Consider the following 142735-nt stretch of genomic DNA (forward strand, 5'->3'; position numbering starts at 1 on the left):
CAGGGCACTCTTGTGTGCACATGAATGTGTTCATGTGCAATTCGGGCCAAGGCTTGCTTCCATTAATGCATGCTTGTGCTAATTCACACTTCAGCAACTGGATTCTCTATTTCAGGCATCCCTAAACACAGTTCCACCAAAGACTGAATGATGGAAAGACACCTGGCCGTCCATGTGACACTGAAGCCATGGGTCTAACAAAATGCGCACTTCTCTCCTGGAAGAGTGTTGGACAGTTGCCCGTTTGAGGCATTCTCTCTCTGGAGGCTGTCCAGTTCAAGTCGGGCTTAAAGAATGGAGAGCAGGGCCCACAGGTGTCTCCTTCCAGTGGCACGGCTGGGCAAACAGACTGGGCAGAAAGTGCAATGTGCGTGCAGCATTGACTTCAGGGTCCTTTGCGCCTTTTCCTCTATCATGAACATCAGTGCAAGGGGTGTGCCCACAAAAGAGCCAGCCGACGGTCGCGGAGCAGTGAGACTCTGCCCCAAGAGGGGCTCATCCCGACCCCAGAAGGGATCTCAAGGAGGCAGCTCTTGTGCAGGTCTTTCCCCCCCTTCAGCACACACATGCGCACTGACGGGGTGTGGGAATGAGAGGGCCGAGCTGGAAGGAAGCAGCCAGGCATTCGCAGTCGCTCTGTGCGCAGCTCCCCTGTGTGGCAAGCGGTCGAACTGTAGGCGAAGCTTCTCAATGAACATCTGCAGGGCTGGGAAGCAGCTTTACACTCATCGTGCCACCCAGCCTGCATTGTCAGCACGGGCTGGCAGCAGTATCTGGGGTTTCAGGCAGAAAACAGCAGGGGGCAGGGGCGGGGAACACCTGCAGGCAATGCCTGAGCCCTTCTGTGGATGCTCCTGGACAGGAAGGTGTAGGAGAGGACTGCCTGCTGCAGGTGAGCCTTGCGTGAGCACCTGGAGCTCTTGCATAGCTGGTTAGTCTAAGCAACCGACTCCTGTCTTGGCCTCTATTCCTGCCACCCAGTTTTTCCTCCACTCCCGACTTATGCTTCAGCTCTTGCTCCTTGTTTCTGTCCCCTGGTTTCCCCTCTGCGCCTGATTTTATCTTTTCCGCTGCCTCCTGGTTCCACTTCCAATTTTCTCTTCCTTCCCCTGGCTTGCTTCTCAGCCCCGTCTTTCATTCTTCCTTTGGTCCAGACTCCTTCCCAGTGCCAAGGTTCCTCCTCACCCCAGCCCAACCCAGACTCCAAACAAGCGCCAGTCCTGGGATTTAATTCTTTTTATCTTTTCCTGGGCGTGTTGGAATTCAGGAGGATGCAAAGCAAGGCAGGGCGAAAGGAGCGGAAGAACAAAAGACCGTAAGTGATCTTTGGGCGCAAGATTCCTTTGCATCCCAATGGCAGCTTTGCGAGCGCCGGCGCCTCCCCCGTTTCCTTTCTCTGCCTTTATTTCCAAATGGATGGTGGCGAAGGAGCCCTCCAGCTGCCGGCGCCTCACTGCCCTTGTGCAGTCGCCTGGCAGTTGTTCGTTGCCGTTTGCCATGAATGCCACCATCTGCCGTGCCACGTGGACATCATAATCTTTTCTTAATTACATTAGCCGTGCAATCAGTTACTGCGTTACAAGGCCGGCGATGAGCTTTTAAATCTTAGTGGAAATCATAAATAAATTGCAATAAGGGCCAGGCACCAGATGTGCATGCCAACTCCACACGCGCTTAGATAAATAGGAACCTCACGACACAGACTTCCACTCCGTCCAGCCGGACTGATGCGCTGCCTCTCTTCGGTTTTATTTTTCGCACTCCTGCCTGCGCAACTGTGCCTTTCCGGAGCTGCAGGGGAAAGACAGCAGGGGCTGGGGAGGGAAAGCAGGACAAAGCCAGCCAAAACGACCCTTAAAAATAAACTAAAGATGGTCCTAGTCTGTTAGCAGCTGAGCTAGAAAGGAACAGTCTGTTCGGAGTTCTTTGTTGTGCGGGAGCCAGCCGGGCTTCCATATACTCAGGGACAGTGCGGTGCATTGGTCATATGGGGAGCAAGCAAAGGCGGCAGGACCTGAAGTCATTTTTCACGGAGGGAAAAAAATGGCAATTATATTCTAATTGATAGCTCAGCAGCCGTTCACAAATGGGCCTCCCTCATTAATCCCAGATGCATGGAGAGATTTGGAAACCAAACCAGCATTTGGTTTCGTGTTCTTATTGTTATTAGATAAAAACGAGTCCATTGTAGTGTAATAAATGGCATTTTACATATCATTATATAGGAAAGTTTCCTTTAGGAATTTCTTTCTGTCTTAATGTCTATTACAGTTCAAAGACTCTTGCTTCTCTATTGATTTTCAGCAATCTCCAGTTTAACAAGGCAATCATGTTTCCTTGCACACCTGAGTGAGCCATTCTAGATCGAGAAATTCTGGATCACCTAATCTGACACTTCTCACACATGCGGTTGTCAGAGGCAAGGCCCTGGTTCACACATAAATGAGCTTCACTTTCTTCCCCCCCCCCACCCCACCCCGCCCACCCCATCCCATGTTCAGTAATTTAACTTAATTTAATTATATGCTGCCTTTCTTCTTGCAGAGAACGCAAAGTGGCTTCCATCCTGCTGCTGTTTTATCTGCACAACAACAACAACCCTGTGAGGTAGGTTGGGCTGAGTGTCTGTGCCTGGCCCAGAGTCACCCAGCGGACCCCATGGCCGAGTGAGGATTAGAACCCAGATCTCCCGAGTCCCTGTCTTTACTGGCTTTTGGTCATTTCCAATTTCATGAAGCTCTTCAGGGGCAGCCCAGATGTAAGAGGAGCACATTATGGGGTGGATCCAGTCATACCCTGGAGCAGACCCATTGAAACCATATTACTTTCCATGGCCCTAGTGTTGGTATGAGTAAATCTGGATTTCCCCTATACATTCAGGGTCAAGAGGGTCTTCTTTGTGATGCCCCCCCCCCCTTTTGGAATGCTCCCTCCCTTGGCTTTCACTTTAATTCCAGATCAAAATGCCCTTGTTTGCCCAGGCATTTAAGGCTTCATTTTTAATTGAAAGCTTCGTTTGCTTACTGGCCAAATACTGCTTTGTGGTTCTGACACAACAATCAGTGTCATTCAATCACTTGTCACAATCTTCTATTTTGTTTTTTTATATTGAGACAAGTCCTGCCCTGGGATGAGGAGTGGCTGATAAACCTGTCATTTTGGTCCGGCTCCATTTCTCTCTCTCTCTCTCTCTCTCTCTCTCTCAAAATCTTCTGTTCATCCTGAACTTTGAGAAGTTTCCCAGTCTCAGGTTTGAGATGATTCAGTTTGCACTAATCTCTGTACATATTTTTGTGTCCATTTCTCCTGATGCCTGTGTTTTGCTGGGCAGATTTGCATTTGGTTTGCAATTCTTTTCCTGAATATATAAATTATTTTTGCAAATGCATTCATTTCTGTATGCATTTTGACTTGCTAGCATGCATTCTGCAACGTGCTAGCAGTGACAGATGTGTTTCCACTTGACTATTGCTTCCAACAAGTGAATTTTGGTGTGTTTCATTGACATGTGAACTAGATGAGTTTATCCTGCATCCCTGTTGCTTGGCGAGTTGAAGCTTTCTTAAACTACTCCATGACATTCCCTGAAGTTAATGCTAGAAATGAAAGAAGCCACCTTAGGCCAGGTTGTGCTTTCTCTAAGTGGCTATGATGTGTCCAGTCTAATTGTTAGAGGCTGTGGAGAATCTCAGGCCAAGAAAAGTTTTCTGCAAGAAGACCGCAGAACAGATAATACACAAATAATACCGATGCACTGATGAATTCTGCATGATGCCAACTGAGAGAGAATTTCTATCACATGCCGTGTCTGAGGCCAGTTTGGTGAATGCCAACAGGGTCATGGTTAGAGTGTGGGACTCTGGAGACCTGGGTTCTAGTCCCGCTCTTGGTCATAAAGCTCACTGGGTGACTTGGGCCATGCAGTGATTCTTAGCTTAACCTACCTCACAGGGTTGTTGTGGGGATAAACTGGGGAAAGGAAGATAATGTAAGCTGCCTAGGATTTCTTGCAAAAGCTTTGTGGCCCATGTGGGGAGCAGAACTTGGATCTCCTGGGTCCCAGTCCAATGCTCTAGCCCGGTCTTCTCCAACCCTGTGCCTTCCAGACACATTTGGACTGTAACACCCAGAATTCCCAGTCAATGGCCTGCTGGATGGGAATTATGGGAATTGTGGTGCAAAGACAGCCAGAGCGGTGTAGTGGTGAAGAGCGTGGGACTGGGACTCAGACGACCTGGTTTCTAGTCCCCGCTCAGCCATGGAGCCAACTGGGTGACTTTGGGCCAGCCACAGACTCTCAGTCCAACCTACCTCACAGGGTGGTTGTTGTGGGGATAAGATGGAGGAGGAGATGTAAGCTGCCTTGAACCCTTTGTAGGAAAAAGGTAGGATATAAATTGGAAAATAAATAAAATGCCTCTGGAGAGTACTAGGCTGGGGAAGATCCTCTAACCTGTAATTCTCACTAGCTCCCTTCTCTGATACATTTGAGCCATGGCTCAAGAACTGACTGCTAATGTTTGTTTTGTTTTGGCCAATCATTGCTTTGTTTTCTTTTTGGCTTAACCAACCATTGCTTCTCTGAAAAATTGAAAGATCTGATATATGAATAAATTTGCTGGTTGATTTCTAGGCACCAAGCGCCTGCAGAACACACAAGAGCGCCTGTACCTCCAGTCACTTGGCAACCTCATGCTAAAGCCAAGCTTGATTCCCAGAGAGTATTGCCAACAATTGTTGTTGCCAGGGCTCCTGTGTCTTTAGTGACTGCCAGGTGACCAAAATGCAAGCAATAAAGCTTTTTTGAGTGCAGAACTGTAGTGAAAGCAAAAGTCGTTTAATCCAGTGGTCATTCGCCTGCACATTTCTAAGTCCAAATAACAGTTTCCCACCCAGCGCTCCCCACCCCATTCGCCAAATCACTGAGTTGCTAGGAAGGAATTTCTGAAGAGTTTTTAAACCTGTTCTTACTAACAGCTGTCAGCATCTGATGAACCATGGGCATTCTCTCGGGGAAGCCCAGTTCCCAGGTTTAAAGCACAGGCACTTAAACATTATGATCTCTGATATATAAATAGCAGGACAGGTGCTGCAGCTCCTCTCCTTCCATATTAAGTTTCTCGCAGTGTGATGAGGCCATGCAACCAGATTTGCAGAGACGGAATGATATTTTCCAGCAGTGCCCAAGTTAGTATCATGACTGCAGTGTTGGATTTAATGGGCTAGGCAAGCTGGTGCATGGTGGGTGTTTTGGTTTAAGTGAGGGTCACACCCTGGTTGGGAATGATGGGACTTGTAGTCTGCAAGGGGACAGGTGCTGCCTGCCCCTGGATGAAAACTGAACGATCTGGGTTCAAATCCACACGTATCCGCAACCTTTGTGCTGGGGAGGGTTAGGGGTAAGGTTGGGAGCTAAGCAACACTAAAAACTTTGACTGTCTCATACTAGAGACTTTCAAAAAGAAGCTGGATGACCATCTGAGTGGGATGGTGTGACGTGGTGTCCTGAAACAGCAGGGGTTGGACTAGATGGCCTTCATGGCCCCTTCCAACTCTTCTATTCTATGATTCAAGCAGGGTGAAATATTGAGACACCCAAAACTTGACATTCCAATGTTTTGGAGGCTGAGGGGGGCACAGGAGTTAGCCAGTGCTGAAGAAAGAGGGACTAACACTTCATGGGATTTGGAAGTGAGACTTCTATTCACGCAGCCTAAACTAGCCTCTGCCCTTTTTGCAGCTGCATCGCATCGTTGGCTCATCTTCAGCTTGAGATCTTCAACAGTTCCAAGGTCCTTCTGAGCCAAGAACCCACCATCTATTGATTTTCTTCATGTTGGTTTCTGCCCAGCACCCCAACCCTGAATCTTCTTTCTGTCTTCGAGGGTTTCAGCTCTCCCACCCAGTTTGGTGGCATCTGCAATGCCGAATTTCCTCTTGGTTGTGGTACGGTTTGCCTCCAGCATCTGGCTCCTGCCCTGCCTTGCTCGCCCAGCCTTCCACACCTGCTGCTGCGCCTGAGTCCTGCCTGGCTACTCAGGCACCATTTCCTTGGTCTGCTTCTCTTCTGGGCTCTTGAACCTGGGCTGCACACCACCCTTGCTCTGATGCGCACCCCCCATTCCTGATTCTGCCGTTCCTTGAGCCCAGCTCTGGTTCTATCCCAACCACCAGGCTCTGGATGGTGGTTAGACTCTGCCTTGCTTGGCATCCCAGAGTCTATCATAACTCCTGCCACCCACATCCTGGTGAGATGAGCAACCAGAACCAGAAGGTCCAAGCACACAGTGTTCTGTCCTGCTTGCATCGCTTTACCTACATGTTTCTGAGCCTGGACCAAAGTCTTAGTTTTAACCTATCAAGGTCTCCCATGGATTGGGACTGCACCTTTCCAGACAGGCCGCCAGACTGCCTGAGCCTTATCAAAGGGGCCTTCTCCCAAGTGGAAGTGGCAACAGAGGAGGGGCCTTCTCCGTGGTGGCCCAGTTGCCCCGAACACTGTTCACCCTGGCAGCAGGTTCAGTCTGCCCTCTGCTCCCAGGCATTCAAGGGGGCATTTCTGTTGTCTGCCTTTATCAGGTCAGTATTTCTGCAAAATGGTTCGGTTGCTTCAGTTGTCTAAAATTTGCATGTTAAATTATTACTGTTTCTTTATCTGGTTGTGCTTTTGGGCAGTCGTCCACAGAGCTTTGGCTAATGAGCTATATAGAAATGAATAGAGCATGGATCCTCAAATTACTGCCCAAAGGCCGGATCCAGCCCGCCATGCCCCTTTATCCAGCCTGCCTCAGAGGTTTTGGACTTGCTCAGAGAAAAGCGAGTCCAAAAGCTCTGAACTGGCACAGGGATTCTTTGAAACTGAGCAGAGAAAGAGCCGGCACACGCCCAAATTGCAACAGCTTAACTGCGCATGCGCCGGATCTCCCCCCACCCCCCATTGCATGCATATACAGAGTGGGAATATGATGCAGGAAACAGAAGAGAGGCAGGTGGAAGAGAGAGACGAAGACAACCACAGGACTGAATGTAACAAACCTAACTTTTTAAATCTATTTTTAATTATGCAAGCCCGGAGGTGGCCAGGCCGGGAATGGCCAGGCCTGCGCCTGCTACCTCACCAGCCCGCACCCACTGCCGCCACCTTTCAACTGGCCCCCTGTTGAAAAAGTTTGAGGACCCCTGGAATAGAGCCTTAAGGGGCCAGGAAAGAGCTGGGCCACGGGAGCTGTCCAGTGCTGAAAGCAGAACCCCAGGCAAAGGTCTGCAGAGAGGAGTCCGGCAGGAAGGGCAATGACTCCCGTGTTGGTGGGACCCTCAACCACGGCAGCTTTTATTTTGAGCTTTGTAGGAGCTCTCCAGGGTACTGAATGTGTTGGGGGGTTCAGCACCATAGATAGCTCCTGTAGATTCAGCAGAAGACCTGTGGTGGATGGGAAGGCACAGAGCAAGCTAAACAAGAAGCAGAAGTGTAGGATGGGGTGGGGGCATGCAGAGGGTCACCCCTTCAACCTCCTCCAACCTCTGCTGGAAATAGAGAATTTCACAACGTTTGTGAATATCTGATTGTGCTTCTAAGATCTGATCCTTTGAAAGGGAAGAGAAGAGAGAGCTGCTGCCAGCCAGAGCTTGTAGTGCTGGAGCAGATGGCCAAATCCATTGCCCTGGTTTAAGGCTATGCATGTGGTGTTTTGCAAAAGGCTAGTGGAGAGTCCCCTGCCCCAAAGAACTTACAGGCAAAAATTCGACAAGACCAGTCACTCTCCCTCAGACTGGCCTACCTTAAGGGGCTGATTTGCATGTCAAATAGGTGGATGAGGGAACGGAGGAAAATCACACTCTCCTGAGAATCCTAGAGGAAGGATGGGTGAAAAATCTCATTAATGTGGAAATAATAAACAAGGAGAGCTTTTTTTCCTAGGGTTTTTAAAAATTCCATCTGTTAATTCACCCATTAACCTTACCCTGCAGGCAATGCACAGCAATTTAGTCCACAAAAATTAGAATACTGTTCGAATAATGCGGTTCAAAATAAGATCAAATACAACATCGGTATGAACATATTAAAAGGGGGGACAGTGGTCTACCAGAAGCAAAAGTTTTATAAGACAAAGGAGCTGCCATTGCCCCAGTTTTGGATAAAGGAATGCTAGTCTGGGAATTTGGAAATGAACGGCTCGCCTTAAACAGAAGGTGTCTGTGTATTTGAACATGCAGAGGAAAGACTAGGACACCTGCAATCCGATGCAGGTTCAGACAGAAAAAACACTCCACTACTTCAAGCATTTCCTGGCCATTCTTGTCTGAATGGCCCCTGCGAGCAATTGGGTCCCACCCTTTGAGCCTTCTGCCTTCCCAGGACAAATTGCACCCGTGTCCTTGCGGACACTAGGCAGAGCAGTCATCCCTTCCCCTGCCGAGTCTCCAGGACAGAAAAAAGAAAGGCAAAAATGAGTTTGCAATCCTATGTATTTCCAGACCAAAACTGTATGACTCCCAGTATGCCGTGAAATGCATCCATACACAATAATCACAGCACATTAATAACAGAAAGGGAATACAGAGGAGGAGAAAAGGACTCTGCAGTTTTGTTTCAGCTACACACAGGACGGGCACAACTTGACACACATTTACACAAAAGCAGTGCTTCCACCCGCAACATGCACCTGCCAACCCGGCTTGTGTCCTGAGGCTTTCAATTTAACATTTTGCTGGACGCTCCAAACTCCAACATCCAGTTCCTTCACCCGGCATGCAAAATCAACCTTTTTGCTCTGTCTTGTTCTGAGACCAAATTAAGTGGTTGCACTTCACCACCCGGGAATGTCATCCAAAACCTTTCCAACCGCTCTCCCAGCGAGACAGTCAATTAGGGGAAAGCAGCCCTGTGAGCGCAGGCCAGGGCTGAGCCTCCCGCTTCCCACAGAGGCCGACTGGATGCCGGGATGGAACTGCAAGCAAGGCGTGAGTCCGGTGGCCGTGTGGAGGCCACCAGGGCACCCGGCCGGCAGCAGCTTTTCCCACCCGTTTGCCCCACGCCCTTTGCAAGCCATCCGAGCCGGCAGTCGCCCCCCTCTCTTGTGCCAGTCAGGGCTACCCACTGGCTTTGCAGTGCATGAAGGACGTCTGCTCCCCTGGCCTGAAACGCCCACCGGTCCGTTCCATTGGAAGAGCTGACGTTCTTCGGTTGCAGAAGGAGAAACACCCCCATCCGCTTTCTCCATACCATGCATAGCCTGGGTCATACCTGCCCTCACTTGCCTTTCCTTCTAATCCGGGATGGGCGACCAGGTATTTCCCCCCTGGGCTCCCACAGGCTGCAGCCAGCAGTGTCCCAAAGCCCTTCCAGCGCGTGTGCTTTGTGCGAGGGCTGCAGAGGGTTGCTTGGCTAACCGCTGGCTGCAAGCTTCAGGTGCTCTGTAGCAGGCACAGGTGCCCTTTCCCTCACCTGTAGCCCTCAGGGTGCCCCTTCCTCACCCCCATGCTAAACAGAAAGCCCCAAGCCTTGTAACTTTTCTTCAGAGAGAGGTTGCAAAGCTCAGGGAGCCAAGGTTCAGTTTGGGTGCCAGGAAGCACTTCCTGACAGTCAGGACCCCGAGGGTGTGGAATGGGCTTCCACGGGAGGTGGTTGAGGCCCCATCAGTGTGGGTGTTCAAGGATAGGCTGGACGTCCACATGGAGGGCATGTCGTGAGCGGGGCCAGCTGGAGCCGGGGGTCAGACTAGATGGCCCGGGAGACCCCTTCTGACTCGCGCTGTTTCTCTGTTGCCTGGCCCCATAAACATTTCAGGTGTGCTTTTCTGCCTGCTTTCCAGCTCTGCCATTTCCTTGGCCACATGGCAGCCAGAACCACAAGAAGTGTTCTGAGAATGCTTGCACCCTTGATTTTGGGATGGATCCCTTCTGATATAGAGAGTTTTCTTTTTAGTTCCTGGGCTAATGAATCCATAATATGGAACTTGCTTTTTTTGCAGCTAGTGGCCACTAGGTTGGTGCTGTGTTTCAGCCCTTGCAACCCTCTTGGTCAGTTGGCATCAAAGCTCACTGCTGCGAGCTGAGCTGGGTTCCTTTGTTTTGGGCTGAATGTTTTATGTGCGCTCATGGCCTGCTGAATTTTGCAACTAAGAATCTAATATCTCGATTTGCAGTTTTTCTCCTCCCTTGTAATCCCCTTTCCTTTTGTGTTATGCTTGGCTTAAGCACACAATAGAAAAGAAAAAATTGCCTTCCTGTCTCACATGTATACTCAGAGCCATATAAGATAAAAAATTAAATAAAGACATGCTAAAATATAATACTCATATTTCAAAACACCCAAAAGAGCATCTGAAAAGGCCTGCTCACAATTTCACTGACATTAGCCTTTGCTGGAAAAAGAATGGGGAAAGATTTCAGGTAGCAGAATTTTCTGTTGCCATGACCATGAAACAGAAATGTAGATGCGTCTTTAAAAAAAAACCCCAGAGTACCTGCTGTGATTATACGATGTAGCCCAAGCAAAGGTATGATGGCTAGGACTCAAATACTGTCATGGGGGAAGGAAAAAAAGAGAAACCTAATGGCACATTTTTCAGTGCCAGCTCATGAAAAGCAGCTAGTCCCTATGAGGCAGTGGGTGGGGGCTCATCGTGGAGGACATTTCTATCCTGGAAAAAAAAAGTTTGCACACATATGTTTGCAATATGCATGCTTATGTTTTCTGGCTACTAAGTACCCATTAGATGTTTCCTTAGGAAACCATGGATAGATCCCTCTGCTGCTGGAACTTATTGAAACGGGAGGTTTATAAAAAATATTATTACACTAAAGACTGTCTTAGTAACAGCCAATCCATGGGAGAGCATTAACACTTCAGAACGCATGCCAGGGTATGTGTTTTTTTCCAGCTTGAGAGATCTTTTTGCATTTCTTAACGTGCCATCGGGGGCATTTATGATGTATGGGGTGTATATTTCTTACCTCCATCAAGCAACATTGGTGCATCCAAATTACTCTCTGTACTAAAAGGAGAGAGTGGGGAGGAGAGAAAGAGAAAGTTCATTGTACTTTTAATAGCCTCAAGGCATTGCAGGGAGAGAAACTGCCATATCGCATTCCAAGATCTAGCTTGGATCCAAAGAATATGAGGCATTCATAGCCACTGTGGAGACCGCAAGTTTGCCGATCATATGAGAGCTATCTTGCTAGATCGGAGGGAGGAATTAGCTGAAATCCACCATTGCTGATCTCAGAATACAAGTCCCATTCATCAGCAAAGTTCTTCTGAAGTCTGACATGAGAACTGAGTCCGTCAGTCCTTCCTCTGCAGTGATCAATTGCATTTCCAAGCGTCTGAACTGTGCATTCCATGGTGGAATGGCTTTTCCTATATTGCATGAATTCCACTGGCCTGAGGACCACTTCTCATGTTCAGCTTTCTGTAATCCTATGCAAATTTAGTTGTAAAACAAAAGAGAAATAAATAAATAAATAAATAAATAAACACTGGCCAAAAGTGCCCATTTCCCCTTTAGGTAAAAGTGTGAAAATACACATTTGCACATCTACGCAACTTAGTAGAACTGTGGATTTATGCAAATGCGTACAAGTGGGTTTGCACAAAACCGACTTCCTTTGATGGGCAGAGGACAGAATGAAAGATGCCCGACCATCTGTGAATGGATGGCAGGGGATGGATTTAATAGTGTCTGGGCATCCCAGTTTGGCCTACAGTTCCCATCATCCATCTCTATTAGGTCTGCTGATGAGGGCTGATGGGAGTTGTAGGCCAAAACACACGGAGGGCCACAAGCTGCCTACCCCTGTGCAGATTTAATTACCTAATGCCAAGTCAAACTCCAGGCTTAGAGGGCAAATTTTCCCCTCTGGGGTACCAATCTGGGTCTCTGGGGTTTCCCAGTGCTGCATTTTCCCATCTTTAACCCTTTCCTCTCAGTCTCTTGGTGGTTTCTTGGGGGCTGCATCCCACCATTGGGTGTTGAGCCGCTCCAGGGCGCCATCTGGTGGCCAGAACCAGAACAACCATCACAGTACTGGCGGGATTGGTCCTAAGCCCTGTTGGAGTGCTCAGGCTGGGAGCCAGCTGGGAGACCTGGGGAAGGGCTACAGAAGAGCAAGCCGCCCCCTTCGTTGACTGCAGTGGCTGTGCAGCTTTTCCTTTTAGTGGTCATTTAGTTCTTGCTTCCTGCCTGACCTTACCTGCATTGACATGCTCGGTTGTCTCTCCTGTTTTCTGTTGCGTGTCCTGCTTCCTGCATCCCACCTGAACTTCACTCGATCCAGTTCCTGTCTTGGCTCATGCTTCCCGGCTGCTCCTGAATCCCTGCTCCAAGGTACGTGCTCCTTGCTCTGTCCTCTAAGCAGCTTTGGGCTTGCTTGTGACCACTGTTACCTTCTCCTTGCCTTGTTCTTCTACATACACCTTGTTCCTGACCTCCAAATGATAACTAGCGATAGTCCTAACTTGATGCCCTCCATATGGGTTGGGATGATAACCCCAGCTCCACCCCCATGCTGCCTGAGGATGGGAATTGTAATCCCACAGATCTGGAAGGCACCTGCCTGAGGAAGGCTGGGACAGGGTCTTCCACAGCAGCGTGGAATATTTTTTAAATATAAAAGGCAGAGGAAGTGATATAAAATGTAGAAGCCATCACAAATGTCCACCTCTTTCCCCATTGGACTGGCTGCAGTAGATGATTCCATGGGGCCCTTGTGGCCAAGCTGCTGAATGCAACGTCAAACTATTGGGCAGAGTTGCCCGGTATTGTCCCCTCATATAGCTGAAGTGCCTGCTCTTGCCTGCTCTTGCAAGCTAAGCAGCATCAGGCCTGGTTGAAGTCTGGATGGGTGACTTCAAATATTGTGAACCACCCAGACAACTTTGGCTACAGGAGGCATAGAGATATAATGTGATAATTCCACAAACTGAGAAGCAGGGGAGTGTCAGGAGAATGGCCCAACTAGAGCTGGGGCCCAGAATCTTTCAGAGCCCCAAATATCTGGGAAACCATCTGCTTCTCTGGCCTGCTTTCCATGGGCACCCATTGAAATGAAGATACAGGATTAGCTGGGTGGGGGGAGGTCCCCCCATGTGTCTTTTGCCTCCTGATGCCTCCCCAATTGAATGATCTCCCCCCCCCCCAATCAAAAGTCTTCCTCTCCTGGTTTTTCAAATACTGATGGTGGGCATGTCGTGAGTGGAGCTGGCTGGAGCCGGGGGTCAGACTAGATGCCCCGAGAGACCCCTTCCGACTGGCTCTGCTTCTGTGTGAGGAGGCAGGGTCCTTGCAAGAAAGGTGCATGCAGACTTTGGAGCAAAGTATGTCAGCGATGCTAAATTGTGCTCCGCGTGTGGGTGCCAGGATCTTGGCAGGACCCAACACCACCCCTGCTTGAAAGCAGGCCTCCAGCAGTGCTTCCCCTGAGCACAATCTGCACGGCCGAGCTGGTATCCCTTGAGAAACCGAAGAACGGATGGCCTTGGCTCCCCAACGTCCATCTGAGATCTTTCACAAGGGCAGCTGGGCAGCCACCAGGAAAGTCCAATCCGGGACTCAGCACTGCAAGGCTGTGTGGCTACAGCGGTCCAGTTATCGCCAGGTTACAAGTCCTGGCGTCTGTGGCTACAGGCCAAGGCGGCAGGGCAGATGGGAACTGGAAGCCAGGATCAAGTGGAGGACGAAACGGGTTGCTAGCCCTGGACCACAACGTGATCCTCAGATGCAAATTCCAGCTCTGATGTGTTGGACTCCAATTCCGGTCAGCCCAAGTCAGCATGATTTGTGGTCAGGGATGATGGGGTGTGGAGTCCAAGGCACATGCCTGGCAGCATTCTCAGGAGGGGACCAAGAGTGGCGAGGGCTACTTCTGGGCCTCCAGAATTTTGGCCTGCAAGTCACAGCATCCCTCAGCATTGCTAGCCAGAGCCAGTGGGGGTGTTCTAGGCGGAATGCCTCCGGGGGTTGCTTGTTGCCCACCCGCTGCTGGAGCAGACACCCGCCCTCCAGGGCTCCTTGCCACCCCACTTCCCCAGGCACGTTGGCGGTGGTCGCCGCCTGTGTCAGGGGCAGCCTGGGCAGTTGCTCCACGCGTGGGAGCTCCGTGCGAGATGGCAGTCTCCGGCGCCACTGGGCAGGGGGCTGCGCCTGGAGGGGCTCCCGGAGCGCGGGCTCTCGATCCGAGAAGGGAGGCGGCGCAGGAGGTGAGGGGAAGAGCTGCTGCTTCCCTCAGGGCCTTCGCCCACCCCAAGCGAAAGGCCTGGTGAAGAAGCCAAGCATCTCGGCCCGATCTCGCGTCCCGCGCGCTGGTGCCAAGGGGAGGGTCCAAGGGTCCCCGGCCCGCGCGGCGCGCCCGGGGCGCAACGCGCGCGTCTCCACAGCTCCGCGGAGCGCGCGCGCGCCCCGAAGGTCTCCACGGGCGCTGGACCCCCGTGCGCGCCCTGGGCGCACCGCGGGGGCCTGCACGCGTCCCCGGTGCGCGGCGTGCGCCCCGCGAGCCACAGGGTGCCTCGGGCCGGGCGGCGGCGGCAGGGAGCAGCGGCGGCGGCGGCAGTGCGGGCTCCGGGAGGCAGGGGGCAATGTGCTCGCTGGCGCCGCGGCGCCGCCTCCTCGGCGGAGCGCCTCGGAGGCGGCGCCAGGCTCGCCTCCTCGGCCGCCCTCCTCCGCCCGCGCCCATGGCCCCAGCCGGCGGCCTCGGCTCCTGACGGGCTCCTTCGCTCGGTGCGCCGCGCTGGGGCGGAGGGCGCTGCTCGGTCGAACGCGCCCGGTAAGGATCGCCGCCGCCGCCGCCTCGGGCGGGCCCCGAAAAGGCCGCCTGTGCCCCCCACTCGCTGCGCTGCTCCTCCTCTCCTCTCCTCTCCTCTCCTCCTGCGCCTGCCGCCTCCTCTTCGCTCCCCGCCCTGCCGGGCAATGAGAAACTGCTTCTGCCTGAAACGGGGGAGCCGCGATCAGCCGCCGCCCGCGCCCCGGGCAACAGTTAAGTGTCCCCCCCGGAGCCTCTGGGGCAGGCCTGGCCCGCCTCCCCCTTCCCCGGCTGGGCCCTGCGCCCTCCCCTCCCCTCCTTCTCTCTCGCCCCCTTCGCCTGGGTGGCCTTCGCGTTGCTTCCTCTCCGCAGCCTCGGCTGCTTCTGATCGCTCTTTCTCTTCCCCCTTCGCCCCCCCCCACACCTTGGTGACCTTTTGGGGAGGGGGCGCTTCCTCGCCGCCGCAGAGCTGTCGCCCCTCTCTGCGGCCTGGCTGAACCGGGGGGATGCGGCGGGGGCGATCCCCGCATGCGGCGTCCCTGGATCGGCATCTGCCGAGCCTGCGAGCGCACGGGGCCGTCGCAGTGGCTCCAGTGCGCGCTCGCGGATGCCCGGTTCCCTGGGTCGAGCTTGGCTGGGGACGGGCCGCGGCTCCCCCCCCCCCCAAATAATGGCATCATAACAATAGACTTCCTTTGTCTTCGCCTGAACCTCTTCCCCTGTCTCCCCCGCTCAGGAATATCCATCTGTGTGTATCTATGTCCTCCGGCCAACTGACAGTCCCAGTTTTTAGCAAGGTGCGCCTTGGTCATTTAGTCGATCACCGAAAATGTCTCTCAGGGCTCCCGTGCGTGGGGTGCCCACTGGGCCCCACGGGGAAGGCCTGGGCGGCATGAGCCCAGTGCAAGGTGTACATCTCCCGGGCCCATGGCATGCCATTGGGTGCCAAGGATACAGCTCCAAAGGCCAGCTGCCCCGGCATGCAGTCTCTGCTTCTCGGGACCAGCATGCCCTGTTTCTCCAAGCACCTGGCTGTGCATGCTGGCTCTGACTGGCAGCGGCTCCCCCTGGAGCTATGACCTGAGCCTGCCTGCAGTGCAGGTCAGTGATCAAACCTGGTGTGGATTGCTTGTGCAGCAGAGGCTCCGGGCCCCTGGCTTGGCCGTTTCCCTCTCTCCTTCAACCCCACCTCCATTTTTTCCCACGCCCTTGCTTGGCCACCACTTGGGATGGGATGCTCCCCACGCCACTCCTGGTGGTCCAAATCTGTCCGGATTGCTCACCTTGGGATAAGATGGGCTCTCAGTCTTCCTGGTGGGAATGTCCTGAAGGGGGTGAGGTGGACAGGTGGGAGGAATGGGGAGCTTTGAAAGGAGCAGTCCTTTGTTTTAGAAACAGTGTTGCAAATCTGTTGAATTCCTTGTCAGAAGAGCTGAAAGCTTGCAATTCTCCCCCGCCTTCAAATGAATCTAGTTTTGAGCAATTATTTTGCTTTCTCCTAGTAGCACTTTAAAAAAAGGGAAAGAATCTTATGCCAGGCACAGCTGGAGGCCTTTCCCCAACACGGTGCTCTCCAGCTGTTTGGATCACGCACACAAATCCCCATCAGTGAGCCATGCTGCCTGGGGCTGATGGGGGTTCTAGTCCAAAATCTCTCGAGGGCGGCATGTTGGAAATGGTGCTGATGCTGCAGAGCAGTGATTCCGTCAGGAAACCCGTTGGAGTCACTTGAAAAGGACGGTGCAAATCCTGGAAAGTGCCAGCAAAACGCTGGTCGGGTGACGAGGAGGTGCAGCACGTTCATTGCACAGAACAGCTGGAGCGCCTGAGTCATTCTTAGCTTAGTCTGGGGAGGAACCGTCATGAATGGGGCACATGCACTGGAGGTTTGCAGCAGTGGGAACCACACACAGGCAGTTTCTCCCCTTCTTCTCGACCTCCCAAAACCTGTGCAATCACCAGGTGCTGGGGAACATGGTTGGGAGAGTGCTGTTGCGCTCTTGTGCCGTCTGTGGGCTTCCCTTTGGGCAGCTAGACGGACCCTTTGCCTGACCCATCGGGGCGCTTTTGCTCTTGAGTGCCCTCCCCATCTGCCCTGTGCTGCTGAGTGGGTGAGTTACCACACCTTTGCACACCCGTTGCGCTTGCGGTGACTGGAGGGTGCTCGCAGGTGGATTTCCTGGGGGCTGCTGATTGGCCACAGTGTGGAGAGAAGGCCAGTCTGGAAGGACCCTTGTTCTGTTCAAGAATCAGGCCTTTTTTAAATCTTTCAGTTAAGGCAAATGTACCTGGAGAGAATGGTGTGGGTGAAGAGGCGTTTTACTCCTTTTCTCATAAATACTGAAGCTGTTCAGCAGAGCTACTGAAGACTGAAGCCATTCAGAATTGCTGAAGCTTTCTGGATGGCTGTGGGATTTTTTTCTCTCTACTTAAATGTGCATAAGATTGCCCCACCTTTGCTTGCAGGTTTTCTCCAGCTGGTTGCAATTGCACCGAAATGTTACAGAACAGCACAGACCTAACTCAGAAACGATACCGAAGGGGTACATGTTCCACAAATGGGGTGGGACAGTTCCTGTCGTAGGATCAGTACAGTTTCTGAAGGCAGTGTGACCTCATGCAATTTTCCATGCTCCTTGGCAGATAAACACAGCCTTGTTTTTGAGAGCTAAGGCTGAATAGGTGTTCTAAGGTAAGTCAGGCATCCCAGGGGGTAACGTGACAGTCCCTTGCAGCAGCAACAGCGTAGTCTTGTGATAATGGGCAAAACTGCCTTGGACACCGGTTGGACTCTGGACTGTTTGGACTCTGACTGGCAGCAGTGGCTTTCCAGGATTCCTTCTGTGCCCTGCCTGGAGATGCCAGGGATCACCATGAGCAGCTGCCCTTCCTGCTTTATCTTGTAGGAAGCTCTGATCTCAGAGGCCACTGAGTCACCTGAGCCTTGCCAGCAAGGCCGGGTGGGGGGGGGGAGAGGTGTGCAATGTCCCTCTTCACCTTCCCTTTCCATGACTCTCCTCTGGACAGGCTGCTGGCAGGGGCCAGGCAGGGGCCAAAGAGGCCAGGACATTTCTGTCTCCTCTGGCCCCCCACTGGAATGCCCGCTTATTCCTCCTTCCAGTCATGACTCAAGGAAGCAGCCGGTGTGCTGTTCCTGTAGTGACTGTGGGCAGGATTGGAACTCGGAGCCCCATCCAGAGGGTGTTGTGGCATCTACAGGGGCTGCAGGGTTGCTCTCCCCCTAGACTCAGATGCCAAGCGCTGCTTTTGGTCTCCTGGCGGTCCCACAGCAACAGTTTTTCAGAAGTTGGCTCAGCCTTGGCTCACTTTCTTTGACTGTTTCTTTCTTTGGCTATACCTGAGAAGGACGTGCCATTGAAACTGCGCTAGAGCTTGGGAAGGCTGGTCAGCGGCCGTCCCACTGGTGCAGAGCTTGGGAGTTGCGGTGCCATTGACCTAGAAAAAGTGAAAATGGCAAGACACATTTTAATGGCCCTTTAATGGAAGCGTTGCAGCTCAGCTTCCCTTGGCACCTGTAGGTAAGGCAGGGGAATCCTTTTGGAGAGCTGCTCTCAGAAGCACAGAGCAGACAATTCTGAGCATGGTGAGTGAACGGCCTGCATCTGGCTGAGGCCTTGTGTGGTGCGGTGAGTTGTGTTTTGGGATGCATGCAGAACTGTGCTCCAAGACGCTTGAGGAGTTGCGTGTGGGATACTCAGAAGCCCACACGTCACTCTGAAACTGTGTCTCCTTCTTCCGGCGTGGATTGTGGGGCTTTCTGCTGGGGAGGCTGAGCTTGCCGCAAAGTGGCCATATTTGGTACTTGCTTCTCATAGTGCCTTGTAGCAAGTGGGGCCACGAGGTTGGTGGCCGGTTTGCAGGGGAAGCCGTATGAGAGGCTGAGGGCGCTGGGTCTCTTCAGCCTGGAGAGGGGGAGACTCAGAGGGGACCTGTTAGTGACGTACAGGCACATGAGGGGGTGCCACGCAGAGGTGGATCATGACCTTTTTTCCCCTGCAGTAGAGGCAGGACACGTTCCAAGGAGCCAGGCTCAGGGGACCAAGATTCAGGGTGGCTGCCAGGAAGTACTTCCTGATGGTTAGGATTCCAAGAGTATGAATGGGTTTCCATGGGAGGCAGTTGAAGGCCCAACGGTGGGGATATTTAAGGATAGGCTGGACATGCCCATGAGCAGAGCCAGCTGGAGCTGGGGGTCAGACTTGATGGCCCACGAGACCCCTTCTGATTCTCACTGTTTCTTTATTTCTATGCTAAGCGGCAGAGAATCTGTCTCTTGGTTCCTTCGCCATCACCCGCCTTGGTAATTCAGCTTTGTAGCTCGAGATGCTAACCCAGAGCGGCTGCCTTGCAGGATGCTGGGTTCCTTTGCAGGATGTTTCTAACCTTGTCTGTAGGATTTGGCATGTTAAATAGGAAGGCACAGTCATCTCAGTGCGGTTTTGGAGAATGGGGGGAAGCCCACTGCGTTCGCGGTTTGCATCATGGAAGGGTCTGCAAAATAGTTTTGTGACAGCTGGTTGTGCCTGTCCGTTGTGGCACTGTGAGGCTGACATTGTATGCATGTTTAGACAGAAAGCAAAATCCTGCAACTGCTAACCGCTCCCCACCCGGCAGGCAGGAACTATAAGATTCCCTTTTGGTCTCAGCACGCTAAATCGCTTTACATTATAGCGCGTTGTTTTGTGCTATGTGGTTACGTTGTTTTGCATTATAGTTTTTTAGCAGAGAAGGCAACATTTGACCCTAAAGTTAGTGAATTATTAAGAGACGAGCATTGATTACATTCAAGTTTTATGAAAAAGGTCATCAGGTGGAATGTGATCTTTTGCCGCCTTGTGCCTGCGTGTGCAGCTGTGCGTGCATGCGTGCGTGCGCACACGCGCTGCCTCTCGTGCACACGCGTGTGGGTATATTGGAAAACCAGTGAAGGTTCTTTTAATTTAGAAATATTTCTGTACTGCATCACAGATCCAGCTGCAGGTGCAACAGTAAAACTGTGATATAAATATGGAACCTGGGTAAATAAAGCAGAAGTGTATAATATGATTGGAAGGCCAGCATGGAAGGCAGCGTGAATCCGTAGGCCGAGTGCAGTGTAGAGGCTCAAATGTTGGACTAGGAAGTGGGAGGCCAGGGATCTAGTCCTCATTGGGGGGAAGCTCAGTGGGTGAATCTGGGCCAGTTGCAGGTGTCCAGGTCTGCCTACTCTGCAGGGTTATTTTGAAATGAATAGAAGCCTCCTTGGGTTCCTTGGAGGGACAAAGGCAGGTTGTAGATGTTTAGTGAAGAAATAAATTCCAAGGCGATGGGACACATTTCCGTTGTCTCCTGCACTGAAAAGGGTTGGCCTCGGGGTGGGGGGGGGGCTTCCAGAAGGTGTGGGCCCCGGTGGCAGAGTCCATCTTCCTGCTTTCCACCTCCTGGATCCCTGCAGAAGGCCCGAGGATCTGGAGTGGTTTGGCTGAAGTGTTCTTCCCCCACTTGGCACCCACGGGCTGCTTTGTACCACAACCCCCATCTTCCCTGACCTTTGGCCAGGATGGCCAAAGGGGAGGGCAGCTGAGAAACCAAAGCTTTGAAGGATCCCGGCTGGGAAAGGCTGAATGGTGACGTGGCCGTGAAAACTGGCCATGGCAGCGAGGACGTGTTGGAGGGTCCCGACATGGCGTTTCCCCTCCCCTCCCCAAGCTTCACACTCCCATTTCAGGGCTTCTGTGACTGAATAGCAACCTTCCTGTTTGATAACAAAGCCGACAGGAGGAAGGGATGAGCTTGCTTTCCCCAGAGTGACCTGCCTTCCAGCTCCCGGCAGGGTGAAACGGTGCATCATCGGTGCATCACCGGCCCAGGCGGACACCTGCTTTGTAGGGCTTCCGAGCCTCTGTCCTCACCCCCGGCCTCACCTGTTGCCAATTCACAATGACTGACAGATGCAAAGCGGGTGAAAGATGCTCTCCTCTGCGAGAGAGCTGTCAGGTGTTTGGCCACACTTCATCCAGAAAAGTATGAGGCAGCCGATGGCTCTGCAACTTGGCATCCCTTCCATGGTCTCCCAGCCTGCACACGCACACACACACACCCCCGCCCAGATATTAGGCTACGATTTCCATCGTCCTTGACCATTGGCCACAATGGCTGGAATGGAGGAGAGCTGAGCAAAGGATCTGGAGGAATCCAGGTTCATTTTGGAAGGCTCTAATTATTTTATTTGATTTATATTCTGGCTTCCCCACCCCTTGCAAGGAACTTGAGGTGGCCGATGTGGAAGGCTAAAATGGATGAGAAAAGGACCACAATAGCCCTGTGAAGAAGACGGTGTAAGGAACCACAGTTTGTTGGGTTAGGTTTCGGAATCGGTGGTCCATTCACGTGGATGAACAGGAAGCCAATTCTTTCATGCTGCAGGGAAAATATTGAATCATTTGGGACGACTTGCTGCTCCTTCAGTTAGAATGTCATTGCACCCCCTTCTCTCCTTTTTCCAGGCTGGCTTTTCAGAGTTAAGATACTTAGCATAGACTTGGTGCGGGGGGGGGGGGGGCGGTTACAGCCTCAGGCCTGGGGGTCATGTTTGGCCTTCCAGGGCTCCTCAGAAATCTACTTCCTCTTCCCCAACTACAAACCATTGGATGATGTTCTGGCTTTTGCACCATTTCCCCCATTCCGAAAAGGATTCCTTGGGATTCCTTTCCAGAGATTCCTTTGTTACTGACATCAAAATCTGTATGCCAATGCAGGCTGCAGGTCTGAGGGATTTTGGCCTTACCTCTGGAGTGCAGTCTCCAAATGGAGACCCTCTGGCTGCAAGAGATTCCCTCCTCTTGGAAAAGACCCACTTGGGACAAGGGCCACTGAAGTCCCCCATTTCTCCCGAACGAGAAGGATCCAGCCTTCTCTCGAACCTCTGTGCTTTCTGTATGCTGGTTCTGCGTCAGTGGAGGCGGGACTGTTTGGCTGTGGTGGTGTTGCTTCCTGGGTTTATGGCTTGAACAGGATCCTTCTCGTTACCAGAAATCTTGCACAAATATATGAATAATCAGCTTACAATGTTGTGCTTTTTTTTAACTCAGCAAGGAAACTTAGTTCGAGCTTGTGTTACAGAAGCAAAATCCAACAGAGGGTGCAAAAGATGGAAACAGAACAGTACGCTTGACCGGGAAGGCGAGATCACTTGAACCTAGTCGTCTGTATCTCCCACTAGCTCACTCTGTAGCCTCTGCAAAGTTCAGAACAATATTTACCTAAATATCCCCAAGTCATATCCTGTCCCTCTCTAGATCTGATTTGGACACATCCTGCAGGGTGAAAAATAACTCGCTTAAGCAAGCCAACTGCAGCTCTGCAAAGCAACTTTCTTGGATTGACAGAAATGCACTTTTTGATAAGGAACAGATCTCTGTGTGTTTAACGGGCTTTTTCCAGATCCAGAGGGGTGCTGGGAGACTGGAATTTCATTCTCCGCTGTGCTCCCCCTCCCCTACAAGACCTGCCTGAAAACCTGCCCACAGAGCTGGCTCTTGCACGCACGTGTGGGCGCCTCCTGATATTTGGTGTCTTGCGAATAAGCCAGTACAAAGACAGTGATGCTTTCAGAGCCCAAACACAAACCTGCTTGCTTATTGCGGCTCCTATTTTCAGAAGGAAGAAGCATTTCATCCCATTCTGATGAGCTGCAGAAACGCTGCAAGAGCACCAAGCTCTCGTCAGTGGTGAGAGCCAAGGGGTGGAGCCAAGGGAAGGGGTGTGGTCATCCACAGACCCCTGGAGGGCCTCATTTGGCCCTTGACCCCTGGGTTCTGCACCCCTGCTGTAGGAGGTAGACCTCTGGGTTGTCCTGACCAACTGTCGATCCTGAAAGCCTGAAAGGTGATGGGAATAGTTAGAGTTGTGCAATTAAATCTTTGGAGAATCTCGCCACTGCTGGTCCCGGAAATAGGAAAGTTGAAGCAGGCAGAAGTGGTTTGAAAAGATGCCATGTAGATAGATCACAACTGAGCATTCTGGGGTGTCTTTCAGAATCGTTTATTTATTTATTTAGGAGGCCTCTATGCCGCCCCATTCGCCAAAGCCTCGGGGCGGCTCACAATAATCGATGTGACCATTGCGTGTCTCCACCACAAGTGGAGGTACCTGATGCTAAAGAAAGGTTGTCCATGGATGCGTCTGACAGATGGTCCCTGTGCTGAGAAGAGAGGGTGGGTTGGGGCATATTCATCTGCCCCAGCGCAAACGGGAGAGCAGCCCTGTTGTGACAGGGGCTGCCTTTCCACATCCTGCTCTTTTCCTTGTCCCTTCATGGGCTCTCGCTATAAAGCTGGTCTTTGTGGACGCAGCAACAAAGTCTGAATTGATCTGAGTTTCCTGCCCACCCCCTGCTGCTCCTACTGAGTCACCCACCCACAAGAAACCTTTTGTGCTTCGGAGCTGCCAAACGGTGCCGTGCGCGCTCTTTCTTCCATCCAGGATCCCCAGAGAGATTATTCTTGGCAACTTCTGGCGGTGAGGGGCGATGGAGAAGTGCCTCTTTGTGCCAAAGTACACCCGGGAACTCCTGACCCTTTCTCAGCCACTCGGGGAATCAGGCCCTTGTTCTGAGAGATGGCAGCTGGCCTGACGCTGGTGGGGGAAACAGATGGAACCGTGTCTGATTTGTAAAACGAAAGGGCCTGAGGCCCTCGGCTTCTGCCATCTGCCCCTTTCCCTCGAAATGCTGTTTGCCCTGTGACGTGTGATGGCGAATCAGTGACACAGGAAAGGAAAATGCTCCGTAGGTGCTCAGAGGCACTCTTGCTGCTAGTTCACCTGGTTAGAAGTGGCAGCCTCTAGGCATTGTCTTTGGATGCAGAAGCTGCGTTGACGTTAAGCTTTGGCTTTAGCTGCTAGGGACTCGAGCAGTGTCGGGTTCCTTGCAGGTAGGAACATGGTGGCTGTCGACAGCACGGTCTGTTGGGCTCATGAAAATCAGGCTGCAGGGTTGAGGAGGCCCCGAACGAGCGGCCGGGCTGAGCAGAAAGCAGCTCTCTAGATGTCGCTGCCTCCCAGAAGCCCATTGGCATAGCCAATGGCCAGGAATTCTGGGGATGGAAGTCTCAGCAGCAGGGGATCGATCTGCCCAATTCTCCACTAGTGGGCACCTGTCTGCCTCTTTTGTTTGTGACCTGCCAGGTGACTGTGCCAGCTTGGGCACCTTTATCAGCTCCGACTGATTCCCCTCAGCCAAGGAGATGCACACGCTAGCACCTGCCATGCTGGACTGCTGTGATTCTCTCTTGGTCAGGACCTGCCTCTTTTTCAGCCTGCAGCTCTTTTGCTGGACAAACTTCACGGGCTGCCCGTTTGCTGTGTCTTGGGTTCAAGATTCTGGTAGAAGTGTCCACAGCCGTAAGGAACTTGGGTCAAGATACCTATGGCCCAATGGAAGTCCACCAGGAGAAGAACCTTCAACCATCCATGGCTTTAATGCCATTCCAGTTTTTAAACTCATCCTTTGTATCTATAATCGCCGGTTTGGAGGCGAGCTAATGAGAGAGATGCAGAGATGTGCAGATAAGAAATGAAACAGATAAATAAATAGGATCCTGGTGAGCTACAGTGGAGCTTTGGATTGGGCCTGGCAACTGCAAACCACCTTTGACATATCTTTCAAATCCATAGGGTCGTGTGTGGGAGGTGGCACCAAGTTCTAGCTGCTTCTGAAAAGAGGGTCCTAGGTTCTCCCCAGCTTTCCTCTCTGCTCTGCGATTTTTACCTGTCTTGCTCAGGTTGCAAGGTCTTTGCTGGGCCAGGAAGCCTGGCTCCATTGGTCAAGTGGTGCGAAGGGCCCTTTTTGAAGCTGCTCTTGCTGTGGCTATGGGGGCGGGGGGATTTTGTTGCCTACACCCCCCCCCCCGGCTTCTTGGAGAAAGCGAGCCAAGCTCAGGGAGCCAAGGTTCCATATGGATGCCAGGAAGCACTTCCTGACAGTCGGGACCCCGAGGGTGTGAAATGGGCTTCCCCGGGAGGTGGTTGAGGCCCCATCGGTGCGGGTGTTCAAGGATAGGCTGGACGTCCACATGGTGGGCATGTCGTGAGCGGAGCCAGCTGGTGCCGGAGGTCAGGCTAGATGGCCCGGGAGGCCCCTTCTGACTCGCTCTGTTTTCTATGTTTCTGTGCTTTCGGCAAAGCAGATCTCAGCCTCTGGCTTCAGGGTTCTTCCTCCAAGGAATGGCTCTTGGTCAGTATTGGAGATCAAGGAAGTTGGAAGAGGCAGTGGCAGCCGGGGGCCACACACAGAGATGCACGGAGGGGTGGGGGACACCGAGGTCCAGCTGTCTTCAGCTGCACAAAGAATCACAGCCTGTGATTTTCTTCCAGGTACCCAGTTCCTGTTTAAGATGAGAGACCCAGGAAGTAGGAAGACTTGGCACCACTTAGGCTACACAATCAGAGAAGGAGACAAATGTGTTGTCCATTGAATTTGTTGGGTGCCACAATTTGGGGGTGCCAACAGGAGCCTGAATTGTGCAATCTTGCATAAATTATCCCCCCCCCCCGGCATTAGAACCTGCCGATTTTATTTGCACATGTGACCTGTGCAAGAGGGGATTGCATTACCCACCGTTAAAATGCAATCATTTATCCACATTTCTCTCATTAGCACCCATGAGGACTAGCAGCTTCAAAAAACATTCCCAAGCAAAATCCTGCCCCCTCCTCAACAGCATGAATAGAAAGAGGCCAGGCTGCAGCTTTATAAAAACAAAACAACGCAAGCAGGTTACCTCTGTGTGTCGCTTGGATAAAATATTTTTGGATAAAAAATTTTTGCTTGGTAAAATATTTCTGAGGTGGTTGCCCTTATCTTGAAGAGCATTGCAGCGCTATCAAAAAAGCAAGTCAGTCCTTTATGGCCGGGAATGGTGCTTTGGGTAGGGAGTGCCCAGCCGGAGTGTTTGTTCTGGAATACTTGGCTTTCTACAGCGATACGCCCGTTGGCTTCTTGCCTGGTGACCTTGCTGTTGCTTAATTCCTCTTCACCGTTGCAGGATCAGTCCACAATGCCGGAGGTTAAAGACCTCGCTGATGCCTTGCCGGATGCCCCGATGGACCCAATCACTGGAGTAGGCGTTGTGGCCTCCCGGAATCGGGCACCTACGAATTATGATGTCGTAAGTAGCTCTTTCTCCCTTTCCGAGCAGTTCTGGAAGTTTGCGTCCTGTGATTTTGGTTGCTGCTTGCAGAGCTTGGTTTCTATTTGCTTTCCATTTCCTGGTGCAGAATTCGGACCGTGTGGGCATGGACTTTTTTGAATGTGGTGCAGAGAACGTGCTGTGGTGTTTGTCGGTGGCGGCGGCAGCTGTAATCTGCAGCACTATTCACGTGTCTGATGCATATTTCCTTGTCTCAACATGCAGATTAGTTCTCTCTCTTCTGAGATTGTATCAGCTGCCGCTCTGGTGTTCTGTATTTGCCTGAAGGACGAGAGACTGCAAAGCAGGGGTGGGAAATATGCAGGCTGAATGCAGCTCTTGGAAGCTGGCTCTGGGCCTGCCGCTGCCAGTCGGCTTTTCGCGGGGGCTGCCGGGGGACCGGATCACTCTCGGAAAGAGCAGTATGTGGGGGTGACCCTCCTATCCCGGTATACCTCTGCGGGCCACCTCTGGGTTACGCAACCCTGTTCTAAAGTGTTTCATCCTTCGGTTTGCTTGAAAAGCATTTACAGTTTAAAAGCAAGCACATCGTTTAGAGGGTTTCTGAGCACAGACTTGGCTGCAGTTTCCTGTTCTGTGTTTCCCTTATTTAGGAAAGAGATTTGCCCTTCTTGGATGGGGACCCGCTCAGGTTAAATGGTTTTCATTCTCTGATTCTGGCAGCCTGCCACTGCATTGATCAACGATGCTAAGATCTGCCTGTTGGCTTTTTGCTGATGGGTTTGTGCAGTGGTGTGGTGGAACCAAGGTCTGTAGGGGTGTGGGGATGGCTGCTTTTGCACTAGCAGGGTTTCTGGCATCGCCTGCCAACCCCCTTGGAATTCCTCGCTCCTTCAGAGCGGAGCTGCAATCGTCCCAAGAGCGGTAGGATAAATTTTCCCGGCAACACTATATTGTTGTGAGTTGCCCTTGTTGTAATGCACAATATTCTGGAGGTGGCTCGGGGTGATTAGGAGAGCTTCGTGCCTCCAGGAGCCCTGGCATTTTGCACCCCTGGATCTTAGTTAGCTCTCTTGGAAATGCTTCTGGGCTGTTGCTGGGAAGCACATACCGAGATAGTTTCAGGGCTGAAGTGGTGAGGTTGCCTGCCAGCACTTCAGTCTGCCCTTGCTGTACCTGCTGAACGTGGTGATGATGAGGCTTTCAGGGTTGAGCACTGTGACATTGTCTGGGTTCACACAACACTCTAAGCCCTGGGTGCTTGCAGGTTGTGTGAAACCAGCCTCAGGGTTCATTGACCACTCCAGCCAGATTCAGAACACAGGAAGCTACCCCTGGCTGATCTTATCTTGTGAACCCACCTATGTCATCGAAATGTGGCTTGTTGCTGAAGCATGGGTTCTTGTGTTGTCTGAACTCAGCTGTGCTAACAAGCCATGGCTTGTTAACTCCAGACAACCCATGAAGAAAAGCCATTGTTTGTTACTGTGTTGTGGGCAGTTCACCATAGTTTGTTGCTGGCTGGGTTCAGACCACACGAGAATCCACATTTCAACAACAACCTGTGATTCAGTGTCAGCCCACGATCCGCCCTTGAGCAGCGTTTTCATGCTGTCTGAACCGTGTTGCTGGCACAGAGCGGGGTAGCTATAGCTTTTCCAGCCTAAGGGCTGAGGTCAGTCTTGGTAGTCCTGCTCCCATGATGGATGGGAGCGAGGCACAATGGGGAGAAGCCAAAATACCCAAAATACAGAGAGCTCTGCCGATTGGGCCATATAGAAATGGAACGCAGGAGTGACCATTTGGGGAGTGTGATTTTGGCTTTAGAGGGGGGAAAACAGCTTTTTTGCTGTGGTCTCAGCACTGAATGGTGGCAGCGAAGTGGGGCTGGGGTGCGTGGCCCCCAGTGGATACCGGGGCCAGGAGGAATTGGCCCCTGGACATTGCCTGCCTCTGTTAGAAAAGGTTTTTGGTAGCAGAGCAGGGAAGGACCTTGGAGGCCCACGACTAGTTAAAAGGACACTTCCCTGGGCTGGGCTGAGTGCAGACCTGAGGGGTCCCCTGGAACGTAGTGGCGCAGACCCCGCCATGCATGCCTGGAGCCCCAGGTTTGCTCCAAGCATCTCCAGGGAATCCGGGGGAAGCTGCCTGCCTGAATTCCAGATAGGTGGCAGCCCACAGTGCTGAGCTGGCCTCATGAGGCGGCTTCCTAGGGCCCCGAGCTCCTCCGCTCCAGACCCGGATTTGGGGAGGGAGCCTCGTGCTAGGCAGGGAGAATCGGAAACCAGCCAGCCGGTATGCGGTGAGGAACACATGGGGGAACCTGATCCTTCGCTGGCTGAAGAAATGCGGGTGTTGATGAACTGAGGCTGAACCAGTGTGTGAAGTCCCTCCGGAGCTCAGCTGGCTTTTAGTGCTGATTTGGGAGAGCATTGCCTCCTTGCTGGAAAGCGGGGATCCAGCCTTCCAGGCTGCACAGAGTCAGCCATAACAAAGATAAGGGGGAAATTAAAATGCAGTTCTTTTCCCTCTCCCACAACATCTGCAAGAGGTCACATGGGTAGCCCCGATGCGGAGGGTGAGGCATCCAGGCAAGTTCCTTTACATTAATATGCACCCTATTCAGAGTTATGTTTGCATTTATTTGATAATATTAATGCAAGATAATTATTCATAGTTCTTTTTGGTATGCTCTGAGCATTCCACAGTCTGGTGCTTGTCTTGGGAAGTTTAGATTTTTTTTTCCCCAAAGCAGCGGCAGCCCAAGTTGCTAGTCCTTATGGCTGCAACAAAACCCTTCCAGTGGACTTTGTTTCCAATGGGACAGTGTTTGACGAAATCTCAGGAGCTGGCTTCAGTGTGGGCAAGGTGGCTTTCTCCTGAGCTGGCATTCATGGCAAGTGGTGTGATCCTAAACAGCCCAGCATCAGAAGGATGCTAGAGAAGGACTGGTATGCCTCTGGATGCAAGAAGAAGGACAGCGGACCTGTTTGCCAGGTGGAGTGTTTACATTCTTACAGGAAGAGAACAGGGAATAGAGGCAAAGAGCGCTGCCAGAATAGGGGTGGAACCAGCATTGGCCTGAGGCTCTGAGGATACGCCTCTCCGCCCTTCTCAACCTGCTGCCATTGATATTATCAGCAAGTGAGTGAAGTCATATGCCACGGCTTGACTGGAATTCCCCTGCGGATTGAGGGAATGGCAGCATGCCGTGCCGGCAAGTTGCTGGACGGGTCGGTGGAGAAAGCAGCGGGAAGGACGAATCCCTCTTGATGGATGGGTGCTCTTCTCACCCACCCTTCCTTCTGGCTCCAGCAGGTATTTGGCCCAGCTGCGCAAAGGACCCGATCCTTTGCCCACCCAGTCCTGTTTTTGTGGTGCCTCGACTTTGGAGACAATTCTCTTAGGTGGTTTTTGCAGGACCAGAAAGTTGGAGGGGGCCGGGGCGGGGGGTATTCCATCAGGTGAGTTGGGCTTGCTCCGACAGGGTGGCCCAGGCAAGCCTGGCCAGCGTTCCCAAACCCGCAGCCAGCCTTCCATCCTGAAACAGTTATCCTTCCTGCTTTGCACCAGAGTTTCCCAAACCATCAGAGTTACCTTTCGGGAATTCTCAGGTTTGCACACCTTACCTCTCCCAGGTACGCTGAAGATTCCACCCTTCACAGGCTCTCCGGAATCCCGGAGCCACAACAGCGGACTTGTACCTGCTCTGCTCTTGCCTCTTTCTTGCTGGGCGCTCGCTTCCTTTGTTCCGCTCAGCATCATTCCCACCCTAGGAGAGTCTGTTTTACTAAGGCTGAGCTTATTTGGTTCAAAGGTGATGCTGAAGGGCATCAGATAGAAGTCTTTGAAGTCCAGCAGGAGCCAATAGGAAAGAAGAGGCGGAGCTTTCCATGACTCCGCCCAGAGTCTGCCACGGATGCTGCTCCACCGTATTCTGCTTTCATTCGCCATCTATTGGGCTTCTCACGGCCTGTAATTCTCCTTGACGCAGAGGCTGTTTGCTCAGAAACGGAGGGTGTCCTGTTTAGTTCTTGAATTATTTAAGTGGCATGCCATAAAGCATTTAACAGCCCCCCTGCCAAGAAAAAAATGCACGTGGGGCTAGATAGGTCCCTGGTTTGATCCAGCACAGCTCTTCTTGTGCTCTTACATTAAAAGGCTGCGGCTTCTGTTAATTATCTGGGTTGTTGGCAAGAAGGGCAGCTTCTCCGGAGACTCTCAGTCATCCGTGAAACTCAGAAGATCCGACAGGCTCTGTCTGCGCATGATGCCTGATGCGGTGCTTGGACCGTCCCTTGCTTCTGTGGGCAGTGCTGGCCCTCAAGAGGTGTGCTGAGAAAGGCCTTTTCTCATGCCAAGGCTTTGGAATCCTGTCTCCCATGCGCTCCAGCTGGGGGCAGCACGGGTGCGATGCAGCCGATTCCGGTTGGGGCTTGGCATGCCTCCTTCACCTAAAAACACATTTGGGGAGGCCAGGCTTGTCTCTGTCCCCCTTTCCTGATCAGCGCTGGCATTTTTCTTATCTGCAAGGTATTTTTCTTCTGGTTAGCACCTGGTTGAATGACTCTCTCTATGTCTCAGCATTTTTCCTGCAAGGACCACAAAACAATTACATAATTTTCCTCCTCCTTTCCATCCTATTCTCACAGCAACCTGTGAGGTAGATCGGGCTGAGTGTCAGTGATTGGCTGAGCAGGGACTAGAACCTTGGATCTCCCAAGCCCCAATCCAATGCTGTAGCCATAACGGTAGCTGTATTTACTACAGCTGTCCTCAGTCTGATGTCCCTTTGGCTGACTTGCACTACAGCTCCCATCACCCCCACTCGCTATGCAGACTGGGTGATGGGAGTAGTGATTTAAAGACACCTTGTGTGTGTAGAGAGCAGGTCTGCTGGAGAAGATTGGTTCATACAGTCCGTCATTCATTTTGCCACAGCGGTTGGGGTGTCGGACTAAGGCCGGAGTAACCCAAGTTCAAATCCACCCATTGTCCACTTGGCTCGCTGGACAGACTTGGGCCAGTTGGCTTGCCCTGCTTCTCAGGGGCATCGTGAGAACAAAATGAACGGGCGCTGGAAAACTACGGGCACTGCCCCTCACAAGGACTCGGTGGGATACGAAACGTTGTAATAAATCTACACCTGGTGCATTTCATTCATATTATTTTATTTTAGGGCCCTAGCAAGCTTATGTTTTGCTCCCTGTTGTAATAATCCCTAGTCCGGGCGTCGCACTTTTCAACACTCCAAAACCTTGAGCTTTATCATGTTAGAACGGTGGGATACAAGCAAAGGGATACAGAGAGCATATAGTGTTTGTGGCTTGCTGTTTCTGTAACCTTTGCATCTGGCTCTATAAATCTCAAGATGAGATCTTTTCTCATCTTGGTGCACCTCGCTGCCCCTAGCAGGGCTGAGAAGAGCCACCGAGTCCCTGCTCCTGCATCTTCTTGGCTCTGGATGTGTTGTTTCATGTTTTGCGCATCCCCCCTTTTTGTCCAAGAAGGCGCAAACTTTATCTGTCTAGATAACCCTCCCTTGACATTCCTCCCACCTGTGTATTTTTGCACAAATACTTTCCTTTCTAATAAGCTTTAGAATAATTTTAGGGATTCCAGAAAAACAAGTTCTTTGTGAGCTTCTGTCTTTCAGGCCAGTCTTCTTTAAAATGCAAGGCTGAGTTCACCATTTTCCCTCCAGCCTATCTGGGAGAAACTCTTTCTCCAAAACCTGGAGTTCAGAGGAACCCCAAAGCTCCTTTTCACCAATGATCCCCAACCCACTGCTTTGGGTTCCAACATTTAACATTCCTAACCATTGGCCATGTTAGCTGGTCCTTGAAAATCCAAAAACTTCTGGCTTGGGAAGTCCGACCTCTTCATTTTTCTAATCCACGGAGGAGTGGAATGTCTCAGCTCAGCCCTTGCTCTTAGCCTTAGGCCCCAAAATACCAGGCAGTCCCTTGCAATGAAGATCTTTATCTGCACTTTGAAGCTACCAAACAGTGTAACTCTAAGGAAGCGCACTAGTGCGCTGAAAGATAAGTCTCTGCTCATGTAAAGACCGTTGAACCCAAACTAGGAACTTCTCCCCAGATCCTTCCCCACTCATGGTGGCTCTCAGTGGTGAAGGGCCAGTTGGCGAAAACCATACAGGCCTTCTAACTGGGCAACTTGTCTTTCCCAGTTCATTGGGTCAGCAACTGGGCAAGGCAACGGTACTCCCTTCTTAGATCTCTCCCATCTCCTCTGAAATGTTCCCGGTCAGCCTGGGAACCTGTGGGCAAAAACCTTGCAGGTGCTTCCAAAGCTTCTGCCTCTTGCCGAGTTCCCAAAACTCCCATCGCTGAGTCTTCAAGGTCATCTTCTTCATGACCTTGAGATACTGGCCAAGAATGTTGGCCTGGTTCACTCCCTCCACTGAAACTCTCTGACCTCTTGGCCCCTGCAGCCACGTCCAGGGGCATTGGAGGGCTGTGGCTGATGGTGCTGGAGGAGCAGAGGTTCAGGAATGGACGTGTTGGGGACCGCAGCCTGGGGAGAGGAGGCAAGGAAAAGCCAGGGAGACGCCGGGGACTGAACTTCAGAAATTGTGCCTGCAGCACCAGGATTCAATTGCAGCTGTTTTCTCTGTGTTGCAGAGGAATACAAAGTGAAACGAGTAAGAGAAATTGGGGAGCATGCAGGCCATCCAGGCCAGGGGAATTCAGTTCAACTTTACTTTGTGTATGCATGCGTGTGTGTGTGTGTGTGTGTGTGAGAGAGAGAGAGAGAGAGAGAGAGAGAGAGAGAGATTTCTAAAGCTCTCTGTGAATGGCAGTCTCCTGAAACCATCTGCAGGTAATTAGGTTCGGCTTTGAGCCCAAAACCTCGCATTGATAATTCTGATAGCATGGTTACTTTTATAAGAGGATTTAAATATATATATACATTTGTTAAGAAGAAATGCAAATCCAGAAACTAAATACACCAAGATAGTCTATACATGCAGTTGCTTTGATGGAGATTGTATGTGTGGTTTGGCTGGGGTGATGGGAATTGCAGTCCAACTTACCTGCGGAATGCCACACAGGGGAATATTAGTGGAGACAGTGGGTAGATGTTTTTCTGTGCTTTTTTGGTATGCTCATATTTACTTGCTAACTTTATGGACTTTACCCAAATGGATCAGAAATATTTGCTCTAATATACCACCTAGTTGGAACTGCTGCAGAAAGCATTTGGGAACTTTGAAACAAAGAAACTAACTTTGGCTTTATTTATCTTTTTAAATCCTCCTTTCAAGTTGCTTTTTCTTTTGTATCCTCTCCTTCTGATTACTCACTCGAGGGCAGAGATTGTGTTGTTATTAATCTAGGTAAACCACACTGAGAGACTTTGTAAAAGTCTGAGAGACTTTTAGCTTGCACAGATAACTACACGTAAACTTCCTCTACATGCAGCTCATTTTCTAGTTTTATTTATTTATTTTATTTTCATTTAAAGTTTTTATAACCTGTTCTACAGCCCATGCTCTCAGAACAGTTCGCAACAGTTGAAAGCAACATGACCCATAATAACAACGATGCATCCATAATCATCACAAAAATGCAAAGAAAATAGACAACAATGAAGCGAGTGAGTAAAATGATAATATGTAACACAGTAAACAAGTAAAGCACAAGTCTTTCAGGCCAGAAACCTCCAAGAGAGGAAAAGAAAAACATTTTTTGTGTTTTGCTCCATCCGCTGCGACCCTCCTTAAGTTGGGCAAAAGGTAGTTTTCTCCACTGATTCGTTTTGCAAGGAGTTCTCATTAACTCCTTGCAACAGTATTTTTAGAAGCAACCTCTTTTGTATTTAATCCCATTCTCCACTGGAAGAAGAACTTAATGAGGTGTCAAGAGAGCCTCAGACCTGCATTAATTAGTGTGGGAACCTGATGCGGTGCCTATACATTAAATAGGTCCACTTGTCCTTTTCTCCTGAACACCTTTCTTATTCGATTCCAGGTGGCACAGACAGCAGATGGCTTGGACGCTGACCTCTGGAAAGATGGACTGTTCAAATCCAAGGTCACACGGTATCTGTGCTTCACACGGACCTTCTCCAAAGAGAACGTAAGTGACTTGCATTTCTGGCCAGCATGTTAGTTTTCTTAGAATCAAACCTGGGCACTTCTTTTCTGAGCTCGTCTTCTGCTACTCATGGAGAGAAAGGAAACATGAAGAGCAACAAAGCAAACTTTTGCAATACCTCCTTTTCTGGTCATCTACATGTGATATTTGACTCACCCCAGGTGAGCAGGTCGCTTTGCAGTTTGCAAGCCTGAGACAACGTTTTGATATGATACCGCTAGAGAAGCCTTCATATAATACATGAAAAATTCTGGGGTGCTTGCTGAAAATGAATGTTGGAACCACCCCACTAAGAAAACAGGTTCCAGTTTGAGGGCTTCCTGGCTTAGGAAAAAAGTGAAAACAGGATAACAGGATAGAAAGGTATAAAAATATACATTATGCAGAGGAAGTGAATAGGGAGAGATTTTTATTCCTTTAATACTAGAGTCCAGTGGGGTCTCATCATAGCAAGTGTAAATTGTTAAAAAAATACCTAAAGTGTTTGCCTCGAAGTCAGATTTTCTCAATCAAATGTAAAGCAATTTCATCTTGCATACTGGAATGAAAAATCATCTCAGTTCAGAATATGGGGATTCTTGTAAACCTGTAAGACCCTTTATGTTCAACTTCTCACCCCAAAGTTTCGACAAGAGACACGCCAACTTCCATTGGAGTTCCCATCTCTGAGTTTCCCACTGGCCAATTGGGTAGATGATCCAAATATTGTCCCATATGGAAAACCAGGGGAATGCGAAAGGAGGCTTTACATTGGTGTATGAATGTGCATTCCAGTGGGGCGTGTGTGTGTGTGTTGGGGTTTGTCTCTCCATTGCCTGACTAATAAGCAAAGACATTCTTTTGGATTCCAAGTATGGTTTCTTTTTCCAGCTGGCAGACAGACTCGAGTCTTTCCTTTTTGGGGGGACTGGGAAAAGACTTCTTCCTGATTTTGGACCTAGCAACAAATACATGCAGGTCTAATTAGCTAAATTCATTGCATATGTCTTTTCTGTCCAGATAAATTTCTTTACTGTGTGTATAGTTTCAGAGCAAAATCCACTTTTCACTGTTGCTTCTTTATGCAGTTGGGACTTTTGAAACGCTGCTGATTTTTACCAGTTTCATGTGGTCCCCATTTGCTGTGGCAGCCCACGTATCTCCTCGAACGTCACCCTCACGGCGAGGCGAAGTGCCCCCCAAAACATCCGTGTGTTTAGGATTGCAGCCTTGAAACACTCAGAGCATCCTCTCGAAACATGCTTTTGGCTCCGAAGCTTTTTTTACTTGAGTGCATGCTGAGCCTTCTGATCAGCATGCAGTGATGGCATTCATGGGGGACCCGGCAAAGGTTTCTTTAAATGGGGGAGACATCCGTGCAGATGGTTGGAACTCGCCTTCCTTCGAGAACAACTCTGTGGCCGTGCATTTGTAGCGGGGAGGGGAAGAGTGGTTGGTTTGGAAGCTAAATTGGGTCCAGATGAGGACGTTGGAGGCCAGGATGGAGCAGGACTGCCCTGCTGCTGGCCTGTAGCCCTCACAGGCTTGGCTCGAGCTGGTTCACACGTGCTGTCAGATAGGCACCCCGGTGCACACAGCCACACGTGCACAAGCCCCAGGTGTTCATCTGAACACAGACTTGTGTGCACCATTCACTCGCGTGCATCCCTTGTACCTCCCATTTCCTTTTGCACATTTTAGCTCACATACACCTTGTCTCCCCTCCTCTGTTTCCTGTTTCACTTGTCTCTGTCTCTCATGTGTGCATGCACACACACATGCACACACACACACAAACTTCACTAACATACGGATCCCATACCATGCATTCTCTCTCATACATACCACATTTTTACTCATACACTTTGTCACTTCTTCTCCCCCTTCTTATGGGCAGAGCAGGATGGAGCCGGGGTCAGACTAGATGGCCCAGGAGACCCCTTCTGACTCGCTCTGTTTCTATGATTCTCTGTCACACGCACACTTTTCACTCACCTGTGTGCCCATACATCAACGCCCTTGTGTTTTCTCTCACCCACACCGCAGATTTTCTCTCTCACCTATCCATTTTCTTTCACACACACTTTGATTCTTGTTCTCCCCCGCACATGTGCGTGCAAACACTCCATTCACACCCATCTCTCCCCTTGCACTACCCACATTTTCTCCCACACACCCTCTGTCTCCTCACCCTTTCTCACAAGCGCACACAGTTTTGCTTCTGTGCAATGGCGGGAAGACTGCACACTTGGCCACACACTGCAAAGAACACCAGAGCTGCCATCTTCCCCTTTCTGCCCACGGAAGGCTTCCTGTGCAAGGTGCTGCCAGAAGGAGCCGGTTCTTTAGTGCCCGGCTTGGAAAGGGAGTGACCCCCTTTTCCTCCTGCTCTGGGGTGATGCCCTGGACTGGGGAAAAGCTTTCTCCTGCCCCGTGCTGTTTGCGGAGGCCTGGCAGCCTGGAATGTCAGCACCGCTGATTTATAAAAGTCCAGGCCTCCAACGTCTTGCCCCAAAGACCCTCCCACTTCACCAAGGTGAGCAGGACCTTCTGTGGAAGGAAGAGGGCGGGCGCTGGGTCCGTGTTCAGCAGATTTGTGGCACTTCTGGTATAATTTGGTTGGTTTGATCATTTTTATTGTGAACTCCAGCGACAGAGAATGGCGTCTCGTCCTACAGAGCCATATCAGTGAATGTATCCCGACTGCATATATACAAATTACAGCTGATGGGCAATGATACATAAGTTTCAGCAAAGGCTAATTAAATATTCAAATAAGTATCCCCCGGAAGCTGGAGTCTACTTGCTTCTCTGCTGATATATTGACATCACCTTCAAAGGGACACGGTCCTCAACCCACTTCATTTTATAGGAGGTTCATTTATTTATCTTTGCAATGTTTTAGTATCAGTCTTTTAGCTGTCCAAAGGGCACTGAGAATCCATTTACGCGAACAGTTCATTCATTTCCAAGAAGCAGGTAGATAATTTAAAAGAGCATGTACATCAGCAAATATTAAAGGCTCTTCCAGTACAAAATTGATCCATATTTTGACCTCCAACCACTGGACATTAAAATTAAACATTTGCTGCTTTGCATTATCAGCTCCTAGCCAAATTAGACGTACTACTATGTCATGGAAGGTTTTTTAAGCAGAGGAGAAATGGCCACTTGTCACGGATGCTGTAAGAACCGATTTCCTACATTGGCTCAGTTGGGGTTGGACTAGATGACCTCTGAGGTCCCTTCCAAGTCGTTATGATTCTGTTCTTGTAGGAGACACATAGGTAGACTGCACATGGCCAAAGTGAGGAGAAGACATCCAGTCTGCCAGCTTTCCCCATGCTCTGCCCCTTCTTCTGGCTGGGAAATTTGGAACTGGAATACAGTCCCTGGACTGGAAAAATGTTATTTCTGTTGCCCTAGGCATTCCACAAAATTTTCTCCTCCCTGTTGCTGCCCCTCAGCCAGGCCCCCTGTGATACACCTATCCTTGGAGAAAATAGAAAACCTGAAGTTGTCGTTGTGTGTCTATTGGTGTTGTGGCCTGGCAGGAGCATCAGGATGGCACCGGAAAGCTACAGGTTCGAATGCACTCAGCCAAGATGCTCATGAGTATATCTTTGGCCAATTATTATTACATTTTTTTCTGCTGCCCGTAGTCAAAGCTTTCTGAGCTGTTCACAGCACTGACTTACCCATCCAGATTTCAACCAGCCCTGATCTTGCTTAGTTTCCAAGATTAGACAGGATCAGGCCCTTCTGGCTATATGGAAGCTCAGCTTAGCCTGTTGCACTGGCCTCCTTGCAGAAGAGATTGGAATGCATGCACTAGAATAATAGTCAAAACACGTTTGCGGTGACCTTGGCCCTGTCCTTCGCAGAGGAAAAGGCTGAGATATAAATATTTTAAGTCATAACAGTGCGCTGTGAGAATGCAGGGTGCCGAAAAAGTCTCCAAGCTGTGGAACCTCGCTTCCTGAGCATTGCACTTTTCATAACGATGAGTCTTAGGAGAGCTATGTTTCTAGCCCTTTGGACTGTGGAGAACCCTGGCCTCGTCTGGACCCTACACGTCTTGGGGCAAGAACGCAGAGGCAGTGCAGGACCTGGCAGCCTGAAGCCTTCCGCTCTCTGCGAGTCCATCTCCTGTCCAGGGGCCCTGCAGCTCTCTGGCTTCATCGGACCCCCTGGATGGGCTGGGTCCTTGCCCACATGAGTTCCATTTCTTCCCTCCACCTGTGCTCATATTGTTCTGTCCGAGATGTTTATTTTCCTTCCTGAAATTAAATCCCATCCTCTCTTGGGTCCGTACATCTCCTTTGACAAATGGGGGCATCCTTTTGGAAGTAGGATCTCTGATGCATGGGAGCACATGCTCTTTGTAAGTTGTGCCAGTCAGCACATAGAAACATAGAAACTGAGCGAGTCAGAAGGGGTCTCCCAGGTCATCTAGTCTGACCCCTGGCTCCACCCGGCTCCGCTCACAACATGCCCACCATGTGCATGTCCAGCCTAACCTTGAACACCCGCACCGATGGGGCCTCAATGACCTCTCGTGGAAGCCCATTCCACACCCTGGGGGTCCTGACTGTCAGGAAGTGCTTCCTGGCATCCAAATTGAGCCTTGGTTCCCTGAGCTTTGCTCCATTGGAGCACGTCCTGCCTTCCTCTGCAGGGGAGAACAGTTCTCTACCCACCTCCGTGTGACGCCCCCTCACATACCTGCATGTCGCCAACAGATCCCCTCTGAGTCTCCTCTTCTCCAGGCTGAAGAGACCCAGTTCCCTCAGTCTCGCCTCATACGGCATCCCCTGCAAACCGGCCACCAACCGGCCAAATGCATATCTGTGCTTCTTTGTGCTGCGGGCTTGAGCCGTGCATCTTTTCGGCACCTCGCACCGTCCTGGAGTGGAGCATCCCTGCCCTTTCCAATATGACCCAGAAGCTCTGCTGTGGTCCTTTTGACTTTTGCCTTCCTCCCGACAGAGCCATCTGGGCAATGTCTTGGTGGACATGAAACTCATTGACATCCGGGACACGCTGCCTGTCGGCTTCATCCCCATCCAAGAGACCATGGACACACGTGAGTGGCAGGCCTCCTGCGGAGTCCACTTCGGGGCGTTTGCGGTTGGGGGGGGGACATCATGGGGGGTGCAGTGGCTGAGACGCAATCCAGCTTGTGCTCCACTTCTTAGCCACCTCCAAGCAGCTTGTGACCCTGAGCTGTAGGGAGGCGAGGCGGGCCCAGAGCCCATTGGGTCGGAGCAGCCGTGCTGAGCACACAGAAGTAGCCCTGTTGCAACTGAGATTTTCTGCACTGCGGAAGAAGAAAGGCCAAATAAGAGAGCAACTTCAGTCCCTGCCCCAAGGAACATGCAATTTCTGCATTGCGGATAATAGCAGGGATACGCACGGCATTTTGTCCCTTTGTGGAGCTCCCCGGTCTGGAGTTCTCTGTTCCCTTTCCCTCCTATTTTTCAGGCTTCTCATGCCCTCAGAAATTAGCGCACTGTGGACCTTTGAACATACTCAGTCTCTGAGGGGTCTAAAGCTTTTCTTTTCTTTTGTGCTTCTGCAGACTTGCACCCCCAGCCTGCTGATCCCCACCTGCTTGTGCATGACTGGTGCTCTTTGTGAAATATCAGTCTAACCCAGGGTTCCTCAAGCTTTTTCTAAAGGGGGCCAGTTGATAGGGGCCAGCGGGGAGCGTGGGCCGGTGAGGAGGCAGGAGGCATGCCTACTTTAGGCGGGGGGGGGGGCACATGGGGCGAGGCACCGGCTTGCTTGCAAGGAGATCGTTTTCTCCAAGCTAGTCCAAAAAGACCTCCTTGCGAGCAAGCTGCCCGCCCACCGAGTGCAAAACCTGTGGGGCGGGCCGCTTAAATGGGCATGGGGGGCCAAATCCAGCCTGCGGGCCTTAGTTTGAGGACCCATGGTCTAACTGCTGGAAATGGATGGACTAAGAGTAAAGAAAAGGGCGAGCCCGAGGGCACATCAGATGGTTCTGCTGAAATTTGAGTCAGCTGGATGAGAGGCGCGAGGAGTTGGGGTTGTGGGAAGGGTGTGTGGCAGGGAGGAGACGGGGACCAGTCCTCCCACCTCGGACTGAAGCGCTCTCCCGTTTTGCAGAGGAGACGGCCTTCCGGAAGAAGAGGCTCTGCATCAAATTCATTCCCCGGGATTCTACCGAGGCCGCAGTGTGCGATATCCGGATCCTGGGCCGGGGAAAGCAGTCCCCTCCCCAGTACACGTTCATCGGGTAAGGGTCTCTCTCGCCATGGTCTCCCTAAGCCAGGAGATCGTGGTCCCAGATGCCTGGATGGGATCCGCATCTCTTCCTGTGGGACCCCCCCCCCGTGTTCCCCCCCGGCGCGCCCCCCCCCCCGCGTGGTGTGTGTGTTGCGTCCGCAGGCCTGATGTGGCTTCTCTGTCTCTTGCAAAGGGAGCTGAACAGCATGGGCATTTGGTACCGCATGGGCAAAGTCCCGCGAAATCACGAGTCCTCCCAGCCCACGACGCCTTCGCCTCAGGCTCCAGCCACGACACCGGCCGCCAATCTGCCCAGGTGAGGCTTGCTGTGTGGATTCTCCCTCGCCTGGGGCTCCCTTGGGCTCCCTTGGGTGGCGGTGCCTGGTTCTCCTCTTGGAAATGGAGGGAGGAGCAGCCAAGAGAAGCAAGAGGCAACGTCTAGACAGGCTGGACGTCCACATGGTGGGCGTGTCATGAGCAGAGCCGGCTGGAGCCGGGGGTCAGACTAGATGGCCCAGAGGCCCCTTCTGACCCGCTCTGTTTCTGTGTTTCTAAGGCAAGGCCCCAGGGGCTTCTGGCATGTGGGCTGGACCACCACTGGGGGGCTGGAATGTTTAGGCGTGCAAATGCAGGGGAGGGGGAAGGGGGGATTGGTCTCCTCCAGGGGAATTGGGCCTCTCTCATCCTGAGTGCTGGATTCTTCGTCGCTGCCTTCCAGGTGTGGGCGGAGCCAAGGCTAAAGGGGGCAGGGCTAGAAGACGCAGATGCCCACCTGTCCAAGTTCTTGTTACAAGTAGCTAGCTAAGCCTTAGCGGAAGAATTTCAACCATGTACAACGGGGGCGGGGTGGGGGGAAGTGGGCAAGACCCAGGAGCCCTGCCCTCTAATTGGTGGCTCAGGAAAGGGGCGTGGCCATCTGGGGAGCCCCAGAGTGCCAGGTGCAGGCTGAGGTTCTGCACTTCTCTAGTTGCTCTTGATGTATAAGCAAGAATCACATGACGCCACAGCTCAGTCATTCTATGAGCAAGTGCCCGCGACTTCAGGAGTGCTGAACTCCGTATGGCCCAGCCCTTCACCTAAGATCATCCGCTGAGGCCCTGCTACGGGTTCTTCTCCCTGAGGAGGTTAAGGGGGAGGCTGCAGGCAGCAGGACCCTCTCTGGGGTGGCACCCCAGTTCTGGAATGCTTTCCCATCAGATTCGCCAGGCACCGGCCTGGTTGAGCTTCAGGCGCCTAACAAAAACTTCCCTTTTTCGGTGCCCCATGGCACCCCTTAGCCCATCTATATTAATTGCACTGGTGTTCGTATCATTTATGTTTCTACTTGACTATATGCCTTGTGTTTTTATTCTGTTTTATGATAATTTAATTGTACCACTTTACATAATGTGTTAGTGGTACTTCTATGGTAATGGCCAGCCAGAGACCATGATGCCAATGGGCAGCCTTCAAGCCACTCCAGTGCATAAATAATAAACTTAACCACTGTTTCTAGGGGATGTCTCTGGGGGAGGTCTCTGTATCAGGTCCTCAAATGCCATTTCCCTCCCTCTCCTAGCATTCCTGTAATTCTCTTCATTCCTGCTAGCAACCATGAAGAAATTCAGGAGCAGATGGACAGCTTTTGCGGGGTTGATGGGATCTGGAGTATTCCATCTATTTATACTGGTAGCCCATCCCATGCCAGAACTTTTAGGGGAAAACAGTTGTGTGTGACGAACAGCTCCCAGCATATCTATGGTCCGGGCTAACTCAGGCTTCCTCCTCTCCAGTTATCTATCTGCACAACAACCCTGTGAGGTAGACTAGTCAGAGACTGGACCAGAGTCCCCCAGGAACTCGATGACCAAGGGGGGATGAGAACAGCCTGGTGCACCCGCAACTGGAGTATTGTGCTCAGTTTTGGACCCCTCATTACTGGAAGGATATAGCCAGGTTAGAGTCAGTGCAGTGTAGGGCCACAAGGTTGGTGGCTGGTTTGCAGGGGATGCCGTATGAGGCGAGACTGGGGGAACTGGGCCTCTTCAGCCTGGAGAAGAGGAGACTCAGAGGGGATCTGTTGGCGACATGCAGGTACGTGAGGGGGCGTCACACGGAGGTGGGCAGAGACCTGTTCTCTGCAGAGGAAGGCAGGATGCGCTCCACCAGAGCCATGCTCAGGGAACCAAGGTTCAATTTGGGTGCCAGGAAGTCCTTCCTGACAGTTAGGACCCCAAGGGTGTGGAATGGGCTTCCACGGGAGGAGGTGGAGGCCCCATCGGTGCAGGTGTTCAAGGATAGGCTGGACGTGCACATGGTGGGCATGTCGTGAGCGGAGCCGGCTGGAGCCGGGGGTCAGACTAGATGGCCCGGGAGGCCCCTTCTGACTGGCTCTGTTTCCGTGTTTCTATACAGGACTCGGGCTGCACCAGCCGCCCTGCTTGGTCTAAGCCTTCCACCATCGTTAAATGCTCCCGTGAGCAGCACTCTATTCTTGCTTTAGTGTCAGCATGCAGGAAATGGGGTCCTGCAGTGATGGCAGCCGCACTTTCGTTAATGCATGAGACATGCTTAACAAAACAAAAGCATTGCTTTCTGGGCCGCCCGCATCTTGCGCCACTGAGATCCATGCACACATGTGTTCGACACCCTCCGTGTTGCAGCGTGATGCTGTTCCTGCCATTTTGTCGTGCTGTCCGGCACCTTGGGGGGACCAGCACCGTTCTGTGCGAAGGTGGCATTCAAAGGAAAGGTGGGAAGCAGTAGAAAGGCCTTGGAATGACATGGATGCTGGGATCTGTGGTCCTCGTGAGACGGCCTTGTCCCATCCAGCTGTCTCTTTAGGGCCCCTTCCTGAATGATGTTCTAATTTGCACTCTGCCTCTGCCAGAGTGAAGAAAGCAATTGGAGCCTGGCGTGTTTTAGATGCAGATGAGGCTAATTAGGAAAAAGGGAAGGGGGGCAGGGAAGTTCTGGGCTTTGAGAGCCCCTTATAGGAGCCAAGGGAGAAATCGGAGGAACTCAAGAGCAGCGTGGCGCTAGGTTTTACTGGGCTTTGCTGAGAGTTTAAAATATTTACAGACTCTGCAATGGTTGCCATTTCTTCATGGCCAGCGTGGGCCAAAATAGTTGAAGTGTCGATACGGGTTTTGCTAATTAGGGAGTTACTGCAGCCGGTGGTCTCCAGCTGCGCTCTTAAGTGGCCCAGCGTGGCTTGAGATTCCCACTGGGGCTGCCAGGCTGTGCCAGGAACCTGCAGGCTCCCGTCTGGAGGACTTGTTGCATCCTGCAAACCCAGGGGCGGGGTGGGTTGAGGAAGGAGTGTCCCAGGGAAGGCCGTTCACATCAGCCTTCTGTCCCCACGCCAGTCCACCAGGCGCCCAGGGGAAGCCTGCAAGTGGTATGGCTCCCTCCTGCCTGGGACACCCAGAGGGTGAAATCGAGCATGGAACGGACTGCATGTCTTCTCTAGTGACAAGTAGACAAGGGCTGCTTTTGCCGTATGAATCTAGGCCCGCCCTGGACTGGGAGTCGGGAGATCCAGGTTCTGGCCACACACTCGCAGCTTAAGGGAGCAGAAGACGATCCTCTTTGCAGAAACGGTTGCTGTGCGCAGGTTTAGTCAACGGTTGAATGATCTGAATGAGTGGACATCCCCGTATCTTGTGCACATGGATGCGGCAGTTTTAAGAACAAATTCTCTGAGGATCTGTTCCCTTTTGTCCTCGTCCACTTTCTCCTTGCCATGCCCTCCTCCGCTTCATCTTTGCCCTGAACTCAACTCCTGGAAGTGTGTTCTTGCTCTTTGTAGAGAACTAGAAACCGTTCCAGTTTCCTCAGCATCCTGGTTGCATCTTTTCGAACTTCTCCCTGCACCTCAGTGTCCTTTCTCGTTCCAGCCACCAGCATAGTTCCAGGGAATTTGAGGGAAACCAGGATGGCAGTTTCAAGCTGGGAGAAAAACCAACAGTTTCCCTTCCTGTCCTGCGGATTCTGCCCCAGGAAAATGGCACCGTCACTTGGTACCCGTGGATGGGGCTGTGGAACAGGGAGAGGCCACAGTTCAGCAAAGCCCCCAAGAATTCGTAAAAGCTACAGGAGTACAGCTTTGAAATGCTGTGGGCTGGTTCACACATGCTTGTCACTTGATGGCTGTGATTTTCAGACATGTGAGGCAACAGACAGACTCCTGACAATCATTGACTGGATTCAGACAATACCATAAGCCACACCATGGATTGAGTGCTTTACTATAGAACTGTGGGATGCACTTAGGGTCATCGTGTTGTCTGAACAGAGCCATGCTAACAGTCATGGCTTATGATGCATGAGCAGCCCATGAGGACAACCCATGGTTTGTTCTTGGGTTGTTCATCATGGCTTGCCATCTTACCTATGTTCAGACAACACAATAACCCAACTTTCAACAATTTTCTATATTGCATTGACAACCCACACTCAACCCATACCCAGCCCTGGACTGTGGGTTGTCTTGTTCAAAGACCCAGTATTTGCCTAGGGAAATTTTAAGCAATGCACATGCACTTAAAAACAAAACAAAAAACAAGATGTTTGTGCCACCTTTTGGTATTGCAATCTGTAGGACAAATCAGAGGGGAAATAAGATCATGAAATTCAGAAAGTGCATATCTTTGCATCTCTGTGTGCACTAGGAAGAGGAAAAATGAAGACACGGCAGCAGAACAAAACTGAACAGATCAAAATCAACTGAAAATGCTGGGGACAAGAAGTGCTTTTTAGTTTGTCCAGCAACAACAAGAAGATACGAATTGGCATGCCAGAAAAACCCTAGGAAGACACTCAAGGATAAGGTGGCCATTTCTAAATTGTCCAAAAAGGTGTTCTACCAGAAGAGTGGATGGTGAGCCATATAAAACCCACCTCTTCCCATTTATAAACACACAGATTTAGAATACTGACATTTAAGTAGACATATGTTCTACCTCATAAAAGCATAGAGTAGAGTTGGAAGGGGCCATGAAGGCCATCGAGTCCAACCCCTGCTGTTCCACGACACCAAGTTACACCATCCCACTCAGAGGGCTGCCCAGTTTCACCTTGAATGTCTCCACTGTGGGAAAGCCCACCACCTCTCCGGGCAGCTGGTCCCACTGTCATATTGCTCTGACAGCTTTTCCTGATGTCCAGCCTGAATCTGGGCTGTCGCAACTTGATTATTCCGTGTCCTGCGCTCTGGCATCAGCCAGAAGAGATCTTGACCTTCCTCCTTGTGACAGCCTTTGAGGTACTTCTAGAGGGATCTCATGCTCAGTTTGATGCCCAGATGTGAAACACTGGTGAGCAAAAATGTTTATGGTTCTTCATCCTCAGCCTGAGCTTGAACAGGGAGACCTTTGAGCAGATACAGGCCCTTCACAATACAGGCTGGTCCTCTGGCGCCGTTGCAAAGAGCAGGGCAGTGAAAATGAGAACAGTGGCGGCTGTTTTCATGTCGTGCTGAGCAAGGTGGTACGTTTGCGCTGGGTGGGGCTGGAATGGAAAATGCCGGGGTTTTCATTCCTGCAGCGAATGCCGTGACATCGGCTTTCTGTGGGCAGGTTGAATTCTTTGTTACAGGAAGATGAAATGTCACAGCCATTGTGCGCAATCCCAGGGGAAAGTTTTTCTTTCTTTGGGTGACCCCGTCTCCCCCCTGTCATCTCATGCAGCGAGGAAAAACGCTTCGTATTCTGCCCGTGTTGGGAGGGAGGAATCATCACTGGTGCGAGCTCCCCTTAATGAAAGCCTCTCCCCTCCCAGCCGTATCGTGGCATGAGGAATTCTCTCGAATTCCTCGTAATTACAGTTAGTATCCTTCAGTGGCAACTTTTCATAGTTGAGGCTGGAGCGGTGGTGAACGTACACTGCCGGCTCGCCACGAATGCAAATTGGAGCTGCGTACCTAGTGATTTTGTTTCCCGGCTGCCATCCCACCACCGTGGGACCACAAGTGGAGTTGCGAACATGTCATGCGTCGCCCGTGCATTCGGCAAGTGTGTCAAAACACAACTTCAATTAATTTGCTCTAATTATGGCTCTGGAGAGGCTGGGGCTGCATTGTTCCTCATTAAAAGACATTTCCCTTCCCCCTCTCTCTTTCATTCTCCCCTTCCTCACTCCCTGACGCTCCCCCCATGCTCCCATCAACGTTAATGTGTGTGACATACAGGAAGAGTGCGTGATGGCCAGCGCATGCAGGTCTTCCATGTTTTAGGAGAGTGCATTAATTGGATTCCATCATAGCCCATGGCCTGCAAAGGCCAGTATTATTATTATTATTATTATTATTATTATTATTATTATTATTATTATTATTCCTATGTGTATGCAGCCCTATAGGCAAAGGTTCTCTGGGTGGCTCACAGTGCAATATAAATATATATAAGATACAGATAAAAACACAAAGCAATAACAAACAAGCTATCAAACATAGTAACATTTAGATACAATCTCAATACAACCCTATAAATAGGAAACAGGAGGAAAAGAAGCACAATCCATAACAATAACCAATAAAATAATAAGCCAGTTAAAACAATTAGGCTGGATTTAGGATTTCTTCATGCCCGCATTTGACCTCAACAGGCATTTGTTTTAATTAGAAATATCTCTGTAACCCCGCTTCCTCAGCAAATGTCGTTCCAGGTTCATTTTCCAAATTAAAAGAACAAGAAGCAGTCCTACTAGGTAGAATAAATAACATGAAAGGATTGCAAAATGAACCCATGGTGCCACGATTGGGCAGTGGGGGACCGAAGGGGATCCATGGCGCAGAAGCTTGTTTTGGAGAAACCGTCAGTGCCATCAGGAGCTCCTTCAAAAGTCCAGCCAAGGCCCTGGTGCCGCACTGCTGGGTATGAGTCCTGAGAAGCAGGAGGAGCCAGTGGCCAGTAGACCGAGAGAGGTATTCCTGCCACTCTGTGCGACTCTGGTGCGCCCGCAGCTGGAGCATTGTGCTCAGTGCTGGGCCCCTCATTACAGGAAGGATATAGCCAGGTTGGAGTCAGTGCAGCGCAGGGCCACAAGGTTGGTGGCCGGTTTGCAGGGGATGGGGTGTGAGGCGAGGCTGAGGGAACTGGGTCTCTTCAGCCTGGAGAAGGGGAGACTCAGAGGGGATCTGTTGGCGACATGCAGGTACATGAGGGGGTGTCGCACGGAGGTGGGCAGAGGCCTGTTCTCCCCTGCAGAGGAAGGCAGGATGTGCTCCAACAGAGCAAAGCTCAGGGAGCCAAGGTTCCATTTGGATGCCTGGAAGCACTTCCTGACAGTTAGGACCCCAAGGGTGGAATGGGCTTCCACAGGAGGTGGTGGAGGCCCCATCGGTGTGGGTGTCCAAGGATAGGCTGGACATGCACATGGTGGGCATGTCGTGAGCAAAGCCGGCTGGAGCCAGGGGTCAGACTAGATGGCCCGGAAGACCTCTTCCGACTCACTCAGTTTCTTTGCTTCTACCCAGAGTCTTCTTTGAATATTTTAATTCCTCTCTTCAGAAAAGCAACATTTACTAAACCTTTAAATGATTCCCTCTGGATGGACTCCTTACATGCCTCCCCCCACTACAGGGTTGGTCCATTTTCCGTGCCCACCCTGCTCTGTTCTTCAAGAATTTGTTGAAAAACGGCGCCCTAATTAGATATTCAAATGTAGCCCGCATGTCAAAATGGTTTCCCATACCCTTGAATTATGATTAATGGTACCAAAACTCCAGCGGCCTCGTTCGTCTAAACTCCGCCACCCGTCCTCGGGCTGCTTCCATCCCTTGCTCTCCTCCTCCCCCCCTCCCCCCTTTGCTTCAGCTTTTGTGTGTGTGCGCATTTTGGAACTGAAACTTGTAATTGATTTGCCATATGCTGCCAAGCTGTTCTCATTTAAGAATATGTGTTTAGGAACCTGGGATTTTTATAAATTGGGCCGTTCTTGGTTTCTCGATGGGGTGTGTTTGCATGCGAGAGAGATGTTTCACAGATCTAATTTCCTGTCTGCAGAATAAAACGACAAGGCGCTTTATAGGCATAAGAAAAAACACATTTCTGCAACTGGTTAGTACCCTGTTTCCCCGAAAATAAGACCTAACTGGAAAATAAGCCCTAGCATGATTTTTCAGGATGCTCATAATATAAGCCCTACCCTCAAAATAAGCCCCATTTACAATCATCAGCCAGATGGACACATTTAGTACATCCGTTGCAACACAATTCATGGTTTGGAGAGTTATGAAAATGTTCCAGGAGAAGATGACATGGCTGTATTTGAATAAATGTAGATTTTTGTCCATGAATACATGTAGATTGCTGTACATGAAAAAGAAGACACCATCTGAAAATAAGCCCTAGTGCGTCTTTTGGAGCAAAAGTTAATATAAGACCTGGTCTTATTTTTGGGGAAACACGGTAGGTGTGCTACGGTTCTGTTGCCACCAAGGACTTGGTCAATGGCAGGCCAAATTTGGGTTTGTCCATGTTTCCAACTTATTTTTTTGTAGGCATTTCTCTGCTGCCCTTTCTGACAAAGCACTCTAGGAAGTTTCTGGTTTTAAAAATTCATGATCAAAGTGGTGTGATGCAAAATGAGAATGGTACAAGGCAGGAAGAGGAAAATGATCAGGAGAGAAGCTCTTATTGAAAAGGAATTTTGAAAAAGGGCTAAAATAAAAAATATAATAAAAAGAATAAAAAGTGCAGTGGAAGAGCTTCTGAGCAAGTTAAATGCTTGGCCACGCAGGGAAGTGGAGAGGAGAGAAGCAACGCCAGTCGCCTACAGTGCTCTCTTCCTTCTTTCCCTGACACGGAATGGCCATTGAAGGAATCGGCAAAGGGAGAAGTAACTGACCTCTGGAGATCTTGATTTCATTTTCCCTGCCTCTCCTCCCAGTCCCTGAAATTTTGCCAGCACGTCTATCAAGATTGTGGCAGCCACTTAGGGCCTAGAAACGTGCCTGATAGTGCTCTTTCTGATGCCATATCCCCTGTTAGGCACTTTAATTGTGCAGATTATCCTTCCTGACTTCTCTTAGATAAGAAGAATTTTATCTCCGGGTGGAGAATGAGAGGACAGTGGTTTGTAGTGCTGTTCCTTGGTCCGGTGTGCTTGCAAGCACTTCCCCCGGAGAATTGGGACCAGCTGTAGGTTAGGAGTGGAGTTTTACATCCCCAGTTGAATTCCCTGCTGCCTTCTATTAAGATGCAAATCCTATGTTCTGTTAGCTGTAGCAAACGGCTGCACCTTTTGCTGTTTACGCTGATGTAAGGGCAGGAGGCCCTGCTCTGGATCAGGGCCCTAGCATCAAGAGAGGGGCCTTTAAACCCTTATTCCCCACTGCAATTCTGATCTGCATTGAGGCCCTGAGCCTTCAGTTTGGAGCAGCCACAGCGTGATCGTTCTTCCGTGGATCAGGATCGGACCTCAAGGGACCCGGAAGCAGTCGATGGTGGTTCTCTGCCCAGACCCCTGGAGCCTGAATAGACAGTGCCAGGCAGGATGGATCTAGTCCACTCGGACAGGATATGTTCAATCGGCTGGTGGTCTTTGACTGCTGCGCTGAACACCCCACAATTGTTTACTAAATGTATATTGCTCTTTGCCACAAGAATTTGTGCACAAAATGGCTCACCCAAATCCATAAATAATTAGCAGGATAATAAGCAATGGTGCCGAAGACACACTGTTAGGGATTCTGGGTGCAAAAGCAGGACAGCGGTTTCTGGTGTTTAAAAGAGAATCAAACCGATCTGTCAGATCTTGAACTCCTGCTTGAGCAAGGGGGCTTTTGAAACTGGCCAAAGGCAGGGGAAATCCTGCCAAGTCCTGCCAGGATATTGCAGAGTTCTGGTGCCACCCCCAAGAAGACCAGCCCTGCTACACCCGCTGGCCAACTCCAGTGCCATCGAGGCCTTCTGCGGCCAGGCTCAGGGCTCAGGCTGGCCACACACGGTGCTGGGACCCCAGTCCCCACACCCCGGGGTTACCGCTGGAAGTCTTGACCTCTAACCCTGCCACCTTTTCCTTCTAGGCATATATCTCTGACGCTGCCAGCGAGTTTTCGAGGGAAGGGGGCCGGCACTCGTCCAGACTTCGAATACCAGCACTCAAATTTATATGCCATATCAGGTAAGCCACAGACTGCCTTGCTTGCTCGTATTATGGGATGCTGTCTGGAAAATCAGCTGGCTAGAATGCAGGGGCCAGATCACTGATGGAAGCTTGCGACTCTTTTGTTACAACAGCCAGTTTCTTCCAGGCACAGTTGGAAGGGCTGCTTGCTTGTTTGTTTTTTCTAGACTGCCCGATAATCTGAGCTCTTTGAGTGGTTTTCAGCAGTCTATAAGCATAAAAACCATAATTAAACATGCAAAAACAATAAATAGAAGGTGACGTGTTAATAGAGAACATTTCAAGCAGTGGAGAACATTGAAACAATCTTATGTAAAACAGAACTGCCTTGCATCTCATCCCGTGCCATTAAACCTCTGCGAGTTGAGGACAAGCTTCAAGTGGTGCTGAAAAGATGGCAGTGTTGGTGAAGGGGGGGGGGCTTAGCAGGGAGATCATTCCAGAATAGTGGGGCCACCACTGAAAAGGCCGCCCTCCTTGTTGCCTCACTCGGGGCCTCCCTTGGAGGGTTCTGCTGCATCAAAGCCCATATGACTTGGGAGATGTCTTCCAGATGAGCTGGAAGCCCACACTGTCCCGTCTGAGCCTGCCTGGAGTTGAAGGCCTGGTGGAGGGGGCCCACCCAGAGAGGCACGTCTGGCTTTTCATCTCTACTGGGTTCGGACGACACAGTGCAGACAGGTTGCATGTGGGTTGTCCCATGGCTTGTTCCCCGTGGCCAAGCTGTGAAGAGAAGCCACGGTTTGGGGTTGGGTTGTTCACCACGGGTTGTGATCCCAGTGGGGTTCAGACTGTGCGAGCCCGTGCTGCAGAGGCTAACCGTGGTCCAGCCACACACTCATTCCTGGGGTGTAAATATCAGGCTGCCTCGAACCCAGCCGTGCGGTCTGCTCTGGAGCCTCCAAACCAGGGCCGGTGAACTTTTCTCTAGCTCAAGGCTGCTTTCCTTCTGGATAATTTGTGCGGGTGTCCACCTGACAATGGGTAGGGCTACAGTCCTCAGGAGAGGAAATGCGTCCTCTTTTAGACATACCCCTCCTCCCTCCCTCCCTCCCTCCCTCCCTCCCTCTCTTTCTCTCTGACTTTGACACTCTTGCTCTCCTTTCTGACAACCCCTTTCCCTCTCTCTCCAGTGCCCCCTTTCCTTCCATTTTGCTGTCGCCAAATCAGTTCAAATTATCTTTTGCAGGGGACTTTTTCAGTTAGGGAAAGGGCTGCAGGTTGTCCCCCATGCCCTGAATTGTCGCAGAATGCCAATTGTGTGTCATTATTCCTGCTCTTTTCCATCACCATCGTCATCTTTTACATTAGCTGGTCACTTCACCAGTGTTTCAAGGAACCTTCCAGATCATCTCGGTTCTTTTTGGCAATGGGGTTGACATATCTGGACGCCACGGAGAGAGTTGTCCCAAGAACGAGCTGCTGTAACTGGGCACACAAACTTCTCTCCGTGCGTCTCTTGTGTTGTGTTGCCATACCCAGTAAGTCCGTCCAGAATATTTTACTCCACAATGCACAGTGGTAACGTGTGCCAGGATTGTGCGGTCTGCAGCTATTTGCCAAAACCTCCGTACACATGCTTAGAAATTCAATGCTCGATTCTAGATGTTAAGAATACGACCACCAGAACTTCATTAGCTTCCTAGAGGTGAGTAAGCACCTTGCTGACTTGCTTTTGCAACGGATGGGGCTGGATCGCGGGATTTCTGATCAAGCAAAGCAGTGTCTTGCCTACTTATTTTTCATTTGGCCTTGCTAAGAGACTTTGCAAAAAAATCCCAAGTCTGAATTCTGGTGGGAGAGTTCCACTGCGCAGCTGGAAGCCAAAAGGGTGGGGGCTTTGACTGGTTTTCCATTTTTTTTCTTTTTTTGAATATTAATAGTGAGTGACACGTAGAACAGAGAATGTGGCATTAACGCATGTTACTTAATGAAAGGGCCGTTCAATCGGTAATCTTTTTTGCTAAAACTGCTGCGGTAGGTTTCGAAAGAGATGGGATATAACAATGACATAGCTTGTGTCAGAATGCGTTTTTTCTTGTTAGTCTGCTAGGCTAATGGGTTTGGCAATGAGGAAAGCGGAAGCGTTGCCCTGGCGATGGTCCCAGAACAAGGAGAAGAGACGGAAGTTCTGGGTTGCTGTGTGCATTTCTTTTTCCTGTTTGAAACTGCCCAGGGGACTCGCACACCCTGCACACACACACACACCCAGCCGGGGAATTTCCTGAGAGAAAATGGCAACCCGTGTAAAGCATCTGTATTGCAGTGCTATATCCGATCCTGAAGATCCGTCCAAGCGACCTGGCAGTTGGAGAAGTGCTAATCCCAGTAGCCTCAGCCAGCAGCCGACGGACAGGTGTTGGGGCAGCTGTTGGCCAGAACATCTGGAGGTCACCCCAAGGCCAGTGGTGAATGGTCGGGTGCCTCTAGAAGTCCCCAGATAGGGCATGAGGGCAGTGCCCAGAACAGGAGTGTGGGAAAAGGAGGCACTTGAATAGAACCCATAATCCCCGTTCTCATTTCCCACCAGTTGTAACTGCATCATGGAATCATAGAATGGTAGAGGTGGAAAGGGCCATGAAGACCATCGGGTCCAGCCCCCTGCTGTTGCAGGACACCACGTCACACCATCCCACTCAGGTGGCTGCCCAATTTCTTTTTGAAGATCTCCACTGTGGGAGAGCCCACCGCCTCTCCAGGCAGCTGGTCCCACTGTGCATTGCTCTGACTGCGAGGAAGCTTTTCCTGATGTCCAGCCTGAACCTGGGTTGTCGCAATTGGAGTTAATTATTCCGTGTCCTACACTCTGGCATCAGCAAGAAGAGATCTTGACCTTCCTCTTTGTGACAGCCTTGGAGGTACTTCTAGAGGGATCCCATGTCCCCCCTCAGTCTTCTCTTCTCAAGGCTGAACATGCCCAGTTCTCTCAGTCTCTCCTCACAGGGCAGAGTTTCCACACCCTGGATTGTATTGGTTGCCCTCCTCTGAACCCTTCCCAATTTTTCTGAATCTTCCTTAAATCTTGGTGCCCAGAGCTGGACACAGTCTTCCAATATTTCCTGATTCTTCCTCGACCCTTCTGAAATCAGTAGTGAATGGGGTGATCGTGGGATGCAGGCAGCCAGAACTCTCTAATCTGAGCAGTGCATCAAGGTGCTGGCCTCCTTCGTTTGCTTGTCTTCAGCATCCGGTATTCAGAGCTAGACTATCCCTGCGCATGGAGGTTCTATTTAGTCCTGCTGGCTTGTAACTCTTGGTAAATCTCTAAGTGGTTGCTTTCTGTTTTGTCTGGTCAGACAACGCCCCCGTGCCTTTCATTTTGGCAGCCAAACTGCAATGCCTGGACAGCAGCCCCACAGGCGTGACAAGACTTTTGGCAGCCAAAGTGTGCCAGAAATGCACAACGGCAGGCCAGGTAGTGTCTCTTTTCCAGTCGCTTGGCAAGTCTGCTTTCTTTCATGAATTAAGACCCATGTTCTTTGTTTTTCAAAGGCCTCGCTGCTTCTTGCTCTAGGGAATTCCCTAAAGAGCTTCCCCTGCTCGCACTTCAAGAAATGTTGTGCAGAAGTGCTGCCTCGTTGCAGAGTTTTGGGGAACAGATACGGTTGCTGTCTAGCCACTGGGAACCGGTCATTGTTCTATTTGAGGCCTTTCTGCAGCAACAGAAGCCTAGAAGATAGAGACCCGAAGCTGGGTTCTTCAATGTCAGTTCGGCTGTGTGTCCTCTCCGGACCTCATTAAAAATTTTAAAGTGGCTGTCCATGGTGCTGAATCCTACCTTTAGCACCACAGAGACCTCCCTAAATTACAGTGTGATATCCGGAGGGGGGCAGCCGTCTGACCTGTTGTATCCACAAAGTGAAGAGGCTGGTCTTGCAGAGATGCTCCCTGCAAGAGTTGGGTAGAACTCGGCAGATCCCTGTTGTCACATGGGTGGTGTGTTCGTGTGTGTAGGTACAGCCTCGGTGGACAGAGTTCATCTTCACTGTGATGTTACCCAGTCAACCTGGGTGGAAACAGCTTTCATCAGACTCTGCCTTCTCCAAAACAGTATCCGTGGCTGTACCTAAAAGAGACTGGCTTGGCTGGGGCTGACTGCATGTCAGAACAGCCACGACCAGTAGTCAAGGCAGCTGTTCCTGCATATTTTCCTCTTCCCTCCTCATCATTCTCTCCTTTTGTGCTGCATCTGTTAAAACATGTCATTTGCCATTTTAAAGTGTAGATAGTCTTAAGGGCATTGGCAGAAAGGGGACATGGAGTATGTAAATAAATGACCCCATTGGTGAGGGTGTTCAAGGATAGGCTGGACATGCACATGGTGGGCATGTCATGAGTGGAGCCGGCTGGAGCCGGGGGTCAGACTAGATGGCCTGGGTCCTTTGGCCTGGGTCCTCTGAGTGAGTCAGAGTCCTTTCTGACTCACTCAGTGTCTATGTTCCTAAGTGCAGAGTGTAGACACAAGAAAGTAAGACCTGTATAGGTTGATTTGCTTAAAGTTTCCGTGTGTGCATGTTCCAAGAATCTTGTCTGCTGTTTGTAAGAGGGGTATATAGATGGAAGAGGGGGGCACAGCAGGAGGGGAGCCACATGTGCGGCAAAACCTGGGGGATCGGGTGCAACAGAGGTCATCTGGGCTCCCGTACCCCTTTACACCAGGGGGTTGGCCTCCCGGAGTTTTGGGGCTCCAAATGAAGGATTCAGGGCTCCGGCCCTCCAGGCCGCCCCCAGGCACACCTCCAGGCCTGCTGCTTGTGTGGTTTGGCTGAATGTGCCCTGTGTGTTGTTTTCCACACTCCGTGGCCTTGAACCAAGTTAGCAGCAGTTCCTCCAGACCTCCCATTCGAGGGCTTCCGGGGCAGTGTGGGGACATTTATCTCTTGCAAGGGACGAAGCCGGAGAATATGGCGGAGGGGCAGAGAAAGGAGCATGTTACACGGGGACAACAGATAATGAAGCAGAGAAGCGGAGCAGAATCCTGAATGAGGTAGAAGGAGGGGATATTTATAATAATGGAAGTCAAACAGAAGGGGGAATAAGTCATGTTAAGGGTGCATAAATTTTTACGATGGCACATAAACAGCCGTCGCACGGCTTGTCTCTCCCCGTCTGTCCCCACCAATAATGGGGGACGGGCACCAAACATAAAGGAAGAGATAATCAAGGGATGGGAGGGAACGGATGAGAAGGTCTGAAGGATTGAGCGGGGGACACGTTTGTATCTCCTGATGTAAAAGGTTGGCGGCTGACAGGTGGCTAGGTTTTCCCACTGTATACGGCCGTGTGGGGGCTGTCAGTCCCACGCAGGCAGCCTCGTTGCGATTGATGAATTGCCTGCTTTCTTGATTAAACCTTCCGTCACTTAAGAAACAATAAGCCCGAGCTTGGATGAGGAAGAGGGATGCGTGGAGGAGTGCGTAGGTGGTGGCGGGAGGGCCGGTTTACCTTTTGGCAGATGTTGGGCTCAGAGCGTAACGTGCGTGCTTAAAGCCGGCGTGGCGTTTGTGGCATCTTGTCCCCTGCCACCACCCTGCCACCGCTGTGGCGGAAGGGGCCCGCAACTCGTGTGTCCCCAGTGGGGTGGCAGGCCCTTTTGGGGATTGGCTGGAGGCCTTGGATCTGTTTCGGTGGTAAATTAATCGACTGAAGTTTGAGTTGATTCATTGGAAGGCAGGGTTTGTTTCTTTGTGGGGTTTCTCTGTTTTGGTTTTGTTTTAAGCTAGGTTCCTTTGATTGGGGTGTGTTGTTGTAATAAAGGAAGGGTGGAGGGGGAAAACATGTTTCATTGGAAATCAGGTGCGGATTGGAAAGTCGTTTTGTGCTTGCTTTTTATCGCAAAAAGGCACTAATATTGTGATTTTGGAAATAAGGAATTTTGGTGTTCCTTGAGGGAAGGCAGTGCTTGGTTTTGCCCCATCATTTCCCCAGGAAGGTCTGCCTCCCATGTCCGATTCAGCGGACAAAGCTCCACCAGCTGTGTGGGCGTGTTGACAGTCTGAGGTCAAAATTTCCACTCCGACCCCAAAATGTTTTTCACCCTCCAACCATCCCAGTGACCACCCAGACGAATGTCCGGTTCTCTAATTGCACCCAAAGCCTGCAATCTTAAACTGGCTTCACTCGGAGTGGGCCCCACTGAACTCGGTGGCACTTACTTCTGCGTAAACGTGTACGGGGTTGCACTTTAAAATGCTCGTCATTGGGTGACAGGCTTTTAAGGTTTACACCATTAGGGGCAAAGATATAGTGGGGCTGGTGAAGTGGTTATCAGTGTGTCCGATGCTTTACAAAATGCAAGATAGTTCCCTGCCCCAGGGAGCTTACAATCACAACTTTGACATAAGGGAAATAATAGAGGAAGAGGATGGGTGCTAGGGGCTAAAGACAGAAAGGAGAGGTTCCTAATTCAGTTGTGAATTAGTTGCTGGTTCTCGTGTATGTTGGTAGCTAATTAGAAATGGGGATTGTGGAGGAATTAGGCCGTTTAGCATTCCAGAGTGGACTTCACTTACTAATTTGTGTGTTGGTGGGTGATGTGCTTTGAAATCTGTACTCCTGTTGACCCTTCCAAGACCGTTTAAAGGCTACCATTAATTACATTTTTAAAATCTGCAGAATCTTCACATTTCAAGGGAGCAGCCTGCCTTTTTCCCATATAACGTCCCTTTGTGCAAGGGTCTACCATTAGGTACCACTCTTCCTATGGAATTCTCCACCCCGAAATCTGCTGCTACCTTTTCCTGATCATAATGATCCTTAAACTTTATGTGGCACTTTCCACAGCAAAAAGCAGCCTCTAAACAAATTGCACGCACAAACAGAAATCCATAATTTACAAAGTGGGACTGGCAAGAAGTCCAAATTATCTCACCATCATAATCCCAGCAAAAAAAAAAAAAACATTTGCAAAAGCTTTCCATAAGCGGTGGGCCAAGTGAATGAACAGATTTCTTAGCAAATAGGCACATCTTCCAGAAAATCTGTTGGTGCACCGGAGAAATTTAGTCTGGTGGACGGGCATTGCTGGACTGCTTCCTGGCTTTCTTCATGGCACCCTTGTTTTTAGAGAACTTTGTTCCACTTTTAGAAAATGAATTCACGAATGGTGGTTAGGATGGGATGGGGCAGACCTGCCTGCCATCCCTGGAAACCCACCTCCATGGGCAAGGTTTAACCACAGGAAGGGTAGCATCCAATGAGGATGCCTGGAAGATCCAGTCTCGGGATTATAGCTCTCCTATGCAAGGCAGAAGGGACACAAAGTCTGGTCTGTGCTAAACACACAGAACCCTTTGCCTGCATGTGCCCCCCACCCCAAACACAAGGGAGGGACTCTGAGGCACCTTCTGGATGCGTCTACTCATGGCGTCACCTCCATCCTCTCCCCACCACCAAAAAACTCCTTCCCGTTTCCAAAATTCCTCCTTGTTCCCAAAAGCCCTTCTCCAAGGCAGTCGTCGTGATTTTTGGGAACACATCCAGCTCAGATCTTCCCACAGCAGCTTTGGGGATGAGGTTGGAAAGATTTGGTGGCCTCATCGCTGGGAGTGCAAGCAGTTGCGCAGCAGCTGAGACGCTGTCATGCACTCCTGGAGCTGTTCTGCCTATCAGTTTTAATTCTGACTCATTTCAGGGCAGAAGGTAAAGGTCTAGGCTGGGGGGGGGGGGGGCAGGCAAGCGAAGGCCCAGGAGCCTTCATGTAGCTCTGTGTGCTAATTTTGCGGGTTGCTGAGGGCTCGGGGCCCCCCCGGTTCCCCCCAGTCCAGATCCCAGCCACGGCATGGGCCTGATAGCACCAAGCTCTCCGGAGGCCACTGTCCCATGTCCTTCTCCCTTTCCAAAACTCCGGAAGAGGGTTGGGCCGGCAGCCTCACAAGAGGCTCCTGCTGACTTTGGAAAGCCGACTTCGAAAGAGGTATCTGCCCCCCTTCCTGATTGTGGAGCACGTGGGAACCCAAGAGAATTTTGGTTTATGGGATAGCCGCTGCCAATGACCATCCTCTTGCTGTTCATCCCTTCTGCAGCTCTTTCAAAGGTAGGACATGTCTTCACATCTGGATTCTAACAAAGAATTCTCTGCACTGCCCGCTAAACTATAATTGCCAGGATCCTGCCTGCGACGAACGAAAACAAAAGAACCCTGCTATTTTTGATGAACAGGACATTTGCTTTGAGTATTTCTTGTTTCTAAAGGTTCTTTCCTTTGGGAAGGCATCCAACAGTTAGTGCTCCAAGTATCTACATGCACATTAAAAAATCTGATAAGCAAGAATGCACTTTCCTAAAGTCATAATGAATAATAAATAAATATTTGTTTGCATATTGCGGCTCTCAATCACCTGAAATTTACCTGGTCTGTCTGAAACTTGGCCTGTATTTTTATAAATAAATGGTTTCAAATTGTGGCTTGAAGGGGACCAGAACTGCACTGGGTTGGTGCAGTCCAGCATTTTGGTCCCGTGATGGCTGAGCAGATGCCCCTGGGAAGTCCGAAATCAGGAAGAGGGAGGTAAGCAAACTGCACTGGGGTACAGACTGCTCAGTATAATTGGCCATCACGACTTGTGGCGATGGAAGGTTTTCTCCTTCATGAATTTGTCTAATGCCCTATAAAGCTGTCTAGTTTGGTGGCTTTCACTACATCTTGTGAAGAATTCCGTAGATTAGCAGTGCAAAGTAATGCAGTCGTGTAGGGAAATGCGTTACAGGATTTGTAATGCTTTTTGAAATCTGTTTAATCTTAATATTTTCTGCACCATTGATTTCAATGGGGCTCCCATGTATGGGCAGTGGGGCACCAAACAGCTTCCTTTAAAAAGAAGTGTCAAATAGAGGTATGCAAATACTCCATCAAAAGTTTCTGCTAAGTAGACAAGCTTTTTCATCCCTTGGCACGTTTTGTGGGGAAGTCAATAAACAGCTTATTTCAGGACAATATGTTAATGGTCCCCAAAGGGATGAGGTTTGGTCTTGCTTCCAAAAAACTGTTTGGCTGGAAACAAAAGCTATTCTAACTGCAAGATGTTTCTTCTCTTCCCAATCAACTGGATACCTGAGTTTCCAGAAAGTTGGACTGGAAAATCGTTTTACGCTAAATCTATGATGATACTTAGGTGCCAGTTAAAAATGCATTTGTATAATTAGGCATTTGTTCTCTTTAATACCTGGCTTGGAAGAATTCCTTTTAAAAATTGTATTCCTCCAGTGCATTTTTATACAAAAATGCCCTATAATTTGGGCAGTGCCCTTCCAGGGCCCTGTAATCTGACACCAACGGGCACTATATAAATATGTTAAATAAATGTAACTTGGTTTAAAAGCCATTTCTGTGCAAGCTGATAAGCAGACAGCCACACACAGAGCCATGCATGTATTTAAATAATTTGAGGCAGTCAGTGAGAAGAATGATCCAGGACCAGACCAAAACCTCATCACGTGCCGCCAGATGCCTGAGATACGAAGTCTTGCACCCGGCTTTGAAAAGGGCTGGTGCCGGGTGGGCCTCCTCACGCAGACCAATCCACAGTGGAGGAGCCACCACCCATGAGGCCATTCCCCCATCCTGCACCTGTCCAAGCCTCCCTTCGGAGATGCATTTAGAGGAAGGCCCCAGAGGATGGAGGGCAGAAACCTTCTCAAAGCAAGCTGTCCAGAGCCCTCGTTGGAGCCTTTGGATGCCAGGGAGGGACATCCTGCTCATTTCAGAGGGATTCCACTCTCAGTCCCTCGCTGCCCTCGGTTTTTACCCTCCCTCATCCTTTGCTTCCTTGGGGCTCACCCAACAGAAGCCCCAGCCCTGGCTTAAGTTAGCTTGACAGCATTCAGGGATCCAATGTGGTACAGTTGTTAGAGAAGTCTTTGGATGTTTTGGACTGCAACACCCACAATCCCTGGCCATTGACCCTGCTGCCTGGGGCTAGTGGGACTTGTAGTTCTGGAGGGAGCACTTTTCTACCTCTCTTCTAAACTTTTTTTGCACACTGTGTCTCAAGAGCTCCACACTCGGCCATAAATGTTGAGCTAATTTCTGTGTCTTGGAGGTAACCTACTGTAGGGGGTTTCCGGGAAGAAGTCGTCCTGGCATTGCTCTCCCATGTGCCTCCAACCCTGGGCCCTGTGTGCCCCTCGCTTCCACGCCTTGAGGCCAGACAGGACGGCCAAGCGGGGGCTCCAACCCCCAGGTTGCCCTCCACCCAACGCAGACAGAAGGCTGGCTGACTGGCTACATCTGTCTGTGCGCTTCCAGTTCCTCCAGGGTGTTGCTGACTTTTGGAACAACAGGAGGGAACACAGAAGATGGACTTCTCTGCTGCCTTCACGGGAAAGAACATTCGGTCCCATAGATTAGAGCTGAGATGGAGCAGATCTGTCAGCACTCTGAAAAGAAGCTCATTATTTCGTAGATTTGTCTCCCCTTTGTCTACGAGACAATGAGTGATGCCAGCCGGAGATCCTTTGTTATCCAGAGAGTGGGTCTCGCCCCCTCCCTGCCCGCCTACATGCCTGGCTTGTTTTATGGCATCCGAGATCCAGCTGTCCCCCTGTAAGGGGGCATTTGCGGAGCTGCGTGAAACCCGCACCTCCCAGCGGTTTCTTGTCCCAGGAGAGGAGCCCTGCGATCTGCCAGGCACAGCTTTGGGACCTCTTGGGGTCCCTTCTTCCCAAAATCCATTCAAAATCCACAGCAAGTCCCTTGTGGGCCACATTTGGGAAGGGAAGCCAGGGTCTGCTGAGAAGGCTCATTCCGGGACTTGTGGGCCTCTTAACCTCCCTTTCACCTATTTCTGGGTGCACCGGGGGGCAGATACCAACCTGCATAAGGAATACATCAATGGCACATTTAACGAAATATAACGGAGCCCTGCTTGCCAGGGATTACAATTTCAGCCCCAATATGTGGCGGATCCTGCCCCCAAATGCAATTTAACATGCAACTTACTTTCTTTTGCCAAATTCGGTCGGACTCTTTAGCGGACAAGCTTATCGTAACCCCTTGGTGCTCTGTAGCTATTAAAGTTAATGTTTTTAACCATCCCTTCATTTTAGGCACCCGAGAGGGGAGGGGTAGCCCATGGGGGGGATTGGAGGGGGCAAAATAGCCCCTGGGCCTCCTGGAGGTGGCCATCCCCACTGGACCTGCGTACCTGTAAATCCCATGGAACATATTGAGGTTTGCTGCCAAGTTGGGTTGATCTTTCAATAGGGCAGTACTTCTAGAGTGATCAGGGTCCCCTGCAGACCTTATTTCTGCCCTTACAAAATCCCATAAGGTAGGTTGGCATTGCGCTCTCCCCACTGTAGTTGGGACAGATAAAAAATTGCATCTCTGGTATCTTCAGGCTTTTAAGGGATTCCCCAGCTTCCTACCACCTGCTTCCCTCCAGATGTTTTAGACCAGAAGTCCTGACTGTTGCTTATGCTGGCTGGTACTGATGGGAATTGGAGTCCAAAATATCTAGAGAGCAGGTAAGCTAGGGGAATCGGGGCTGTGCCCCCCACAGTGACATGCAAACAGTAAAGTGAGACGTAAGGCATACTGGTTGTACCTGAATGGAATGCTTCTGATCATGGCTTCGACCTTGTGCTACTCCAGTCCCCTTATGGTCCGGGATCGGGCCCTTTGTCTGATCGCTCCTGGTCCCTAGAGTAGGTTGCACTGAAGCTCCTGTTTCTTGCTGGAGTTTCCCCCTGGATCTAAGCACTGGCAGCAGTTGGAAAGGGGACTAGCATTTAGGAAGGCAAAGGAAAGGGTAGCTGCTCGGGTTACTTGGGAAACTTGTGCATAGCCCAAACTGTTACGACGAAGCAGTGTTGCTAAACTTGTAATGCATGCAATGAGCCTCTAGGTGTCCCTGTTGTGCTTGTATGTGCCGCTTATGAGGGCCCCTAGTGGCAAAACATGGCAGTAGCTTGCCATATGCTTCCTCTTTATAGGCGTGGAGTTTCCAAAATGGGTATTTGAACAGGAGGGGCTTGGTTCAGGCAAGGTTCCTCACTTTACAGGATATTTAGAAAGAAATTAAAGCACATGTGCCAAATCTATAGTGGATGGGATGGGATGGAATGGAATGGAATGGAATGGAAGTAGCAGAACTGAAAGGGGCATATCAGGCCATTGAGTCCAGCCACCTGCTCAGCTTCCACAGGTGGTCAGTCCCCCATCCAGCTGCAGACCTGTGCCTTTCCCGCTTAGCAAAGGTGACTGAACATGCTACGAGCTTGTTGCATATTCCACTAACATCTGTAGCGATGAAATATAGAGACAAATCATCAGAAACAAGCAAAAGAAAAGCTTGCCGAGGGGGACCAACTCGACAAACCTTGCTCCCAGGGTACTCGTTACTTGGACATGTTGCTTGCTTCCAAGTGGAAAGCCAAAGGGCAGAGCTGCTTGCCGGGGATTTTATGCGACTGTCCCGCTGTTTCAGAGGCTCCTGGTATGTCCAAGCTAGCTCCCCTTCAAGACAGACAAAGGATGAGAGAAGGCCCAGCTTTCCTGACTGACTTCAACAAAAGCATTCTTAGCGATGCGCTGAGGAACTTGCAGCCCCGGTGGCTTTTCTCACACCTGCACCGATGCCCTGCAGGTTTCTCACAGCGCGGAAGTCTAACAAGTTTTGGTGCTACTCTTAAGACATGACGCCGGGAGCATTTCCCACTTAACTCCTTGTCGCCGTGTCGTCTGGTTAGCAGTCCCAACACAGTGCGCAAAGCTGCACTCGTCTTGGTTTTTGCAGCAGTTCCGCTGAAGCACGAAACGCTTCCGTGTCACAAACTCCAGCGATGCGTCCTGTAATCAGAAATTGGGCCTGGCCAGCATTTCTGTTTTCGCTTGGTTCGGCCCTGTGCAATGACCCCCTCCTCCTGCCCCCCCCCCCCAGTACATGTGTAAATCAAACTTTGGAAGAGAAGGATTGGCCAAAGCATCATCATAAAAACAGGTCCAAATTCCAAGATAACGATTGTCATGGAAAATTACATCTCCGGCCAACAGTTTGGTAGCAGCTTTGTCTGAAGCGTGGGTCTGTTGAGGTGCTTTGGCACTGATTAATGATCAAGTTGGTGGCAGCTTGAATAGCAAAACCGTCCTCTCTCTGTTTGCTTTCAGAAGAAGGAACAGCGACACTCTCTTGATTCGCATTCTGCTCCCTCTCTGTAATTTTCCCCCGTGTTGCCAAAAAACTCTGGTACCTCCAGCCATGGCACTATATGCCCTTCAATAGGCATTTTTCCCAAAGAAATGGCACCTTTTATCTGCTTGTGATGAGGAAAGACATTTTAATCAGGGCTTAGTCATATACTTCCCCCCAAAACTATTGTTTTAATTCATCACCCCCCTTCTCTAGTTTTCAAAGATAATTAAATAGTTCGGTAGGCACAGTGTGTCACCTTTATTAACATAGGTAATTTTGAAGGGAGGAAAGGAGGAGAAAAGATGCCATTGTTTTAAATCGCTTCAGAAGAATTGCTTTCAGCTTCATCTTGGAACATAGTTTCAGGTTGTTACTGCAACATTTGTTGGATGTTCGGGGCTGTCAGTGTTCAGAGTGAGCCCAAATTCTTTCCCCTACCCTGAATTTTGCTGCCGGCGCTCAGGAGGAGAAATGGCGGAGCTGTTGGTGGTGTTTTCGGAAGGTCCGTCGATAGGGGGGCCTTCCCGGCAGCCACGCTTGTCTCAGCATTTGGCAGGGACTGCTGTGCCCACCCCACACCTATACCCATTCCCACTCAAGGAGCCCCCTTGGAATGAGGGTTCTGTGCTTCTTTGAGGGGGAACCTAGGAGAATGGGAGCTATCAGCCAGCCACTGATGGGAGGGTCCTTACAGGAAACCAGGCGGGAAGCTTAGCTCCAGCCAGCGGTGGCCTAGTCTTTTGCAGATCAGTGCCATCCACTTGGGCTGGACTGGAAACTGCTGGGCAGCTCCAAGAATTGTGACTCCGTGTCTTTGGGGGGCACCCAAAGGCTGTGATGTGCCCTCATGCCATATGTGGGGAGCAATGCCGGATGGACCCTCTTGCCCGTTTTGCCAGGGGCCTGCCGCACATTCCCCAGGCCTTTCCCAACCCGGTGGCAGCACTTTTGAGCTCTTCCAAGCCACGCTGGAGTGTCTGGTTGCCATTTTCTTCCCATCAGAGCACCCTGAAATGAAGCAATATATCAATAGGGCATCATGCTGGAGCAGGAGGGGAAGGGGGTCCGCAGTTCTCTTCCTGGTCCTCCTGCCAGCAACACCGAGGATTTCCCCCATCAGGAGCAAATCAATGCCATTATTTGGGCGCTCGTGGCTGGAGCTGGGCTTGGGCATCTGACTGGCATGAAATGATCCAAGGGGCCACATTTTCTGAGGAGCACCACAACCAGCAGACTTGCCTTTACAAGAAGGGCCGGGACAAGGGTGAAGAGTAAGAGAAGCTTTGATGCGCCCCTCAAAGGGAGGGAGCTCCACCAGCTGAACAGGGTGGGCCCCTGGGTCGCTTCTCTTGCTGTTCCCTGCAAAATGAGCTTGGCAGTCAGGAGTAAGGGGCAGAGCAGCTAAGATGCATCATGTTGTAAGCGGCATTTGGGAGTCATGTGGGAAGGAATCAAGAGGTCTAAGTGCCCACTGGAGCAATCAAGATGGTCTTCCCTGGAGCGGGGACCAGTTTTTGCATAAGTTTGGCAAAGTCCTTCATCTATTCAGTGCAGTTCTTTGCTTTAGAATGCCTGGACACTTCAAGCAACATCGGAGGCCTTCCTTCAAGTAACTCTGCAGAGGGAAGCTTGGAAGGTGCTAACAAGAGAAAGACCTTCTCTGTGGTAGCCCCCAAATTCAGAATGATCTGCCCACTGGGGCCTACCTGGCAGCGGGGCTGTCATCTTTTTGGCACCAGGTTAAGACTATCCTCCACTGGCATGTGCTGGATGGGGCATTTATGTCAGCTTTCTTTAGGTAGGTCAAGTATTTCATTGAAATTGTCTTTAGCTGTTGCAGTTGTCTTAAATGTGGCATACTGGAATGGCTTGTGTTTTATCATCTCATATCTGATTATCTTGTATCTGTATCTTGAGTTATTTTCCTCTATTCCCTTCCTAAATTCAGGCTCATCATAGATTAATAGAATAGTAGAGTTGGAAGGGGCCATCAAGTCCAGCCCGCTGCTGTGGCTGGTCACCAGTTCATGCCATCCCACTCAGATGACTGCCCAGTTTCTTTCTGAATGCCTGTCGTGTAGGAGAGCCCATGACCCAGTGTCCACATCCTTGATCATGAGCATTGGAGGAATGAGTGGTTCTGCTCCAATCTCCATGCAGAGTCTTGCAAGCATGTTTGATCAAGGGTGGATTTGCTTGAAGTCTTTGCTTCCCCACCCACAGCCCAGAAGAATGGTTAGGAAGGAAAAGCATTGCTTTGCATCAGTTGGGGGCTGCGGTTCTAGCAGGGCCTTCTTCGGGACTTGCTCTCAGCGTGGGACGATAGAGGACAAAACCATCAGTGGATCTTGTTAAACAGCAGTAAGACACATCTGGCCAAGAAAAGATAAGAGTATCCAAATGCTTCATGTAAGTAAGCCCAGCCATAATATGTGAATATTCGGCCTGAAGAATGGTCTGGAGGCACATTAGGCATTCCCCAATGATGAAGCTAAGCAGGTCTGGGGCTGGCCAGAGCTTGGAGGGGAGACCACCTGGGAAGAGCATCATCGTGTCATCGTCGTTGCCACGTTGCATTTCTATACCACCCATAGCTGAAGCTCTCTGGGCAGTTCACAACACTTTAAGTCGCCCATCCAGATGTCAGCCAGGCCTGACCCTGCTTAGCTTCCAAGATTAGCCAGGATCGGGCATTTCAGGCTATGTGGGAGCCACCTTGAGTTCCACAATATAATAAATACACGAAGGACAAGCTAAGATTGGGGGCAAGGGACACATCACATGCAGTGACTGCAATTGGCCGCTTGTTACAAGGTCCATGGCAGCCACCCCCTCTTCCCCCACACGGGGCTGGTGAGCACATGGAAGGGAATTCTTTCTGAGTCTGACAACCAAAGAGCCAAGACCCCCCGTATGCTTCCTTTGGGGATGGCCAGCGGTGGAATTTTGCGTTCCAGTTGGCCAAGTCTCCACCCAGGTGTGTTCAAGATCCGCCCTCCCACCTAGCCGCCCTGATCTGTTGTGCAGGTAATCACACATGCTGGTGTGTGACATGTTGCCTGGCTTGTTGGGAATCTATATTCTTATTTGTTTTGCTCCTATGCACCCTGTTGTTTTAATTTTTTTAATAGAATGCTACCGTGCCGTTAAACAGTTATTAACAGAATGACAACAAATTGCTGAGACAGATTTCCTTTGGAGAACACACACACACACACACACACACACACACAAGCACCCCCGCCCCGAAAATAGAGTACAGTTTGCAAAAGTATCGAGGCACAGTAATGACAATGAATTTTGATTTCCCGGAACTGATATTAGACTCCTTATTAAACTATGTACATCTGCTTTTAATTTAGTCCAAATAATTGGAAAATGCAATGAAGCTTTCCAATTAAAGCGGGGGTTTTATGCTGTTTAATAATACCCCCATAATATTATAGCTCATGAAGTGACAGGTGAGTTGGGTGAATGGATGAATAAAACATAATGCAGCAATAAGGGATGGAGAAACGGGAGACAGTTGCAGGGGATTTTAAATGCTCAATGTAATTTGCATATATTAATCTCTTCTTTTCAGCCTTATCAAGCATTCTTCAGTATCTGAAGTTAAAATAGCGCTGACAGGCGAGAGCAGGCTTAGTTTTTTCGAGGATTTATTACTTGTATAATTTCTGATCTTTAATAAGCAGATATGAGTGATCCTCCTAGTTCTATAGAAATCGTTTAATTGTTCCAGATGGCGTGTACTGATTATGCAAAATTACTTTTCACACAATTTTTTTTCTTTTGGTGCTTGTATATGATGTGCGTGATGGAGTTTGGAGTAAAATTAAAACAAATTTATAGTCGCCTTATCGCACTGTTTTATGGTGTGTTAAAACACATGGAGAGAAAAGTTTAATTTAATATACTACATTGCATTGACCAGTAGCTATTATAATGCAATGGTGGGCTCCCTTTTTCCCCTCTCATTTGGAGATTTGATGAAGAATAATGTTGCCCATTGTTCGTTACGTTGTCACTAATATTAAAAAGACACACAGAGAAAGAGAGAAGCAATTCTGGTGAGTGAAGGAAGCCCATGTTGATGAAAAATGCATAATGCATAATTTGTGCACTTAGATAAAATGCAAAGGAATTGCATGCTCATTTTGGAAAGCAGATCTGCGCAGAACAAATGAAATAACCTTGTTGCGACAGCTTTCTCCTAATCGAGAAGGATTTTCTTTTAATGAGTCGTGGGGCAAAATTGTATTTTAATTCTATTTTATTTCTGAATCCCCAGTGTCAGGTGCGTTCTGCTGACAGCTGTCACTGAGCCTTCTCTGGAACTCCTGTTATATGGATATCTCAATGGTCCACTTTCTGTAATTGAAAAGGCGTTCGTTTCTTGGGAGTGCTTGGCTAGAGTTTGGCCTGTTGAAAAGTCTTGCTGATGCATATTTTTCCAGGCATAGAATGCGTCTGTGTGCTTCTTCGCTGGCATATGTGCAAAAGAAGGCCTCGATTCATTTTCTCTGACGTGGTGGGTCTCATGATTCTGTTGTTGGTTCCCATCAGCCCCAGCCAGCATGGCCAATGGTTAGGAGAGCACTGTGCAAGGTGTCCAGAGGGAGCCAAGTTTGAGAAGGGTTAGAGCATGTGAACTTGCCTTCCGTTGTGCTGGAAAGGCACAGTGTGTCCCCCCGTTGTACATTGCCATGTTAGGTGGCCCATTCTTGGTTGGGTATTTCCGTGAAGTCTTCAAAGAGCCACTCTACCCAATGGCAGCTGTGGGTGAAATTTGCGTTCACACACTAAACAGAAGGAAGGACGGCACTGTACGAAAAGGATGACCCAGATCTAATCTGATGAATATGAGACAGAAGGTGTCTTCATAGCTGATTATAAGCAAGGAACTGATCAACCAGTTCTGTGCAGGAACAGAAATCACGCTGCACGCTCAGAAGTTTGCAATCTCCTCTGAACTTAATGGCAGATTTATAACACTTACAAGGGGTGAAGTTCTACCAGGAAGCCGATGTTTCATGGCATCAGTAGCCATGAAAATTTGTTTCATGCTTTAAGCATGACTCAGCCTGGAATTAAGCCATTGTCTCAAATAACTTGCTAGATCTTGCGTGCTTTAGCTTCAGCTACAACCAGTTGTTGGGGAAGAGTTTGCAGGCCTCCCTTTGGAAGTTGAGTCAGTGCAACATTCCTCATTCACCTGCAGCTTCTACTGGGATGCCAAGAGGACCGGCTCTGAAGCTGCTGAGTAGCAAAGGAGTACAGCCCCTCTTCTGTCTACTTTCCACAGGAGGTTGGGGCCTGGAAAATCATCAAGACCCACACAAGGCTGAAAGAAAAGGGTGGGCAACTTTTTGGCCAAACATCTGGAGAGCCGTAACTCCGATCAGCCGTAGAAACCATAACCAATGCAGCAGGTGGGTGGGAGTTGTTGGGCAAAACAGAAGTAATATTTACAGGACGATGGACAGCTCCATGAGAACAGACAGGTTGCTCCCAGCGAGTCCAGAATTGATCTGAAGTGTTTTAGTAGCGCTGAGAGTTGAGAAACCAACTTCCGTGAGGAGAGGTTGAAATATTGCAGTATTTTGAGCCAGGAGAGGAGAAGATTAAGAGGAAATGATAGCAGCCTTCAAATATTTGTCATACAAGGTGGGCCAAACTTGTACTCGGGGGTTCCAGAAAACAAGTCCTACAACCAAGGGGTACAAATGACAAGGAACTAATCTGGCTAAATGTTTTGGGGAGACTTCCTCAATTTAATGGCTGTTCAACGGCAGAAACCAAACAGCTTTATAGGTTTCACTGGGTGTGCACCAATCCAGGTGTACTTTGGGGAATGGCCCATATCAGCTCAGACTGATTCAGATGTTGTCCACCTTGACTTTGGTACTAAACTAGAGTCGAGATTCAGGAATCTCCCAGTGATTATCATGAATGATTTCTTTTCTAATATTATTCTTGGTCAGAACTGGTTTATAGTTGTGTAGGCACAGAAACCGCTTAGGAGAGGACTGCACTTACTAAATTTCCAAAAAATCCATGCTCTGCTTTCTGTGCTATGCACCTTTATATCTGTATTTTTCAGAATTAAAAAGAAGTGCTGTTGCTATTTCTATTTTATGGCAGAAGAGGGTGAGGTTTCCTGGGATAGTCGCCCCCTTCAGAAGGTATCAGCATTACAGCTACAGGGTTTTTCGTTTTGTTTTGGTGGAAAAACTGCCATGTTGTTTTAAGGTTATCCAAAAGGGGCTGGGTCATTTTCCTGGTAGACGGGTGATATGAAAATGACAGATTGCCTAGAGGCGACTTCCAGTAAAAAACCTGTTGCCCTCATTTGGTGGCAACGCTGTTTCCTCTGTGCTTTGCACCCCACTTTCAGAGAAAATAAATTGAAAGGAGTCTCTGCAACACAAGTCAGTCATGAAGCTGTGCTCAGCTCCAGCTTTGGTGGCTTCGGAGAAAACCCACCGTGACTTGGGAGGGACCAAAGCAGTCTGAATCAGGATCAGACTTCATCTGAATCCAGTGCACATCCCTTGTTAGACCCAGCAGTTAAAATGAGTCCTGCGAATGCACAGGAAGCCAGCAAAGCTTCAAGCGGTTCTAGCTTAGTGTAGGTTTCTACCCGGCTTTTGTGGGTCTGGTGTATATCGTGCTTCTCCTGGAGGAGGAAGAGGCTCTCTGTGGCTACTAGCCTTGCTGGCTACCTGCTGTGCCTGCATGCGCCAGTTGCTGAGGAGCTTGGGTAGGTGGAGGTCTTGCACCCATCCTGCTTGGGGGACCCATCGGTGGCTGGGTTGCCCCCATGCGAATGGAGCGCTGGCCTGATCCAGCATGGCAGCCTTCGGACAGAAGTGAAACATGGAGACGCGTGTCCCAAGTAAAGTGTCCGGTGCTCAATCCATGGTTTAGCACTGCATGCAGAGGCTGGGAGGCTGTGACACGGGCTCATGTCTTCCCACCTTCTCTGATGCAGGTGGGAGAGAGGCCCTGGCGGGATCTTCGTTCGCCTTCCATGAAATTGGGCTTGTTGCTCTGTTCTAATCAAAGGCTTTCTGCTTTTAAGACAAACCGTGATCCATTCCTAAACAAGGCCACTCCAAACCATGGGTTTATTTAGCTGGTTTAAATAACCAGAGTTCGTTTTATACTGGATGCAGAACCTCTTTCCATCTTAAGGCCGAATTAGGTTTCAGGGGACCTTTGGGGGACCACATCCCAGAGAGGGGCAGGGCCAGAATGGCAGCATATTCCAGAAGTTGTTTCTGCCAGGAACTAAGCCTCAGGAGAAGCATTTTAGCCTTTAGGAATTGGCGTGGGTGCTGCACAAAAGACCAGAAATCACCACACCGTCAGTGAGCAGGGAAGGGGTGTGGCCAAATGAAGGGGTGTGGCTTGGAGGACCCAGGGAGGGCAGATTTTCTGTATTCTGGCCCAAGTAGCTTCTGACGGTTGTTGTGTTAGCAGATTAAAGCAACACGTTATTTGTGTGAACGCTACGTGCTCCCTGATGAGAAGGCTTCGATGTACCCCCTTCAGTTTTCAAGCACATGTGTGCCAGTTAAAGTGCTATTTGGGTTGGGAGTCCCAGGGCAACTGGACCTCTTCGTGCCCCATGAACTTGCCCGAGCAGCATTTATTATTGGAGGAGTTTTTCTGCATGCATCTATTCTTCACAAATAGGTAGTGACTGGGAAATGGGGCCTTTTTGGCTGTGGCTCCCCATTTATGGAATACTGTCCCAGAGTGCTTCACCAGGCACAGGGCCTTTCATCTTTTTTAACTTTCCAGTTAGTCTCAGAATCAGTAGGCAAGTTGCTCTGTGATGACGCAGTTTTAACAGGTGGGACCAAAAGCGAGCTAAAAGTTGATGGTGTGTTTGCTTTTCTTAGGAAGCTATTTTGCTTCTGGTCTGTTACTGTAATGGAGAATCTGGAAGACAGTATTAAAGGTGCAGTCATGCAGTGTATGAGCATGTCTGTATGTTTTATGAAAAGAAGAGTTTTTTTGAAGTTCCCTCAATTTCTTAAATATGCACCTTCACAGAGAAAGATCCAAGTTTATCTAAATGTAATAGACTGATCACTTAAATACTGAATCAGTTGATAGCCCTATTTAAAGCCAGTTCAGAATAAAATGTTGATTCATAAACCAGCATTAACGTTCACCTACATTGTTTGCCTCAGGAAAAAATAATGTATGTTATCGAAGTATCTATAAGCCCTAATATAAATCAGGAGTGATTAGAGAAATATTTGCCCTAATGAAGTAATCATTTGGTCTTAATGTGTTCCACGAATGTGGCTTTTGAGTGTGTTAACTGGATGGACGTGGTATGGATTTTCTTTCTCATCTTCAAAACGCTATCTAATGTTTCATTAAGAGTCGCATATAATGTATCTTAAGTACAGTCATTAAATATAGTTTAAGGAGATTTATGTTTCGATATTGCTTAAAGATGGTTTAATGGGCCCATTTACTTGGACTATATTAATGAGCTCTTGCTACCTAATTTTAAGGATCTTAATGCATGTGAAGAGTTTGCAACTGTATGGAACAACTTGGAGTGGCAAGGCGATGGGAAGCCAGTGTGGAGCAAAGTCCTCCAGGCCACTGGCATCTTGTCCTGTGCTGTCATTCCACCGGTGGCTTGGATTGACCTGCTGCTTGGTGGCCCTCACCTCTATCACGCTCCTGGTGGTTCCTGGTGTGCCTGTCCCACCTCCACTTTCCATTTGACACAGAGCTGGTCTAGTACAACAGTTCTCACACATGAAGTTCCGTCCAGCCCAGCGTCCCATGTCCTACCGAAGCCAGTGAGATGTCTCCTGGAAGTCCCCAAGCAGGACATGAACCCTTCATTGGTCAACCTCATCTTCCTGAACTTTTCAAAGCTTTGAAATCCCTCCAAGTAAATGTTGTACCTGTCTTGTGACACAGAATTCCTAAGGTAGGGCAAGTCAATTAGAGTCACTATTTCTTTAAAACATGTCAAAGAGTGCATTGGCAGTGTTTGATTGCTTTGTTTTTAAGAACACATTTTTCAGAGAGCATTGTCCCTTACTCTGAAATGTCTTGATTGGCTTCCGGTGATTTCGCTCAGCCTAATCCGAAGGGCTACATGGTGCGGCAACATCGTCACATTGGCTAGGTAACTCCTGACCATGTGAAATGATCCGTGGGAGTAATGCAGGAGGCATTGCCCTCACTCTGCATTGGCTTGGTGACATGACCGCCTGACGAATGATGCAATGGCGTATCAACCCCAATAATGGATCTGGGGAAGGGTGGGTTTGGGTGATGGCCCCAAAGCAGCCTTGAACAGTGTTAAAGAAAAGCTGTTATTAAGCATTTTCTGCAGGAGCAAACAAATCTCTGTCATGCACACATGTTTGCACACTACTGCTCTCTCGTGCACATGTGTGCACCCTGATGCTCAGCACACTGCCACACATGTGCTTCCTTCCTTTTGTAATTGGACGTTTCTTTCCTCCGGGCTCGTGTTTCTGCATTTGGGAGGAAAGGGTGTTTGTGTGTGTACATGGAAAGAACCTCCCCTCCCCCAACCCCTGCTGGTAACTAGCTCATCAGTGTTGCATCCTCATCCGGAGAATAACGGCTTGCTGATTAGCATAATTCATGACAAATGGAGGTGTGGGGAAGGTGGATTGGTTTAAGATGATGGATGTGCTTTGGTCCAGGCTGCTCCTGCCAAGAGGCCCTTCGCTGGCCGGCTGGCCCCCTGGTCTTGCGCAGGCCCCGCTCATCCATCGCCAGGCGTCAGGGCCTGCTTGCGCTTGCTGCGGCAGGGAGCACCTCGGCCGGGTGGCCGGCCTTCCTTTCTCGTATTCGTTGGGGTGTCGCGAGATGGCCACCCTGCCACCAAGAGCAGCTTTGTGCGTGGATCTCTCTGCACACACGAATGTTGGTCTTGTCCTGCTTGGCATGGGAGAGGACGGCGAGGTCGGGGCCACCCTGGGAGAGCCTCCTGAATGGGAGTGCGTGGCAGAACCTTGGAGAGCACCCAAGGGGAGCAGCAAGGCGGACCGGGGGAGGATCCAGGATCCACGGTGATCCGCTCCTTCAGTGGGTGAACTGGTGTGCTAGATGGGAGCAGCCAGAGTGGCATCTTTGGGGCAGGCTTCAAATCATCCCATTTGGCCCCCTAGTGATGTATATTTATATCCTGATTTTTCCATTAAAAAGAATCCTAATGGGCTTGCCTATTTCTCTTCCTCTCCGTTTTACCTTCACAGTAGCTCTGTGCGGTGGCTCAGTGAGTGTCGTGCCAGCCTAGTGCCAGAGAGCCCTGGGTTCAAATCCCGATGGAGCTCACTGGTTCACCCTGGCCTCATAACAGCCTCTTAGCATTGCCAGTCTTTCAAGGCATGCCATACATGCCACCCTGAAATCTTTGCAAGCATCGTCAGGTGGTGAAAAGTATTTTTGAAGGCTTGTTCATTAATCAAAGCTCTGTTGCATGAAGGGTTAATCGAAAGAGGATTATTATATTCACCTTTGAACCAGGGAAGGATTTCTGGGGAGCTGGATTTCTGGAGATGATTTCTCTTTTAACTGATGTTTTAAAAGCAAAAAAAAAAAAAAAAAAAGGAAAAGAAAACACTCTTTCTAATAAGGGTGAAAATCCTTAATTTTGCATTAGCGAAAAGGGGCTAATAATTATATAGTTAATTGGCATCTGGAAATGAGGATGATCTTAATTACAAAGCGCCATTTCCCTAATAGCTACAAGGCTTGGGCATTTGATCTGTTATGGAGATTGGTGGCTATTATTTTGTAATTAGCGATTCCATTAATGGGGGCATTCTATTTTGATGGAATTTGCATAAAGTGAAGGATACCTACTAGGAATGCACGGCTGCTGGCAGACATCCTTGCTTCTGTTTCAAAAGCAGCATTTCACCATCATGCTCAGCTAAAGCGCTTCCCTTTCCCCTGGATCCCCTCCTGGAGAGTTAATCCGGCCCCTTAAGTGCTTAGGTGTAGCGAGCCAGAGGGACTCTTAGCAGAGGTGCTTCGTCAGGGAATAAACTCTGCATAGACACCATGATTGGGAAGTGTCGCATGCAACAGTGTGCCAAACTCACGCACACGAGAGATGCATTTGAATCCACATTGAGAAGGCAAGTGTGCAGGTGTGGTTTTGCACACTGTGGAAGGTTGTGGCCAGTATAGTTAAACTGGCACTACAGAGACGTGTCGTCGGAACTCCTTTCAGAGAAAACTCGCTGTGCAACCTTGGCCCTGACATTTTCCTTTTTTGACTAACTGGAGGGAAGTTCTGTGTGATGCCTTGTTTTTTAGAGGGAAGACACAACGGAGGTGAGGCGGTTTAATAGATCCTGCTCTGTCTACCCCTCCTGAGTCATATTTCTCATCTGGGGCCCCGGGGTTGGGTGGCCAGAGTCAGGCCCTGTGCTCTGTTTGCCCATCTGCAGAAGGATCCGCCTGATAAACACTGAACCTGTTTCCAGTTTGCATAGAAAGCTGCACTGTTGTGTGAGCGAAATACAATCGGGCCATTGCAGCCAACCTAAATGACTATAACAAAGTATAAAATAACCAGTTTCTGTATGCTCGTTCTTCTCTTGCATTAGTGATTGAGCACAGCTTTGAAAGTGCAGTATTTGCTTTTAATTATATTTTAATGAAAATTTTAGTATTCTTAATTGTGACATTTAGGATCATTCCAGTCTGTTGTTAAACTATTATTTGGTGTTTTTGCAATGATGATGTGTTATTTATTATTGATAGTGTGGTGTTACTTGTGTTTAATTGTTATTTACGATGTTTTATGTTGTCGGTTTTTTATGATGCAAACTGTCTAGAGAGCCATGTGACTACAAGACGGTATACAAAAGAGCTAAATAAGTGGGATCGAAAGCCCCCCACCTCCAAAAGTCGGTCTTATCCTACAGTAAGTGCATTGACAGTATTTCAACCATAACAGATCTCAACAGCTTTCCCGGGTTTTCTTATGGCAAGTGTCACATTATGTCAGGCCATTTTCTGCAAAGGTTGGTGTCGCACAGACTCTCTGCTTCTCTACTTCTGCTTTTCCGGGATGTTTGTCCGTGTACACATGTGATGGGAGTGTGTTTTGTGGAAGCGCTTCTTTCATCCATCAAGTTGTGGCACATTGCTGGTAGACCTTTTCACTTGGGCTTGCCCTCCTGTTCATTTTAGCATGCATTAGTCTTTCCATCCCACTGTCCTCTTTGAATAATACAGCGTACAATAGAAAAGAAAGAAGATGTAATATTATTTTGTTCATACTTCCTGTCTAAACCCCATGGGCCTGGTGCTGCTGAGGCACTTTGCTTCCAGATTTGAGGTTTCTTGGGATGAGCAAAAGATCTGGGGCAGAAGTCTTTTCTTTGGGAACCCTCCTTTAAGGAGATTAGGAGGGTGGTTACCCAGAGAAGGGCCTTTTCTGCTGTGGCACCCCGGAATATGGAATATACTCCCCAGAGATTTGCCTGGTGCTGACACATTATTCTTTCCAGCACCAGGCCAAAACCTTTTTATTTTCCCATTATTTTGAGATTTAATTGTGATTTTAATATGGGGTTTTACTGTGCTGTGCTACGCTTCACTCTCTTCCATTGCAAGACCATCCCGAAACCTTGCTAGCAGACAGTGTATAAAGGTTTTAGACAAGCAAACAAACACCACCTTGGTCAAGGATGCAACACAATTTCTTGAACCTAAGGATGAAATCTGAATGCAGGGTAGGAAGGCTTGTGCTTTTCTTTCCCTGTAGCTATACTGTTCTCTGTGGCCTGCACAGCGGCCTGACTCAGTGGCGCATCAGTCCTTCTCCCCAGGCTGAGAATAAAAGTCATTTCTTGCCATGGAGCAGAAAGGAGCTTCGTAAGTTGCCAAGGCTGTGAGTTGAGAGACAGGCTGTCACGAAATGGCAGATTGGAGGAGTGAAGCTCCCTCAGGAAGGCAAACGGTTTTGTTCTCACAGCCAAAGCAGCTCTTCTTTACTGCATGGCTAGGGAAAACAGCTCCAAGTCCATTGTCTCTGGTGCTGTTCCCAACAAAGTGTTGGCCATAAGGCCTTGGTGTGGCTTCCAGAAACAATCCTTGTTCTCAGGTTGCTAGGTAAGCTTACTGCACTACCTGTTGAACTTTAATAGCCTTCTTACAGTTCTTCTGGTGGAGCCCAGAAACCTTGGGAGTTCCCCTGAGCATTCTGATAACCTCTGGTATCTCGGTAGCCCACTTGTGGCTGTTGCCCTGATGAAATTCACCGGCAGTGCCTGCTGTTAGAAAGAGGGAGCCCAGTGAATCTCCACCAAGAAGGACTTCCCCAGTTGGGGCAACACCACCAAGAAGGCCCTGTCCCAGTCTACCCAGTCACACAACCAGAGCCTCCCAAAGATGCATTGGTTCCTTTTGGAGCAAGGTAGTTGATAAGATCCCATGGTTTCTACCCTTTTAGGGCTTCCACGGGCACTCAATTTAACCTCAAAAGCAATGAACACGAAAGAAGATTGGTGTTATACCTTCTGATCGTAGGGTATTCCGGCTGGCAGCAGTATTTTGCAGAAATTGTTGATCAGAGCATAGATCATCGTAGTTCCAGAGACGGAAGTAATGGATGGCATACAAATTGTCTAAATAAATAAATAAATAAAATTGTTTCTAGCCGCCACACCGGTACTCAGGCAAACTTTGGAACCTCCTTCTAGTGAGGAAGACAGAAATGTCACCGCATGTGTTTAGTGGGCTGGCTCTCCACCTTTGCGTCATCGTGCCCTGAAGTTTCCATGCGTCCGGCAGATGCAACAGAGCCCGGCCCTCCCTCTTCCTCCGTGCACCGATGCAGCCCTTCCTGGAGCTTAAGTATGACAATGCCGGCATTTTTCATTTCCCTGACATTCCCATTAATAAAGCAATGATCCACGCACAGCTTTGCTGAGTCTGTTCTTTATGCTTCCATCACTCACGACGAGATAATTTCACACAGGATCGTTTTTAAATTAAATGACGATAAAGACGTGCCGGGCTGCTTCGGTGTTCACCAGTTCATGGGAGTCTATCAAGTCATTAATGTGTCGTGACAAACCACTTGACACGAACAGGAGTAATTAATTATTTGCCTAAATAATGGTGAGGTTGGTGCATTCTGTGCTGAGGATTCTTTCCCCCAACCTGTGTTTGCGCCGAAAAGCTTTGCATGCAAATGGGATCTCCGTTTCTCATCTCTGGTGACGCCTCTTGCATAGTCCAAATGCACCATGCATCCTGCATCTGGAAGCCTCTTGGAACCTCTTTCTGTGCAAGTTTAGACAGAAAAACAGCTGGCAGAATCCAGCATGCTGTAGCTGGTTGTGTTGCCTGGGACACGCGGAAAGCTCTAGGCCATTTTTCTGTCTAACGTTGCACAGGATGGTGTTAACACCGGTTGGTGGCCGGTTTGCAGGGGATGCCGTATGAGGAGAGACTGAGGGAACTGGGTCTCTGCAGCCTGGAGAAGAGGAGACTCAGAGGGGATCTGTTGGCGACATGCAGGTATGTGAGGGGGTGTCACACGGAGATGGGTAGAAACTTGTTCTCCCCTGCAGAGGAGGGCAGGATGCGCTCCAATGGAGCCAAGCTCAGGGAGCCAAGGTTCAATTTGGGTGCCAGGAAGCACTTCCTGACAGTTGGGACCCCCAGGGTATGGAATGGGCTTCCACGGGAGGCGGTTGAGGCCCCATCGGTGCGGGTGTCCAAGGATAGGCGGGACGTCCACATAGTGGGCATGTTGTGAGCGGAGCCGGCTGGAGCCGAGGGTCAGACTAGATGGCCCGGGAGGCCCCTTCTGACTCGCTCTGTTTCTATGTTTCTAAACATGTCGCGCCCCCAGCCAAGAGTGATACAGCCCAGGAAAAGTAGTACCACCCTTAAACTGACTTCTCTACAAAGCTAGTTCTCACCTCCAGATTTTCCGTGAAGTTTTCTAACTTTTGCTGGATCGCACTGCCTTGCTTTTGTAAAGTCAGAGCTTTGTCTTTGAGTCTCTAGACCAGGACATTCAGCCAGTGCTGCCCCGTGAATCGGTATAGCCCAACCGCTTTAGGGGAAGACCAGCAGCCCTTCGGCATGAATCGTAGTAGAGTTTGGGTCAACTTGATCTGCTGCATGGTCCATCTTGAGGAAAAGCCTAGCAAAGATGGAAAAGGCTCCAATTTCAGCCAGAGCTGAGCTGTAAAAGGTCAAATCCCTCATTAAAACGATATCTTTCTAACCCTCACTTTTCCCTCCGATATTTAGAGGGTTTCTATTCTGATTCAGTTTTTCTCTCCTGAGTATGGATTTTGCAAGGTTATGGCATTATCAGTACAGTCACTGATTGGCTCAGATCACCTCCCCCAAGAAAGCCCATCTTTTATTTTTAAAGGAAATGTGGGGGAGCCACAGCGAATCCCCCCAAAGCGGTGCACAAGGAAGGCTGTTTATAGACGTTTTCATCATCTTGAAAGCTTCCATATCATTAAAAGGGGGGAGGGATCAGCAGGACCCCTCACTTCACAGCTACGACCCCACAACCCCCAGCCAGCTGGGGATGGTGGGGGCTGTAGTGCCTCAACTCGGCAGGGCCCTCCAAGTTGGGAAGGCTCTTCTAGTCCTAACAGCTTGTGACAGCTATATTTGAAATCTTTTTCTCACTCCCTCTCTTTCAGAGGGTTTTTTTTTTTAGCTTGTCATGTTCTTTGTCCCAGAAGGTTCTTTATTAGCAGCGATTTGAAGAGAGCATCTAATCTTTCAGTGAGTCAAAAGGAACAATTGTGCGCATTTTCATAATCACCATGAAATGCCATGCATACACATGTATAAAAATATATAATAACAGCAATTAGTAGTTAGAATTCTTCCTGTTTCTGATCTCATTGTTTGTTTTTCTTCTAAGGGAACAAGTGCTTATTATTCTAGGGAATATTTTTCTGTTCCAGGTCAAATTCTTTGTCCTTTTGCGACTCCTTTATGCTCAACTGGCACTACGAATGAAATTCATCAGTGTGTTTAAATTTAGGATCGCGCTTGGTAGCCTTTACTAAAAATACCCCGATTTGCAAGGAGACAGATTGCTAACTTGACGATTTGAGGGTGAAGCATGGGGCATGGCGTGTAACGGTGGCGCACTCATTGGCGCATGATGTGGTGCCTTACGTGGGGACGTGTGGTAACAAGGTGCATTTTCTTTCCTGTATATATTCATACTTCCCCACTCCCAGTGCTTGCAGGCTGCTAAAAAAGCAAACCGACATAACAATTCAGGAGATGAAGGTAGCTGCTGTCTTGCAAGCTTTAATTTCTTTGCATCCTCACATGGTTCACACCGACACTTTGCCGGAGAAGGACAGTTTCGCAGAATCTGATCCAAATGTGGAAAGTCATGTGAGGCTGGCTATGCAGGTCACTAGTACAAATAACTGTGAACCTCTAACCTCTCTTCTGCGTTTCCTGCAGCCTTTTGGGTCAGAACTACTGGCGAAACACTAATAGGAAGTTTATCCCCAGCTCGGGAAAATGCAGTCGCTATGCCCTTGTTGCATCCGGCATTCTGTGCATTGTGCCAGAAAGCTGAACTCCACCGTTCTGTTTGCTGCTGCATTTTATCCAGCTTTGAATAAATGCAGCCAGGAAGACCGGAAGTGCATCCCACTCAAACCTGGGCATCTGGCACCAAGTACAACTGCCCCAAGCACATCCAGGGCAACTCTTGAACCAGACGTAGCTTTGAAGAGGGCTCTGCTGCCCTCGTACCAGGAATCAAAGCCCATCCAGAACTTTAAGGGAGCTGTCCATGGTCCTGAAACCCATCCCCAGCCTAGCTTCAGCACCATGGAGAGACCCTCGATGGTTCGGGGTCAAGCCAAGGTGGATACACAGCCCTGCTGAGATTGCCACTGAGGGCCAGTGTGGGACCAGACCACCCAGGGAAACCAGCGGGTTTTCCTCCAGCTTGGCCTCACTGTCTTGCCTCAAGTGCTGCCGGCCACCCGATCCCTCCCAGTTCATCTCTCTCGCCCTTGACTTGGCCTTGGCGTCCAGAGGAAAGAGGGTTGTTCAGTCTGTTTCATGGGAACACCATGTGGAGCTTGCAACCCCTTTTTCAGTGCCCGCTAGAGTCCTTGCCCCTCCGGATTTTTTGAAAAGCTTTTAGTTACAACTCTGGTTTCCTTTTGTTGTAAATGGAAGCTCGTTGAGTCAGGTGGATGACCAGGTCCCAAAAGGATGCTTAAAACTTGCCACCAAAGAGATCCCAGTTAAGAGGAAGCACCGCCGAGATGTTGCCGGTGACACTTTCCACCCTGGTGCGATTTTTTCGAAACCTTCCCCTCTCTTAATGCCTCTCAGTCTCCCTTAAAAGAGCCATTCTTAGGCGCTCGCTCTCTCTCTCTCTCTCTCTCTCTCTCTCTCTCTCTCTCTCTCTCTCTTCCTCTCCCTCCTTTTTTCTCCCTCTCAGCCCACCCGGATGTTCCCTCAACTGTATATTTTATAAATAATCTCACCATGACAGGACTTGATGAGGCTGGTTCTTTGCCGCCGTGTGTTTGTTCCTCTTGTGACAGGACGGCATTAATAACAGACTACATTCTGCGTCCTGCCATTTTTTTTAAGCACAATCATTCCGATAAAGGGCATCTACTTAATTACGGGTCTATTTAATTACAGCTCTGTGGATGCTCGTTTGCTCCACATTGCAGCAAACCAAATCGTTTTGGCATATTTTTCACTTTTCATCCATCCCCCTTTCTTCCAAACTCAGCATCTCTGCAATTTTATATTCTGTTCTTCCTCCGAGAAGCTCAGAATGGTCTGTTTCCCTCCATCATCATCATTTTTTAAATTATTATTACATTACATTTCTATACCTTCCATAGCCAAAGCTCTCTGGGCAGATCACAACATTTTAGTCTCCCATCCAGATTTCAACCAGGCCTGACCCTGCTTAGTTTCCAAGATAGGGCAAAACCAGGCACTTCAGGCTATACAGAATATATCTTACCCTCCTTGTGAATAACCCTGTGAGGTAGGGAATTCTTTGCATACAGGCACCCAGGCAGTCTTGGAGCAGACTGGTGCTTTGACTCCCAGCCCAGCTTTCTTAAATATTTCTACTTTCTTCCCGTAAGCAAGGCGGAATTCCCATCAGAACAATATGACGGAGGTGCCCCGGCCTGGAGAAGTCGTGGGCTCTCCCACACTGGAGGTATTCAGCTGCAAGGACACAAGAACATGAGCCCAGACCAAAGGTCCACTTAGTCCAACATTAGACCTGCACTGAGCGTGGGCTGGACTTCCGCAAGCCCCAGTATGTTAACCGTGCCCACACTGGGTTTTCCAGTTGTTTGGAGTGGTGGATTGCTGGGGAACGGAAGGGGGACATTTTGCCTGGCAAGACAGCTCCCCACCCTGTAAGTAATCATGGCCTTGCACCAATGTCTTTGCAATGATAGTCATAATGATCCTGTAGAGGCGGAGTTGGGGACAACTGGATAGAATGGATCTTGAAAGGAAATATTGCTGATAGCAATTGCAAGGATTGTCCAGCCCTGATTTTAATGCAGATAGTTACCAAACGTCCATCTCCTCTGCATGTGGAAAGCCGAGGGGGAACCTTAACACCTGATGATTCACTCAGGAAGCCAAATCCTGGCCACGGTTGTGTCAACTTTTTAATTTATTGGAAAGGGGATTGAACTCTGAATTCTAACCTGCTGTGCATGTTGGTTTGAAATGTTCTGCTTTGAAATTGCTTTGAAATGGCAAAGCAATCCATGTATGTCAACTCAGAAGTAATTCCCGCAGAGTTCAGTGGGACTGAATTCCAGTAAATATTGGTTTATTTCATAAATATGTGAAATAAATATTTTTATTTGCATAAATTTGTGCATATTTGCTACAGGAATGACGTTTCTGCTCTGCTTAACTCAGGCAATGTTTAAGTTGTTGATTTTGTTGTTTTACATTTATCTGTCATTTTTTTTTTCCTGGCAAAGAATCCAAGGAACTTGCAAAGTTCTCCTTTTCCCCACAACAGCAGCCCTGCAAGGTCGGTTGGGCTGAGAGTCTGTGACTGGCCCAAAGTCACCCAGCTGGCTCCATGGCTGAGCGGAGACTGGAACCCGGATCACCTGAGTCCTAGTCCCACACTCTTAACTGCTATTTTACCACTAAATAAAAATTTACACATATTCACTTAGTGACAAATAAAATATGAGAGACACACATAAACATACAGACAACAAACATAAGAATAGGAGAGACCTATATTAAAAATATTTCATTTTCTGTCTCCCTGCCCACCTTTCCAGAAGTACTAATTGAAGCTGGGTTTTTTTCCATTTCAACAAGCTAGCTACTACATCCATTCTGGCTCTTCTAGGAAAATGTGCAACAGATTTTCAGAAAACTGGACCTTTACACAACAAAACAATAACCAAAAAAAAAGTCCTCACTATTTCACAATGCCACAGCTTCTGCTCTTTTTTTTCAATCCACCGTACAGTGAACAACATATAACGGCAAATCCAGAGCTTCTCTCTGGTTCCTACAATAATGCACAGTTTTCTCTGTTTGTCTTTTCTTTTCAAATTTCCAGAAAACAAATGAATAAAATATTGATTCGGAAGGATTTTTAAAGACCATGAAACACATCACCCGTGCAGAATAAATGATGATTGCATTTATACGCTCAATAATTGTCACGCAACTGGTATCTCTGTCCTTTGATCAGCAGCTGTTTCCAACTCTGGAATTTGGTTGTGTTTAATAGCTTGCAATCAGATGCTGGCATCCAATCTTAGCTTGGCAAGGAAGAACCGATTCACCCTACAAGTCACACACCCTTTCGAATTTCAAATGTCAGCATCTCTTTTCTTCTTTGTTTAAATAATCTTTTAATTATTATTTCAAGAGCTTCCCGGGTGTATCTTGCTGGAAACCTTGCGAAGAGCAAGGAACAGTCTGTCCTTGTGGTTCGGGCACTGTTCTGTACATATTTTCTCCACAAAGGGTAAAAAACAAGCCAAATACTTTGCTTTTCCAATAAATCTGCCCTTGGAAATTGGAATGGCCTTCCTGGGGTGGCCAGTTCACAGACTATTTGGTTCTAGCCTGGTCATATTTCTCTCCTTCCCAGACAGACACCCCAATTAGCTGTCAGCAGCGGGTTTTAGAGACCCAAGAGGAGGAGAGATTTTTTGAGGTGGGCTGCCTGGCGAGAAAGCCCCTTCGGCAACTCTGGGAGGTTGTATTGAGTGCAGCTCTGTTGATGCTTCTTTTGTGTTTTTCTTCCAGCGATGGAAGGCGTGCCTTTTATGATCTCGGAGAAGTTTGCCTGCGCTTCCCAAGGGGTGAGTGTTGTGTATTTTCCTGATGGCTCCTGTTGTCATTTCTCCTCCTGTGCCGGTCTCAGCAAACCTCATCACCATGGACAGCTCCTTCAAAGTTCAGGCTAAAAGCTGCAGCAAATATACTGCTTTCTCAGCAGCGGAGCTGTTCAGTCAGATGTCTTTTGATGGCTGTTTGGCCCCCATAGAACCACCATGTACAGAGGCAGTCTACCTCTGGGTACAAGGTATAGGAAAATAGAAAGAGGGGAGTGCCAACATTTTCTGAGTTTCCTAGACCATCTCTTCTGACACTCTTGGGAACTGGGCTTGGGCGAGGGTTGTTGTTTGGGTACATACATGAATCTGTTGCTTGTTATGAACCGAAATGCAGTCTTCTGTTATCCACTTGCACAGTCCTGGTTTTCTCTGAACCAGCAGAAGGAGGGCCACATGCTGTCCCGCTGTAGTTTGCGGCGTTGTCAGGGGGCAGTGGGGGAGGTCGTTCCCATTGTTCATATTAAAAGGATGAATTTTGCAATTCCCACATGCAGAAAACCAGCATGTCAGGATGCGAGGCTTTGCCCTGGCTTTTCCCACTGCCTTGACGGCTGGCTGTTTGCCTGCAAGGGCGGTCCTCTCTTTTTGCAACACGCAGCTAAAGCGGCACCGTTCTGGCGGCTCCTGCGCTCCCTGAGAACCGGACTTGGCCCAGTTTCCAAGTGCGTTTGAATCGGAGGCAACGGGTCTGTGCGTGCCTCTCCTCGCTTCCCCACTGGCCGGGCGCTACCTGATCTTCCGCAGTGCCATCCCTATTTCTGGAAGCTGCTTAGATCTTGACAAATGCCAGCCATTCCATGCGGGGAGAGCAAAGTAACTTTAGCTGGCCCGGCTCCGCTCGTTGCTGTGGTGACGCTGGCTGCCTTCCAGCTGCCACGGAGAGGGAGGCCTCCCCGGCCCTGTTTACCAATTCCTGTCTCGGAAGTTGAGAGGTCGTTACATCCTAATGAGGCAGCAGATGGACCTCTGCTGGAGGCCAGCAGCAGAAACGCAGCCTCCAGAAAAGCCCGTCCGTCTTCACGGCTTGCCCGTCCGGCTCAGGCGTGCCGGAGAATGCCTTCTGCACAGCCGCGTTCCCCCTGGGTTGGAGCAAAAGCCAGTGGTGGCACGTGGACTCCGGGTCCCCCTGCCTTTTGGGCTCTGCAAGGAAGTGGCTTTCTGGGCTGCAAAAGATGTCCCCCTCCAAGCAGGGACTTGGAGTGCGCTCTGGACAGGCCTCCTCGTGTCCTTTCCACCACCTTCAGAGTTGGTGAAGGCAGAGCTTTCTCGGTGGTGGCACTGAGGCTCTGGACCTCTGCTCCACTGGAGGGGCCCGTGGCCCCTGCAGTGCAAGGCTATCCCATCAGGGCTTTGGCCTTGACCGATCCATGGCATGTTTAGCTGTGCTTGTGGTGTGTTGTGGCTGCAGATCCTGTCATCCCCAGACACGGATGGGCAGGGCAGTCCAAGGCACCTGGTGGGGTGGAAGCGTGCCCCAGCCTGTAGCAGGCCAGGATTGGGCAGGAAAGGTTCGACCCCACCTGGCGAGTCCAGATTGCGTCATTGGTGCTTTGAGCCACTTGGCTGCTTAGGGTGGATTGGGACCCTTGGGCTCCTCCAGTGCTCCTCAGGTGGAGAATTCGCACGGAGGGACCGTAGCTTGGTGGGAAAGCTGCACCTCTGCACAGAGAAGTCCCCGATTCGGTCCCGTGCATCTCTGATTAAAAGCAAACTTTGCCATGGTTGGGATTCTGTGCCCAACACTTTGACAGTTAGCAGCTGCCAGCCAAGGGTTAAACGAACAGGCAGCCTCTAGATCTTTGGACTACAGGCCCAGCCAACGTAGCCAGTGTCAGTGCTTCCATGTAGCCTGAAGTGCCTGATCCTGCCTAATCTTGGAAGCTAAGCAGCATCAGGCCTGGGCAGAAGTGGGATGGGTGACTTGAATGTATGAGTCTATTGCTGTCAACTGCCTAGAGAGCTTTGGCTATAGGCAGTATAAAAATGTAATAATAATAAAATAATAATAATAATTCTGCGAGTTGTAGTGCAAAACATTTTCTGGCCCCAGATTACCTATCCTTGACCTGGTGGACAGATCTCTGGACTACACTCCCTCCTTCAAACATGACTGCTCTTGACTTCTCCAGGCCTGCCTTCTCAGTCATGAGGGTTAGAAACTTGGTGTGTGGCTGGCGTTGTGATGCAGAATACGGTTCAATGCTAACAGCAGCGTGGCCTGCACAGACACACCAAGTGGGCATACTTACTTCTCCGAATGCAGCATTGCCTCACCTAATCACCTGATTAAAGGCATTGCAGTCGATTAGCAGTATTGGCTTTAATTGTTTTAAATCACCCAGCAATTTACAAATGGACAGCAGTGATTGTGCCAGTGACCGGCACACGCATTCTTTTTAGTCCAAGAAATACAGGGCAGCTGTCTCATTTGAATCAGTACCTGCCATCACATGCCACGCCTTTAAAAATATTTCCCAATCACAATAATTAACCATTTCTTAATAAACCAGGAGCACCTTTTTAATCTTTCAGAAAAGATTGGAAAAAAAGAAAAGATCGATGCAAGACATAAATTGACCTAAACTGCAGACTAGGCTGGAATGGGACCACAGGTGTTCTGTGTAGGTAAATGCATGGAGCCATTGGACAAATTCCTGGCGTAGAAGCTCTTAACATTTCCTGGTCCAAGTGGGCCTCTGCAGCCTCCAGATCAGAGGCAGTGTCTCTGTGTGTGCCCATTGCTGGGGAACATGGGTGTTATAGGTTTCCTCCAGGCAGTGGCTGTCTGCTGGCCTAGATGGAACCTCACTCCGATCCCGTGGGACTGTTCTTATGTAGTCTGACACACCTGAAGGCCATCAGGCCGGGCTTGGCCACTGCCCCTGAGTGTCTTTTACCCCAGCTTGCTAGGAGCTTTCGAGAGTGGGGAAGCTGGGATTCAGCCTCCGAAGGGTCCGGCACCGTGTGTTCGTGGTCAGTGGGTGGCATTCCTCTCTTGGCAAGTGGCCCTGCCGGACTGGGCTTTGTCTCGGCCCCTGCGGTGTTGCTGGGGAAGCCGGAATTCCACAGCTGCTAGGCCGGATGCCAGAAGAGCTTAAGCCCCGGCTAATCTTCCTCTTCGGATTCTTCCAACGGCGTTGTCAACGCACGGGGGGCGTGCTCGGGGCAAGGCTGCCAGGACTGCGTCACGGTTGTGCTAGCTCAGGGGAAGTCAAGCGCACGCATTCCAGATACGTTGGACTACCACCCCCATCATCCCTGGCCAAGCTAGCCGAAGGTCAAGGGCTGCTTTCCTCCAAAACATTTGGGAAAGCACTGTGTCTGGTAGCGCTAAGTGTGCATGATCTTTGTCAGGAAGGGGACAGTTTCTTAACCCCCATGCACTGAAAACTACCTGATATAGAGGCCTTCTCCAACCTGATGCCTTCCAGGTGCATTGGACTACAGCTCCCATGATTCCCCGCACTTTGCATCCACCACTTCCGGTTTGTGGTGGTATAGAAATGCAAATGATAGTGTGAAGCCCAGCTGGGGTGGAGCAAAGTGGTACCATTTCCACAGCTCACCTCCTCAGGTTGGGACACAGATGGGTTCATAAGGAGAGCTTTGGGAAGTGAACGGTAGATAGGGTTCAACAAACTGCTTTGTGTATGCTCAGAGACTCGTGTGAAACAAGATCATTAACAAGGAAACAGTTTGAGTTTGAGGCTGGTGCTTGTCAGACGGAGAAATACGGCTCTTGGCGATTCCCACCTGGGCTTTCCCCTAAGGAGCCCAGGGTGGCGAACACAGTTCTTCTGGATGGACTTCACAGCAACCTTGGCAGGTAGGCCAGGCTGCATATAAGAGAGGCACAGAGTGAATTTCTGGGCTGTCCGTTGGTTGTCAGATAGGCTGCAGTAGCCATCTTGCAAAGAGCTCCTCCGTGTCGCTTCCAAACCCCAAGGTCATCGGCAGAGAAACATAGAAACAGAGCGAGTCAGAAAGGGTCTCCTGGGCCATCTAGTCTGACCTCCGGCACCGACTGAATGGGTGCTGGGTGCTGAATAGATGAGGTGGAAAGGAGAAGGGATTCTGGAGTAAGGGGACCGGCCGGCCCGTTACCCGTGGCCGGCCGCTGCACTGTGCTCTTCCAGTCAACAGCGGAAGACGAGCTTACTCTCCCAAGCCTTGTCATGACGCAGCTTTGTCTGCAAATGTGTTACTGTGTGTGTGGATTTCTTTGGCACTGCAACTGCCTTGTCCTGATCTCACTTTAAGGTAAAACAGATACTCCATGTTTGCTACTGCCACCCAAATCGGAACTCAAGGCGGCTTACAAAAAGGAAGCATCACACTTGGAAACCATCTGCATCGCGAAATCCCAGGGCAACCGTTCATAAGAGAGAAGTTGTCGAAGGAAAGGGCATTAAGCAACAAGCATTAAGCACCAAGCAAGAGAATTTGCCATTAAGCAGCCGAGTGCTAATCGCCTCTCTCAGGCATTTTTATTTGAGATTTTTAATTTTAGATTTAATGGCTACTTTTATGATTTACTCCCAAGGGAATGAAAAGCAAACTCTGAGGGTGTTTTATTCTGTATTTCGAAGAATATATATTGTGGAACAGAAAACTATAAATGTTTGAACATATACATATATTTGATAATATATAGCTTTATTCTTTGAAATACAGACTAAAATATATAGAATAAAATACATAGTTTTGAAAAATAAGTACACACACACACATATTTACCCTGGCACTTCTCTTGTGTTATTTTGAATGTCCTCCCAATTTTTTCACCCACCTTTTACAAGGCATGGTTTTGCCTGTTCCGCTTGTTTCCATGTTTGGTGCACTTTTGGCTTTTTAAATTATTCTTTCGACTTTGTGATCTTCCCAGATAAGTTGTATTATTGGGCATATATATAATGTGGATATACAGTATGTACAGAGCGAAGATCAAACATTTGCTTTTGCAGGTAAGTATTCTGAAAGCCCAAATTTTGTTCCTCCTTTCTCAATGGGGGTAGGGGGCAGGTAAGACCAAAATAGGTAGGGACCCCAACCCAGCGGGTGCTCCTGAGGAATTTACGGAGTTTTGGTGACCTACCTCTTTCTTGCAAGCGATGGTTGTGGTGGTCACAAACTGGAGCATGCTTTAGCTGAAACACTCTTCATCTGAACATTTTTGGCCTCTCTTCGTAGATGCAGCCGGTTGATCTCTTGGGCATCACCATCAAATCCTTGGCAGAAATTGAAAAGGAGGTAAGGGCTTTTGGGAATGTATCTTCACTCCTTGATCCCATCCTCGTCTTCTTTGCACATCCAAGGAAGCGCTCCAAGGGTGCCACATGCGTCCCATGCGGTCTTTTCGGTTGAATATCCTGCAGTTCCAAATATGTGCCAAGAAACAACATTCGACAGCATCTCCAAATGCACACCTTTGCATGTTTTTGTCCCGCATTTGAAAAATAATGATTGCACAGTGTCTGGGAGCAGCAAGACATTAGCGCCTTAGTGATTCCTCTGCATTTTCCCCATCCAAAAGAGAAATGCAGGGTCTGTGCAACTGAAGAATTGGTTGAGGGTCAAGAGACAGGTCTGAGAGGAAAGCACAAGCTGGCCCCGAAGGCTTGCGAGACTCCCTGCACAATCCTGCAGCATCTCAATCTGGCCCAAAACTACCTTTCTTAAAGTTGCTTCACTCCAGAAGAAGCCGAAAGGTCAGGTTTGAATTAGCATCATCAAGCAATTTAATGTCACTTAGTCTCCCAGCGCTAAAAAGGGGAAGCGTTTTCGTTCAGCCGCTTAATTCTGGCATCTTCACAAAATCCCTTTGATGAGGGAGCCATACAGAGAAAGAAGCTTGAAGGGCTTAATTTTATTCTGATGATTGAGGTTGGTTCCGCTCCCCCTTCCCTCGCCTCCCTTGCTTCTCCGCTTTAGCAGCCAAGTCTCCGGTGTGCAGTCACACGTAACGGTCTTTAAACGAACATATTTGCTAACTGGCAGGAATTCAGGGTGTTTTCCATTTTTCCTTAATGTTGATTCCAGCAATTTAGCTGGGAGTTTGGGTTATTCCCCCCCCCCCTTCTCTTTCCCCACCACCTCACCACAATCCCAAATGACTGGAGAAATTCGTCTTGATTATAATTGTTCTTACCCACGCATATCTAATTTGTGTCTTTTTAAGTGTTAATTAGTAAACAGTTTGAGCTGACATCTTTATGCGTTTGTGTGTTTGAAAAATAGCACTTATTTCTTATTTAGCAGCGGGCACATGCCGCTCATCACAGTATCGCGACATTGACGTAAAATTAATGAAGCCGTATCTTTTCTCAAGGCCTCCTTGGAAAAGCTGCTTCTCGGCAGAGCTCTCCCTCTTGCCATTTAATTTTATTTGGGTTTTGTTCTTCTCAAGCAGAGGTGTTCTTCTCTTTGTTCTTCTCAAGCAGAGTGACCATACATCTTCTTCCGCTGATCAAGTTTCTTTTCATTTTGCAATCGTGCCGAACCCGTTTCTCAGTTACCTAAGCTGCCAGCAGCGTAGCACCTGGAAGAGGCACAGTGTCGCATCTTTTCTTCTTTTCGCTGCATCCTAACTTTCCTTACTGTAAACTTTCAAGAATAACCAGGTGTTGATAATGAAGAAGAATTTGAAAAAATAATAAAGCGAGCCAAGGCGGGTCTTTTGCAGTCGCACAGTGCCCTCTGGAGGCAGCGCTGTTGATTGCATCTGGAGGAAAACCACCCCGTTTGCTCGCTTACAAAATGAAGGCTTGCCATCCAAGTGGGGTGGCCAGTTGGTGGCCCCGGGGGTGGAAATGCCCCCTGCTCCCTGATCATTTTATCATCCGGTCCCCCAATAGTTGTACCAGATTGCAGCGCAGGGGTGGTAAACCCTTTTGTGTGTCAGCTGGAAGGAAAAGATGTGGATACGGTGAGAGCTTTCCTGTGTGGAGTTTAATGGTGGCTGGCAGAGACACGAGGCAGGGCTGGTGCTTGCTTCTCTCTTGCCTCTCCCCTCTCTGCGTCTCTCCTTCCCTCTCCGCCCACTGCGCCCTGCAGACTATCCGTTCGGCCCGACTCTGGGCCCCTTTCCACCCCATCCCCATGTCTTTGCTGTCCTGTCTCTTCTGTCCTGTCTTACTCCATCTGTCCCCGCCTCTGGATGCGTCCCTGCAGTGACCTCCCCACAGGCACCGGGTTAGAAGGAACAATAGCCCGGCCACGTGGTTTGACCCACAAAGTCCTTGGCGCTTCTTTTGCTCCTGCTGTCCATAAAGCCACTAAAAGGAAACCCATTTTCCTTCTAAAGAAATTTTGCCTCTCTTTCCTTTCCATCATCCCCCAAAGCTTTAACTGCAGCCAGGGACCTGCCAGAACTACATCTCCCATAAGCCTCAGACAGCATAACCAGTGATTCCAAAGATCCATCCTTCATACCAGCGAGCTAAAGAGGGTCAAATGTAACACCAGGCTTCCTTTTTCATTTTTTAAAGGTAGATTTGGGGTGGGGACTGTAATAACAGACCAGTTCAAAGAACTTTTATGGGTAAATTGGTGAAAAGCAGTATTTGAAGATTAGATGTATTTTATGTTCTGTATGTGAGCCTATTTGCAATCCTTTAGTAAGCAAATCAAAGACCAAGTTCTGCCAGGAAAGGAACAGCCTTGCCTTCCATAAAAGTGGGTCATATCATTCTAACCCTTTTAGAGTTCTTCAAGAAATAAAAAAATGGACCTGGGTATTCCAGCAGGCAATGTTTACTTGGATTCCCCATTAAGTTTTTGGCAAACTGCCTCACCCAAAACTTCCCAGTGAGCTAAGCAGTCCTGGGATAAAAGAAGGGGTCGTATCAGTAATGGGTGAAAGTACAGAAAGCTGAGAACAGGCATAAAGGGTCCGTTCTCACCCCAGAGGGATGGGGACGCTGGAGTTGCAGAAACATCACATCTGTGTTGGGATTGGTGCTTTTTAAATGGTTTGCAAGTGATCCAGAATTCAGACTGAGCTGCAGCACAGTGGCCAAGTTTGCTAATGACCCCAAATGATTTAGAATGCTGACGACGAAAGGAGATTGCAAAGCGCTCCAAACGGATCCGTCCAAACTGGGAGAATGAGCATTAAAATGACAAACACTGCTCAGTGTAACTAATCGTAAAGCGATGCGTCTTGGGGAAAACCGTGTTCACATGGGTGGGATCCAAGCTGCAACAACTGACTGGGAAGAGGATTTTGGGATTGCAACTGTTTGATGAAAATGACTTTCCCATGTGCAGCTGCTTGGGAAAGGCGAATTCCATGTCAGGCATAATCCGGAAAGGCACTGAACATGATACAGCCGAAACCACATCCCTTGGTACAACCGTGTGATGTGATGATGCTTGGACTGCTGTGCACAGGTTTGGTTATTGCACCAACGCAAGAATTTTGCTGGCATAGAAAGGGGCAATTAAAATGGTCCAGGGGCGGAGTGTCTCCCCCTGAGGAAAGGGTACATGGTCTGGCATGGTTTGGCTTCTGGCGGCCTTCCCCAATCCTGTGCCTTCCAGACACGTTTGGACTGCAGCACCCAGAATTCCATGCCAATGGCCCTGCTGGATGAGAATTCTGGGGGTTGTGGTCCAAGTGCCTCTGAGGTCCCCCAGCTTGGGGAAGGCTGGGGAGGGGGGGGGAGTGAGTCAAGGGATGCCATGTTAGGGGTCTTCAGAATTATGCCTGATGTGGAGAAAGCAGAGATGGAGACGGAATGGCGGGAAAGTCAGGTCAGATCCAAGGAAGTCCTGTTTACATATGTATTATTAATTTCTATCCCGCCCATTAATCAGGAGGACTCTCTTTTTATTTTTTATTTTTTTTTTATTTTTTTAAAACTTTTTTAGACCACTCCTTACCATGGTCCTGGACAGTTTAACAATAAGACAAAATAGAATAAAACACAGGGTCCTAGTCAAAATCTTAACCAATCAACAATAACACCCATATTAAAACAGTCAAATCTTAAAACATTGGCAAAATAAAAAGGGTTTTCACACAGTGCTTAGTTCAACTTTGGGGTTCACTTCTACAAGGTGCCGTGATGGCCACCAATGTGAGGGAGGGCTTTGAAAGGGGATTGGACCCATTCATGAAGAAGAAGGCGATCCATGCTTCTAGTCCTGATGGTGCCAGGGAGTGAACAGAACATGGGGTGATAGAGAGGCTTTGGGACTGATTATGCCTGGATCGTATTTTTGGGTGGGCAGGGACCATGGGAGCTGTAGTCCAAAGCAGCGGGAGGGCATCAAGTTCCCTACCCCTACTGTCGGGTGGCTTAGGTGGTCCTCCTCTGCCTTGGCGTTTCACCCTTGCAACACCCCTGCAAGGTAGGTGAGGCTGAGCAGCAAGGACAGGCCCAAACCACCCCCTGAGCATCATGGCCGAGTGGGGGCTGGACCCCTGAGCTCCCCTTCTCCAGTCCGTCGCCTCTTGTCTCCCATGCGGTCCTCCCCCTCTTGTGCTTCTTGGGCCATGGCTGGTCCAAAACGGTTTTCAGATCCCAGCGGCGTTCGGGAGACCAAGATACACTGCCCTGGAAGCCCGTGGCAGAGGAGAGTTTCGGAGCAAAGACTCTGATCGGACTCTGATTGTTCCAGGAGTGTAAGATGCCGCAGCCCGAGGGGGTACCGTCCAGGGCTTCGGTCCACCCCGATGCTTCCCTTTGGCCGAAGCAGGTGCCCAAATGCCCTGTGCTCAAGAGAGGGACAGCCTGTGCGGTGGGCAGCTGCCTTTTCGATCCTTCCTTCCTTGCAGCCACGCTTGCCGAGTGCCTGGCCCACCTGGTGCTTTACAGAGCGGTGAAGAATGGAGGAGATGGTTCCCTGCCCCAAGGCGTCTGCAGTTGAAAGGGAAGATGATCTCTGTCTGCACAGTCTGTATTGCTGCTGAGCGAGGGGCGTTGGCGAATGGCAGCTGCTCCCTCCCTCCCTCCTCCCATATATTTAAATAAAATTTCGTATTGATCAAAGCAATTTATCTGCTCAGAACTAAGCAAAAAGAAAGTGTTAACCAAGGGTAAATGGGTGGTGGAGAAGAGAAGGGAGGAGCGATGTGGTTTATTTATTTGAGTTCTAAACTACCCAATAGCCAAAGCACTTTGGGTGGTTTATAGAAATTCCCAAATGGACTATGCTCCAATTAAAAAAAATTAAACTTTTCCATAGCACAGAATTAAAAAACCAAACAAACAGTTTTTCAGTGGTTAGCAGCTCAAAGAGTAATTAGCATGGAACAGACCTGTTTAAAACACGGATGCTTCAGCAAGGGGTGAATAATCTTAGGCATCCTTAGCTGTCTTAACCTGGCACTGAAAGGGTGAGAGAGTTGGCGTCAGGTGGGCCTCCGTGGGGAAGTAGTTCCGCAGTGGAGGGGCTTCCACTGAAAAGCCCCCCCCCCCTTATTTGCTGTCTGCTGAGCTGCTCTTGGATGTGGTGCTCTGGGGAGATTCCCCTTCCAGAATTTGATTGCAGAGAAAAAATGAACGGTGTTCACAGCTTTGTGTCTCAAAGGAAGCACTTTTGGGTGGCGGTGCAAAGTGAGGCAGAGAAGATTGTGAGTGCGGGGGGGGTGCAGAAAGAGGGGTGAAGGGGTGGCAGAGAGGAGAGATCAGGGGATTGGCATGGAAATAAAGGGGGCAGGAAGTTTGCCTGGCATGGGATATTTTGTGGGGTGGGGCACACTTCCGCGATGGGGCTTTGTGCTTTGCATGGCATGCGGAAAACCCCAAATTTTACCTCTGGCATCTCCAGGAAGGTATGAGAAGGCCCCCATCCAGTGCCCCCGGGAGCCATTGCTGCTGCCAGACTGTGTGGAGAGCACTGAGCTGAATGATTCTCTAGGCTGACTCCATGGCAGGGGGCCCCCTGTGTTCCAATTCTGCCAGAACCATGAGGACTGGAATCTTCATTTTAAGGAAGGGCATAGCTCAGTGGTGCAGCCCTTGCTTTGTATCAAGAAGACTATCAGTAGCTCCTTGCTTGGATGTCTGCCTTCAGTAGCTGACGAATTATGCCTACGTACACCAGCTGCTGGGGAACATGTGCAGGAGACTGCTGTGGCACTCATGCCCTGCTCCTGGGTTTCCCATAGTCACATATTCGCTCTGTGAATATAACGTTGAACGAAACAGCACTTGCATCTGACCAAGCAGAACTCAATTCTTACGTTCCGAGGAGCAGACTGGCCTTCCCCAGCCTCCCAGATCCCGGAATGGCCAGCCAGCCCGGTCCCGGAAGGTGCCGGGTTAGGGAAGGGCGGGCCAGCCTGGATGGACTAAGAGCCCTCCTTGGTTGCCTTGGCATCCCCCAGGCATGGCAGCCATCGCTTGCTGAATGGCTACCAGGTTTCACCGGGCGGGTTTCCAAATCCATGCCAGGCTGCTGCCAGGCCCCCGAACCTAGCCGGTGAGGCTTTTTGGCTCCCTAAGGTATCTGGGTGGGCTGTTTCTTTGCATCTGCCTTTGGACAGCAGGACTGAGCCTCCAACCTGTTCTTCAGAGCAGGGCTAGGGCAAGAAAAGCGATTTCCGTCCTCTTCAAGACAGTCTCGGTTCTCCTGTATCTGGACCTGGCTAAGCCATAAGCAGGAGCTTTCCTGTCTGGCGAGGAGGCTGGCCTACCTTGCAGGGGTACACTTAGCATTGCTGAGAGAGCGTTGAACCTTCAGGGTCCTTGGTCTCAACCCAGACCGCCTGTCCATTGGAAGCTTTATGGAAGCAGTCTTGGAGACGTGCTTGCAAATTTTAAAAAAAGCACTGTGGCGATTGTGCCACACGGTGGCAGTGTTGCCATATGTTTCTGGCCCCAGTTGGCTGGCTTTGGACTTGAGCTTTAATCAGTGGTCTCTGTTTAAGGCCACTCTCCCATTTTATCCGGGCCTCCTGGAGCGGCCCTGGACCTTGAGGGCTTCCAAGGGGACCAGGTGGGTTCAGACCTGGAATTCTGCATCCTGCCCCTCCACCTGGAAGAATCCTATGTTAAAGGGAAGGGGGGGAAGTGAACTGTTCCGTCACTGTAAGTGATATTTATAAACTTAACCCAGATTTCTGCCCTTGAGAGGAGAATGCTTAGCTTTCTTCCACAAAGGATTCAGCTTTGGGATGGGAGGAGAGAAGCTGAGCTGGGGGGCAGGTCAGGATGGGCCCAGTTGTGACTCTCCAGATTATTGGCATACAACTCCCATCTGCCCCAACCAGCCCAACCAATGGCAAGGGATGTTGGAAGTTCCAGGCCAAAACTTCTAGAGGGCCACAATTCATAGGAAAGGGGCAGAAATTAATTGATTTGACCTTGTAATATAAGCTTACCTACGTTTTGGATTTTCAAGCCACAGATGTCTTTTGAAACTCTCACTTCAACCTGCCTAGAAGTGAATGGGTTTCAGTGAAATCAGACAGATACGCTGTCTTTGGAGATGCATGACTTTGAGAATCAAGCCTGAACATACCTGCATAGCCCTGCCCTTCATTTGCATAGCAGGGGCCCCAGTTCCATGCCTTGCTTACAATGAGGTGAAAATGAAGCTTCGGCCGTGAAGTCCATCTGTCTGTACTTATCTCTCTGTCTCTCTATTATGACGAATGCGGACATAGACAAGAAGCTGTGAAGAGCAGCTTCCTGCTTTCCCCTAAGGTGCTCTTTGGACATTCTCTGTGAATCTATTTCAAGTTCTTTTTTTTTCTTTTCAATGGCCACACTAATTATATTGATAGTAGTTTGCAGTACATCTAAAGACACACATCTTGTAGATTCCTGCAAAATCATTCTTGTCTTGGTGTGTGTGTTTTGTGAGTGTTTCCTTTTTCAGTTATGGTTTTGAAGATGTGCAGTGCAGCCAAAATAAAGGCCCAAAATGCATCATCGTAAGACTGCTAGAGAAACAAAGAAACCCACTTGTGCTCGTTTACAGGCCGTGACCAAGAGTGGAAGAGCCTTCCCCAACTTGGTGCCTTCCAGACACATTGAGACTGCAACACCCAGAATCCCCAGTCCATGACCCCACCGAATGGGAATTCTGGGAGCTCTGGCCCAAGCGCCCCCGAAGGCCACCAGGTTGGGGAGGACTGAGCTAGAGGGAAATGGCCGAAGCAGAGGCACGGGATGCGCTGGAAGAATGCGAGTTGCGTTCCAGCCGTAACGGCATCTTTTTCTCTTTCTCTTGCAGTACGATTACAGCTTCAGGACGGAGCACAGTGCCGCGGCCAGACTGCCTCCAAGCCCCACTCGGAGTCAGCAGCTACCCCCATCCTGAAGCCCCCGGCTTTTGCAGACCACACACGTGTACTACTGAGAGGGGAGCCCTTTCCCCTCCCCAACACGTAACTTTCTCCCTACCTCCCCTTGCCCCGAGAAGCAGTGTTACTTGAACCCTTACCAGCAACAGTGACAATGGTCTCTCTTCCACTGTCTCTAACGAATCGCCACTTTTCGTACAGTGTAACTGGATAGAATCACTTTCTCTTTTTTATGTGTGTTGTTTTGGAGAGTTTGGACTTTGTTCCCCCTTTTGACAAGAGCCCAAACTCCTCTGGGGTTACGCCACGCTCGATCAAGTTCACACGGACCAGGATGGAAGCGTTTGTCCCTCACCTTTTAAATTTTTTCATTTCTTAACAGCCAGGTTTGCCAACAGTCTCTAAAATCCGATGAAGGTGGCTTCATTGCAACATGTTGCCCTTCTAAGATGGACCGTGGCGTTCGACACGGATTCAACGTGCAACCGTTTGGCTTGGAAATGAGGTCAAAATGCCAACCCATGTCTTAGACCCTGTGTGGGTAAATGCATCTCCAAGTAACCATAGATCATCTTCCCTATACTTGTACTCTTGGGGAATGATGGAGTTGTCCAGGTTGTGCAGAGATGAAAACCTATACGTCATGCATTCAGTTGGCCACTCTCCTCCTGCAATGGTTTCACTCTGCACTGGCTTATTACAGCGAGAGAAAACAGCGAATAATGTCACCTTTTCCACCATCGAAATCACAGAACCATCGTTTGTGGGTGAAATCAGTTTTAACCTTTTGAGGTTTGGACTTGCTTTGGACTCAAGAAGTCTGGAATTGCACTTGCTTTGATCCACGTGCCAAGCACCACTAGTTAAGTGATTTCATCCAAAGATGGCTGCATTGAATAGCCAGTTTCCACAACTATATTTTGGGAACTTCCCAAAAGCACTTCCCCTTTCAGTAAAGACTCTGTCCAGACATGGGCCTAGAAGCCCAGGAGATGTTGCATGTTGGTCTGTTGGAATTCGAACTATACCGTAATCCTAGGAAGATGCCCTGTGTTCTTCTGCTCAGAAATCCTTGAACGCGGTAGAAACAGAGAAACAGAGCGAGTCAGAAGGGGTCTCCCAGGCCATCTAGTCTGACCTCCAGCACCAGCCGGCTCTGCTCATGACATGCCCACCATGTGGACGTCCAGCCTGTCCTTGAACACCTGCACCGATGGGGCCTCAACGACCTCTCGTGGAAGCCCATTCCACACCCTCGAGGTCCTGACTGTCAGGAAGTGCTTCCTGGCATCCAAATTGAACCTTGGCTCCCTGAGCTTTGCTCCATTGGAGCGCGTCCTGCCTTCCTCTGCAGGGGAGAACAGGCCTCTGCCCACCTCCGTGTGTCACCCCCTCACATACCTGCATGTCACCAACAGATCCCCTCTGAGTCTCCTCTTCTCCAGGCTGAAGAGACCCAGTTCCCTCAGTCTCGCCTCATACGGCATCCCCTGCAAACCGGCCACCAACCTTGTGGCCCTTCGCTGCACTGACTCCAACCTGGCTATATCCTTCCTGTAATGAGGGGCCCAAAACTGAGCACAGTACTCCAGTTGCGGGCGCACCAGAGTCGTGTAGAGTGGTAGTAATACCTCTCTTGATCTAGAAGCCACACTTCTGGCTAATTACACTTCTGGTAATTAAGAAAGAGCCAATAGGAATTTGTTCCTTATGGGGATTGGCTCCTCAGTCTTTGGGTCCCACCTCACCTTGGCTGCCTAAGGTGAGAGCAACCTCTCCATGTGTGAAGAAGGCACTAGAAGACATCACTTCTCAATGAAGCTGGTTCCGTTTTGCCAATCCGAGAGCAACGTTAACCTTCGGCCTCTCGCATGCTCATGAAGGGCACCTCCAACCGCTTCTTTCAAGCCCCAAGAGCATGATTTGGTGGAGTCTGTTCTGGAAATTTTAAGTTATTTTGGAATGTCTGTGTGATCTCTTGTGCTGCTCCTTTGGTAGGAGAACAAAGGCTACGTTACGGCAGCAAAGAGGGATGAGGTTATGGATCTTTCGTATTTCTTCCCTTGCAAAAGCAAAGTGGAAAAGGTTCAGCTGTGTACCGTGTAAATACTGATTGTCCGTAACTGTACTAAACATGCATTGATGTGTCTCTGAAAAGGTCTCTGATATTGAAGGCTGTTTTGGGCACCACTTCCTTCTCAGTGGTGGGCTCTGAACAAGGGGGAGGGTCTGTGTCCTGCTCCCCTGCTCCCCTCAACCCCTGCCCCAAATTAAGCACTGCATTTTGCAAGAAGGCAAAGCACAATTTCTGGAAGGGGCAGCAGAATCCAGCCAGAAGCATCACTCCGACTACTGCAGCTCAGACAAGGGTCGGGGCTCGGTCAGCCGCTGGGACCATCAGTGCGTCTCTAAAGCTGCCCTTCCGCAATCCAGACAGTCTGTGCCACCCGCTTCCAGGGATTGACTGGAGAGCATCCCAGGACAAAGAAGTGCCTTGCCCTGGTCCTAGTTGTGGCTCTGATGGGAAGGGGCCGCAGCTCAGTGGAGGAGCCCATGGTTTTCATGGAGAATGCCCCGTGTTCGGTATCTGGGATCTCCCCGGAAAAGGAGCCGGTGATGGGATGCTGGAGAGCTGTGGCCAGTATGGGGCTAGATGGGGTGCGGGAGGGTAGATGCCTTCCCACAAAGGGCAGAGAAAATCGCAAGCATGCTCGGAGAATTCCTGTTCTCCCAGGTCCTGGTTTCCTTCCTGACCTTGTCCTTTGGTCTTTGCTGCTGTCTTTATATATAGATATTCCTTTTGATTGAAGTGTTAAAATTGGCAGTTGTGTGTTCACCGGCAACTGGCAGAGGGGGAAATGCAAGCAAACTGCGTACCGCATTTGGGATCTGCTGCATCGGAAGCTGTTGTCTGCCGCTGGCATATTCCTGGATTTTGGCTTAAGTAGTTGTGCTGCTTCTTTCCATGAGTGCCTGAGTGGGTGCAAGAGGAGGGCTGTGCTCCAATGTGGCCTCAGTCAGATTCTCATGGTGAAATGCCAGGGCTGTTTTCATGCACGGGCTTTGCTGGCTCCTGATCTGGTGGTGGCCGAGCTTTCATCTCGCCCCCACCTGCAAGCAGCTGCCTTGAGCAGCAGGTTCCCTGCTCATGTCTCAGATTCATCGGTATGGACTGTGTTTCCTGGAGATTTGGATGCACTGGTGTGTACATCCACTTGCTGGGTTAAATGGAGGGTATATGCCTTTTGCTCTGATGGGCGCACCATTGCCTTTCCGGTTTGCATTTCTTGGTTTCGCCTGTTCGTTGTGACAAGTCGCCCCATGCCTCCTCGCTGTTTGTGAATGAATAACCAGTATTCAGTAGAGGATCTGGAAATGGCCCACTAGGCTTTGGCAGGTTTTGAGCTGAGCTAGTGGCATCCAGATGTTCCAGGTTCTGGCTGAGCTAGTGGCATCCAGATGTTCCAGACGACAGTGTTCCTGGCTGCGACTCTGTTGACTGATAGGAGCTGAGATCCAAAACATCTGCAGAGCTCCAGCTTGGTGTAAAATTTGGGGTCATGTTGATGGTGCTGGCTTGAAAAGGGCTGGGACAAATTCATGGAGGAGGAAGCTAGCCGTGGCTGCCCGTCTTGCAGGCCGTGGGCTTGCCCCGTGATCAGGGATGGCGTGAGTGTGCACCGGCTTGGGCTGGCGGCGGTCTTGCACCCATCCTGCCGCAGGGAGTCTGTGGATGGGCAGTTTGCCACCACATGGGTGGCCCATCGGTCTTGCCCCGCATGGCTTTTCTTTTGCCTCTGCTCTCTTGGCAACTCTGCTTCGAAAGAAGGTCTCATCCCGTTCAGGGGAGCTTACTCCCTAAGCGGACATCCTTCCGGCTCAGTCCTACACGTCTCTGCTCAGCGGTAGGCTCGCCAGGGCTTCCGCAGGGCTAGTCCCAAATGCACGTATGTAAGGTTGCAGCTTTAGCCTGCTTGAATTCTCTGCACTGAGCTAACGGACAAGACTGAAGCTTATCTCTGGAACGGTCGCATCCCTTCCTTGTTCCCAGCAGCATTTGGACGGCTCTCGTTTTGGTTCCTGTTACATTGCTTGAGCTGCCCTTTTCTTTTACTCGTAAAGGGGGCAGCCTGTTCGATATTGCTAGACTACACCTCCCATTGCCCCTGGCCCTTTGCCATGCTGATGGGATTTGGAATCCCATAAGATCTAGAGGGGACACCACATTCCAACCTCTGTTTTAAAGAAACCTAGAAAAACTCTAAAAGGGCCAGATTGCTGGGTGCTGTTCTTCGTTTATCCATTTGCTTGCCTTTCTTGGTTCTGTGTGCTGTATTCCTGGAAATGAGAGGAGTCAAATTGATATTGGCTGTCCAAGCACTGGAAGGATGCCCTCGGCTTTGAAGAATTCCACATCTATTTCCGAGAGGGCAAAAAAGAGCCACCCAGCAGCATTAATTAATCCAGAATCTAACTATATCCAGGAGCCCTTCCCAACTCCATAGTGCCTAAGCAAGGGGGTTCCTTTCTCCAGCACATGGGGATCCTCAGTGGGGGCTTTCGCAGCCATCTGTGACGAGACCCACATAATGAGGGTCCTGCAAGATACAGGATTGCCTTCAAGATTTGTTGTTGCTTCTAGAAACGGAGCACCTCTTTGGGGATACTTGGAAGGCGCGTGTGTGTGTGTGTGTGTGTGTGTCGAACCCATTCCTTGGGCCAGGTTGTCTCATGGGAGCCAACTGTGTGGGTAAACTGATGGTAGAGGCTTGCGTACTGGTTCCTCCTGCTTGTTGCCCCAGTTGGGGAAACCTTACCTTTCAACGCCGAGGGTGCAAAATCAACATTTAAAATCTAGACAACTCAAAGGGGAGGCTTAGCTAGAACACACACACACCCCCTCAAAGGGGAGGCTTAGCTAGACACACACACACACCCTCAAAGGGGAGGCTTAGCTAAACACACACACACACCCTCAAAGGGGAGGCTTAGCTAAACACACACACACACCCAGTGTGGACAGCGCAACAACTGGGGCACTTCCATGCATCCAGCGACCTTGAAGCTGCCCGTCCAGAATCTCTGCTTTCTGGGCAGCCACTGCAGACTCCAGGTGGGCACTGCAGACGGTCTCCCCCCCCCCCAAAAAAAAAAAATCGAGCCAATGCTGGCATTCCGAAGAGTGAGAATGTTTGGGAAAGCCCCCTCCAGGGATGGGAAAGTTCATGTTCCCTTTCCTGTCCCCATAACAGCCTTTGCAGCATTTTGAATGCAGCGTCTCGAGTCCTTTCTGAACCTGGCTGATGTCCCACAGAGGCAGCTTTTGGGACAGGGAAAAGCACACAACCTGCGCTTAGTGTGTTGCATGTGAAAGTCGCACGTGTGCTGGTTTTGCTGTGCACACACACACCGGACTGGGTCACTCCCACACACTCAACTTGTCGCTCTCTGAAAGCGCCTCCTGCTTGTTTTTCCAGCAACCAGCATTAGAGGAGGCAATGGCTGGATTCAGACGGGCTGAGCGCGGGTTCTTGCCTTGTCTGAACCCAGCCAGGATAACAAACCATGGCTTGTTCACATGAACAACCTACAGTTCGCAATGCACCAGCAAACCATGGGTTCTCTGAACAGGTTAACTAGCCATGGCGTGTTCATGCAGCTGGGTTCAGACAATCTAATAACCTACAAGAACACCTCACAGGTCAATGGCAACTCTCACTCAGTCCATATTCAACCCATGTTGCGGTTTGTCCGAATGCTGTCAAAAGATCGGTCCTTTCAACCCCAGGCACTGTGACTGCATGGTGGCTGATGCTTCCCTTCCTGCAGTCATGGCTGGAAAAAGGGTGCCTGCTCTTGTGGAAATAGCTCATGACCATCTCTGTGGGAGCTTTTCCTTCCCACAGTGGGACGCAGCTGTAGCATCCCACCCAAGTGCGTCCAACGACATGAACTTGGCAGATCAAAGCAGATCCAGCCTTATCGTAGTTCCAATCACACTTACACCCACTGAATGCAATTTCAGTTTGAGGACGGTGGGAAGTAGCCTTCTGTTCAGGATTCACTTTACAGCTGTGTATTTTCCTTTCAAATCATGCCTGCGTTTTGCCTGAGGTGAAGGCACATTCCAAGTGATGTAATGTGAAATGCATTGGTGAAGGTTACCCTTCTGAGCCGTCGGATCTCAAAAATAAATGCTTTTGTGATTTAGCTGGGAAATCGTGGCTTGTGTTTTGATAGTGCGTGTGTGTCTTCTCTTTTGTTCAGATGCTATGCATTTTTTATAATGGGACATTGAAAGTGGATTAACTTGTTCATTAATCCTATTAATATTACCCTTTCATATTTATTTTTGATTGCCTTCCTTGCATTTTACAAAGGGAAGTGTGTGTCTGAGGATTTAGTCTGTATTCTTAATATAATTTGTCAAATAAAAGTTTTAACCTGCTCTTGGGTTCATTCCTTTAAAAACAAAATACAATTCAGTACAATAAAAGCTGTTTTGCTGCTATTTAAATCTGAACCAGGTTATCTCATATTATTTGTAAAACAGATCAAATAAGTGGGTGGGTTTAATCAACACTTCTGTTGGGGAATTGCCAGTTCAAATCCTTCTCCAGATCAAAAATTTCCAGTGTGTGGAAAGCTAACACTCCAGGGAAAAGATGCCTTCTCCTTGAGCTGCTGGTTTTCTGCTTACACGGGTAGTCGCTGAGACATGTAATTCCTCAATCTGCATTTTAAACTAACAAAATTTGGCTAGGAGCCCACCCGTTGCCTCTTCCACAAATATGAACAGATGCTTTGCCTCATGTCTCTTTACAGCCTGGGAAGAACTTGCAGAAAGCATTCAAACATCTGTGCACTTGGAAAGTTAGTTCACCAAGAAGTAGGCTAGGCTGGACCTCTTCATCTAGAGGCACTCAGTTTCCACATGCCATCTCCTTGGAGGGGAGCAGTCAGACGTAAAGTTTGGCCCCTCGCAGGTTTGAGTGCACCCCATCCTGGTCATCAGTTCACTTCAAAGCTGCACGTTCCACCCAACGCGCTGCTGGTTTGGTTTCACCTTGCAAGAGAACATGATTTTTCTCAGTACGTGCATGGAGAAAGGAGACCTCCACTGCAGAACACTCTCTCCTAAGGTTCTGTGCTTCTGGACGGACGTTGCTGTTTCCTTGCTCTTCTGGCAGCAAGTGAGCGAATTATGCCAGTCAAGGCAAGGGGCTTGTTTTTCCACAATTCCCTAGCAGTGACGACCTGGAGGAGGAGCAAAAATGGGGCAGCCCCCACCCCAGCAAAGCCCCCGCTTACCGCAGCCTTTCCAGGGTCGCTCTGGAGCCAACTCCACATCGCCTGCTCTTGCAGAAGAGACTTAAAAACAGTTTGGAGAAGGGGGCTGGAAGAGCCTGTGGGGGTCAGCCCCACCCTCTCACCATGCTGAACAGCTTTGCTTTAGTGTAGAGGCTGCTCTGGGTGGGGCTGATGGGAGTTGTAGGCCAGGACATCTGGAGGAACACAAGGTGTCCCCCCCAACACACACACGCCAGGCCACTCTGATGGCATTGTAGTAATTCAAGCGTACCGCTGGGCGAGTAAGCAAGCCAGGTCTTTGGTGCTGCAGCTTCTTGGCCACGTTCATTTCGTCGTGCCTCACCCCCGCCTCCAGCTGCCTCTTCTGCGCGTCACGGCACAGTTTGGCAGAGAGGGACTTCATTTTGTTGCTTGCTCGCCCACCCAGGCAGCCTTCCTCGGTTCCAGCGTTCGTTCTTGGGAGGCAGGAAGACTCAGGGCCTCGTGCAGTGGCATGCAAAGAGGAAAGAAAGCCGTGCGTTGCTCATTTAAGGATCCAGAAGAAAGATATTTTGCATGCCTACAGGAACCAAAGCATCCGGACCACCTTTCGTGTGGCACTCCGCTTGGTTGCTATTCTGGAGTTTTGTCTGGAAAGGAGCATAACATTTGACTGCTCCCACCTTGTCAACACACTCTGAACACGGACAAGGAGCACCTCAGGGAATCCAGCCCCATCCTTGAGAGACTAGACATTTGTGTGCAAGGATTTTTGCAGTACAAGAACATTCAGGCTTGCAGTATTTCCCCTTGCTTTGTGAAGGACAACAGGAATGATATGGCGATTCTGTGTGGCCTGGCTTTGCTCAGATGGCTGAAGCCTGGATTCACGTTAGTTAATTAAAAAGCTGCTCAACCAAAATTCCATGTCTTCATACCGCCAGGAAGTTCCTTTAACCTCAGCGCATGCGATGACATGCAGAGAAAGGAATTTGGAGTATGCTCAGAGAATATCCTGCTTGCCATGGAATAACCATAGCTTGCCCATACTTTTTTAGACTTAAGCAGGGCAGCTTCTTTCTCAGAGTCGTTGTGACTTTGCCTTCAAGTCACCTTTTCTTTTCGAAATTAGATCTTCAGATCATGCTCAGGATGGGAAATGCGTTTTGCTTTTCCAAGCGGTTCTGTTTGTTCAAAAGCTGTTTTGCAATATGAGCAGCAGTCTCCCATTATTAACTGTTAAGTGAGCCCTGAGAGCTGCAACACCAGTTGCAGCATGAAGAGCCTGTGTTAAGGACGATGGGTCATTAGTCACTCAGCCTCCTCTAGGTTAACTGACCTTGTTCCAGCCACCACCTCCCATTCATGCTTCGAACATCTGCAGTCCATACTTGGCTGCCCAGGGAGGGAGTCCCACCTTTGGTTTGCATCTCTGAAGGCTTCCCGTCCCTTTGTGAACCAGCCGTTGGACTAAGCATGCATGGGCATTCTTTCCCCTGCAGCCGCATTTCAGCGACAGCTAGATGGACATTCACCCCAGGCGTTCGCTCTTCCTATCTGTGATCAGAACCCTACTTTGTCTGGAAAACATGTCTGAGCTGAGGAAGTACCACATGGAAGCCATCCAGGGCGATCGTGATATACTGGAACGCTGGGCCCAAAGCAACAGAATGAGATTCAACAAGGACAAGTGCCAAGTTCTCCACCTGGGAAAGAGAAACCAAAGGCATCGATACAAGAGGGAGAATACGTGGCTCAACCGAACTAAGCAAGAAAAAGGTCTCAGAGTAATTGTGGACAATAGGCTAAACTTGAGCCAACAATGCAATGCAGCCGCCAAAAGGGCAAATGCCATTTTGGGGTGCATTCACAGAAGTATTCTTTCCGAATCACAAGAAGTACTAGTTCCTCTATACTCCTCACTAGTCAGACCTCACCTGGAATACTGTGTCCAGTTCTGGGTGCCAAGATTTAAGAAAGATGCAGGTAAATTAGAAAGAGTCCAGAGGAGGGCAGCAAAAATGATCCAGGGTTTGGAAACACTGCCCTATGAGGAGAGACTGAGAGAACTGGACGTGTTCAGCCTTGAGAAGAGAAGACTGAGGGGGGACATGGGATCCTTCTAGAAGTACCTCAAAGGCTGTCACAAAGGGGAAGGTCAAGATCTCTTCTGGCTGATGCTGGAGTGTAGGACATGGAATTCAAGTTGCGACAACCCAGATTCAGGCTGGACATCAGGAAAAGCTTCCTCACCTTCAGAGCAATACAGCAGTGGAACCAGTTGCACAGAGAGGTGGGGGGCTCTCCCATACTAGAGACATTCAAAAAGTAACTGGGCAGCCCTCTGAGTGGGATGGTGTGACTTGGTGTCCTGCAACAGCAGTGGGGTTGAAGCTGGTGGCCTTCATGGTCCCTTCCAACTCTGCTATTCTATGATTCTACAAAGCATCTCTCAATAATTGTGCTTTGCAGCCCATCCTGGCCGGTGCATGATCCTGCCTGGAGAGGTCCCAGACATGCTGCAGTAGCCTAGCCTGAGAACTCTTCCTAGGCTGCGCCTACCTGGAATTGGATTAAATTCTTTGGCTATTAGAAGGAACCTGGAATTGGATGGATACGTACAGAAAGTAAAAGGCGCGTGGGCTGTGAACTGCCCACGGAGCTTTAGCGATGTGACTGTGTGTGTGTGTGTCTGTGTGTTGAGCTAATGTTCCTGGGTGAGTTTTGCCTCAAAATATCCCCTCCTTCCTCCCACCCAAATGGCCAGCCCTCGGTCCCTTGCACCTCTCCTTGAGTGGCCTTTGAATTAAATGAGATGAATTCCCGTGTTTTTGACATTCTGTGTTTTTATAACCTCCTCGTCCAAATGAACATCACTCATCCCCTGGAAGGAGCGTGTCTGCGGAGGGCCGGTGGGGGGAGTGGGCAGCGTTGTCTTGCAAAAGGTTGTGGGACCCATCACCAGCACCAGATTGAATATCACGGATCGGGGGTGGGCGAGGCGTCGGGTGGAAACGTTAAAGCAGAATTAACCTGCCCTCCAGTCTCCTTTCGGCTTTTGTCCGGGCACAGTTAAATGAACTGCCTGGAAGCTTTTGCAAGGAATGCATTATGGGTAATGGGAGAACTGGGGCTACTGCCTCACCCCACAGCAAGACCCCCATCCCTTAAAGTGCTGTAAAACTTAATCCGTGTCCTGACCATCATATTTCTTCACACCCATGGGGAACAAGACTCCGAACCAGGGTGCCCAGAAATCTGCCAACATTTTGCCTCTCTAGAAAGGACTCCAAGTGTTAACACTAGTATTTAGAGCCCTCTACAGCTTGGCGCCAGGATACCTAAAGGAGTCCCTCTTCCCATATGTGCCTGCCCCCTACATCGTTATCGGAAGCCCCCTCCTCAGAAAGTAAGGAGGGTGACTACGAGGAGAAGGGCCTTCTCGGTGCTGGCACCCCGACCCTAGAATCAGCTCCACAGAGAGGTTCATCAAGCGACTTCTCTTTATTCTTTCCATTTCCAGGTGAGGACCTTTTTATTCACCTGATATTTTAATTAAGATCGTTTTAATGGTTTTATAGTACCTTACGCCTTGTTTTATATCTTGCTGTTGGGCCTTTGAGGATCTCTCTGCTGGCTGACAGCTAGAGGTTTTGCGAAGTTTTATAATGGCACTTGCTTCTTTGATTGATGGCTTTTGTATGATTTGATGCCTTTAATATCACTCTCTTTGAATTCTGCCCCATTGCCAAAATTATTCTCTGAGCAGTGATTTTCTAAACTTGCCTCAATCTAAATTCTAAATTGAATCTCATTGATTTCAGTGGGTTTACTCTAAGCCTGACTTAAGCCTGGACTGAATGCACAGTAGAGTTCAAGGGAGAGGGGAGGATTTAGCTCAGTGCAGATGGGTCAGTAGAGGGAAAAACACAGGGAAAGACTTGCCCAGAGTTTTGTAAAATGGACTTTTGCTTTGCCATCTTCAGAGACACAGCAACCCCTTTGTTGGATTCCCCCCACCAAAAAAAAAAAAAAAGTCTGTGACAAGGAAGTCCCCCAAGTGAGGAAGAATAGGTTTGGATGCACTGTTGGGTCATGATGGCCAGAAGAGAGCTTCCATGATGCAAGGCAGTATACCTTAAACTCTCAGATGCTGGAACAGTAGAAAGGGTGACTTAGGCCAGAGGTCATTAGCCAGACACTGTTGAAAGTGAAATGCTAAATGAACATTTGAGTGTTGCACTGAATCTCGGGAGATTTGGAATTTAGTCCCTAGTTGGTGGTGAAGTTTACACAGGGAGTGGCTGCTCTAAGAAAAAATTTCTCAGCCACCTTGCAAGAGGAAGCAAGGTAAGGTATAAACCGCGGAGGAGGAAATGACTCATCTCCATATATCTATTATGCCTTTGGTATGCAAATGCGGGAAGCTGGGTTGGAGGGATCCACTGCTTTCTCCTCCATGTTTAGTTCCACATGTGTTCATTCAGAAGTCTGTTTCGTCTCATTGCTACACCTTTTCTTTCAAAACAAACTTCCTGCATGAAATTTTGCATTGAAAATGAACATCGTTTTCCAAATCTAAGCCTTGGGTACAAATTTTCCTACCAAAGAGGCATTTTTGTATGTGTTTTTAGAGACATGCAAATCTTTCTATGCCTCTTTCTATCTTTTGAAAGCAAAATAGGCATTTTCTACATGGCTTTTGAGCCAGGAACTGCACTGCAAAAGGATTGTCACAGAACTGCAAATGAAGTAGGGTGGCCTTATGAAAAGGCCTGGCAAACCTTTTCAGCATCCCTTGCTAAAAGGACGAATTGGCAAGTTTCTCCAATGCAAAGGGTTATCTTGTTTGCTCAAGAGAACCGAACTTCTCTCCCCTTCCCCACAAAATCTTACATCTTACTGTTATGTTTCTGCTAGCTTTACAACGGACAGAGACCCAAAAGCATGGTGATGACATCAACAAGTAAAACCCACAAGTTCTCTTCCAGATCTTCAAGAGATAAAGGTAGCACACACTTTTCTGCCAAGCCTCTCTCTTTTGAAGAACACTTTCAGCTGTTTCCAGTTTCCATGTTGAAAGATGTCAAACCATCAGGCAGACCACAAAGAAAAGCAAAACTTTGCAACTTTTACTTTGAGGAAGAGGAGGAAGGCTTTTTGGGTGCCTCTGATAACCCTGTACGAAAGCAAAGGGTTGTTTTCAAAGAGGATCTTACAAATTAGCTTGTCAAAATATTCATTTGGTTGCAGGTTTGCCCTGCCCCTCCCTAAGGAAACATCCATTTATTATCTGGTAGAAATGCCAGATAATTAGCTGTCTTGTCAACACAAAGAAACTTTTCTCAATGATGGTAAATTCATCTGCTTCTAATATTTATAAAGAATTTGCAAAGGCCATTAATTCTCCTGCTTGTGAATAAAACCAGCTGGTTGTTCCTTTCCATTTGATGTGTTTTGGGCAGTTTTAATGCACATTTTTTCACAACCAAGGGCATGGATTTTTTGGTAAAATAGTCACACTTGGAGGCTCATAAAGGGGCAGAAAACTAGGCCAAAGTGGGAAACAGTGCGTATTGTTAGCTAAGTAATTTCTCACCTTGCACCAGCAAACGGATCCGTGCCAACTTTAACACATTAAATGACAGAGTTCCACATGCTTCTCTAATGCAATCCATGACATCTTACAAGGGAAAACATGGTATGTTTTGAAGTTTCTGTCCCTTTGGGAAATGACACACTGATGTCGGCTCGGGAGAGCCTGCCGTCAACCTAATCCAGCCTGACATTTGAATTGCAATGTGGTTGGCTTAAAACATGGGTGACTGGCTGCTTTGGGAGATGTAAAGTTTTGAAATTGCTCCTTCAGAAAGGGGAGAGGCAGTGGTTAATAGTATAAAATATCCAGTGCGTCAAGGGAGGAAAAATAATCAAATGGTGTGTAATTCTCTGGCGGGCAGGAGTGGGGGAAAGGCTTTTAAAAGAATTAGATTATCGACAGAAATCAAGGGCAACCTCAAAGATCTATTTGTTGGATCAGTGGCAAAATTGAATCTGTCAGAGTTTAACTCGCTTCATCCAAACTTGCGTGCGAAGAGAGGCCAACAGAGAAAACTCCAAACAGGATTCCTTTGCAGATCTCCAAGAAATTCCAGCTGCATTTTCATCCAGCTATGGCTTCTGGGAGTTCCCAATGTTATGCTTTTAAAGTCTTGCGTTATGGAAAAAGCTTTGTCTTAAGATGGGTGTGTGTGTGTGTGTGTGTGAGGTCAGTAGTCAAACATGACTCTGACAACAAGTGACATACGCCAGAAGCGCTGGTTTGGGGAGGAGGGAAAATTGAGTCATGGAAGTATATTCCATAAGGTATTGTGGCAATGCAACAAAATCTGGACGGGTTTCTCTGTATTTCCAGAACATCTTTCCTGAGCCTTCTGCTAATTCCATTCCTTTTCCTGCTCTCCTGGCACTTCGGCCATGTTCTCCTGGTCCAAACTTCCACCTGTGCTGCATCTCTTCTGCTAGGCCTGGAAAGGGGACTGGGTGGGACCTTTGGCTCTGCTGGCTGTGGCTGGTGGGTGTTTTGAAATCCAGCAATACTCCGAGGGCCACACGTTCCACTGTATCTGCTCTTCTGTGTGGGTAACACCCGTTTCCCCCCTCCACATCCAGTGCCCTTTCCTTTTGGAGCTGCCCTGTCTCTTTCTGCTTCACCAGCCCCAGTTCCCAGGCTTCTCTGGCTCCAAGCTGGGTGCTCAGGCTGTGCATGGACTCTGCTTGGGCAGAAATCTCTTGGGTTCCCTGGAGTCAGTGCCGAGGACTCCCGTCTGCTTTGCAGCACCCCAGGGTCCAACTCCTGGTGAGACACCCAACTTCCACAAGGCGCTGGCCAGAAACTAAGCCCCGCCCCAAGGCTTTCACTGGCTTCCTCTCAGCTTGGCTTGGCTTGGCTTGGCTTGGCTTGGCAGCCTGGGCCAAGCACAAGAAGATTCCTTGCAGACACTGGACGGACAGATGCCGAAAGGGCTTGTCCCAGCCCTGGAGGGCAGTTCCTCTGCCCGCATGGAAGGCGTTCAACCTATTCTGGATGGAATTGCACCCCACTGGAAGGAGCTGGTCCATAGGTTGGGGTTCTCCTGAAGGGTCAGTGGCATGCAGTGCCTTCGCCCAGTGCTGCTGGGGGTCCAGCTGTGCCTCCACCTGAGTTGGGATACCCTGCGTGCAGTAACCTACCCTCGGATAGGCCCTGAATTAGACTACTGCAATGCACTCTACGTAGGGCTGCCCTGGAAGACTGTTCAGAAGTGCCTCCTGGGCCAAACACAACGGTCTGTTTAATAATGGTGGCCATAGAAATGAACATGGAAGACCAGGCAGGTTCGCTTGCATTGGCTGCCTGTAAGCTTCCAGGCACAATTCAGGCGGCCAGTCTAAATTTACGGGGCTTGACCCACCTGAGCAGCACCGTACTTGGTGGGGTGCTTCTCCCACCTGCAGTCAACCCCGATATTCCTATCAGCATCCGGGGCTCAGAGGGTGGAAACAAATCAGAGGAGTGGAGGTGCCTTTGGGCACCTGGTTGAGACAGCCATCTGTGCCAGGTTGCTGACGGGGACGGGGCGTTATGCTCACATGACTCCAGTCCTCCGTCAGCTTCACTGGCTTCCCATTGAAGCCCGGGCCCAATTCAAGGTGTTGATTATGACCTACAAAGCCCTAAACGGCTTGGGTCCTGGCTACCTGAACGAGCGCTTACGTCCGTATATGCCCGACCGCCCCTTGAGATCTGCGGGAGAGCCCCTTCTCCGGGAACCCTCCATGAAAGAAATTAGGAGAGTAAGTACCCGGAGGAGGGCTTTCTCTGCGGTGGCGCCCAACCTATGGAATTCACTCCCCAAAGAGGTCCGCCTGGCACCGTCGTTACTGGTTTTTCGGCGCCAGGTAAAGACCTTTTTATTTAAACATCATTTCAATTGTTAAAACATATGATCTGGCCTGGGCAACTTCTTCTTCCTTCTCTTTCTCCTCCTATATTTTTATTTTATACTGATAATTTTAATTTTGTATTTGTAAATCAATGTATTTTTTGTATTGTTATATTTAATGGTAATTTATTATGTACTATTGTATTTCAATGTATTTTATCATGTTGTAAGCCGCCCCGAGGTTTCGGCAAGGGGCGACATAGAAATGTTATAATAATAATAATAATAATAATAATAATAATAATAATAAGTCATTTAAAGACATGCAGGGGTATTTAGGGGCTCGAGGGAGGTACCTGTCCCAGGTGTTTTACAGTTCTGCCCTCTATCAGCTGTTATTTTTTAGTGGTTCTGAAAGTGTAGTTTGCTGCTTTTTATTATACTGTTTGTTTTATGAACCCAGGGAGCTTTAGCTATTGGGTGGTTTGGAAATTAAATCAGATCAGCAAATCGGTTTGGCCAATAGCCAGGGAGGGACTTTTCCATCAGGGAATGCCCTGCCCTTTTTGGGATCTGGGCTGCCTTCCTGCGGCACATGGTGGAGGGCGGGAGGTGTGTGATGTTTTGGGCTGCTGCTTGGTGCTCTCTTCATCGCCTCCGGGTCACAGGAATAGCATCCCTCCCCAAATGTAGGGGCAGCATCTCCCCCAGACTTAACCAGGGAGATTGTGGCCCCACTGCTAAAACAGCCAAGCCAGGGGAGTTCCAGGGAAATGCAGCCCTGAAGTCTCCAGCATGCAAGCTTTAATGAAGCCCTCATTAAAGCTCTGTTTTGTGTCCAGGGCCAAAGAGTAAAAACAGAGGTTGGTGTAGAAATGGAGTTATTAATTGGAGGTGAATTCAGGTCAGCAGGCTGTCTTTGGGGGAAGGAGCGCCATTCGCGAATTGCTCTTTGGCCATCCCATGTCAGGGCAGGAAGACCTGTTTGTCCCCCGGGCCCTGTTTGTCAGGAAACGGTTGTTCTCAAAACACACACTCCACGGCTGTACGGTTTCTCCATAGTGACCTCTGTCGGAACTAGTGCACCGTCTGGTTGTGAGGAAGCCTGGAGCTGGCGCAAATGTAGGGGTGGAAGAGGGAAGGGGGCTCTCGAGGAAATTTCCCACACACGTCTGATATTGCCTGCAGACGTCTGGAATGTGAGATCTGAACAGTGGCCTCTCTGGATCCCACCGGCTGTCTCATTCCCAGCATTAGGCTTACCAGAAGCTCCCAAGAAGACTATCAGGAAGTTTGCTTGTGGCTGGTACCTTCTGCTGGGTGGTAGACTGCCTTTAAACAGGGAGGTTCCATGTGGCTGTAATGGCCAATAAGCCTAGGTTGATCTATTCTCTCTTGTATGTGTCTGGTCCACCTTGAAAGCCATCTAAGGACCAGAGTAAATATTATATTTAAATCAGGGTCGCTGCAGCATCTTCAGTTCGAGTGGCACATTGGATGGTGACTGGAGAAGAGGGACAGATAGGAGCAGCTCCCTTGTTTCTCAACCATGTAGGACTTTCCAGATGCATTATTCCTACTTTCAGTGCCAAACTCTGCATCGCAGCCTCTTTCCAACATCCAAAGGCAAGTAGCCTTTGATATAGCCAGAAGGACACCATCCAGGCACAAAAGGAAGTTATCAGCAGCTTTGTGTAAACCTTGCAGATCTCTCTCTCTCTCTCTCTGTGTGTGTGTGTGCGAGATATTTAAAGATTGAGTTAAAAAACCAAGGAAGACGAGCCCTAAAACAACCTGATGAGGTGTGAGCTTGCTCAGCGGTTGTGGAATGTGACTGATGGGAGAAAGGCAGCTGGGGTGGGGGGGGCGAGCTGGAATGGCTGTGATATTTGGCACTGCAACATTCTGTTGCGGTTCTCACTTCTCCACCAGCTGCAGTTTCCGAGACTCACCGTGCCTGCACTGGAGCTCTGTTTCAAGGCGGGTGAGAGTCCTCTGGGCATTTTTAAACTCCATGAGCCGCCCTGCACCTTGGGGATAGCGTGGGGAGTGTGTGTGTGTGTGTGCGCGAGAGACACACAACTGAATCTCTGGCCAAGCTTGAGGTTTCCCTTGGCAGCCCAGCATCTCACTGACACTTCGAGCAGAGCCATGGGATTAGTTTTCTGTATAATCCTGGACCTGATTTATTTGAGCACGGACATATTTACAGCAACCTGATAAGTGGCGGTTGCTATAAATATGTCTTGGGCATGTGCTCTTTTGCTGCTGCACCAGCAAGGAAGGGAACACGCTGGGAGAAATTGACCCTGAAATAAATGGAATGTATCTAATGTTCAAGATTTAAATGCCGGAGGTCTCTGGGTACTTGTAATAAGGTTGTTTTCTTGTGTCACTATAAAATTGCGGTCTTGGATGAGGGAGGGAGGGGAAATGTTCCATAGGAGCAAGGGGCTTAGCATCCAGCCATTTGTATCTTTGCATTGCTTTAGCAATATTAATCTATTATTTTATTAATAGGATATTATTTTATTAATAACAACCACCCTGTTTGTTGCATTTTCCCCTTGGCAACTACCACTTTCTCACAAATCCATGGACACGCTTTCCTGGGCTGCTGTGCTCCCAATTCATTGGGCTCTGGCTGCCATCATACCTATCCCTGGATGATGGGACTTGTAGTCCAACCCTTGGGGGAGGCTGCTGGAGGCAAACTGAGCCGACACACAAGGGGGTTGTTCCACTGAGGAGGGTACCACAAAAGAGTTCAGCACAGATCAAAGTGGGGATCAGTCTGTTCCCAGTTTCTCCTCTGTGGCCAAATACGCTTGTGTTTTCCGCAAAGGTGGCAGGAGGGTGGTAACTATTCGGTGGCTATTGCTGTCCTGGATTTGACATCCAAGGAGGAGTTCTGAGTTCAGTATTGGTGTGATCTAAATATGCTTCCTCCTTAAACTGTCTGAATGTCAATTCTTGTGTTCATAGGCACCAAGATTTGACACCTGGTTTTCAAACAGGTGGGATTTGAAAGCAGGGACAGGGAAAACTATTATGGGATGGCAGCTGATGTGCGTTTGATGGCGGATGTGCGACAGGGTTCGTCCTGGGTGGCTGACCTGCAGAGAGATTTTGCTCATTGGAGAGGGGCAGCGTATGGCTGACATGTTCCAGAAGCAAACCTCTGGTGTTATGTGGCCTGAGAGCCCAAGAAGAGCTGCACAGGATCCGACCAAGGTCAATCTAGTCCAGCATTACACTCCCAGCGTGGCCAACCCACAAGGCACCCTGCTGCCCATGTCCCCCAGCAAGTGGGGCCCAGAGGCACACTGCCTCTGATACCAGAGAAAGCCTGAAGTCATCAGGAATTGGCCCAAACCCTTTTGAAGCCATCCAAATCAGGAGTGGTGAATTGCAGAGTTTAACTCTGCACTGCCTGAAGAAGTCCTTTTGGGGGTCTGTCCTGAATCTCCCACCAATCATCTTCCCAGGGTGAGCCCTCTGGGTTCGAGGAGAGGAGAGGAGAGAGAAATGCCTCCTTTCCCACTTTTTCTGCATCATTCTCTCTGGATGGGTTTGACCTGACTTATGAAGAGAAGAAGAGCCCCAATCAGACCTGGGTTGCTTCTGGACCAACCCATGTTCCCCAGCAACTGGCTGCACTGCCTTTGATGCTGAAGGAGGCATACGGCCACCAGGAAGTGAATTCTCTGGAAGTGAATTCCGAAATTCAGCAATGCTCTGTTGAAAGGACTCCTTGCATCTCCCACCTCTCAGCTTAAGGAGCAGGGAGAAGAGATGGAAAGAGAGATGGGGGAAGAATAAACAGGAGCCTCAAAAGAGTCCTGCTAGATCAGAGAAGGACCCATCTACCCCAGCATTCGGTTCACACAACGGCCAACCCATGGGGAAGCTACAACAGGACCTAAGTGCAACAGCACCACACACACACACACAACTGTACTTGATAGATGACTGCATTCGATACCATTTGTTTAGTCGCAAAGTTGTGCCTGACCTGTCACAACCCCGTGGACAACATTCCTCCAGCCTCTCCTGTCTTCCACCATCCCTCTGAGTCCACCCAAGCCCACACCACTGCCCCAGTGGCTCCATCCATCCAGCCACCTCAACCTCTGCCGTCCTCTTTGCCGTCAATCATTCCTAGCATCAGGGTCTTTTCCAGTGAGTTGTTCCTTCTCATCAGTTAATGCCCACCCCGTAGCTGCCACCACTGCATTTCAGGTCTCTGATCCAATGTGACTGTTATTGATCATAACCACATCAGAAGAGGTGGGTTTTTCAGCTAAAGCTCGCATGTTGCCAAACAGCCCCTCCCAACAATCAAATACTATTCACCATTGCATGTCGGGTCGCAAATACCTTCTCCCAGATCTGCAAACTCCCCGTGTGTGCCACCTATTCAGGGCTGTGCTAGCTGGGAGATTCCGGGCATCGCCATCCAGCCCACCTGGAGGTCAGCAAGCTGCAAAACACTGACATTAAAGCATCCGTACTCTGGAGGTTGAGGAAGGCCCATAGGTCAGAGCTCTTCCTTTGCATACGGAACTCTCCCAGTTCAATCAACATTGTAAATGCAGAATTTTGCAGGTACCGGCTGGACTTCAAGAGGCAGGAGGACTTTGTGGCTTCCTTGCTGGAAAAAGGTGGTTTTTGAAGAAGGAGGTGTGAGAAAGGAATTGAGGAAGTTTTACACGGTGGAGGCTGACTAATCCAGAGACGAGCAAAAGTGGGGGAACCGTGGACCGCTGGGTTGGCTGAGGGACATCAAGGCACACCTAGACCTAAGCCCATGTGCCCAGAAACCCCTCTGATGAAGGTGTGTTGGGGCCATGTTCTTCGGACTGGCTGCCGCTCACCCAGGTGAATTTGGTTGCCTGGATTCTATTTCTGTCCTCGGTGGCTCACCATGCCTAGATGTTTCTAGGGTTTAACCCAATGCATATTTAGAGAGATGAGGGGTGCGGCGGGGAACAGCTAACAGCTCCCGGCTGGTTAAGGCATGCTGGGAGCTGAAGGACTTTCCTGCCAAGGGTTGTAAGCTTAAAAGAGTCCGAAATGCAACCCTATTGGAGATGGACCCTGAACCATCACAGAGAAAGGACTTTTGTGATTTAAAAAACAAAAACAAGGAAAGCTCAGAGAGATTTGTAGGGCTGATCTTTTGGGAGGTCAAAACACCAAAGAGGAAGTTTGGACAATTTTAGCCAAATTAGAAGCAGGTTACAGCATCGGCCTCTAAGCTGATGGTACCATGGTATTCATCCATTAAAGTCATCCAAAAATGCTTAGCAAAGAATCTGATAGCCACAATATATATGTCACCGAACAAGCCATAAAGCTTCCTGAAAAGGTGATTTCAAAGCCGTATTGGCCAAACTTGGCAAATTGCAGATTTCATTCTTTTGTCAGCCTTTCTTTTCCCCTCTAATCTTTTGGCCAAATACCTCAAGACATATGCAGCCGGTTAAGATAATGAAGCTACTCTGGAATTAGGTGTGACTTGAATTTTCAGGAGCAGCCAACGTCCTCTACTCTGATTTCCCCCCCTCTTTATTTTCATGCTCCCCCCACCTTATAGAGTAGAATAAGGGCTTTCTTGTCTATAAAGATCAAAGGTCTGCAGCCTCTTTCAAGATGTCTGCAGAATTTGTATCCTAATTATCTCTGCCAGCCGTATTTGTGCATTCGGACAAATGCAGTTAACTCTTTGATTATCAGAATGGGGTTTCCTCCCCCCCCCCCACACACACACACCTCTTTTATTCTCAAGTCGCTTTGTGAGTTAACCTAAGTCCTTTTTTCAGTGGTTGTCAAAAGTTTGAGAATCCAGTTCTGCATTGTTGTGCATTCCCAAACTCCTGGGATGCGGATCTGGGCATGGAATGCCCTGCTTGTTTCATCAGGGGGAATGGCTGCACGCTAAGTGCCTGAAGAATCAAGGGTCAACTTATCTTTTATTTTGGCCTGCCCTGTTTTCTATGCAATGGCTATGGTACCTGAGCTCATGCATTTTCCTCTGCCCTCCTCTTCGCTATTTTCCTCTCTCTCTGTTGATTAGAGTACAAACTATTTTAAATTCCCAGTAATGTGGTCAATTCTGTAAACCAGCCTGAAGTAAACATCATAAATTATTTTAATTGTCACAAATATATATGCCATTCATTCATTCATAAAATCAATACAATCAATACAATATTTTTTACAATAAATAAATCAATACATTGAATTTTCATCAATAACAGGGTTGTTATGTTGCTACAAGTGTGACTGACCGCTTTGTATCTGTTTAGGAGTGAGTGATTCCATATTCTGGTAATCATGTACATGAAAGTTTGTGTATGACGAACCCAAAGAGGGTATAACCATGGAATCTCTCCATTTCTGCTAAGATGAACCATTTTCCCCCTTTGGAGTGAAAATCTGGATGAATTTGTACCACAGTTCCATTCAGATCCATGGACTCATTTTGGGCAATTTGATTAGGCTCTTGGTGGCCCAGCCAAACATTCCCCGGGATGCAATGGATCAATTGTTCTTATTTTCTCTGGGAAAGAAAATAAAATTGTAAACGACCGCTAGTCTTACTGTTCATTTGAAATGTTTTGAGGTTGTAATGTTATTTCATTGGCTATTTTGTGATGATAACTCCTTTCACATCACTTCATTTCTCTCTCCCCCAGCATTCGTTGCCAAGCATCTACATGTTCATTAATGCTATTTATAAGGTTAAAAATGCTCCTTGAATCATGATTTCAACTGGATTTACCTGGGACTTTGCTAATTTACCATCCTGTTGTGCTTTGGCTTGACACAAAATGATCGTTGCTTTTAACCTCGATCAGATATTTCTATTCTTTAAAAAGTTCAGAATGCTGAAGTTGTCTTGGATGTGGGGGGGTGTTGAAGGGGAACTGGGATTTTCCTTCCCTCCTAGGAAGATATAAGAGCAGCAGGATCATGCAAAAAAGCAGGCTGTAAACTTTACAACCACACAAAGAAGTGTGATTTCGAGTTGCCCGAAATCTATTAAAACCAAGCCAAAGGCTGAGCGGCTGCAGAGACCAGGGTGTTGGGATGGGGGAAATATGAAAAAATGCGCTGTATTAACTTTTTATAAACCATTTCTTAGGCTGCTTTGAACTGGTCCAAATCCCCCCCATGTGTTCCCTAATTGCATTGGTTTTTGTGTCTCAAGTGGGTTGCGAGCTGTTAGCATTTTAATTATCATTTCTTTTCCCCAAGGATTAACTGGGAAACAAATCCATATCCATTTCTAAATCTTGAGCCCTGGTTTAAAAAAATACCACCAGATTATACTCAGCTTAGCAGACTAAGCTTAACTCTTGCTCTGAATAAATTTACTTAAAGTTTCTTTTGGATGACTAGCAGTTCCAGGATAGGACTCCACACGCTTCCGACAAGATGGAAGGTGGAGTTGAAGAAACGGGCTGCAAAAATCTTTGTATGTGAGAAACAAGATTTCATGGCTAGGTTGGGGTGATTTGCATGTAGGAGAATAATGGCTGCAGGAAACAGAAATTTAAAAACTCAGTCGTATAATAGAACCTGGTGAATCAGGACCTCAGGTTTTGCTGCTGTTCTGAACTGTTCCTTTCTCCCAACTGCAAATCCGTTTTCGTTTTCTTTGTGCTCTGACACATGTATTAGAAATACAATGCATCACCCTGCTGAAAATGCATTGAAAGGAATCAAGCGCCCTTACTCAGAAGTAAGTCTCCCTAATTCAGTGGGGTTTGTGCTTGTGCTCTCCAAAATGTGTATTTTAGGCATTAGGTATTTTCTGGCGTTCTCCGAAGTTTATTTCAGTGGCTCTCCCTTAAAACATATTTTCTAAATGCAGCACTGGAATAGTTGAGAGCTGTTTAGAGGAGTTTTTAAAAATGCTGGCATTCCCAAAAGTGTTAGCAACACCTATTGCTTCTTGGTGGAATAATTTACTGAAATCTTAGGAAATGTTTAATGTTAACATATGAAAAAGTATGAAAAGGAGAGTTCAGAAAATGTGGAGTTTGCCATGCAAGGCACTGCAGTGCTAGAGGTCGCAGGTGATGAAATGTGTAACTTTCACATGTTTTCCCACGAATTCTCCTGTCTTTTTTCTTCCCACAGAAAATCCATTATGAAGGGAAAGACAGGACCGCTGCACAAAGCTTTTGGATAGGTAACAGTATAAGCCATTCATCCAGAACTATCCAGAATTATGTGACAGACCAAACCTTAAGGATCACCCTTACAAAATTAAATCATGGGATGCAGTCGATGAGACAAACTTGACAGTAAATTGTCTGTCTGTCTAGCCGGCAATTTCAAAATGGAATTGGCCAAGCGATTTGAAAAGAGGCTAATTCCAGCACATATGACTCTTAAAGCTATGGATTGCTTTCTACTGTTAGTATTTGTTTCATACATGGAAAGTATCCAGGCACGATGTACAAAAATACACTTTAGAAGCATGACGGAAATGAATTTTTATTCCAGACCTGAGATCCAGAGAAATCTCTAAATTGGAGGTATTGGATGTTTTTCCTCCCAAATTGAGGGCTTTTCAAACTGTGCACAGAGGCACTCTGAGGAATGGAGGGGGACCTTTGATGTGCCCCATGAAGTAAATTAAAACTCAGGGAGTGAAAAGGAGAAGTTCTGTGATCTCTCTATGCGGGCGACAAAAGTGGAGGCCATTTCAGCTTCCTGCAGAGCCCAGGCAAATTCGGAAGCGGTGAAATGTGCTGGCTTCTCTCCCAGTTTTTCTTTGCTCCCCGCTGCCATTTTGGACTCCCCAGAATGCCCTGGAGCACGGCTAAATCATGACGCAATGTTGCTTGAAGCATCTGGGGGATTCAGAATGGCAGGCAGGGAGCAGGGCGAGCTCAGGTGAGTTTTGCCCCCTCTGCCCACAAAATCTGCCCCCCACTTCTCCCAACCCCAAAGGGCCTTCAAGGGCCTGCTGGGGAACAGCGATCGCCCCAGCAAGGGCTGTATGGAATCCATTCAAGGACACAGCAGTCCCTCCCCATCCCTGTACTCACCCCTGGGGTATGGGATTAACACCATGAGCTCTCTTCATGAAACAGGTAAGAACAGGTGAAGCCCCAAGGGCTTGATTGCCATCCCATTCCCCCATCCCCGGGGACACGGGCAAAATGGGTGGGTGTCCCCTTCATCACTGATTTGCACCGCCAAAAACTACTTCCAAAGGCAGAGTGCCATGGGGTGTCGGGGTGTCCTACAGTCTTCTGAAGGGCTGGCAGAACAGAGAAGGTGTCCCTTCTTTGAAGAGATGTCCCTCCAAGGCAGTTATCATAGGATGGCCACTTGCCAAGGACAGTGTTCTGCCTTGGAGAGCTGGTAGAGAACAATCCTCCGATTTCAGGTGTCCTCTGGTAGAAGTGATGTCCAGTCCAGTCCCAGCTTAAAGTCCACGGAACCATGTGGAGGGAGAAGAGCAGCTGTGGACCGCAGACACGCAGGTCTGCCATCTTCCTCTGGTGAGATGCATTGCATTGGTGCTTAAATAAGAGTGGGCATTTCTCCGTTGCACTTATGGGTGGCAATGTGCATGCGTGGAGGCCATCCATCCTGGCGTCCTTGTCTGTCCTCTTCCTTGGCAACAGGTGACCGGGCATCCCGGCCTTTGTTTCCAGTCATGGAAAGGTGCTTCATTTTGGAGTTGAGGCATCCATCATTAACATCCCCATCATCAGTGTGGCTGTTTCCTCCTCCTCCTCCCTCAAAATGTGGTGGTACTCCAAGTCCTACTCATTCATGAGATCCAATTTCCAATGAGAATCTTTCAAGATCACCTTGCCATGCTTGTGTAATCTTGGGCGTGATCATGCAAGCCAGCCCAATTGCTCTTTGGCTGCTACACTGCAGTCTTTAAGGCAGAAAATCAAGGAAACTATGAGTTATTTAAAGAAGATGCGCGTTAGCAGTAGGCAAAACATTCTGAACTTAGAAAGGGCAGGTCCTTATCCAAGCCATGCATTTGTGACACCACCGGTTCCACACCGCTCTTACGCAAAAATTTAAAATTATACTGAACACAATTAATGCAGCAGAAAAGTCGTCGTTCTCAAAAGTGAAAAGCAGCGGCCTCGACACAGGTGAAAAACCAGCATAAAACTAATCATAAGCATCTAAAAGTATTAAGGCACATTTTCTAAAATGCCTGCAAAATAATAAGAAAACCTTCTCTCTACTGGTTGCCTAAAAGTACACAAAGTGGGGGGCAGAAAGGCATGTTGTAGGGGGGTTTCCTGTAAGTTTGGAATTCCCACTGGGAAGATCTGTCCCATTTTGGCCATCTTGGGAAGCTGGAAGGCAAACTTCAGAGGTGGGGACCAAAAAAATCCTCAAAGATGGCAACCCAAAGTCCCGGCTTGCTGTTGTAGATTTCACAGAGCCCAAATGCTCAGACTCTGGGCCCACTTCTATGGAAAATTGCATCAAAATTGTGCATATTTTCCCTACTTCTAAATGCCTGATGAAATGTTTTAATACCCTGAAGTGAATTTGAGAGCTGGGAGGGTGCGAAATGACCAGCAAACTCTTCAGCTTGCAAGGTTTGGGCTCGGATACAGTCAATGCTAAGCGTTTTGAAGGCAGTTTGATTTGACCCGCATTGTCGTGATGAGATTCCCTACACATTCCCACTGAAGTCACGCGCACTTCAAAGCGTTTTCCTTTAGCAGGATCCTGTCCTTGGAATCCATACTTTCCTAAATGGATTCTCCACTGCCATTCGCCATCCACTCCAGCACATCCAGCTGAGGTGGTTGGTTATGGCGTTGGCTTACAAACTAGCACCTTACCCCATGAATTCATATATATTCCAAGTTTGGGCAGCATAGGAAATAAATAAATAAATATAAATAAATAAATAAAATCCAGATGGAGTCAGGGGTCCATAAAGAACCTTTTAAAGTTGGGCTTCCCAAAATTTTTCGGGTTCTAAATCAAAGGCATTATCAAAATTGAGAATGCTGCTGGATTTTAAAAGTGTACAGTTTCATTTTTGGTTGTATTGGAAGACCAGGTGTTGTTTGGAAGACCAGGGTGATGTTTAGAGTATAGTCTTCAGCAAGACTTATAGCTGGCCCCATGAATAAGTTGGTTGTCTATTCTTCACTAATATGGAGAAGGGGATGTGTGTTTGTCAACTTGTTCGTGTTTTACAACTCTGAGAACAGGATATTTGACATTCTTTCCCTATCCGAAAAAGAAAAAAAATCATATTTGCATATCTAGCATTTGAGAGGTGACTGTTTTGTATAATTCCAAACTTTCCTGGATGCATTTCATCCTTGAAGTCCCTGTCCAAAGTGACAGAGCTCTGATTTAATCTCATGATAAAATTTCAGTGAATGCCTCAAAAATACAAAGGACAAAAAATGGTATTTTATGTCTAATTTAATGGACTGGGTCCATTTTCGGCTTTAGCAGAACTCTGCATCAGGCAGAAAAAGAAAAGGAGTAAATCTAAATTTCTATAGAGCAGCTAGTGTTCAAAGTCCCACAGGGTGGAAAATACATGTTTGATTTCTCTTCTTGGAAATGTACTAGAAAATATATACTGTCCTTTCAAACCAGAACGGAGATTGCCTTTTTCAGATTAGGGTGTCCACTGAATGCATTACCAAATAAAGAGGGTGTAAAAAGAAATGAATCCCCATAAAAACCAGACTCTGGTATTGAATGGCATATAAAAACTTTAAATAAATAAAATAATAAATAATAAATAAAATAAAATAAAATAAATACTAAATTAAATTAAAAATAAGATAAAATAAAGTATATAATATAAAATGCAAGTTTGCATGAAACTTGCATTGGCTGATTTCTACATCTCAATGCAATTTAGAAATAGCTGCTATCAACAGGAATACAGTGTGCCTCATCACTGCAGAAGATACTGTGGCCAGGTGAGCACTGGACCTGCTAGCCGCACATTGAGCAAGTCCGTAGTCCTGGTGTCTCTTTTTCTAGGGTCCTTTCTCTTAAAAGGGACTCCAGCCAGACAGCCCTTCAAACAGAGGACTGCCCCCTAACTTCCAAGAGAGGACTGGCAGAAGCCCGCACCCCCAACGCCTGATTCACAACCCCCCTGCAACTCTCACTGTACCCTAAATTTGCTCTGTGCCCTCCGTCCTCGGAAATCTGGGAATAACAATGCCCATTTCCCTTATGCTGTTATTACGAGGCAAAGTGGCATCTGTGAAGTCCTTGGAAGGTTTAGAGCCAGCCATTCCCTTCACACTTACTGGACACCCTGCAGGCTTGTGCCTCTGAGAAAACATCCAGTGGAAAAAGGACCCGTTTAAAGGACGTGTTTTCCCTTGAGCTTCAGACAAGCATCCGGTTGCGCTGCAAAAGTTCTCCCAGTGCCAGGTTGTTGGGGTTTTTAAAACCAAAACATACTGCCTTTAAAGTTGGTTCAGCAAGGGAGTTAGCAGGAGGAAAAGAAACCCAACCCAAACACAGAGCTTACCTTTCGGTGCTGACGGGACGGGCACATCTGACGGCAAGAGAAAACACTCTCCGTGTCGAAAGTCGCCCAGCGAAGCCCCAAACCTATTCAGCCTCTGTACAGACAGGTGCAGAAACATTTTCCCTCTTTGTAAGGCCTACCTGCTCTTTACGGGGAACTTTTATGACCAGCCTCAATGCAATTTTGCAAAAACACCTGCATGCCATTAAAAAAAAAGAAAGAAAAAACACCCAAACAAAACGAAAAAAAAAAAAAAACCTATTACATGCGTGAGGCCCCTGAGGAAATTAACAGTTCTTCCCTGGGGAGGCATATTTTCTTAAGATGTTTACTACAGATGAAGAGGTCCCGGGGCAAGGCATTAACAAGTTGTAAAGTGATAAAAGAGGTTGTATCTTTTTTTTTCTTTTTTTTTGGTGGTGGAGGCAATGACATAAAGGAAGACTCCCTCTCATAGCTGGATGGTCCGTCCTGACCTAACGAATTTGCTTGAATCATTTATTAAGTGGCTCGGAGGTTTCTTGAGCTGATGGTGCTTGGCTTTCCAGCACCTTTCCCCCTCCAAATTGGGTGGGGGGAACCCACTTAATGAATATTCAACTTTAGAACTTCCAGGAGAAATCATGACCATGTATAACCGAGAAGAAAGAAGCAGGCCGGCACGGACAAAAATTATTAGTGTTAGTAATAATATTGTTTGTGTGAGGCAGAGGAAGAGGAAGAAGAAGAGGAAGTCCTTATTTAAAAAAAAAAAAACAGGATTCTCATCAATACTCTGAGCTGGATTTGGGGGCGTCATAGTTTTTCACCCTTCCATGTGACATTTTCACCATAACATATCAAGCTTTTTGCTATGACATGGTGTGGATGTGGGTTCCCATGGTTGTATTCCTTTCCGTTATTAAGGGAGGGGGAACATGAAAGCTTTACAGCGCTTCGTTTTGCCCTTGCATCATATTAAGCACCGTTGTCTGTGCTTCGTTATTGGAGATGAAAGCGTCACATCCCGGCATTGGGCCCAAGAATGTTGCCTTCTAATTGAATTATATGAATCCAGTTAAAGTCTTGCTTCAGAAATCTCATATTCACTTTCAAGATGACTTACTTCAGGACTTAATGGGCTAGTTAAATGGCCTAGGCGGAGAGGCGAGCACAGGTGGGCTGCGTTAATAACTTTATTTAAGCCGCTTTTTCCCCCCTTTGAGGAGTACCAAGTCATCCATTAATTCATTCATTACGGTTAATGGCCAGGCTCTGCTTTTCTACTAATGACACTGTCCAGACGCCAAACATGCCCGCCTAATTTAGCCCAGCTGCTGTTGGCAGTAACAGGTTTCTTAAGTTTTGTTTTGTTTTGTTTTTTTTAACCCCAGAACCTAACGTGTCACAATGATTAGTTTTGGGGGAACACGATGGATTGGCCCCCTCCTCCTCTCTCTGCTCCCCGTTTGTGGTCCAGCATTTTGCTGCTTTGGATGCCAGCTTCTTGGAAGCATCCGTGGTTGGCCAAGGAGGATCGCGGCACATGAGCTGTGGCCAGATGGGACCCTTCGCTTTGGTATCACAAATTATGGTTCGGAGATGCCTTCAGCCCCACCTCCCACTGGAATCCAGAGCATGCTAAAGAATCTGGTGCCTTTATTTGGAAGACATGGGGGCTAAGACGGAAATACACTCCTCTTTCTGACTCACTCGCCCATCATGGCCACAAGCCAGCTAATGTGGGTCCATGTAGCGTCCAATTCCCAGGATGCTCATGAACACGGAGAGGGACCTGGAGGACTGCAGAGGTCCCTGCGACGAGTACTTGCTGTCTTGTCAGCAGAAGCTTTGGTGCTTCCGTTAAGCTCAGAGATATCATCTGCTTAACTTTCATGGCAGGTGCAGTGCCTTTGGCATCCGCAAATGTATTTTTCCAGGGAGATGCAGCTGGATCAGTTGGGCTTGTGCTTTTCAATGGGCCTTTTATTCACCTCCATGAAGACCAAGAGTTAACCCTGGAAACTTGGGGTCCTCCATATGGTGATGCCTCAGAGGTCTTCTTAGATGAAGCCAGCCTAGAGATGCAGGACTGCTCACTCCAGCCTTGCCAACCAGGCATTTGCCAGCTGCTTTGGAATGCAACTCCCATCATCCAGCATCGTCATGGTCAATGGTCAGGAATGCTTGGAAGTTCTCATTTGAAATGTTTGGAGGGCCACAGCCTGGAGAAGGCAGTTCTGTACGGATCCAGGTGGTTCTTCAGAGTTCAGGTAAAGAAGGGGTCGCACCATCACCTGCTTTCTGCCATGATGTGAGTCGCCCCGAGGCTTCGGCGAATGGGGCAGCATAGAAGCTTCCTAAATAAATAAATAAATAAATAAATAAATAAAATGATCCTTTTAGGCCAAGAGGCCATCAGCCTATCCTGGTCTTGGGATCCTGCAAGCAGGTCTTCCATTTGAGTGATCCTGCTTTAAATTAAAAAGTCAAATGAGGCATGGTGATTGTTGGGCTTGTTTCCCTTTTTATGCAAAAGTCTGTAGTCAGCGGTTCCTGACTTTGGGGGCTGGCTCATGCATCGGGGAATTGAAGAAACTGCTCTGGAAATTTCTCCCCACCACAAAATGGCAGCCAAGATGGTCACAAAATGGCTGCCCTGGAAGCCTGGCTGATCAGAAAAGTGTGGTGGTGGGAAGACATAGCCTGGCTAGAGGCTGGGAAAGGGAGGCATTGCATCCTGGACTATCCAGTCCTTGTTTCCTCACTCTCTCTTCCCACCCCCAGCCTCTAACCTTGGAATGTCTCTCCCCAACCCCTTCCCTTCCTTTCCCAGTCCGCAAACAGCTGGTCAGTGACAGGTTCCATCCACATCCACCTGTCGCCAGAAGCTTCTTTAAACCACATTGGACCACTGCTCCACCCAGCTCAGTGTGGCCTGCACTGACTGGCAGCTGCTGTCCAGCATTTCAAAATGGGGGTCTTTCCCAGCCCTACCTGGAGGTGCTGGAGATCAAACTGGAAATCTCTGGCATACAGAGCATGTGTTCTCCTTTGCCCCTCCCAGTGCCTGCTAAGGCTGAAAACATTTCTGGGTTTCTGCTTGGCTGACGACTGACCTTGGCTGCTCAGCTAAACTACACCCTAAAACAACCCAGCCATAAGTTAAAAACCAGGAGCGGCAGGCAGCTTGGTGGGCTCTTTGAATCCTGGGCCCTGGTCCAGCCAAGCGCCTCCCTTTAGACTCAAAGAGACATAGGAAGAGTCCAATATTTTATTTATTTATTTATTTATTTAGGGGACTTCTATGCCACCCCATTCGCCGAAGCCTCGGGGCGGCTCACAACCATAAATAAATAGAATCCAATAAAACAATATAAATTAACAATACAAATCAAGTCGCTCTGGCCAAAGAATAAAATAAATAAATAATATTAACAATTAAAATAACGTTTGAATAAAAAGGTCTTCGCCTGGCACTGAAAAACAAATCCAGTGATGAAATACGGGTGTCGTATATACACAAGTGAGCCTTACGCTGGGAAGAATAGATGGCAAAAGAAGGGGACGGCAGAGGATGAGGTGGCTGGATGGAGTCACTGGGGCAGTCGGCGTGTGCTTAGGGGAACTCTGGGGGATGGTGGAGGACAGGAAGGCCTGGAGGAAGGTTGTCCGTGGGGTCGCGATGGGTCGGACCCGGCTTTGTGACTAACAACAACAATGTTCCCCTTTTCTTTGACCATACTGGTCCCTGAATGAGCTGGGGAAGCTCTGGCAGCCACCCAAGCTGCCGGGGTGGGCGATGTATCAATTCATTGCCCCCGGCACAGGATAAAAGGCAACACCTCTTGCCATGGGTTTTATAATATAAAGATCTTCTCTCCCTGTTTCAGGATGTTTTGCTACAAACAGGCTCCTGCCCCCTTTCCTGGGACCGAAGCGCTTCAGCGAAGCAAACAGTGTCTTTCTCACAGCAGAAGTAGCCCTTCTCTAGACGAATGATGGGAGACGTCAGTTACTGCCAAGGCCATTATCTGTGGGGGTTTTGCTCGCAAAATGAAGGCCATCGGGCCTTGATGTGGCTCTAATAAATGCTCTTGGAGTTTGGGCATTGATAACGTTTGAACCTTTAAACCCACCTGTCTTGTGGTAGAGTCCATCCAACATGTGGGCACCAAGAGCGGTGCATGTGGGTAAGCTGGGGCCCAGAGGGACCCCCCTACTGAAGCCAGTTCCAGAGGCTACGACTCAAGCCAGCTTCCTATGACCAGAAATGGGATTTCAACCAAATTAAGTATATCTTGAATCCCTTCAAAGGAACGTTCCACCTCTCTCTGATCCTTCAGCATTCAGCTCAGACCACAACTGAAGTTAAACCTCCGGTCCACGGATGGGTCGATGCATTTTCGTCATATGTGCATGGAAAGAAACGCATGGACAGAATTGCAAAGATGCCATTGCAACCGTATATGCAGGATCGACGATGGCACACTTTGGCTCTTCCTGGTATAGTAATTCAGCTCCTCCTCCCCATTTTTTAGAAATGCAGCAGGCATTTGGCATCCCTAAGGGCTAGAAGCTTGTTGTTAAAGACAAGCTGAGGATCTGAATTCTGCAGCCAGTATCATGTTCTCTTCTTTTGCTTCTCTTTGTACTCTCAGACAAACAAAATTATTGCTCACCTGTCCACCCCCAGAGGTCAAAATATGGGAGGGGGCAAGTTTCCTTCCTTCCTTCCTTCCTTCCTTCCTTCCTTCCTTCCTTCCTTCTTAAAATAATTTTCATATGTTTCCCCACATCCTCCTTTTTTCTTCACATCTTCTGAGTGGACGTTCTTATTCTCTCCTCCTTGCACAGAGCAGCAAAGAGGTCTGCAAAATGAGGCTTTTGCCACCCCTGGAAAGGGGAAATGAAACAAAGCTTATGGCAAAAGGAAAACTTGAACTTTGCTCATGGCGGGAGACAGATGGGAATCAGATGGGCAGATCTGGCAGGGAAAGATACGCATTGCATCTTGTCGGAGCGGGAGCAGGGGGCAGGTGTCCCATTGGTGATCTGTGAGCAACACTAAGCAGGGTCCTTGCTGCCCAACTGAATTAATGCTCCGCCTGTCAGACACACCCTTTTCCTGTGGGTAATCCTGGCAATTTATGAACATCTGTTGGCATCTGCGCCTCCTCAAGTAATTTGACAGCGGTGCAACCATGTCCAAAAGCCACGCCGGATCAAACCAGTTGGCTTCTGGCCAACTTTTAGTGGCCAGACGGATGCCTCTGTGATGCAGCTGGACAGATTTCTCTTCTTCCCGCCTTCAGTGCTTAAACATCTCGCGTTTTCTTGAACCCCTTTGTAAGGAAACGTGCCAATTTGGGGAAATGCTGGCCACAAAATGAGACTCTGCCCCATGTGCACCAGGTAAAGCCAACCGGTACAGTCCTTTCCAGCATGGAGAGGACTGTGTCGCACCTGCCTGCCAGGCAGGTGCTTAAAACCAGGATCCTGAATGAAAAAACAAAAGAAATATTGACCATAACTCAGTACCACAAATGCGACTATGGCATGCTGGGAGATGTAGGCCTTTTCTCCTGGTAAATATGTATAGGATCGCACCTGGAAGGATCCTATTTTTCACAGGTTTCTTCCCAAATGTCCTGCTCCAAATTCTGCCACAGGCATTGGCAAGGGAGAGCATGGCCTTCTTGGTAATGGTGCCCAACCCTTCCAAGTGGGAATCCCCCCCCCCCCCCGATTCCTTCAGCTATCCAACTAAAACTTGAATAGTTTTCATACATGTTTAGTGCTTTTCTCTTACCAGGTCCTCTTGTATTCCTTAGGTTGATTTTAGTTGTCTATTTTATAATTTCAAAAATCTTTGGTGGGAAGGAGTTTTTAAAATATGCATAATTTTATTTGATTTTTATAATCTTTCAAAAACAAAGAACCCAACATCAGCACCAAACCTCCAAGAAGCAATTTTTGTTGATCTTGGGTTTGGATGTTTTAAGTTGGACGTTATGTTTGGGTTTTGGAGGGAGGGCAGGTTGGACTGGAAGAGAACTTTTAAGAATCAGTGCGGGTACCAGCAAATACCCAGGGCAACAAAATGTCTTAATCTGGAGTTGCATTTTCTTCTCTTTCAAAGATTAAAGCTCTCCACCCCTTCCAATAGCCCTGCATTGATTTCTGTAGGGTCTTAACTCACTCACCTAAGTTCTGTCTGAATTTTTTTATTTATTTTTATTTTTTTGGTAGGAAGGTGAGAAAAATGCATGACTCCTTCAAAGACAAACTCTTTGCCTGGAGGCTGCCTCTTCACTCTCATCTGAGCAAGAGAAAGCAATGGCAGAAATGAACAGGAATGGGCAGAGACTCTGATCGTCCCTGGAGGGTTCGAACCTTTTCACAGAAAATTGCTATTTTCACACGGATCAAAGGGGATCGGCAGCTGCCATGGCTTCCCTTCCAAAAATGTCAGGAGTGCAAAGAAGGAGACTTCACCGAGAGCAGTTCTTGGACGGGGATCAATCCCAGTTTACACAACTGAGTTGCAGGCAGGTTCCCATGGGCAGGAGGGGTGTGCTTGTGTGTGCGTGTGCGCGGGGGGGGTTCCTCTAATTTGTGGCCAGGTTATAGGAACTGGAGGTTGCATTTCAAAGCACACACTTCTCCCAACTTTTCTCTTCCGGGACACTGCTAAAATCCCAACTTGAAGCAGATGCATTCTCTGGAGTCATATCTCCACAAGGGGAAGGTGCAAATTTGCAAGGAGGTTGCAGGGTGTCCATGGGTCTGTCTTGATGTGCATTCGAAGCAACGCTCATTTAAATCAGGGGTGCAACTTACCTTTTGCTCTCTGGAGTGGCTGAAATGCCACAACAGAGCTGAAAGAATCTGCAGCTTGCCAGCCAAACTCAGCAGAGAGTAAATACAGAGGGTCAGAAATGGTGACTCTGGCTTTTTTCAAGGTAAAGGACCTCTTGGGTGTGAGACCTTTATTGTGTGCTCACAATTCCTCATGCAGGGGAGTTTTCAGGTATTTCATGGAACAGTGGCATCCCAGAACCTCTCCAGTGCCGTCCAAGAACTTCCTTCCATGTCCTTTTTAGATTGAGGAAGCGTAGCAAGGGACAAGAGGAACCAGAAGGAATGGCATGGCATGGCACGCAAAATCTCTTGCCCTCCATGGTCTTGCTCAGCTCTTTTGAACTCAAGAGCTTCCTTCATGGAATGATCCAGCTCAGCTTGGGTCTTCACGGCTTTTGGCCTTCAACTTTCCCTAGCATGCTGGTCTTCTCCAGGGAATCTTGTCTTCTCAGGATGCGCCCAATGTAAAACAGCCTCCATTTTGTCATTTTTGCTTCCGGTACTTAGAAATTGAATACGTCCATGTTATGACATCAGGTTTTCTCACTTGACTATTCAAGTCTGGCAGCATTTGATAAACTGCCTGCAAATTGGATTGAGTTGCTATTTACTTGACCAGGCCCAAGTAAATGCAATGGAACACAATTATACTTTGCAGATGATGCCCAATGGTACATAACACTGGACCATATCTGATATTGGAATCTTATTTCATATTTGCTGGCTGGCCCGCGATTTAGGATTCGGTTGACAGCATTGCAGGTGAGTATTTGGTATTTATTCTCAGGCTGAGTATGGTCGAGTGTGTGGATAAGCATTTAGCATTTCAGTCTGTTGCAGGAAACATCTCATCGTCCTCACGTTCACAGAGCAGAAAAGAAATAATGACATGAATTTCAATACACGGTGCTTTCAATGATCTTGTAATGTGCACAGGCACTCATTTATTTTTATTTATTAAATACATTTTATCCCACCTGATTGCCCAAAAGCTCTCTAATACATCTCTGTCTTTACTGCATGTTAATTCTCTCTCTCTCTCTCACCCACTTCCTCTTTGTACCCCATCCTTCAATCCCCCCAAAAATAAACAAATAAAGGCAGTGTGTTTTCTTAACATTTTGGGGCATGATTTATAAATAACCACTACTGCTCTTTTTAACCTCTTTTCCCCCACAGTTTAAATTTCACATTTGAGGGTGTATGTATAAGCTCTTAAAATCTATTCAATGTGCAAGACTAGGGATGGGACTTGATCCGATTCCAAACAGAACACTGGACAAGCGCACAGAGTTCATCCTTGTTAATAGATGATTGGCTATGTATATATATATTCTTTGGAAAGAGAATGGCCCCCAGTTGCTGGTAGGATCTCCGGAGGTCCCTTGGAATAAAGGTCTGCATTATAGAGCAGAAGGAAAGGAGGAGGGGAAAGAGAGGGCGAGACATAATTGTGTCCCATTTATTTGATGAATGGAGCCACGATCTAGGTAATAGACAGATACGATGCACCATTTTAAATGCCTCGTAATGCCCCAGAATGTCCAACTTTGCACCAATTGTATGGCACTAAGGGGGGAAATTGCCTTACCTGTTCATGGTTAGGTAAGAAGGCAGAGCAGGGATGCAGGAAGTACTCCATCAGGTGACACTTTGCCAAGAGTTTCCTCCTCACAAATTTTGGAGAAGACTCTGAGGTTCAAGTCCTGGGATCTTTGCAATCACTTTTGAATTAGTCCTTTGTGAGTTGAGCTGGTTTTAGGACTTATGTTGGTGTTGCTGTTTTGATGTGGTTTATTCCACTGTGTCATAGAAGATTATTCTTTGATATGGGTGTCTTTGCATTCTTTTTTACTGAGTGTATATCACCTAGGGAAAAATACTATATTGAAAGGTGGCATAGCAATCTTTCAGAGAGATAAAATCAAATGAATATGACATGCCTGGTGCATTGTAATTTCCTTGAAAGGGAGATGAACTGTGAGAGAGAAAAGTCAGACCTTGAGACCCCGACACACGCGAGCATCACCAAGAAACAAAATTGGGATCGGGAGACGGTGGAGCTGGACCACCTTCAGACAGGAAAGCAACTACAGCTCCTGCTCCTGGAGAACTCTGAAAACTCTCCAAGTGTCTAGGAACAACTTGCAAAAGTCAACATGCAATTGACGGTCCCAACTGGAAAGAGTTAATTATTCGTTTAATTAATCCAATGTGCTATTGTTAAAAGATTGGGAGTCCAAAACCAATTTACTGTGCTTCATGACCCCTGACCCCACCAGCCCTCTGGCCGCCTCCTGGCTGCAGGGATGAATGGGTGCAAGCGGGGTGAAGCCGAAACCAAAACGGCTGCACACCAGAAGGCCGAGTGCTTGCAGCAGGGCCAGAGCCTCGTTCCAGTCATCTTGGGCTTCCAGGTTTGCCCTCTGCAGTTCCCCCAGCGGTCATGCCCTCTTCTCCATCTCCACCCCTTTATTGCCTGAGCACGTCATTGAGAACTTTTCCAACCTTTGCTTGGTCGCTCCATGCCATTCTAAAAGGAGGAAAGGCCTCTCCAAACATTTGGTCAGCAGGAACTTTAAGTGAAAATATTCTTGCATCTTTTAGCCAACCCTTCTGCCTTCCATCCTGCCCTCTGCTGGAACATGGGTTCTTGGGTCATCTCTAGGATGGGACCTGGTCTTCAGGCAGAAAAAGGTTCAACTTTGCAGTGTTTGTGTTTGGGGAAAGAACTGGGCAATATCGAGTTGGTATTTTGAGTCCCACGAGAGAGAGAGAGAGAGAGAGAGAGAGAGAGAGAGAGAGAGAGAGAGAGAGAGAGAGAGAGAGAGAGAGAGCGCGCTTCTTGAGAGCTTCTGTGTGAACCAGGCCTTCTGTGATGTGTGAAAAGTTTCTTTTGTCTAAATGGGGAACACATGGGAGAGAAGCTGATCAAGGAAGATCGGCCAGCAGATGAAGGCTCTTAAAAAAAATAATAAAAAGAGGAAACAGCAAACAAGCTGGAAAGATAACATTTCAAAGCAACCCTTAAATGAGTAACAGATCCAACAACTAGGAAGATATACAAGCATGTTCGTTCAGTAGTGCTAAGAGGGGATCTGATTAGCATTAACATCATCATGATGAATTTATTTTCAAGAAAAACAAACCTGCCATTTTTTTCTCAGGCTCTCTTCTCGACTTAGCAATCAGCTCAAACAAAATAAAAAGCACGAACAACTGTCCCATCTCCATCTGGTGTATTCTGACATGATATAAATCAAGTATATCGACACGAGGAACATTTTTGGCCTCTTTTGCTTCCAAGTTTTGTCGGGCTTTGACAGACCCCTTGCATTTGAACAGATTAAAATTGCTGTGAACACCAGATTGGCCTCCAGCTCTTCCGCCACTCTGCGCTGATTCAGCTCTCCTATGCTGCTAGGATAGGAAAAACGTCTGTTCCGATTAAGGTCCAATCCTATGCAGGTTCTTTGCTCAGAAAAATGTTCTGCAAGGCCCAGCCAGCTCTCACACTGACTTAGAGCACGGTGGGAATTTCAGGAGTGCTTTTCTGCTAAAACATGCATAAGGTGTGTCCATAGTCTCCGCTAGACTATGTGGTCCTACCACTCCAGTGGAGCAAAATTGGTTGGGAGAAGAAAAGAAGACGAGATGAGCCCCTGGGGAAAACATGCTAGCTCAGGGTGGTTGGACAAGCTGTGTTGCCCCCACAGGTGTGTGCTCTGGCACCTCGACACCAGGACACCTGCCACCCAAAGCCCCCACGCCAGTCTGCCCCAGCTCTGTCCCGAGTTTCCTTCCTCCACAGCTTACCAGCCACTTGTAAGCTTCACACAGCCCTGCCTGTGAAGAACTTCGGACCCCTGGCCTACAGAAAACCCATCAAGAGGACCGCGACCAGTGGCCTTGGCAAGCCAGCTCTGATCCTAGAGGTGGCGCATCAACATCACCACCAGCAGCCCTAGAGGGCCTTTTCCTCCAGCGACTCTCTAGTCCCCTTTAAGACCACCCAAATTGGTGGCCATCTCTACGTCTCGTGGTAGCTCATTCCATCCTTCAAGGAGAAGTCCTTCCCTTCATCGGTCCCAAATCTTCTGCCCATCAGCTCCATGCACCGCTCCCTGGGGTTCTAGCATGATGAAAGATGGGGGAAATGTCTCCTGCACCAGTTTTCCCACAGCATACATGTTTAAAGACCCCCCCCCCCACCTTTCCAGCAGACTAATGAGCCCCAGTATTGTCACCTTCACTCGCGGGGGAGCTGCTCCACCCCCTTGACAATTTGGCTCACCTTTTCCTTTGCAGTGCAAAGCTGGATTTTTTAATCCAGAAAATGGTACAGAGGGAAAAGGCAGCACCAGAAGAAGTGAAGTTTGCTGAAGGAGGGCCAAGTGCCTTACCCGAACTTTGTCCTTTTCCCAAGCAAAAGAAAATATTATTTCACCCTTTAAATAATAAGAGGGGAAAAGTCAAGACCAATGTTAATCCAAGCTCCCAAGGAAAACAAACAGCTGTGTGGAGCGGGGAAGGAAGAAGCAGAGAAGGACGAGGGAGTCTGAAAGGCCATGCTTCTGCGAGTTGGGTCAAAGGACTGGAGAAGGGTTTTGCTTGGGAGAAGGGTGTCTCTGCGAGCACCACTCCCCTCGCCTCTTTCAAGGGGGGAAACTGACCTCAGAGTTAATTTGGGCTTTTGTGGGAGAATCTCATGCAATATGGGTTTCATTTCCAATAGTAAATACATAAATAAATGGAACTGATCGTCCTCATTACTCCTGTTAATATCAAACTCAGGTGGTCGACTGCCAGTCTGTTTGGAAGTAAAACAGGACCACCGAAAAAGAAAGCAGGGTTCTTGGTTTGCTTTAGACTCCCTATGTCAAAGGTGGGAAATATTTGGCCAACAGTTCCCATTATCCCTCATGATTGGCTATGCTGTCTAGGGCTGATGGAAGTTGTCATAGGAAAATAAAAATCCCAGCTTTGGTATATGAGTTTGTAAACTAAAACTTTTTTAAAAGCACAGCCCAATAAGAACCTGGGGAGTTTCTTGTGTCGAGGGAATGAAAGTTTAATTAAAACGGTGGTTCTGATGCAACTTATGGCTGCCCAGGTCTGTTGATGTGCTGATCTGCCAATTTCTCTCCATTTCTTCTTTTTCCAGTCTTCACTTTGATTCATTTCGAACCTTGGGGATTTTTTTACCTTCCAGTTCAGTTTGCCTCAAATTTCGAGAAGGTTGCTTCTAAGAACTTAAATGGAAATTCACAAGCAGCTGTGGGCACATTTCTCCTGATAGGGAAAGTCTTGTTTTTGTTTTTTCCTAATACAATGTATTTTGTTGGCTCCCCCCGTGCCCCATGTTCACTTTTTAAGACGTCTTAAAAAAACAACAAACCTTAGATTCTCTGCTTCAAAATTTGGACCCATGCAAATTTTGGAACAGAGCATTCCAGTTTGCATAGTGGATCATAACTGCTTGCATTAAAGCACAAATGGAACCAATTTATTTTCCATTCCTAGCCAAGGCATCCCCTTGCCTTGAGTATTTTCTTCCAAGGACCTTAACTCAGTGCTCTTGACACTGGATAGCAACAGTGGATCTCCAGGGTTTTCAGCGGGGTCCTTCTTGGAGGTGGGAGAGACCAAGCTGGGACCCACCTGCATACGAGGTGGATGGTCCACTGCTGAGACGTGTCCTCCATCCCTGTCAGGAGGCTGAGAAGTCCAGGAGGGCCTGGCCCATTCCTGCGATTACTATGTTAGCCATTCCAGTTCTGATCACCATATGGTGCCCCAGAGCGGCCCAGATCCTGGCATTCCCTTGACTCACCTTCTCTCTAAATTAAACCATCCCAGTTGTGGAAACCTCAGGGAGAAGCACGTCCATCCACCCCATCATTTTAGTTGCTCTTTTCTGAACCTTTTCCAACTCTGCAACGTCCTTTTTCAGGTACCAAACTCCACCTATGCATGCATTTATTTATTGAATTTGTTTAAAGGGCTGCCCAGCAGCATCCTGCTCTTTGGGTGGCCATTACAATAAAATTATCAATCAGAAACATAAATAAAATGATACAATTAAAATACACGAGATAAAATAACATGTAAATAATCAAGCAACAGAAAAAAATTAAGCAATTAAAGCAGGTGCAAACTGATACAGAAGTAATTTAAGTGGTGCCATGGGTACACTGGAAAAGAACGTTTTTGTCAGGCACCTAAAGTTCAACAATGAAGGCACCTGACAAACCTCTGGTAATAACCGAACTGTTGATGATCTTCTACGTTTGGTGGCACCATAGAAGCATCGTCTGATCTTGGCAGTTTTATTTTAAATTCCTTTCTTAATTATGCCTAATGTGGAGCTTAAGAACATAAGACAAGCCATTCTGGGCCTGGCCAAAGGTGCGTTGCACATCAGCCGTGCACCGAGTTAACACTTTTGTTGAGCTGTTTACCACCTCCCTGGGAACCCTTCCTTGGTCACTCCGCCCAGGCAGGTGATTAAGAATCAAATAGATGATTAAACCGATGATTAAGAATCGCTTCTCTCATTTGGTCTCCAAGCATTCACACCCATGCTAGACATAAGTCCCAGCATTAATGGGGCATAGATTTGCAAAATTAATAATGAAAAAAAGACAGGCCGAGAGCAAGGGGGAAAGCATTGCGGAGAGTATCTGAAAGGGAGTAAATCAACAGCCCTATTCCCAGGTTGATTCTTAATAGCCAGTGTATTTGGGGAGGGGAAATTCCTCTGGGAACTATAAACGGCGCTGGATCGGCTGTTTCTAAATGAATGAGTGAACGAATGAATAAGATTTTAAGTAGCAGAGATTCATTTCGGCTCCAAGCAGGAGCGCACGGCTGTTTTCAGTGGCTCCTTAAGAAAAGCCCAACAAATGCAGCTTGTTAATGTACAAATTCGTTCCAAGTGGACAGAGATGGCCGAACGTTTCTGTGTCCTGCTTGACCCCAGTAATTTAATTGTTCCAAGTGGAAGGGGCACTCGCTTGCCTGGGATGGGTTTGTTTTCAGCCAGTTGCCTGAAAGGCGGGCAGAAGGCCCTCTCGTCTCGCCACCCACTGGCCCGGTTCTGATAGCAGGATAACTCATAATCAAGGGCGAGCTGAGTGTACGTTGTCTTTGAATTTTGGGTTGTTCTTGAAACATCGGTTTGTGTTTTCTAAACCCAGGTGTGCTAGCAAGCCATGACTTGGTACCTCATAATCACAATCAGCCAACAAAGGGACCCCATGGTTGGTTGTCGGGTTGTGAATGTTGGGTGTTTCACCCATGGTTTGAACATAGTCGTGTGAGGAATGTGGAGATGGTTCCATGTTTCCTTGTCTGCTCTAGGATTGTGCCTTTTATATCTGGAAACCATGACAATAACCTAACGTGAATTTATATTGAATCACAAAGTTGGGAAGGAACTTGGAGACGATCCAGTCCGGGGCTGGGATGGCCCTCCAGGCTGTTGTCAGAGTGCCGCTCCCATCACTGGGGCTGATGGACCTTGCAGTACACACCATCTGGCGCACCAGGATGTGTCCATACGCTGCTCGATCCCAGCACACCAGCCAGTGCAACATGCAGTTCAGAACGGATCCGTCCCTGCCGTTGGTTCCACACAGGCTCCCATGCTCAAACGATGCCCAGATGTTGTGAGGTTACGTTGCTATACTGGCACAAGATTTAGAAGTGATACAGGAGGCCCGCCAGGATTTGAAATATGCGTCCAAAGATTCAAAAGTATTTATTTTTATTATTTTCAGCAGTGGTACAGAACACTATCAACTTGGGAGGCTGGAAGAACAGTGTTTCAGTTCAAAGATGACCACGCAAGAGAGAGCAGCACTATTACAGAGCCCAATGAACCACGCTGGAAAGAAGACCCGATCCTTAATTCCGAGTTTGTGCAGTTGTGCTACAGCTGCTCTGTGGTAAGGGAACAGCACATGCTCAGAGGCCCATCCTATCCATTTCTTTAAGCAGACAGACAGGAGAAAATGATGGCACTGCTCAAAGCCCCTATGAACTCCCGAATACGTTTCCACCCCAGCTTCCTGCTTGGATCAGGGAGGGGGTGGCAACCTTTTGAGACTGCTGAATTGCATCCCCCAGGCAGGCCAAGCTTGCAGATCAGATGATGGGTGGGGCAGGGCTGTGCACCCCAAAACCCTGCTCCTTCCTGGGACATTGACACCCATTTCTCCTTTGATTTCCTCATGCAGAGAAAGACTTACCAGCCCAGTCAAGTCCAGCAGCATCCCCTTCTCCTCAGATTCAGATCAACAAAGGGATCTGTTGATCCCTTTATCTCTGGTTGGAGGGATTCCAGGGGCGGGGCTTGAGGGGGAGTGGCCTATGGGCAGAGTCCCACGTTCCTCGGGCCTCACTGGGCAACCCCACATGTGGGAAGAAGCAACAGGCCTCTTGGAACCAGAGGCTGGACAAACAGGTCTCCACCATCCCTTCCAGCTCCATTCCACACGGCATCCCTCAAAACCTTGCTGCAGCTTCTCTTTAGCTTTGCTTCTTGTTTGTTTGTCGCTTGCTCTTTTCAAAGGCTTTCAAGATGGAAGTTTGTTTCCCCAGAAATTCCACAGTTTATACATATTTATGAGGTCCAGATGTTTCCCCTCAGGTTTGTGCTTTGGTTGGAGGAACATCACATTTACTCAGCTCTTAAATTGCAATATTTGTACCACTGGAAAAACAAAAACACCCCCTGGTCAGCAAGTCCATTGCCTCTGCAAAGCCACGTGTCACGGGTTTGCAAAGCTTCCAGCTCCCTGAAGGCAAAGATGAGGTGATGTCATGGAATGTTCATAAATATTCTGCCTGTTGCAGGAAGCTGGTCAGCAGCGCTGCTGTCCTTCCAACTGGAACGGTGGCACCTCTGGAAAGGCAAGGAAGGGCTCCATGCTCAGCTGGTAAGGATTACTCTTAACCACTTCTAGAAGGACAGTAAAACCTTGGATTGCAAGTATAATTCGTTCCGGAAACATGCTTGTAATCCAAAGCACTTGTATATCAAAGCGAATTTCCCCATAAGGTTCAATGTAAATAAGGTTAATCTGTTCTGTAACTTTTTTTTAAAAAAAATCACAAAAATTTGAAGTGGGCGTGCTCGGGGGGGGACGTGATTGCGGGCGCACTTGGGGGGAGGCGGGCGCAATCGTGGGTGCGCTCTGGGGGGAGATGATGCTGTACTCACATCCGCAGCAAGAGAGAGAAGAACCAGTGCTCAGTTGTGACATGATGCAAGACATCACTCATTTATCAAGTTAAAATTTAGAAAAAAATTTGCTCATCTTGCAAAACACTCGCAGACCAAGTTACTCGCAATCCAAGGTTTTACTGTACCTCTTTGCACATTTAGGAAGGACTCATTCTCCCAATTGGAATCCTTTACAGAGAAAGTATCCTTGATGGTGCAATACAACGCTTGGTTACACAGAAGAAAACCTGCTGAATTTCATCATATGAAGGATTGTGAACTCACCTGTCTTACGCTGGCCCCAAATCTGGAGCAGTTTTTCTTCCAGCCTTTTTGTAGTTCCCATTCATTTCACTGGGGCCTGGAGCAAGATTTCCTGACGCATCAGGCCCACCCGCTTCCTCACCTACAGCCACCTTTTTCTGCATTCTCTGTTCCAGAGCCAGCTGTTTCCATTTGTTTTGGTGGCTTCCCACCACATTATTTAAAAAATAGTTTTCTCAGCTGAAAGGGAATCCGTCTGCCTGCAGAAGTGTAAAGAATAACCTTTCCCAGTCTGGGGACCTCCAGGTATGTGGACTACAACCCCTACCTGATTGGGACAAGATGGAATGATGGGTGTTGAAGTCCATCTGAAGGGAACCAGGTCAGGTGTGTTGCGTTAGGGCTGGGGAAACCAGGGTTCCAGCCCCAGCCAGTCTCACTCGCTGACCTCAGACCTTTCTCTCAGCGAACCTACTTCACAGGGACGTTGCCAGGATTAAAATGGGGAACAATGACCTGTGTGTATTGAGCTGCTTGCGGCAAGGATGGATCCCAAACAAATCAATAAACAGGTAACGCCACTGGCCAGAGGATCCGTCTATAAAGCCGAAGCAGGTGGCACATACAAAGGCTGAAGAGAATGTTGTTGTTTTTATTCCTTTGACTTTCTTCCCCTTGCAGGGAACCCAAGGTGGCTCACCAAGTTTTCCTCCTTTCTGTTTTATCCTCACAACAACAGCCCTGTGAGGTAGGTTAGGCTAATAGGCTGGGACTGGCCTAAGATGCCCTGTGAACTTGATGGCGGGGGTGGGGGGGACTAGAACCCAGACTGCCCAAGTCCCAGTCCGCATGGGCCCCCAGGTGGCTTTGGCTGGTGCCACTCCAACCAAAAAGCCCTTCTATCCACCAGAAGGTACCATCTGGCCTGCTCTGTCCAATGGGAATAAAGAGGCGTTCTTGGTTGTTCCCATCATTGGGTCATGGGGGGCATCCCGCCCCTGGGGCTTGCTTGGTGGCTTGGCTGCGCCCCCCCCCCCCCACATCACACACACTAATGAACCGGACCACACGTGGCTAAATGTGACTTTGCCTCTCCCCTCTGCTCTTCCCTTCACCGCCTCCGCTGATTCTGCTCCTCCCCACCCAAAGCTTGCTTAGACCAACCTTCCACAGTCCACCAGGAGCATTGGACTTCAATTCCCAGCATTCCTGACCTCTGGTCCTGCTGCGGCTGATGGCAGTTGATATTTAAAGCATCTGGAAAGTATCAGATTGCAGAAGGCTGCTCTGTATGGAGGTGATGATGGTACGGTTGTGTTGCATTTCTGCCCAATTATTATTATTTTATTTCTGCCCCAGCCAATAGCCAAAACCCTCTGGATACTTCACAGTAATTCAGGAAAAGCAATCAAGTACAGTAGGAAGCACAAATAAGTCACAATATGCTCATCAGAGCAATTCACCACAGGTACTTAAAACCAA

At 48.8% G+C, this 142735-nt stretch overlaps 1 protein-coding gene across 5 annotated transcripts; it reads left to right on the top strand.

The window, feature by feature from the left end:
- Positions 1-14657: 14657 nt before the first annotated feature.
- Positions 14658-98377, top strand: MVB12B (multivesicular body subunit 12B). Of its 5 annotated transcripts, XM_044439868.1 has the most exons (10): positions 14854-14972; positions 25785-25907; positions 33884-33991; positions 38978-39074; positions 40121-40250; positions 40434-40556; positions 50250-50347; positions 83824-83879; positions 89106-89165; positions 97104-98377. In XM_044439868.1, exons 1-10 carry the CDS (start codon positions 14907-14909, stop codon positions 97188-97190), a joined length of 948 nt encoding a protein of 315 aa, XP_044295803.1. In that variant the 5' UTR covers positions 14854-14906; the 3' UTR covers positions 97191-98377. The 5 variants fall into 5 exon arrangements, with proteins under 5 accessions (XP_044295804.1, XP_044295803.1, XP_044295805.1 ...); XM_044439869.1 differs by lacking the exons at positions 14854-14972; positions 97104-98377 and adding an exon at positions 14658-14763 and having other exon boundaries at positions 89106-92770; XM_044439870.1 differs by lacking the exon at positions 89106-89165.
- Positions 98378-142735: the final 44358 nt, after the last annotated feature.

Source organism: Varanus komodoensis, unplaced genomic scaffold (genome assembly GCF_004798865.1).
Source record: "Varanus komodoensis strain SLA01 unplaced genomic scaffold, ASM479886v1 scaffold36, whole genome shotgun sequence".
Taxonomy (NCBI): domain Eukaryota; kingdom Metazoa; phylum Chordata; class Lepidosauria; order Squamata; family Varanidae; genus Varanus; species Varanus komodoensis.

Excerpts from the sequence above, each read along its gene's own strand:
- MVB12B (XM_044439867.1), top strand. The coding sequence starts at position 14,907 with ATGAGAAACTGCTTCTGCCTGAAACGGGGGAGCCGCGATCAGCCGCCG. Across the intron at positions 50,348-83,823 it reads AAATTTATATGCCATATCAG|CGATGGAAGGCGTGCCTTTT; the intron begins GTAAGCCACAGA and ends TTTTTCTTCCAG. Across the intron at positions 83,880-89,105 it reads TTGCCTGCGCTTCCCAAGGG|ATGCAGCCGGTTGATCTCTT; the intron begins GTGAGTGTTGTG and ends CTCTCTTCGTAG.